Raw genomic sequence first — 143,632 nt, 5'->3', positions numbered from 1 at the left:
CTCCCCTCCTCTCTCCTTACACACATACACACACACACACACACACACACACACACACACACACAGATTTGGGGAAAAAAGATAAAGGGCAAAATTGTGTGAACCGTTTTATCAGGTTACCCAGATTTGGGCGAGGGTTAGTAGCATCTCCCCTTAATGAGCATTTACTGTCTGGACTGATACTTCTTTCTTGTGTTGCAGCTCACCTAAACTTGGAGGTTTGTGTATTCATCCCTCTAATCTCAGGAGTAAACCAAGTCGGCATCTGCATATCCTACAGCCATCTAAACAATGTTCCTCCCCATACAGGGCATGGAGGAACTGGTGGACCAGGGGCTGGTGAAAGCTCTGGGTGTCTCAAACTTCAACCACTTCCAGATCGAAAGGCTCCTGAACAAGCCTGGACTGAAACACAAGCCTGTGACCAACCAGGTCAGTTCCATTTGGTGCAGGGTCCTGCTCTGTGCCTGCTTCAACGCCAGGGGTTCAATACTGTCTGCAGTCTCATCTCTGAGCTCTTGTTCAGGATGCTCAGGGAGGTGGGAGGCAGGTCTCAGGTCTGTCAGTGGGTTGTTGGCCTTTGTGTTGGTCCTCTGTTGTGACTGGAGTTCCTGCTGAGCCACTCAGGAAGGCTTCCTTCCCTAGTGAGGAAGATATTTCTCTTGCAGGTTGAGTGTCACCCTTACCTCACCCAGGAAAAACTGATCCAGTACTGTCACTCCAAGGGCATCACTGTCACGGCCTACAGTCCCCTGGGCTCCCCAGACAGACCTCAGTAAGGCTTGAGTCTGACTTTCTTTTATCATTCTTTAAATTATTGTTTAATAACTGGTTAGTCTTGGTATAAATCTTTTATGTACCTGAAAAAAAAGTCTCTATAGCAATATATGTGACACATTCAAATTTTATTGGGGGGCGCTTTTTTGTCTTGAAAAAGACAGGATGCCTTACTTCTTAAGACGCTTCACCGTTTAATGCTAAGGTACCCTTTGCAAGTTTCTGAGGCTGTAAAGCCTACAGATGGGGTCACAAGAAAGGCAGAAAGAGTCCAGGAGGATCTCCTGCCTGTTTTTCAGGTTGAGAAGGCTGTGATGCTCAGCCTTGGTAGTGTCATGGAAGAAGATGTCATTGGCTCATAACAGCCCGGGAGATTTACTCACTCTAGCTGTCTTTCCACCTTTAGTGCCAAGCCAGACGACCCTTTGCTGTTAGAGGACCCCAGAATTAAAGAGATAGCCGCAAAGCACAAGAAAACCTCAGCCCAGGTAAAACAATGCATCTCCCCACCTTCAACCCTGCAATCCACTCTTAGTCTTGTTTTATCTTTTTATTGCTGTCTTTTCATCCCTTGGAGAGGGCTGACATGGGAAATGAAAGTCTATTTGCAGCTCCAGGAAAAGCAGCTTTGATAGCAATAAAGTATCAAAGGAGGACCACTTCTGTTCATTAGCTTCTTGCCAAGTTTTCACTCCTAACTGTCATGGTGTTACTTTCAGGATCACTGGATCTGAAAGAGTCAGCAGGAGCTGCAAAGATAAATTTTGTCTAGCTTACTTTTCTGCTGTGATGAGACATCATGACCAAAGAAGAAAGGCTTTTTGTTATTTATTTATTTATTTTAGCTTACAGTTAAGAGAGATGGGAGTCCATCAGTATCATGGTGGGAACATGGTGGCAGGCAGAGGTGGTGCTGGAGCAGCCGCTAAGAACTCACACCTCAATCTACAGACAGGAAACTGAGAGCATACTGGGAATGACTTAAGTCTTGAAACCTTAAGCCTACTCCCAATGATGTGCCTTCTCCAACAAAGCTAACTCTCCTAAAGCTTTCTAAACAGTTCCACTAACTGGGGACCCCATTTCCAAACACATGCACTGTGAGGCCATTGTCATTTAAACAGTCCTTTTAGTGGACACATGCCTTCCTCACTCTTTGTGCACAGGTTCTTATTCGGTTTCACATCCAGAGGAACGTGGTGGTGATCCCCAAGTCTGTGACGCCAGCACGCATACAGGAGAACATTCAGGTAAGGTCTCATGACCAGTCGTCTGATGAGAATGTATGACGGAAAGACTCCCATTAGATTTTCCTCTCAGCTCATTCCTGGCTTATCCGATCATCTTGTAAACTCTCGTCCCAGGGAACTGGCCTCAACAGAGCTGAGATAAACCATCAGTTAGCCACAGATGGGCTGAGGGTGGGACCCAGAGAAGCTGTTAGCTCTGAGCTCAGGAGAACCTTATGCCACCGAGAAGACCCTCTCTTTCCCATGAGCACTGAGATGAAGAGCCATAAATACCCTGCCCAAGTGCAGACTGCCCTGGCCTAAACAGCAACCTTCAGCTGGAAAACAGGCATGGACGCCACTTGAGGAAATGTATATCCTAATGAATCCCCGCGCCCCTCAGACTGAGATGTTGTGACTACAAGATCAAGGTCTTTCTTTTATGAAATACTGAATTCTATAAATAATTCAGTCTTGATCTAGAAATGTTTGTGTAAAGTGTGAGCCTATGTATGCAGGGAGGGTGACTGTAGCCTCAGGCACCGCCACTTTCCTTGCTAAGGCTGCTTTGGAACTCTGTCCTTCCAGGTCTTTGACTTCCATTTGAGTGACCAGGAGATGGCCACCATCCTTAGCTTCAACAGAAACTGGAGAGCCTTCCTGCTGCCTGAGTAAGTGGGGTCGGTCTGTGAATGAGCTTCTGACTTTGTAGAGCATTAGCTGGAAGGGTTGCAAGACATCCAAGGTAACATTATTTTCCGATGCTGTTTTTTTGGAAATTGAGCAAAAGTAAACTTTGAGTCACAGGAAGTCATGACTTTTAGTTGCGCCTAATTCTCTGAAGTTTACCCATAGAGCCAGAGTTTTCGGGAACAATATGCTGTTCCCTTGCAGGAGGCCAGAGCGCTCAGCCACTCTGTCACTCACTAACTGGCTTATCTGTGATCTGCCATGCCTACCATGTTGTCTTAGTCAGGGTTCCTATTCCTGCACAAATCATCATGACCAAGAAGCAAGCTGGGCAGGAAAGGGTTCATTCAGCTTATACTCCCACGTGGCTGTTCATCGCCAAAGGAAGTCAGGACTGGAACTCAAGCAGGTCAGGAAGCAGGAGCTGATGCAGAAGCCATGGAGGAATGCAGCTTACTGGCTTGTCCCCCTGCTTTTACTCAGCTTGCTTTCTTATTGAACCCAGGTCCAAGAGCCCAGGGATATCACTACCCACAATGGGCGGGGCCCTCCTGACTTGATCATAGTTGAGAAAATGCCTCACAGCTGAATCTCAGGGAGGCATTTCCTCAACTGAAGCTCCTTTGTCTGTGATAACACCAGCTTGTGTCAAGTTGACACAATACCTGCCAGTACAATTGTCACCTTGTCAACTTGACACACAAGCATACTTCCATTAAGCCTCAACCCTTTCTTATTCGTCCCCAAGATGTAAATAACCTTAAGAGTCCCACAGTTTTTATGAAGTGTTACATATTTCAATCCCTTTAAAATATTCAGTTTTTTTAAAATTCAAAATCTTTTTTTTTCAATTTAAAGTCTCTTAAAGGTGGGCTCTATTTCTTCCTTCAAGAGGAAAAAATATCAGGGCACAGTCACAATCAAAAGCAAAATCAAACTCTAACCATCCAATGTCTGGGATCCACTCACTAACATGAGCTGGATTCCTAGTTTTCCACAAACCAGAACTCTCTCCAGTTCATGGACTCTTTTTCATTCATTGTTACCACATACACCTATGTTTGCGTATATACATATAGTATTCCTAAGAGATCAAGGAGGGGCATATGGCAGGTTTTAAAGGGAAGAGAAGGAGTGATGCAATTATATTATAATCCCAACACATAAGAGAAATAACTAAAAATAAATAAGTAAGTAAAATGAATAAAACCAGGCCTGGTGGCACACACCTGAATCACAGTCCACTGGAGGCAGAGGCAGGAGGCTCGTAAGTTCAAAATTGCTTTACATAAGTTCAGAGGCAACCTGGGATAGATGGGACCATGTCTTAAAAAGAAAACTAGCATAAGATGGCACTAATGGTTCTTCTGTGCTTGTGGCTGCAGGACAGTAAACATGGAAGAATTTCCCTATGACGCAGAATACTGAGGCTGACTCGGCTCCTGCCTGACAGCGCGCTGTAGGCGAGGCTGTGTTTAATCCCACACTGAACCAGGAATAGACTGTAGCAAGCAAGTGTGACTCGGAGAAGCAAATGAACATTTCCTTCACTAATTTGGTCTGACCAAATGTTTGTCAAAACCCAGGAACTCTGGTAACATTGAGTCTATACAGATACAATAATAAAATTTATAACATGAACAAACATAGCCAACACTTTGTGTAGTGATTTTTGAGTGAGTGAGCTCATTGGGTCCAACTCTTAACATTCACATTTGGCACAGAGGAAAGGGAGGCAAGGCGAAGCTAAGAACTTACTTGCTAGAGTGAGATCTCCCTATGCAGAGTCCCCAAGTCTAAGTTTCAAAGAAGGTGCTCTGGGCGGGCTCAAGGCAACCGGATGCCCTCTCTTCCTCCCAAGGCTCTTCCCTCTTCCATTTCCCTGTGGCTTTCTTGGTTTTTTCTTCTTGTTGCTCCCCAACCTTGCCTTTAACACCCAGAGAGTCAGTGCTTGTGGGGAAGAGTCAGAAATCCAAAGGACATCTCTGGGAATAGGATGGTAAAGAAAATAGGATGGTAAGAAAAAAAAATGTATTGCCATTAGCCTGGGACATGTCCCTTTTCTATAATATTTCTTGGGAACATTGCAACCATCTAGAAAGGCACAGAAAAGTATACAAAGGACATCCGGCCACCTACTCTACAAATATGAAATGCTCACATTTGCCTGTGGTTGCTCCAAATGTTTTGGAAAAAAAAGAAAAGCATCTGAAAACTGGTAACTGCAGGGTAGAAAACCACAATGGCTCTCCCCGTATTCATTGTCACGACAGGGCAGCGTTGTTTCGTCTCCTGCTCATGTGCCTGTTGCTCACTGATCCCACCTTTCCTCCAGCCTGGGCAGAGGGGAGGGATCACGGACACCTACAGCTCCAGACTTCCTGACAGATGGCTTCCTCTGGGATTGTCAGTGGGGACTCCAGATCAAGCTGACTTTAAACTTACAGAGATCCACAGGCTTCTGTCTGCTGAGTGCTGGGATTAAAGGTGTGTACCATCATACCTAGAAATGCATCTTCAGTGCAATTTATTCTGTTGGCAAAGGCCATTTCTTCAAGTAGGGTCATATTCTGAGGTCTGGGCAGATGTGGGCTTTTGGTTTACTATGCAAGCAATGTCTGGAACATTATTATATCTTTATTTGGCCATTCAGTTTTTGTCACAAACCAGTGGAGTTTAAGCGGGAAATCATTAGGGAGGGTGCGACTAACCTGTGTCACTTCTTTTTATGAGACAGACAGCCCCATGGGATGGGACAGAGAATCGGAGAATGGACAGCATGAGCCCCTTTCCATTTCAGCTCGCCCAAACTCACTGTGACCAGGAACACAGCTTGTTAATAGACCTGTTGCACATCCAGAGTTGAGATGAGAACACTGTTGCTGATTCTGCCTCAATTGGCAAGTGTGCACACCAAAATGCAAGCTTAACAGAGTGTGGCCCTGTATGTGAGCAACACCTTTTATGTTATACTTTGTTTCTTTGTTTTTGAGACAGGGTTTCTCTGGGTAGCAACCTCTGAAGACCGGGCGGACCATGAACTCACAGAGATCTGCCTGTGACCTTGGCTGAGACCTCAGACCATTTTTACTAGATCCTGTATCATTCTGACTCTGTGGCTTTAGTTTCCTGTCTGTAAGAGCCTGCTCCCGGACAAAGCAAGGGCTGTAGAACCTCACAGGAGAGCTCGTGAGAATCAGCTTATCCATAAGGCTACCCCATTCCTAAGGACCACTTTTCTGGGTGTTAACGGTAAGATACTATTAGTGACAATGAGCAGGCATGGTGTTACAGGTGTTTACTCCCAGAACTGAGGAGGCTGAGGCAGAAACATTGCAGCAAGATTCAGGCATGTGCGCGCGCATGCGCACCCCCCCCCCCACGGTCCACGCACCCCAAGCGTCCTCTCATGGGTTCAGAGACAGGAGAGACCTGTAGGTTGGAAGTCAGGACTCCCCTAAAGTACATCTTCCAAAGTAAGTTCCATTTCTGCCTGCTGCAGCTCTAGAGACAGGCTCTTTCTGACCCTGCACCCTCTACTGTTTGACTAATTGCAACAATTCCTAAAAGGCCCTGGGTCCCTTAGGTGACCATTTCTTCACCTTTGCCTGAGCTCCGACAGGAAACTGTGACCTCAGGAAACCAAACCTTCCGGCTCCTCCTCTGAGCTCTTCACGAAGGCGCAGCATCTCTCTCAGCTCAGCTTCACCTGTTCATGAACGAACGGCACTGGAAAGCCTCGTTTCTGTGCGCGCTCTCAGGCTCTGGAGTCTTGAAATGTAACCTCTGTTCTCCCAGAAGCTGGAAGCCCGGCTCAGGGACGAGCGCACACACACTGGCTGCATCCTGTCAGCCGGCAGCACCATCCCGCAAGAATTCACCAGACAAGGAGGTGCACGCTCACAACTACAAGTTGTTGGTCTACCAGCTCTGGTGAGCTGAAGGGTTTGCATTCAAGGTCTCCCAGGTCTTCAGCATTATAGTCGAGCTGTGATAAGACACCAGGACCAAAGCAAGGTCTAGAACACCTCCTTTGGGCTTAAGTTCCGGAGGTTTAGAGCGCATAATGGCGGCGGCAGTGTGGCGGGGTGGGGGGGCGTCATAATGTCTGGAGCAGGATGTTGAAACTATAAACAGAGAGCAGGGAGAGATGGGGGTTCGACAACAGGTAGGCTAGGATTTTTAACCTTGAAGTCTGCCCCCCCAACTTTCTACTTCCCCCAGCAAGGCTTCCCCATTTAAACCCCCAAACAGCATTACCCCTGAAGTCCAGTGTTCCAATACCCGGTCTATGGAGAGCGTTCTCATTCAAACCATCCCTCTGGCTTATATCTGAGTTAGACTCGGTACTTATTTTTCTTTTTTGAGAAATATGTACCGTTAATGGAAGCTGCTGAAATTAGCCCATTAATTTCAATTTTTATTGATTTATTAGTGAACTATCTTACTAATTTAACAGTTAGCTGACAGATTAAATTAAAGCAATTTTAAATGTTGACGTCTTTAAGCTAATTCTGGTGGCTTCCCAGAGCCAAGAAACGCTGTCTTCCAGAATTTTAACAAGCTGACAGGATTGCTCTGATACCAAGGCCCCGCATATACTGTTGCAAATTCAGAATTAATTTTCAAAACTTTCATTTTGCTTGTCTAATCATGAATGACCTTGGAGATAATTCATTATAATCTAGTTCATAAAAAACCAGTCACCATGATGAAATTCTAATTTACATCACTATTTTGAGATCATGCGTCATGTTAGCTAGAACATACATACGTGCACCTGCTTGTTTTAAATTATGTTACCGATAGGCGGGGGGCTTTTGAAAACTAAGCTTGAAGTTTAGGCATAGAATGAGAACCCAAATATGTAGGAGGCAGTGTTGTGATAATTCTGAGGCCACCTAGGCTGTGTAGTGAATACCAATTGAGTCTAATAAAGTAAGACAGCTTCTCAAAAAACAAGCCAGCAAGGCACCAAGGCCAGTGAGGTCACACAGTTGGTTAGGGTGTCTTCTGCAGGCACGAATTCAACTCCTGAGACCCACACAGTAGAGGAGAGAATGATTCCCACAGGTTGTCCTATGACTGTACACCAGCTATTGCATGTGTACTCATGTGAGCGTGCATATATACCATAAATAAATAAGTAAATGAATAAATGAATAAATGAATGAATGTGGAAAGATACCCTTTATGAACAGTTTTGCAGGCTTAAATGCCAGAAGAGTAAGGAATCAATTGCTGTCTAACTGACCAGGACAGTGGAGCACATAGGCATGGTTCCTGCTGGCCAGTGAATGGCTTTTCTCTTCATAGTACTAAAGGGACACCTGCCAATTTCACTTGCAGGATTCTGTGTTGTTATTACGGGGTATCTGCCATATAAATCATCCTTTATCCAACATCTATATTCAGCACAGTGTACAGCCGCTTGGTTTCTTAGCTCCACAGTCAGCAAATATGTCTTAAATGTCTGACTATATGAAGCATGCATCGTTGGAATAGAATACTGCTAGATAAAGTGGTAAGCTCCTCTCTCTATATATATATATTGTGTGCATATATTATGAACACACCATCTTCCTGGGGGAATCTCTGTACAAGCTGTTATCCCACACCTCTTTCTACAATTTAGAACAAACCTCCAATCAACATCATTTGTAGCTTTCCCACAAGAGTAAATTGATCCAGAGATTCCCACTGGAGGAGTGTGGGTATCTTCCCCATCCAACTCCGTCTGTGCCCAAAGGCTGGAGCCCAGCTTGCTCCATCTGCAGTAGAGAGGAGCTTCAGAGGAAGTCGGGCAGATGGCCCCAGACCTGCAGAGAGACGGGGCTATAAGGTCAACCTTCATCGGTGTGTCCGGGTTACTGAAGTTTGGTTTGGGGGGAGCTGAGAAGATGAACCGTGAGGCCAGAAGGAGCCCAGCAGAGAAAATGAGGGGGATGTTGTACGACTTTCATTTTTGAGCATTTTAGAGTTCATTTTAATGCACAGGCTTTTGTAACTCTGCAAAACACCTGGCTGCCGGGGATGGAGTTAAGGTTGACTTCAGCCATGGGGGATTAACCAAAATGTAGCAGAAAGCAAAGGGGGCTGGAGGCTTGGTATAAAAAGGTGGTTCTTCAACAGAGAGAGATCCTTCAGTATTCAGTACAGGACCGGCTGCAGTGACAGAGAGTGCCTGTCATCCGTCATTGGGTGTACCTGCTACACTGCGTCATACTTATGCGGATTCAGTATCTTTATGACCTTTGCTCACTGTCTCCTTAGTCTCATGGCTTTCTGTGTTTTCTGTTTCTTGCCCTGTCCCCAACACCCATGCTACACTTTCTCAGGCTCATCGTAAACTCCTGGGCTCAAGGCCTCTGCTTACCAACCATCACCCTGCACCAGGACTCTAGGCACAAGTACTTTTCCTTTTTTTTTTTTTTTTTTAAATTTGAACCAGATTTTGCTATTTGTCTCTGGCTGGCTTGTGACTCATTATATAAATCAGATTGACCTTTAGGTCCCTGAGACTTCCCTGCCTCTTCCACTCCACTCCTGTCTTTACAGCACATGTTCCCACTCGTAGGTCTTTTTCATCCTCTAATTGACTGGATTCCCCCTTGACAAGTATCAACTCTGACATTAGACTTTGTCGCCACCTCGTGGCACTTTGTGGCATTATGTATCAAGAACATCTAGTCTAAGAAAGCTGGTGAAACCAGGATGGCTTGGAGGTTAGGGTGTAAGCATTAGCAGAGTCTGAAGGAGGGGCCTGGTGCTATAGCCCATCATCCTTACGTACAGGAGGCCGAGGCACACAGATGACAAGTTCATGATGAGAAGCTAAAGAGCAAGCCCCAGGCCAGCTTGGGGAGAGCTTTCTCGAAGAGTAAAGAAAAAGGCGGCTGTGAATTTAATGTAGTAAAGCATGTGCCCAGCATGCTCTTGAGATAACTGAACTGCTATTTGAAGGTTAGGAAATATTTCTTCTTAGAAGGGCGAGCAAAATACTCACAGGAGGAAATGCCGGGACAAAGTGTGGAACAGAGACGGAAGGAAAGGCCATCCAGAGACTGCCCCACCTAGGGATCCATCCAATATAGAGACACCCAACCCAGACAATATTGTGGATGCTAAGAAGTACATGCTGACTGGAGCCTGATATAGCTGTTTCCTGAGAGGCTCAGCCAGATCATGACAAATACAGAGGCAGATGATCACAGCCAACCACAGGACTGAGAATGGGGTCTCCAAGTTAAGAGAAAGGACTGAAGGAGCTGAAAGGGTTTGTAACTGCGTAGGAAAAAACATCAACCAACCAGAATCCCCAGAGCTCCCAGAAACTAAACCACCAACCAAAGAATACACTTGGAGGGACCCATGGCTCCAGCAGAGGATAGGTTTGTTAGTCATCAATTGGATTTGAGGCCCTTGGTCCTGTGAAGATTCAATGCCCCAGTGTAGGAGAATGCCAAGGTGGGAGGGGGGAGGGACTGGATGAGGGGGTGGGGGAGCACCCTCATAGAAGCAGGGGGAGGGGGAAGAGAGGGGGGTTTCAGGAGGAGTAACTGGGAAAGGGGATAATATTTGAAATGTGAATAAATTATCCAATAAAAGAAAAAAAGAAATATGTTGGATTTTGATTAATTCACATGACGATTATTTCCTTCAAAGTAGAATTTTCATAGCCCTGCACTGAGAAAGGGGGAAGAGAGAGGGGGATGGGAATATTGAATGACTTATTCACATAGTGTTACATGGTGTTTCCATTAGATACATTGAGCTAATGTTTTAAAATTTTTTTTATGGATTAAAGAGGCATATTTCTGTATATGCTGGCCTTGGTCCAAAAAGGACCAAAGGTTATTGAAGACAGAATTATAGTAACTTAAAATGTACATAATAGGAATATATTAGTGTCCCCCGAAGCCGACTGCGTCTAAACTCTATTTCACATCTTATGTGTTGTCTCCCACTGCTTGGGACCATGGTTGATTCTCTCTTTGGCAGCTCCTGGCAGCTGATTTACTGGGTATTGTTTGTTTTGTTCCCCCGACCCCAGGCTAACCTTTCACCTTCTGCTTTACCAGTTCTAGAGGAGGAAGGGTTGAAAAGCTTAGGGCACTGCCCCTAGATGTCACACTCAAGGTTCCTGTTGTGTGCTACCAGTGCCCCTCAGCCTTCCTTTATCTCTGAAAGGCTGAGACTTACCCAGTGACAAGGACGTTCATCCTCTTTCTCTCCACATCCCTCAGGCTCCCCCACCTCACCTGTCTGGTCATCATGCTTGGTGACATTGTTGGTTCCATTTCTCTCCCCAGAAAGCCCAGTCACGGAGCTGCCCTGTTTTCCCTCTAAAGCTCACTCGAAACTGCTCTCCTCAGCACTTCCAATGATGGCCAACTTCCTTGTTCACTGAGGCTTTCAGAGGAGCAGCAGCAGCCACACCGTCCTTCACTGGGCTCCGTTGTTTCCATTCCTGGCCTTTAACCTTTTCCTTTCCTGGTAGCTCTTCATCAGAAAACGAGCAGTCAGACTCCTCTGCTGTCTCAGATATTTTGTTATCTGCACAACTAGATGACAGCAGCCCACCATCTGCCTGCTGTCACCATACCATCCCTTATGTAACCAAGGACAGAGACATCAACATCAAGAGGAACAACCTTCCTGATTCAGAACTCACCCTCATAGCTAAAACCTTCCATGAAGGACTCTCTAATGCATTTAACAACTCTGTCAAAACACCAGTCAGCATTCAAGTATGAAGTGGAAACCATTCTTGGAAAATCCATTGTGGTGTCAAAGTCATCTTTATCCAATAATAGTTGAATTAGTTCTATGGTTTCATCATAGACAGATATGCAGTCTTCTACATACTGTATCAGACACAGGGAATAGCTCATTCATGAGTTTCTCCACAGCATGGCAGTTATGAAACTGGAAATTTCCTCTCATCCAATGCCTTCATACAGGCAAATTTCTTCATGATGGAGAAATGAGAGAAGCAAAGCCAAGAAATGTGCTTGTGTTTAGGCTTGTGTTTCAGACTTGGAAGGGAGGGTCTTTCCAGGCTGTGCGGCTTTTAATGCAAATTGTTGTCCTTTATTTTCAACAGATTTTTGTTATTGTCATTGCTGTTGTTGGTTTTTTGTTTGTTTTTGGTTTCGGTTTGTTTTTGCCAATATGCATTTGGTTTCCTCAACTACCTGTCTAAAGGAGAGTGTTTTCAATGCTAAGTAATCAATTAATCACAGCCAGTGTTTGTCAACTGACAGCTCTGGACTATTTCAGTACATTCCTAAGCTGTAAGTTTAAGCTTCACTAACTCTCTTAAGACTTTATTTATGGGATGGAGATGGTCAATGGTTAAGAGCACTGACTGCTCTTCCAGAGGTCCTGAGTTCAATTCCCAGTAACCACATGGTAGCTCACAACTATCTTTAATGGGACCTGATGCCCTCTTCTGCTATGTCTGAAGACAGTGACAGTGTACTCATGTACATAAAATAAACAAATCTTTAGAGAAAAAAAAACTTTATTTATTAAAACAGCCCCTGTGTTTCAGGCTGCCTATAGGAGAAATCAAATTATAGGGAACACTTCATAATTCTTTCTACTCATTTAAAACCCTGAAGTCACTGCAGCTCATGGTCACTGTCCTAGTCAAGGTTTTTATTCTTGCAAAAAACATCATGATCAAGAAGTAAGTTGGGGAGGAAAGGGTTTATTCAGCTTACACTTCCACATGGCTGTTCATCACCAAAGGAAGTCAGGACTGGAACTCAAGCAGGTCAGGAACTTGGAGGCAGGAGCTGATGAAGAAGCCATGGAGGAATGCAGCTTACTGGCTTGCCCCCCTGCTTTTACTCAGCTTGCTTTCTTATAGAACCCAGGTCCACCAGCCCAAGTATATCACCACCCACGATGGGCTGGGCCCTCCTTACTTGATCACTAGTAAAGAAAATGCCTCACAGCTGAATCTCATGGAGGCATTTCCTCAACTGAGGCCCCTTTCTCTGTGATGACTACAGCTGTGCCAAGTTGACATGGAACCAGTCAGTACAGTCAAATTCACTTTCCCTATGTTGGCTGAGCCCCAACAATGGCATCTGCATGTTGGGAGCTGTGCCCGACCCTATCAGCTAAGGGTTAGCTGAACTGCCTAGACTTTGGGAATAGGACACACCCTCCAGTCAAGCTTAGATGGGGCCAGTCACAGGCAGATTCACACCTGTGTTTCTATTGTTTTTACTGCTGCCCTTACAGACTCACCCCAGGGAATTTGCATAGTGCCTTTGTAGCTGTACATCTTGAGAGAGTGAGTTGGAGTAAAGCCAAATTTCTGGTAACATAAATAATCGAGTTGTGTCTTTCTTTCAAATCCTCAGGCCTTCACCAGATTCGGAGTAGCTGTTTGTGGTACAGGCACCCCAAATCTACAGAAGATGCTGGGCTCCTTTGAGTTGATTTTTTTTTTTTTTTTTTTTTAATCTAGAGGCTTGGTCATGGTGTTAGTCACAGCAATAGAAAGCAAACTAAACTCTTATTCTGTCAAAGTTCATAGTATGATTTCTAGTCACACCAAGGGGACTGCTACAAATTCAAACCAGCCTGGTCTACATAGAGGGTTCCAGGCCAACAGAAAACCCTATTTCTAAAACAATAGATAGATGTCAGATAGACAGATGATAGATAGATAGATAGATAGATAGATAGATAGATAGATAGATAGATGATAGAGATACAGTTATCAAGAATTGAAAATATATGAATGGTTTTGTAAAAAATGCAAACTAATGATACTCTTCTCATTGAACTTTTATTTTGGAAAATGTTGAAATTTACGTGAAAAATTTGCATGTAATTTTTAAATTCTTACCATGAAGACTTGCCAAGTTACACATGATTATATGTATCCCCAAACCCTCATTGTTCCCACCTTCTCACTGGTATGTTGCAAATACATCTTTATATACTGATAGTGGGACACATAAGGGATAACTTTATTTTCAGTTTCAGAGGTAGAAATTAGGACTGTATACATGCTAAGCAAGCACACTGGTAGTGAGTGCCTGCAGCCCTTTTCAAAATATTTGTGGTAATAATGAAAGACCCTCAAAGCGAGGACCCCCATGTTCCGTGCAAGGAGAGGCGACACCCCAAATCACTCACGAGAAGCGGTCTTGATACAAACACTAAGAGGATTTTTATTCCAAGCGCAATGGGGCCCACAGTCGTACACCACACAAGGGTAGAGGACTGCAGACCCCGAGTGCAGAATTGGGACAGCTTTTATAGGGTTTCCAACAAAGCCCGTGCACCACAAACTAATTACTTCATAGCATTAAGAGCCCATGAGGTGCAGGCCAATCAATTTGTACCACTCCATAGTTTCTAGGCCAAACATTTTAAACTATCTAAGCTCACGCTCTGTGGACCAATAAGTTTCTTATAGTCTCAGAGGTCTGCATTTGCATGGGCTCCTGGGTGGGAGTGACAAATTGCAGTTAAGATAGGTAACCTGGGCCAGGGGGTTACAGTGTGTAATCTTTCCCTTTTATAGTGCAAGCAGTTTACAAAAGCCAGATAAGTGGTCAGTCAGCTCATTTCCTGTTAACTTACTAGGCCAGGAGCATGTATCCAAGGGCCTGTCCTACGACCTTTTACCCAGTTTCATACAGAAAGCAAGTTCTGGAACACCTTTTACCTATTTACTGGCAGAGAGCAGGGTATGGAATTTGAGGTATTTAGGGCTTCTTCTTCTTCTTTTTTTTCCCCCCAGGAGAATTAAATCGTTTATTGAGTACACGTGATAATGGATGATACACAAACTTCATTCCCATCTGTTTTTTATCTGATACCGTTATTCGTTTTTGATATTGCATAGGGTGTGCCAACAACCATTTTATAACCAAATTGTGACCTTGCTTGGATAACCCTTTCAATGGTGAAACTCATTAAGTTACAACAGTAACTGGCAGTTTAACAACACCAAGGCTTTTGAAGGCAATTTCTTCTCTACCCAAGCAACCATAAATACATTCCAAATTGAACTTGGCATTACCCTGAAGGAATTATAACTTCATACTGTTGGGGAAGTTTACCAAGATGGCTTCAGAGTAGACTAACTTTACACAGCACATTAAAAAAAAGACACATTTATTCAGCATCATGATCAGACTATTATATTTAACAATCAACAGCATGGGTAAAAAAAAAAAAAAAAAGTCTACAGTAAAACCTTTTGTTGGAATGCTTTACACTTTCCACAGAACCTGTTATACAATTAGTCACAAATTGTATAACAGCCCTGGAGTTTTTGCCCACACACATGAGTATTGTCTAAAACGTGTCTTCTCTGTAGCAGCTAGGCCCTGCCACCACTATGCTTGGCTGAGTTCACAAATCTTCTGTAACCTGTAGCTTCCCTGTCACTTCTCTGGCTCTCCTTTCCTGCTGAGCTTTGTTCCCTGGCTGTGATTAGAACCTCCTTCCACTGCCATAGCTACCACGGCTGCTGGAACCACCATAGCCACCTTGGTTTCGTGGTTTAGCAAAGTACTGGCCCCCACCACCATAAGGGTCAGAGCTCCTGCCTCCAAAGTTTCCTCCCTTCATTGGCCCAAAATTTGAAGACTGGTTGCTGTAATTGCCAAAATCATTGTAGCTTCCACCACCTCCAGAGTTGCTTCTACTACCACCACCAAAGCTTCCTCCACCTCCTCCGTTGTTACAGCTGTCATAGCTGCCACTCCCGCCAGAGCCACTGCCCTGGTTTCCATGGTCCTGGCCACCACTTCCATAGCCTCTGCTTCCTCCAGAGTAACCAGGACCGCCTCCTTCATAACCACTGTCACTGCCAAATCCATTACAGCCATCCCCCTGCCACCGGATCCACCACCACCACGGCTGCCACCAAAGCCACCACGCCCACTGAAGTTCCCTCCTGGACCAAAACTGTCATTTCCACCAAAACCACCTCCACGACCACCACCAAAGTTTCCAGTACCACTTCGACCTCTCTGGCTGGATGAAGCATGAGCCATCTCTTGCTTCAACAGAGCCTTTCTTACTTCACAGTTGTAGCCATTCACAGGATGGTATTTCTGAATCAACATCTTGTCTACAGAGTCATGGTCATCAAAGGTGACAAAAGCAAAGCCCCACTTTTTCCCACTGCCTCTGTCAGTCATGATTTCTATCACTTCAATTTTCCCATACTGCTCAAAATAGTCTCATAGGTGATGTTCTTCCGTGTCTTCGTTAATACCGCCAACAAAGATCTTTGTCACAGTTACGTGGGCACCTGGTCTCTGAGAGTCTTCTCTTGACACAGCTCTCTTAGGTTCCACAACTCTTCTGTCCACCGTGTGTGGTCTTGCATTCATGGTAGCATCTGCTTCCTCCATAGTGGCGTATGTGACAAACCCAAAACCCCTGGATCTCTTGGTGTTTGGATCTCTCATTCCCACACAATCTGTGAGTGTTCCCATTGCTCAAAATGGCTCCTCAGACTCTCGTCGGTTGTTTTGAAGCTCAGCCCTCCGATGAAGAGCTTCCGCAGCTGTTCTGGCTCCTTGGGAGACTCTGACTTAGATATGACGGCAGGGCAATGAGAGCCTTCAGTGATGCTTCCTCGGCAGCGTGAGAGAGCAGAAAGGAATAAGATAGGGAACATATCCTATTTATGGCTTCTTAGGAGAGTAAGTTAGGGCTCCTTTAGAGTGAGATAGTATTTTTAAACTTCTAACTCTTTGAGGTCATAAGAGGGTTAGGTTGTATTTTTTTATTCTTTCACTTATAGGTGTTCATATGTGTGTATTTATCCATGTGCAAGGCTAAATGTGGAGGCCAGAAGTCTACTGTAGAAATCTTTACTCTGCCTTATTTTCTGAGACAGAGTCTCTCATTGATCCTGAAGTTCAATGATTCAGCTTGAAAAACCAGGATAAATCCTGACCCCCTAACAGGTAAAATTGAAGACCCCTAGCAGTAGAGTAGAGCCAAAAATGTAGGTTAGCCAGTTCAGCAATGCTATTCTTCTATTCCAGGAACTGGATGACCATAAAGAATTTATAACCTCAGGGTTAGGGTGACTTTGTTCCAGAAACTGGCTGACCATAAAAGTTATAGCCGGTTCAGCACTTCTAAACAATCTTGAGAAACCAGGTGTTTCCCTTATGATTCTTCGCTGTTATTTTTGGCATTTTCCAATGACGCCCTCCCTACCCCCTTTAGGTTGTGATTTTTTTCCCTTTAAATACTCCTTTCTCCCAGATACTCGGGGTTGAACTCCTCTACCCCTGCATGGGATATGAGTCTCGGCTCCAGTGCACTTTTTTCTGTTAATAAACCTCATGTAATTGCAGCAAGGACAGTCTCTCGTGAGTTCTTGGGAGTTCACATCATCCCGAGACTTGAGACTGGGGGTATTTCAAGCTACAGTGGCTGTCTAGTGAGCTCCAGAGATCTGCCTGTCTTTGCATTACAGACATACTGTTGGTCCTTACTACTTACATGGATGCTTGGGATCAGAAAGTCAGGTCCCCATGCTTGTGGAACAAACACACTATTGAATGAGCCATCTGTCTAGTCCCTCTTTTCCTTTTTAAAATTCTTTTTCCTTCCTTCCCCTTTTCTTCTTTCCTCCCTATCTCCTTTCCCTCCTCTCTTCCCTTCTATCTTCTTTTTCTTTTTAAAAGGCAGACTTTTAGCTTAGATTGGGCTGACCTAGAAAATTCTTATGTAGCCAAGGATGACTTTCAGTTTCTGTGGTGCTTTGAATGAGGATGGTTTCCATAGCCACGTATGTTTGGATGCTTAGTCATCAGGGAGTTTGAGAAGAAATAGACAGATTAGGAAGTATGGTCTTGTTGGAAGAAGTTTATCACTGGGAGCATCAAACACCCCTGCCAGATATAGTCTCTTTCATCTTGTTACCTATGGACTAGTATATAAAGCTCTCAGCTTCTGCCCCAGCGCCATGCCTGTCCAGTGTCCTCCATGATGAGCATGACTAACCCTTCAAAATGTTGAGCAAGCCACAGATTAAATGATTTCTTTTAAAAGAGTTGCCTTTGTCATGGTGTCTCTTCACAGCAATAGGGTAGTGACTAAGACAATTTTAAGTCTCCTATCAGTAGCTGGCATTACAGGCTGGAGCCATCAGGCAAGGTTGGTAAGCAGTGACCATTAGACCAAAGGTCATTCTTACACCCTTATGAATTCAGGCCACCCAGTGTTCCCTCATAGGTATTCCCTGGATTTGATGGGGAAAAATAGGCTTATAAGTCACTTCCTGATCAAAGTTAATAAGTTTATCATCTTGAATATTATACAGCTCACTTCTGAATCAAGGGGGAAAGTTCTATCCATGTATGGTGGTGATCCTCTTTAATTCCAGCTCTTGAGGTAAGTTCAAGGCCTGCATGGTCTACATAATGAATTCCAGACCATCTAGAGGTATATAGTGAGACACTGTCTCAAGAGAGATGGGAGAGAGAAGTTTCCTGATCCAGTGTCCTTTCTCCCAAGAGGCATCTGAACGGAGACTGTTCCTTTGCTCTAAGCCTGTCCTGGTTGTTGGTGGCAGCATGGGAAATGTCAGGGCTTCTCTTCCAGATCTTTTCAAGTCTATGGGTTATGTGGAGTGAGGTCAGAGACAGAGATATCATCAAGTGTCTGTTTCTGGGACATGTCTGTGTAGCTCTGGTTCAGAGACTATAAAGTTTAGCTTTGAAAATTGCAATAGTTTTAGGTTTGGTGTCCACACTTGTAATCCAAGCATTCAGGAGACCAAGGCAGGAGGATCTTGAGTTTGAGGCATGAACTTTACACAGCGAGCTCTAGGCTAGACTAGAATATATAATGAGCCTTTTAATTAAAAATTAGTAAATAAGAGCAAGGAAAAGTACAAAATATGGTGAAGAAGGAAGACCAACTAACAGTTGTCTGCATTTCCCTCTTGCCCACTTCCACAACAGAAACAAAATTTAATGGAGACTCGTGTTAATGTGAGAATTAACTTCTAAAATATCGGCTGAATCTTGTAGTTTTTTAAAAAAATTCTTCCAAAAGCAGACATTTTAGCTGTTCACTGTAACTTTCCACAAAGATTATTATTACTCTGAGAATGTGAATATATAAATAAGACAATGCGTCGTCCATGAGGGTGCCTTTCAGGTTACTTGGTCTAGCCTACTCTTGTGCGAGCATCCTGTCTTAAAAGTACTGACTCTTCTGTTCACCTTTGAAGAGCCTTTGTGTTGAGGCCTGCCCACCTCCCCCCAGCAGAGCTGCAGCCATTTTGATCCATGCCTGCCAACTATTTCATATTTTGCTGTAATGTGCCTGCCAGTCATTAGCACAGAAAAATAAATTGACTCGGAGCAGGGTCATGCTGATCACATATTCTGTGATGCTCTATATGTTTTAATGTTTGTTATTCTTAAGAAATTCCACAAAGTGTTACATAGGACACATCAAATTAAAGGTCAGTAAGAACTGTTACATCTAAAATGGCTTGAGTTGGAGCCGACCACTGGGCAGCCCTTCCTGTACCTGCGAATGAACTCATTGTGCTTTTTGTGTCTTTATAAGCTGACAGAGGAAGATTTTGGAGGTGTCATAGCTCAGCACCCCAATTCTGAACTATAACCCTGATAGATCAGTCTTCGTGTGTACGTTCAACAAACCATCCCTGTCTGACTGAGATCAGTGCTCATGTGGATTGTGGGGTGACTCCTGGATTCCAACACTTCTTATTATAGATCTATAGTCACACCACACACACACACACACACACACACACACACACACACACACACACACCAGAAGTTCTACGCATACCTCCTCAATCCTCTGTTTCTAGAACTTTCTCCTGCTCCCCAGTCTGGCTCCAACATGAACTTCCGGAAGGCGAGGGCTGCATCCCAGCGTAGAGTGCAGTGTCTGGCACATGACAGACACTGGAAAGCTAAACTCCCTAGATTAAACAGAACTGAGCTGTTGTAGTGAGAGCAAGGGCTGTTGTTGTGATCTGCTGAGAGGTGAGAAGCTAGAGAGAAGGGCAGAGGGGCAGGGGACAATAAAGTGGTTCCTGTCTCTGGGGTCTGCTTGTCATCCAGTGTTATGATGCAGTAACTTGCTCTCTGAAGCCAAGCCAGATTTAATAGAATGCCCTGATGAAGTTTGGAAGGAATCCAGGGGCAGGGGTGAGGGGTGAAGAGGAGCAGGTGGTGGTATGGCCAAGTCAGCAAATTTGAAAGAAGAGCAATGAAGACTGAAAAACCTTTTTTCTTATTGAAAGAAAAGGAGGGAAGGGGGGAGGGGACCAGGGTAGAGAGGGAAGGAGGGAAAGGAAAGAAGTAGGGGGAGGGGGAGCAGAGGAGAAAGGGGAGTAGGAAGGAAGAGAAGGAGAATTTTAGCAGATTATGTTCAAACGACTAATAGGTAATGTTTACTCGACAATTCACCCTCATGATCTTATATCTTATAGCAATTGTGTGAACACAAATGAAATTACACCCCCCCCCCAGAGCCACGCCTGACTCAGAGGCCACGATAACCTACGTGCTACTCTGTGTTTGCTTTTGTGTTAACAAAGTTGAGATTATGATTCTTTCTTCTTTGGTCCAGCCTCACATGACTGCTTTTCAAATGTAAGCATACATTAAAAAGAGAAGGAAAGATGGTCTAATGACCCGCCCAACTTGGGATCCATCTCATGGGGAAGGCCTGGCACTATTTCTGACGCTATGATGTGCCTACAAGCAGGAACCTGACATGGCTGTCCTCTGAGAATCCTACCAGCAACTGAGACAGAGGCAGATACTTACACCCTAACATTGGACTGAAGTCAGGGACCCCTATGGTTGAATTAGGGGAAGGATTGAAGAAGCTGAAGGGGAGAGAAACTCCATAGGAAGACTATCAAACTCAACTAACCCAGTCCCCAGGGGGTTCCCAGAGACAGAGCCAACAACCAGGATCAAACATGGGCCAGTCCGAGGCCCCTGGCTCATATACAGCACAGGTCTGCCTGGTCACCTAATCCTTGAGAGACTTGAGGCCCCAAGAAAAGGGGAGGCCTGGGGGCAGGGAAGTACCCTCTCAGAAACAAGAGGGAGGAGGAATGGGATGAGGAACTATGTGTGTGTTTGGGGGGACTTAAAGGGACAACGACTGGAATATAAATAACTAAAATAATAAAAATTGAAATAAATTTTCGCAACGACATCAATTGTCTGATTTTATACCTGTATCTCTTATTACTAATATTGTGGCTAATGAAGTGGTGGTTTCAAAAATAATTGATGTGGCTGGTCTGACAGCAGTGGGCTATCAGTACTAATCGATATCAAAATGATTGCTATAAGCCTCCCTGTTTGCCTTGAATTGTTTTCCCTACTGAAAACTTGTTGGACAGGCACAGGGTTCACTAGAGTATGTCCACTCTTATAGCAATGACCTTCTTAAATAAACGCACACATTCATCTTTCAGGTCCCGTTATTTTTGTCCGCACACCCGCGTGGGCGTGGACACTGCTGCAGGAGCCTTGCCTAGCTTTCGGCTGCAGGGAACTCAGCATTCTGCAGCGTCTACGCAAATCAGCCTAAAGAAAAACTGAAAGGCACTTCCTGTGCCAGTGCCCGCCCCTAGGCCGTGGCTGCTGGCCAATAGGAAGAAGAGCCTGTCTCCTCAAGGACGCGAAAGCAGTTGCCAGACTCCTAATGTAGGCCAGAGGCGCCGGTCTGCTCCCTTAGAACCGTTTCTGTAGCAACCATGGCCGCCTTCCTGAAGCTCAGTACCAAAGCCAAGATGCCCATTGTGGGTCTGGGCACCTGGAGGGTGAGTGCGCGGTCTTGGGACTGCTGCTTCTTTCGCGTGGGAACAGGTCTTGGCATTTCCTCCTCTTTGCACAGTATCTGCCGGGTAGGGGTGGGTTGGAGGTGGAGACTAGGGGAAGATTGGAGCTCTACAGCCAAAGCCCAAATTGCTGTCCGCTTCTGAGTTGCTTCTGGCCTCAAAGCTGGCCTATAACTTCCCTAACAAGTGTCAGGTTCCCAACTATTCCTGGATTTTACAAACAACAACAACAACGTCATCTCCAGGTGCAAGCTTTCCCCCAGAATAACTTCACAATTTACAGGTTTGGGCTGTGTATTTATTTCTGTTTTAATTATTTACAACCAGAACTCTGAGCTCCAAGTGACTCCGCCCCCTTGCTGCCCACCGTTGCGCACTTGCTCCATTCTCTCCTTTACCTATTGCAGAGTAGTGAGAAAAGCTCACTCAGTCTCAGACCCCAGCCCAGGCTACCAAACTAGCACCTTCACTTTACAAGGACCCCCACTCACTGCCACATATTAAAGCCAGTGCAGGACCGGGGTGACAGAGACTGGGCGGGAGTCAGCTCGGATCCCACCCTGGCTGTGTTCATCTGTCCTAGCAGGTTGCTCCTGGGCTCATCCGAATGCTCAGTGAAGCAGTTTTGCACCAAAGCAGAAATTTCACACCCGTCAAAACAACAACAAACCACTTGCGGGTCTCCAGGAAATCTGCTCACGTGGAAAACTTCACAGAGAGGAACGTTCAGAATTTCTGCAGCAAAGACTGTAAAGGAGTTGGTTTCAGGATGAGGAGTTGATGCGGCAAGAAAAATCAAAGAGCTCCTCAGGGCTCCCACAGGAGGGCGGGGCTTTTGAGTGGCTGCCAGCAATTCCTTGTTTTAGTGATGGTACAGCTGTTGACCTCTGTTTTAGGAACTTCTTCTTTTTTTAAGATTTATTTATTAATTTATTATATATAAACACACTGTACCTGTCTTCAGACACACCAGAAGAGGGCCTCAGATCTTATTACAGATGGTTGTGAGCCACCATGTGGTTGCTGGGATTTGAACTTAGGATCTCTGGAAGAGTAGTCAGTGCTCTTAACCACCGAGTCATCTCTCCAGCCCCTTAGGGACTTCTTGATGTTTGTCAACTACATAAAGGATCTCTAGACTTTGTGAGAGATGGATTGTTTATTTATTGTTTTCTGAGTTTGGCATATGTAACTCTGGCAGACAGCTTACTTAGTAGGCAGCTGAAACTGGTCTTGACTCATACCTCTACCTCCCAAATGCTTGGAATTGCAAGCATGGGCCATCTCACGGAGAAGTTGAGGTTCCGGGCTGGCCCAAACGCTCAGACCCCCTGCCGTTACCTCCCTTGTGCTGTGAACCAGGTTTGCACCTTTATTCTTGAGTATCAGTGAATTTTGAGGTTTTGTTTTCAAGGCAGGGTCCCTCTGTATTTATTACCACCCTCCCTGCCTTAACTTTAAAAAAAAAACATTTTATTTATTGATTAGTACATTTCTGTGCATGCAAACATGTTCCTAAAAGTGCTCAAGTACCTTTATGCCATGGTGTGCATGTGGCCTTTGAAAGGATAATTTACAAGAGTCAGTTCTCTCCTTCTACCACGTGGCATTCTGGGACTTGAACTCAGGCCCTAGATTTGGCAGCAAGCCATAGTCCATAAATGAATCTAGTTATATTACATGCCAACCATAAAAATTAATAAAATAAAATAATTTACTCTTTTCTTTTTAAAAGTTTTCCAAAGTATGTTTTTCTCCAACCCCAGTGTCCACTTGAAATAGATCCCAGCAAGGCCGTGTGTTAGAGAATCTGGTCTACGTGGAGCCAGTTGGAGGAGGACTTGGAAGAATGGCTTCCAATGGTCTTTTCTATCGTCTTTCAGTCTCCCCCAGATAAAGTCAAGGAAGCTGTGAAGGCGGCCATTGATGCTGGGTACCGCCATATTGACTGTGCCTATGTGTATCAGAACGAAAATGAGGTGGGGGACGCCATCCAAGAGAAGATCAAAGAGAAGGCTGTGAGGCGGGAGGACCTCTTCATCGTCAGCAAGGTACAGTGGGTGTATTCTCTCAGCCCCTCTCCATCATTTCATCTCCGCATGGATATCCACACCAAGTTAGTACTAGTACTAGTAAGAAGGTGCTGGTGATCCCCCTGTCTTATTGGTTCTCTTACAGTAGAGACGGCTCCATTGAACCTTCATTCCCTGCTTTTGTGTCAGAATCTACCCTCCAGGTGACAGTAATGGGTATAGTTAGAATGGCCACTGAACCCTATTGCTTAACACTGGTCTCAGTGGCTCTGGTCCTGACGTTCTCAGACATGTGTGTTTTGGAAATGGTTGGAACATTATTTATTATCATGTAGGTGCCTTCTCTCGTTTCAGTTCAGTAAAGTGTGTGGATTATAAAGTGTTATTGAAAACCAGAGGCATTGAGTGTGAGGTACTTGAGGAGCTCTGGTAACGCAATGGACACAGCATGCTAAAACACTCTTGCTCCAGAACACTGTAACTGGTGAGGCCGATAGTGGGCACAGTGGCCAGGCTTGAGGATCAGAGGGTACTGAAAGGGCTAACTGCTCCCAGAGGCATCAGAATACTTGAACTTTGAGGGTCAGACCCACTTCCTTCCTGTCTGCTTCGAGCTGACAGCCAAGGAAGAGAACACAGGAGTATCAGCTGTTAATCAGTTATCAAGTGTTCTAACACCAAAACTCTGAAGCACAACCAAGACTTTGACTTGTTGAGTGCTTGTGGCCTACTGTGCTGACTTTCTTAACTAACTTTATTACATGTGAATGGTTTGTCCTGGGGTTAGAGCAGCTGCAAATCTCAAAGCCAGGGGAGAGTGTGGGGTGGCCTTTCTCTCCCTAGCTCTAATTCACTCTTGTCACACCCTGCAGCTGTGGCCGACCTTCTTTGAGAAAAGCCTGGTGAAGAAAGCCTTCCAGAAAACCCTCTCGGATCTGAAGCTGGACTATTTAGACCTGTACCTAGTTCACTGGCCACAAGGATTTCAGGTTTGAGCTGTTCTTTGCACTGCTGTCTGTAACTGCCAGGCAGATGCCAGGGAAAGCAGCAGCTGTGCTGGAGCCTGGGTGGGGAATGGGCTGTGTGGGCACAGCTGGGGCAGGGGATGGGCAACAGCCAGAGATTTGTGCACAACAGAAAGCCAGTGGCCTGTGAAGTCATCTATGTCCATATGTGTGGAGCACCACACCCTTATGTTTTCTTACTGTCGGTTTGAGAGAAACTGATTTTGTCCGGCTCAGACAAATTGCAGACTGGCCTGTCAGCTTCTTATTCCTTCCCTGGGCAGAGGGCGTAGGGATCTCTTGGGACAGTCTTGTAGGACACACTTCAAGGATCAGCTCTCTCCTGTCAGTTATAGCATCTCTAAACACTGGTAAAAAGCATCCAGGAGCAACCCCTCAAATGCTGGCAGACACTCATTACAGTCTGAAGAACTCAGTGCCTGGGGCCCTGCTCCTCAGAGTTGAAAGGGGATAGTCAGGGTCTGGAGAGATGACTGTGCAGTTGACAACACCGACTGCTCTTCTAGAGGATTCAGTTTGACTCCTAGTACCTACATGGTGGTTCATAACCATCTGTAAATCCAGTTCCAAAGGATCCAACATCCTCTTTTTGGCTCCACAGGCACTGGACTGGCATGTGGTACACACGGGCAAAACACCATTCAAATTCAAAAACGAAAAGAGAAGGAATTGAAGGGATGTGAATTCTCTGCTGCCCGAGTGACTAGTTTTAGTGACAATAGCATACGCCAAACCTCAGGCTAGAAGCTGGGTAGGGTCTTCTGCTAGCCACGCCCTTTTGACAGAATCTTTGTCTAATAACCTTGAGACCAAAATGTCCCCCAAGTTTGCATGGATTTGGGTGTGTTGGGTCAATTTTCATGGTAACAACAGTGGCTTTTTACAACATATTAAGGACAGAGGGTGACACGGTGCCCATCAGTGTCAGACACACAGGGGTTTGAGCCCACAGTGGACTGACACATACATGAAGTTTGCTCTCTAAAGTGTGTTCCCCAGAGCGTGACCAGTGGCGATGCAGGTTATGCCGTTACCCTCAGACCTTGCTCCAGATAACCGGGTATCCAGGTTAGATCGTAATGAGCTTTCTGTTTTGCATTTACAGTCTGGAAATGTCTTTTTACCCACAGATGATAAAGGCAATGCTCTCATCAGTAAATATACATTCTTGGATGCTTGGGAGGTAAGTGTGCTCAGAAAAAAAAAAATCTGGCAGGTCCCCTTGCAACTCCACCCAAGTGCACTGTGTCTCATTTTACTAATACCCTTTTATCCGTTCGGGGGAGAATGGCACTTGTGGAGGTCAGAGAACACTCGTGGGAGTAAGTTCTCGCTTCAACTATGTGGGTTTTCGAGAAATTCACTTCAGTCATCAGTCTTGGCCTCAAGCACTGATGTCCATAGAACCATGCCCACAGAACACTTTAAAGGAATAAAAAAATACGGTGCTGAGCTGGGCATGGTGGTGCGTGCCTTGAATTCCAGCACCGAGAAGTTAGAGACAGGCAGACTTCTGTGAGTTCCATGTCAGCCTGGTCTACAGAGCAAGTTCCAGGCTAGCTGGAACTACAACTACACAGTGATGGATGGATGGATGGATGGATGGATGGATGGATGGATGGATGGATGATGGATGGATGGATGATGGATGGATGGATGGATAGAAAGACAGACAGACAGACAGACAGATGATATAACTGAGAAGATGCTGGGACCCTTTGATCTCATCAGTGCTGTCTTGCCTAGTAAATCCTTCCTCACTCATCCTGGTGCTTCACAACTTAGTACTAAAATCCCCAGGGGGCATTTGAACATTCTAATGTGCATGCTGCATCCCAATGGAAATCAGTAGGATGCCCTAGGACTGGAGTTGGGATACCCATTTATTTTAGAACCTTCAGAGGGTGCAAGATGCATCTAAGATTGGGAAACACTACACAGTGCCAGCTAAGCACACCCTGCTTGTCCCTGTCTCTGAGCTCTTGCTCCTCTTTTTTCCCAATCTGTTCACAATTTTGCCACCTTTCTTCATGTTATTTTTCCAGGCCCAACTTAAACTCTCCCTCTAGTGTCTATCCAGGGCTCAGACAATTCCTTCATATCCTTCCTGGTGCATATGCTATTCAAGCTGTCATAAGCTGAGGTAGCCTGGCACCTAGGCTGACAGTTCATCAACAGACATCTTAGCACCTGAACTGGACTGCAAGAATCTCAAGCAGGGAGGACAATGTATATATTTATATTCTAGCAACTACCGGACAGAAATGGACAATGAATGAATTGTAATTCATTTTCAATTTTTGGCTGCCACAATAGGATCAATAGGATTGGATAATTATGTTTGGGAAAGGTTAGAACAAAATTGCTGTGAATAGGAAAAAAAAAAAGCCAAACAAATCATTGGGTTGATTCCAATTTGGCTAATTCTGTGTAGTTAATAGGATAGATTTCAGCTCAACTGCAGCTCTAGGCAAGGTGTTTCTACCAGGGTCCATATATCTTCAAGGTCTTCCTCAAAGTGTACCTGTTGCAGTAAATATTAAAAAGTAAAAATCGGTTTATCTCTTTACTGGCTCTGAGGTCTCACTTCTCAGTCCCAGTTTTAGTTTGGAGCTGAATGTTCCTCTGGCGCCCAGTCTGAGCCGTCACCATGGCCCAACTTGTCCATGCAACTCCCTTCCCTGGCGGTTTTCAACCACTTACTCTCTGCCTCTGTCCCAGGGTGTTTCTCTACCCCAAACTCCCACAAACACAACTCTACAGCCCGATAGCTTTTCACACAGGTTTATATATTCAACTATCAATCCACAAATCCTCTACGCAACAAGATTGCATCAAATAGACAAAGATACAAACTGCCCTTCTATATGAGATATTAGACCTGTAAAATCCTTAATGTTCATAGCTTTTAAACACCAATAAATCCCACCTGGGTCCAGCTGGTCCTTGGGAAGCTCCATGTTGCCATAACCTTTAACCCTGTCCTCCGACCTCTTCTGACCTCTCAGCCCTCTCTACTTCCCTTGCCCTGCCCAATCACTGGCTTTCCTTTATTTTACTAATTATAATGGGAAGGTTCAGTTGGAGTCACCAGACAAGGCTGCCCTTCTTGGGGAAGTTGAATTAACATTAAAATACAAACAGCTTCAGGAAAATCTACACACTCCTAACTGTGTTTGTAAGGAAGAGAGGAATTACGACTCAGGTAGGCAGATAGGCCTGGGTATGTAGGCTGATAATCACAGTTATGTTGGGGGCAGAGGCAGGAGGTTGTGTATGTATGTGTATAGTCTATTTTATTTGGTCTTTATAACCCTTATTTCACCCTGATCCCTTCCAAGCCCTCAACACTAGGTAGGAGAGGGGGAAAAGGGGTATAAGTTGTTTCTTTCGCCTACTGCCTGCTGATTAGTTAGAGGCACTAGGTTCCTTGGTGCAAGTCCAATCTTCATCAGGTTAGGATATCTCCAACTTTTTTTTTTTGTCTCCTTGCTCATGACCACTTGACAAACTGCAACAATAGAAACCAGGAGCAGTAGGAGGTGGGCGGAGCAGCAGCCACCTCCACAGACCCTCTGGGGACCCTATCATTTATACCCACTCTAGAGTCCCCCAAATTAAATTATCTGTAGGTGACAAAAATCACACCCCATACTAGTGCATGAGGTAAGTCATAATCACCTGCTGTGAAACAGCCTCTTATCCCATACCTGGGATTAAAACAAAAATATATCCACACAACATAACTGTTTTTTAAGTAATCAAAACTCTCATAAAGGAAGGTCATAACTCAAAGTTCACCTGGGCTGCAGAGTAACGTCAAAACCAATCTGTTTGACTTAAAGAGACCATCTCAAAATCGACCAATGAAGTTTAGAAAGTCTGGGTAATAGTTCTGCTATGAATCACTAATCTAGATCATGAGGAACTCTAGGTTTAATCTGCAATAGCATGAAATAAAACCCCCAAACAGAGCCAAGAGGAGTGATTCATGGCACAGGGCCTATTTCCTGAATAACCAGATTTGGGTGAGTTGAAAACAGAAACTACATGAAACCTGCCTTCTTCTTCCTCATTAAATTTGAGCAGGGGAAGGGTGGGAGGGCTGGAAGCAGCCATGAGGTTACCACAGGCTAGACCAAAATTCTCCTTTAGTGCTTCAATTAACCTGCCATGCAGGAGTCATTCTTCCTACCAAGGACTAAGCACACTGGCATCCCGTATCCTCTTAGAGCCATCTAAACAATATTCTTCACTGTGACAGACCATGGAGGAACTGGTGGACCAGGGGCTGGTGAAAGCTCTGGGTGTCTCCAACTTCAACCACTTCCAGATCGAAAGGCTCCTGAACAAGCCTGGACTGAAACACAAGCCTGTGACCAACCAGGTCAGTTCCATTTGGTGCAGGGTCCTGCTCTGTGCCTGCTTCAACGCCAGGGGTTCAATACTGTCTGCAGTCTCATCTCTGAGCTCTTGTTCAGGATGCTCAGGGAGGTGGGAGGCAGGTCTCAGGTCTGTCAGTGGGTTGTTTGGCCTTTGTGTTGGTCCTCTGTTGTGACTGGAGTTCCTGCTGAGCCACTCAGGAAAGCTTCCTTCCCTAGTGAGGAAGATGTTTTCTCTTGCAGGTTGAGTGTCACCCTTACCTCACCCAGGAAAAACTGATCCAGTACTGTCACTCCAAGGGCATCACTGTCACGGCCTACAGTCCCCTGGGCTCCCCAGACAGGCCTAGGTGAGGTTTCAGAGTGTGACTTTTTTTTTTTTATCACCCTTAAAATTGTTAATTATCACCCTTCATAATCTGCTAATATTAGTACATAATTCTCAAGGCACAGAGAACAACGTGTCTACCTTTGGCAATATGTTGGGTCACCCAAAAGGAAATGCAGCTGTAATGATGTTTGGAAACACCAAGCAGCGTTCATGGCTGATGCTCAGAGAACCTGCCGCTTCCATCCTGCAGTGCCGGGTCCTGCTTTCCAACCTCTACAGCTCCTGGTCCCATAGATGGGCTCATGGGATAGACACAAAGCTTCCCATTTTTATGCCTGTCTCACGGATGGAGGAGGCCGCAATGCTCAGCCTCGACACTGTTCTGGCAGTGGTCTCACAGGACACCATGTAACAGCCATGGTGATTTTCACACCAGCCATCTTTCTTCCTCTAGTGCCAAGCCAGAGGACCCTGTATTACTGGAGATTCCCAAAATCAAAGAGATTGCTGCAAAGCATAAGAAAACTGCAGCACAGGTAAAATTGCATATCTCCCCCCTTTCGCTTTTTATTTACCAATCTATTCTAGTAATCATGTGTTGTTTTTAAGCAACATCTCAATCATTTGATTTTACCATTGAAGACTCGGGAGCCAGGTGCTGGGGTCAAGCCTGCTAGCTCAGAGATGCAGAGAACACACCCAGCTGACCTTTCTCCTCGGGTGATGTCCCATCTCAAAAACCCTTCCAACCGCATGTCCCTCCCTTCTACTTCCTGTGTGTCTCTTTACCCATCCTCCTGACTTCCTCTTACCCTCTATAGGTTTTTCCCGTATGTTTACTCTCTGTCAACTGGTTGCTTGCTCTACTTCTTGACCTATGGTTGACCCTTTAAAATCTTGTTTACAATAAACAGAAAGCTCTTAGATTAAAGGTGTATGCAAGGTTGAGCTATACCACAAGTAGAAACAAGTTTTTCCAGTAAATAACACAGTCTCAGGGTTTACAGTGTGATCAAACATCCTGTAGCAGTCTTGTGTTTTATTTGTACTGCCTACTTTTAACCTGCTAGAGGGAGAGGCTTAAGAAATTCGAGTCTGTTTGGGATCTTAAGCAAAGACAGGCTACCTTCCTCCTTCCTATCTAGGGGAATTGTACCAGAGCTCCCAGGATCAGGGGCAGATGTTGAGGACTTGCAAGTGTCTCTTATAATAGTTAAAGCCAAGGAGAAATAGAGATATATTTTATCAGTCCTTTCACTAAGAGAGGTTCTATGTAGGTAAGTGAATGCCTGATCTCCCTTCTTTGTGCACAGGTTCTGATCCGGTTCCAAATAGAGAGGAACGTGGCGGTGATCCCCAAATCTGTGACATCCTCCCGCATACAGGAGAACATTCAGGTAACACCTGGGCTGCTCATCTGATATTCCTCAGTTGAGTGGGCTTAGAGAAAACCCTGTTCTTAAACCTTAATCCCACCCCGGCACTGCCAGTGCGTCTTCGCTTCTTCCAGCTACCTTACCAACTCTGGGGCTCAGCTGGCCTCAACAGAGACGCAACAGTCACTTGTGGGTCAAGCACGGGTTGGAGGCAGGCACTGGCAACAGACTGTCAGATAGAGTGCAAGTGGGCTCTATCCCACCGAAAAGATTTCTGCCTACCCTCTAGCACTCAGACCACAGGCCACAGATGATCTTGTCAACTGCAGGCTGTCTTGGTCTACTCACCCACTTTGTGCAGAAGGGGATGGAATGGATTGAAAGAACGTGTCTCTGACAGGCCCCTCAGGGATTTCAGTCACTGTACCCACAACTTACCTTGCATACCTACCACCCCTGCTTGTGTAACATTATTCCCTCTTAAACAACCCAGCTGTAATTTGCAGAATAATTTGGATGCAATGTATACCTAATGGGAGAAACGCCCAGAACTTCCGATCCCACCAGCACTCTCCTTGCTGAGGATGGTTTGGAACTCTTGTCTTTCTAGGTCTTTGACTTCCAGTTGAGTGAGGAGGACATGGCTGCCATTCTCAGCTTCAACAGGAACTGGAGGGCCTGTGGCCTGTTTGCGTAAGTGGTACCAGGTTAAGTAGGAGGTTGATCAGGCCTTTTTCTAGTTTTTTAAAAAGAATTATTTATTTATTTTATGCATATAAGTCTACTGTAGCAGTCCTCAGACACACCAGAAGAGGGCATCAGATCCTATTACAGATGGTTGTGAGCCACCATGTGATCACTGGGAACTGAACTCAGGACCTTTGAAAGAGCAGCCAGTGCAATTAACCACGGAGCCATCTCTCCAGCCCAATCAGGCCTCTTTTTAAGGTTGAAGGGTTATTAGGAAGGAATGGAAGGCATGTGGGATTATGGGATGGTTTTTGTCTTCACATACTATTTTCTGGCAGTCATGAAAGGTTAACAATTAGTTTGAGTCCTGGAGAATCACTAAGAGCAGAGACATTGTCATTTGATGCTCAGCTTCTGAATCTTACACACAGTGGGAATTTTAAAGGAAGGAGCTGTCACCACTGTGTGGAGTCAAGTTCTCCCTCCCTCCCTCATCCACCAGTGACTGACTGCAGTGTGCTATGGGCAGGAATGCTCTACATGTTTGACAGTATTGTGTGGCATAACATGTCTTAAAGTGTCACACTGACTTCTGCATTGAAAGCAACAGGGAAGTAGAATCATAATCCAAGGAGGATGACAGTCACTGGACTAGTGTCATAGTGGCAGAGATGGGGAAGATTCGCTTCAGGATAAATGGGAAACAGCAATTTGAGTTTGCAAAAAAAAAAAAAAAAAAAAGTTTTTTTTTAAAAAATATAGTTTTGTTTGTCCCCTTTTTTTTTGTTATCGTTAGAGAAACATCTTCACCTAAGAGGAGTCAGAAATCTGCTAGAGATGTGTTTATGATGTTTGTTTGGCAGCAAGTAGGATTGCCACATGGAGTTGGATATGTGAGTGAGGTCAGAGACCAAGGACTCCAACATAAGACTAGCTGACTTGTACTTGAGACTGCCACTTCTTCATTAGTGATGGTGCCTTGGGTAGTTTGGGTGACGTCACCAAGTGGCTTTATCTACGAAGAGATGACAATGCTAATCACAGGCAGCATTCACTGTCCCTTCAAGCTCTTTGCTCATATCAGTGTCATATTTACTACTCACAGCCAACCTTCGATCTCAGCAGTGTCTCTGCTTCACAGCAGTGGGAGGATCATTGAGAGAATGGTTCTGAGGACCTCGGCTGTGTGTCGGCCCGCTCATGGTCCCTCAGGATGACAATTTACTACTGACCCCGTCACTGACTGCTCGCAAACCCTCGTTCAAATAGTTGTTGCATACTTTGGGGGAGGGTTCTGGTCTGTGCACCATCATCTAATTTTCTCATGGTCTTACGGGGGGAGAAGAGGCTGAGAATGCGCTAAGATGCTGAATATACGGCCAAAGAGTACATCTTAGATCACACCTGTTGCTTCGGTGGAACAATTTCTCCTTCATGTTTGTTGCTGCAGGGCAAGTCACAATGAGGACTTCCCTTTCCATGCGGAATACTGAAGCTGAATCACCCGATGCATTTACCTGGAGGACCCTCCTCACTGATTTCCAACCCATTCCTCCTGACTCCTATGGGATGTCGTACTGGGCCCACCATGATAAGGCAATTCTGCATTTAAATTCTCGTGTTCAGCTAGAAGCAGACTGTCCCAGGAAAATGCAACTCAGCAAAGGACAATGTTTTGTCCTTTGACCTGGCGGAATGTTTATCAGACACCAGGAGCACTAGTAACACTCAAGATTAAAAAGATAAAGTAATTAATTAAAATAGCAATACTCATAAACATTTTCAACAGTCAGAGTGGTTTTTCAGTGATAAACTCATTGGGTTCAACTCTCACTATATTCATATTTTACAGTGAGAAAATAGAGCGTGAAGGAGCCAAGACCTTGCTGAAGCTCCCAGGTAGTCAAAGGAAGGTGCTCTCAGGAGATCTCATCTCCCTACTCCTCCTCCTCCTATTGCTCCCCCTTCCCTTCCTCCTCTTCCTTCTTCTCCCCCTCCTCTTCCTCCTCCTCTTTCTATTGCTCCTTCTCCCCCTCCTCCCCCTCCTCCTCCTCCTTCCAAGCCTCCTCCTCCTCCTCCTCCTCCTTCCAAGACTCCTCCCCCTCCTCCTCCTCCTTCCAAGCCTCCTCCTCCCCCTCCTCCTCCTCCTTCCAAGCCTCCTCCCCCTCCTCCCCCTCCTCCTCCTTCTTCCAAGCCTCCTCCTCCCCCTCCTCCTCCTCCTTCCAAGACTCCTCCCCCTCCTCCTCTTCCTCCTTCGAAGCATCCTCCTTGCCAGGCCCTCCTCTTTCTCCTGTGACTTTCTTGACTCTTCCATCTTGCCTTTAATATGATTTCATGCCAAAGGGTCAAAGCTGTTGGTTCAATTGCCTTAAAATTCACAAAATGCCCACTCTTTGAGAGAAGTGGGGCAGAATATGGGAAAGTCTGGACATGAAAATATTTACTATTGCCATAAATACAGGATATGATCTTTTTTCTATAGAAAAATACTTTTAGAAACTATTTTTATTTTTATAAAGATTTATTTATTTTATATATATATATACTTTTGCTATCTTCAGACACACCAGGAGAGGGCATCAGATCACTGTTTCTCCCCATTCTCTGCTGCCCACAGGCCTAGCTAGTTATGTTCATTTAAACATCCTTCTGGGCTTTCCTCCAGGGCCCATGGTGCTGGATCATGTGTGCACACTTGCAATCCAGGCTCCTGAGTCAGATGGTGCCCTCTCTGATTGCTCAGTGGGGTTCTGGTAGGTTGAAGGTCTGAAGTTAGAGAAAAGCAGATGGTACATCTATCTTTAGTGGTATTTCAGTAGAAGTAACGTTTCCTGAGTAACTCCAGCTCTCCAATCATGCCTCCACATTGATTCTAATCCTACCAGTTGACACCACTTCTTGGGTAGGACATTCTTCCTCCTCCTGTATCCTCTCATCTCTAGGACTACCCTGCTGCCAACCTTGGAATGACCTCATACCCTCCTGGTGGATAACCCAGCTCCTGCGTCAAGGGTTCAGATGGGTGGTGCTCCCTAGTGAAGCTCTGATGTTTTTCCCTTGACCTTTCCTGACCTGTGGTAGTTACAAGAATCCCCAAGGCTCTTTGTTTTGTAACTTCTCCACTTTCATGTACCCATCAGCCTTCCCATGGCATTCTGATACCAGCCACTGGACTTGAGAGCCACCCTTCACCTTTCTTCTTTCCCACCAAGACGAGAGCTGTGCTATCTTAGAGGGAAGCAGGTTTATGAGAAGAAAGCTACCCTCAAGGTTAGCCCCTTCTCTAAGAACCTCTTTTCCACTGGGAGATGGTGACACACACCTTTAATTCCAGAACGTGGGAGGCAGAGGCTAGCCTGGTCTATGGAGTGAGTTCCAGGATAGCCAGAGCTAACACAGAGAAACCCTGTCTCCAAGGAAAACAAAAACAAACAAACAGAGAACCTCTTTTCCTGCTGTTAACTAAAAATACTATTAGTAATAATGAGCTGTCATGCTGTTACAGGTGTTTACTGTCAGCATTGAGGAGTCTGAGGCAGGAAGATGACTGTAAGATCCAGTCTGACATTCTCTTCCTCTCACTCCTTCTGTCCCCACCCCCCCACACACACACACATGGTCCATGCACATCACTCACATAATTCTCAGAACATACTGCCAGCCAAGTGTCCTCTCACAGGTTCAGAAACAGGAGGTACCTGTGTTAGGGAAAAGGATGAAGAGAGTGGGGGGCATATGGCCCATGGAGGTGTGTCGAGGCCTGGTGGCAAGGGGGGCCCATGTTGGGAATCCCTTCCCCCTGAGGGACCAGCCACAGGGCGGTATAGTACAGAATAGAGTTTATTCAGGTCATGGGAGAGTTAAGAGGGTGGTAGAGGCAGAGAGAGAGAGAGAGAGAGAGAGAGAGAGAGAGAGAGAGAGAGAGAGAGAGAGAGAGAGAGAGAGAGAGAGAGAGAGAGAGAAGAGGCCGGCCATGAGCATGCGGAGGTAGAGAAGGGGAATAGGAGGGGTAAAGGAGGAGAGCAAGACTGCAAGAGGCCAAGAGCCCTAGAAAGGCAAGAGACCGAGGAGGGGCAAGCAGCCCCTTTTATAGTGTCAGGTCACTGGGGCAGGTGGAGCATACCTGGCTACTGCCAGGTAATTGAGGCGTGGGGTTTACAGAATCCCAACAACCTGTAAGTTGGAAGTCAGGACTCCCCTAAAATCTTAATTCTTTTATGTCTTCCAGAGTAAGTTCCCTTCTGCCTATGGAGATGCTGTGACACAAAGCCAGGCTCTTTCTGACCCTGCACCCTCTACTCTTTGAACAATTGCAGCAGCTCCTTTTGCAGGCCCCAGGTCCCTTCAGTGACCATTTCCTTTTCCTTCTATTAAATTTACTTCGATATATTCTGATCCTTGTTTCTCCTCCCTCAACTCCTTCCAGATTCTCCCCACTCACTCTCCGTCCCTTCTTTCTCTTTAGAAAGCAAACAGGCAAAAACAAACAAACAACAAAAACCCAACAAAACAAAGACCCAAACAAACAAACAACTAAACAAAACCCAAACCAAAGCAAGAAAAACAAGAAACACACATACCCGCAATACACACAGAAACCCGTAGAGACACAAGAACAGAAGCCATCACCTTTGCCTGAGCTCCGACAGGAAACTGTGACCTCAGGAAACCAAACCTTCCGGCTCCTCCTCTGAGCTCTTCACGAAGGCGCAGCATCTCTCTCAGCTCAGCTTCACCTGTTCATGAACGAACGGCACTGGAAAGCCTCGTTTCTGTGCGCGCTCTCAGCCTCTGGAGTCTTGAAATGTAACCTCCGTTTTCCCAGAAGCTGGAAGCCCGGCTCAGGGACGAGCGCACACACACTGGCTGCATCCTGTCAGCCGGCAGCACCATCCCGTAAGAATTCACCAGACAAGGAGGTGCACGCTCACAACTACAAGTTGTTGGTCTACCAGCTCTGGTGAGCTGAAGGGTTTGCTTTGCCCCCGGAGAGAGCTAACCTGCTCCCAGCATTGGGGTGAGCCTAGGCTAGCAGCAAAGCCATATCTAACTGCAAGGGCAGGTCTAGCTGTGGGCTTTGGGCTGCCGAAGAGAGGATGGGGCTGGTTAGGGAGCTGCAGCCTGGGTCAGTCAGCGGCTTTCAAGTCTAGTAGGGTTTAGAGATCACTGTGTTCCTCCCACTGCAGCATCACAGTTATGCTAGTGTCCCAATACTACCAGGAACTTTATTTCTAATGAAACCTTGGAAAATGCTGTTTAGAAAACTCTAGTGTGCACACCTCTACTTCCTGTACATCTCAATTCTGTACACAATGGCTGCACAGAACAGGCTGCCATAGCCTTCAGAAGAGCAGGAAAGCCCCTCCCCCACTCAATATCAAATCTAGCCGGTTTATACTTATGTAGTGCTCATTTGATTTTTTTGGTAAATATTTCCCGTTAATGGATATAGTTGATATTTAACCAATTAGCATGAATAAGGTCATCCAGGGTCCCAACAGTTCCATACCTGGCTGGTTCAAAGGGCTCCTAGTACTTCATGACACTCCTTCACCTTCTCCTGGAAGGTCATTCTGACCTTTTCTCTTTCTGACATGCCTGGGTGCCGTGGCTACATGCCAGGGACAGCATACCATGACAGGAACTGCCAGCAGTGGCCGGGATGGAGCCATCTCGGAAGCCTGCAGCAGCTCCTTATAAGAAACAGTTGTTCCCATTTCTCCCAACCTTAGCTCTGGACAACAGCTATATAGATTTCATTTGTGTGTAACTGCTTTTCAGTTGGCCTTGGTGTGCATAACTATTCTATTACATCTGACTTTCCTATTTTTTTTTTTTTCTCCTGTTTCTCCTATTTCTGTTCTGGTGAATTCTGTGAAACTAGATGTTCATTAATGTAATGATTCTTAAACTATTAGAAATTAAAGCACAGGATGAAACACAGCACCTAATGACCCAGGTGCACGCTGAGTGTTCTCATCTTGGAAACAGTGTAATAATTGCACAGTGGTAGTTCCAGATTAATGTTTGACTTGCAAAGAAAGTTCGAAGAAATTATTAGAAAATAAATTAGGGTCAACATTGGGACCGTTATTGAAGTTATGAAATAAGTTTTGCACAACATTTGAGAGTGGTTCCTAGATAAAGTACAGAATGCATAAAATTATATACTAGAAAAACTAAGTCAAAATATGGGGAATCTTAGGAGAAACATTGTGTGCAATGTGCAGAAGCAGAAAGCTGGAGGAACTGCTGAGTTAAGGGTTAACTTGACTCTTTCCAGCCACGGCCTGGCAGATTTGCCCGTGTCATTTATCATTAGAGCTTCACAGGAAAATGCAAGTAGCTGACCTCGGAGCTCTGAGCTCTGAAGTATAATAAGTCAAAAGTTAAAGTTTAAATAAGTTTGCGATTATTATTATTTGAGCCACAGGCCTGGGAATAGGGAAGCTTGAAACTTCGGGGAACAATTGTAATTCTTGATTCTTTGTGGGATGTGTTTGTTCTTTTAAATTTGATTTTGGAATGATTATAAATTTTTTTTCTGCCTGCTTTTGGAGTATCAATAAAAGACTGGGGCAAGAAAAAGGCTAGAGAGTATGTGAGAGCAACTGTGTGTGTAAGAGAGGGATAGACAGACAGACAGAGAGAGAGAGAGAGAGAGAGAGAGAGAGAGAGAGAATGTGAAAAGAGAATGTGTATGTGTGAGTGAAAGAGTGCATGTAGTGTGTGTGAGGTGTGTATGAAGCATGTGTGAAAGTGAAAGGGGAACACACAGAGGTGTGTAGGAGTGTGGGGAGTTCGAGAAAGGAAACACACAGGGAAAAACCAAAGTGTACAAGAGAATGCAGAGTGTGTGCAGCCTCAAGTTGCTGGTGGGGGTGGGGGAGAGAGAGTTATTTTAAGCCTTACAAAACTGTCTGTCAGTTTGTACCTGAAAAGTAGTCTGTGTTTATTTATCATGCGCCTCCCACAAGTCCCTGCTTCCAATTGAGAACTCTGGGGCTGGGCCCCCTACAGCTACATCCAAGTCTAGTATGGTCCATTTGACCACCAATTTGATTAGAATAAGAAAATACCCAGCCGAGTACTGAGGCACCCCTCTGCGTTTCTTCAAGGAGGTTATCTCTGAGAGGATTAATTGAGAGGAAGAACCATCCCAAAGTTGGAGGCACATTCCTAAAAGGTTGCTGATGAAAGGGAAAAGGGAAAGCCAAGCTGAGAGCCAGGCTTCCTGCTTTATTTCTTCCCATCTCCCGATCTGTTCTGAGATGAGCAAGAATCCTTACATTCTTCCAACATGTAAGCCAGAAAAACTATGTTCTCTCCTAAAGTGTTTTCTAGTAAGGATTTCACAGCAGAAATGAGAAAGGAAACTCACCAGGTTCAAAGTTAGCCAAACCTTAATGGGTTCATTCACCTGGCTAGAGAGAAAGAAAAGAGAAAAACAATGTAACCCATGGGGCTAAAAATCAAACAAGACAGAGTTTGTACAATGCCAACAAGAGGCAGCCTTTTATACTTTGCACACCCCGGAAAGGGAAACCAGGATGAAATGTTACATTGTTTCACCTTAGGAGAATCTGAACCCTGTGTACCAACAACACAAATGATATTAAAGGCATTCCCTTTCTTTGCTTTCTTATATCTACTGATCCCCAAATGATCCTCTCTGTTGGGATTCTGTAAACTCCACCCCTCAATTACCTGGCAGTAGCCAGGTATGCTCCCCCCCCCCAGTGACCTGACGCTATAAAAGGGTCTGCTTGACCCCTCCTCTCTCTCTTGTCTCCTGGCTCTCTTGCTCTCCCACCCCTACCTCTCCTCTTCCCTTTCCCTTCCCCCCTCCCTCTTTTCTACTCCTCCCCCCCTCTCTCTGACTCTACCACCCTCTTAACCCCCCCATGACCTGAATAAACTATTTTGTACTATACATGTGGCTGGTCCCTCAGGGGGAAGGGATTTCCAACATGGGCCCCCCAGGCATCTCCCTTGCCCCCATGCTCGCCGCACCTCCATGGGCCATGTGCCCCCCACTCTCTTCATCCTTCCCCTAACACTCTCACTATCTGCAGTCCAAGCTAATAGGGAAGGCCGTGTCATCCCACCATTGTGAACTATTTACCCAGTACTATTTACAATAGCACTATTTACCCAGTCCCTTTCTGGAGTCTGATTTCAGCTCTTCCATGTTCTGATGTAGACACCATTTGTTTTCAGCAACTCAGGAGGCTGCTGGAGTCAAGAACCCCACTGATGATGATCTGAGTTTAACCTGTTCTAGGAAATGCAGATAAGAGAGATAAATGGTCTCCTGAGTTTAGCAGAGAGAAAAGAAAGGAAGGAGCAAGTACGGGCCTTGGAAAAGTCACCACCTTAATGTCTAGAATGGGCCTGGGACTCCTGGCCTTGGGAAGGAAGAGAAGAAAGCCCAAATAGCTTCCAGCCACATCAGTAGCCAGGATGCAGACACCTTCCGCTCTTTGTCACTCCTGCTGAGATCAGAGCCAAATGTCCCTGAACAGAGCTATCTGAATGCTGTTACCTCATGACTTTGTCAATAAGTCCCAGTGAGTTCCCAGCAGATGAGACAAGATATTTAGGAAAAGAAACCCCAGTCTTTTCTGGAATCCCAATCCAGCTAATTAAAGCCAAACCTAAGAGGGAACCCGACTGATGACTTGTGGACCAAGCAATTCCAACCCAAATCTTGAATCCATAAGGACTCAAGGTTGCTGTTACAACAAGCTGACATCATACTCAGAAAATGCCAACTCCTTACTCCCAATTTCCCAGTTAGAGTCTTATTTTTCACTGACTGGGATTTACTGACTAAAGTACAGGTATGAATGAGAATTTTACACCTTTCTTTACTTTGTGACTCAGACAGAGCATTTCCAAATTATAACTTTAACACTTGAGCCCTCCTGCCACACAATGTGCATAGGGTGTAGATTTAGGAGACTTAGTATTGTTTGCCGGTGCCACCAATTATGAGATATGCATGAATTATTAATATTGAAGTAAATAATATAATATTATGTGTGTTAAAGTTTTCTACCTATAGGGACAAAAATTATGTTAATAAACTTCTGTAAACAGTGTCATCTGGGAAGCAACATCTGCTTCAAGTTCTAACTAGAGTTGACTTATTAACAAATGAGGATGTATCAAAGGCAAAAAGAAGCACAAAAGAAGAGAAAGAAATACATCACCTATTTGACAGCCCCAAATAATGTCACACCATGGCAACACCTATATTGTTTCAACCTCATGGGTTGCTGGCTACTCAAGTGTGATACCTGACTTAAGCCAGGTCAGAGCTTGTCCATCACCACACTGAATCTAGGACTGTAATCTTTAAAATAAAGGCTCTGCCATTCTCCTCTCCTCAGGATCTCTTTTCACACAGGAAAATTCCACCATCCCCCGCCGTTCATGCTAAACTTGCTGACTCATGATGAACAAACAGAAAAACAGAACTTGAAGCAGATGTTAGTTCCCAGGTGTCGAATGATGACAGTGTTTCTGGAAATCTATTGACATGATGTTTTGATGATTTATCCCTATAAGTAGAAAGTCTTAACCTGCATCATAATATATTATTAAATTTAAATACTTTAGTCAAAAGTCCGTAAATGTTAAAAAGTCTGTCTGTCCATATGTTAATGGACAAGCACAACGCAGCATAATTGGGGCTGGAGGAAGGCCTCAGTGGTGAAGAAAGCTTGTTGCTCTTCCAGAAGACCTGAGTTCAGTTCCCAGAACCCATGTCCGGAGTTTCACAACTACCCATATTTCCAGCTCAAAGGAATCAGGATGCCCTTTCCTGGCCCCTGCAGGTATTCACGCAGAAATAAAAACAAAATAAAATTTCAAAATGGTGCATAGAGACAATGGAACAATAATAATCCCTGCCCCCCAAATGGCCCATCATCGAGGCACTGAGGCACAGAAAGGTTCTAGGTTTACAATGCTAACATATGGACATCTTTGATGAACAGGTTTTTATGCTAGCTATGGGACAGACTTAGGAAGCTGAAAAAGAGAGTATACAAAGGGAGGAAGCAGACCACATCAGTAGTCCCGGCATTTAGAAGGCAGAGGCCTGAGAGTCAAGAGTCTAAGGTATACTGCTAGTTCAACGGCATCGTGGACTGCCTCAAAACAGACACAAGAAATGCATAGAAACTGCAGCTCCAGGAAATCAGCAGCAACAAAAAAAAAGAAATAGAGCTTAGTACAATTCTTTGGAAAACATCAAATAGATTCACCTTTCGTTAAAGACACATACGGTTGTTATTTAGTTGTAAGCTTGGAGTAACCCACACCCTTGCTTGTTTTGAAAAGAAATACCACAGCAGCACTGCAAAACATAGGAGTGGATTTGTTTTGTTATTTGACTTCTATAAACTAGTGCCACAAAAGCAAATACGTATAGTTATCCAGAATGATGGTTTAACATTGATAACTTTTATTATTAATAAATTAGTATAATATATTTGGTCTGAATCTTTCAAAAGTTAATTATTGTTATAAACAATTAATTATAAGGAAATGTTTTTGAGAATAAGAATAGTCACCTGGTTTAAACATATATGTGTATGTGTATATATATATATATATATTCTCTTATATATAAGACATTTATATATTAAGTCTTTTAACATTTATATATTAAGTTATAATGTGTGTTGGGTCCGGCATAGCTGCTTAAGAGGAGGTGTGACATAGTTCCTGCCCATGGAGCACCACCAGGCCATTGATCCCATGACCCCCACGTGTGCTGATGGTTGCCATTACCCCAGAGTTGATGTGATGTTTTCATTACTCTACTCTCAGTCTTTCTTTCTGGGGAATCTACCTCCCTTGTTACTCAGAGCTAACCACGCCATAGTAAATGAAGCAGATGCAGTTCTCAGGAATGAGGAATGGAAGTGGTCAGAAGGCTGTGGAGGATGAAGAACAGGCCTTCCACTTGGCCTTTACGGTCATGGAAAAGGATCTAGACAATGTTCTGAAAAAGATGAAGAGAGGGAGGGGGGATAAGCTCCATGGAGTTATGTCGAGGCACAGGGGCATGAGAGCAAGGGGAATGCCTCTGGGGGACCCATGTAGGGAATCCCTTCCCTCTGAGGGACCAGCAACTTGACAGTATAGTACAGAAGAGAGTTTATTCGGGGCATGGGGAGGGGAATTAAGAGTAGTAGAGGCAGAGAGAGAGAGAAGAGAAGAGAGAAGTAGAGAAGTAGAGAAGTAGAGGCCGGCCATGAGCACGCGGCGGGGGAATGAAGGGAAGGGGAAGAGGAGGGAAAGGGGGGGGAGAGCAAGAGAGCAAGAGGACAAGAGACCAAGAGAGAGGAGGGGACAAGCAGCCCCCTATTGTATCAGGTGACTGGGGCAGAGCATACTAACTGTGGGGTGTGGTATACAGCATCCCAACAGACAATATAACCACCAGGGCCATAAAAGCCTACATGGTCCTTTTTGCAAATGGCTCATTGCCAGACTTGGCCTTGTTTTTGCATCATGAGGAAGCATGGGTACCCTCCTGTCCCATGGCTTCTACACTGGTTATCCAGGAATCAGAGAGTTAGAGTGGTCTAGGAGGAAAGGGTAGATGGAAATATAAGACTTTACATATGACTTAGGAATAAACAGGATTAGAAGGAGAGCACAGGAGGCTACGGACGTGCTAGGAGGAGGAAATGAAGATTAGAGAATTAAAAGATGATGTAGGAGCACATAGTGGTGCTCTGATTTTCTAGCTGATCGAAGATAACATTGTCTGGAAAAATATTAGAGAGAGCTAACTGCTCTACTGTTTTAGTTTTAGTAGATTGTTATTTTTCCATTCTTCCATGGAAGCAGTTTATTAAAGACTGCTGTCTGCTGTACCAGAAAACTAGAGGAGCTGTGGCCAGCTGCCCATGAAGAAGAGGTTGTGTAACCTATAAGGAAGTGTGCTTTCACTTTGTGTTTGCTCCTGCTCCAAGGAAACAGGGGCTGGGACTATTGATCCGGGACTCAGGATTTATGTATTTATGTTGACAATTATTAACGGTGACCAAAACCTTGATGATGTAGCTTTAGTAAATAGAAGATTGAGTTCATGCTCTCCGAGAGGGAAGAAGGCAACAGAATTAGAGGAGAAAAAGCAAAAGAATGAGAAGGAATTAAGCTGAAGAACCAAGCTATCAAGACGAAGTTGAAGAATAAAGAATCCTGAGAATCATCAGGAAACAGAGAGAATACCTGAGCAAGCAGCTCCCATCTACTCCTGAATCCAAGTTATCGTCAAATCAGCGCTGTTCTCATTACCACCTTTCTCAGGACCCTCCTCATGCAGAGACAGGAACTTGGCCAATGAGATGCTGTGGTTTAAATTTATATATTATTTAAAATTATATAAAATACTACACATTTAAATGTATACATAATTTTTAGTTTATGTAAAGTATCATTTCTTCTTCCTGTTGTAATTTAACTTTTTATTTCTTCTAAAATGTCAATAAAATTATAGAAAAACTTATGTGGAGCTGAAAAAAACCTTAAAACCACTTTTAAATTGAAATTCTACCAGGCATGGTGGCACATGCCTTTAATCCCAGCACCTGGGAGGCAGAGGCAGGTGGATCTCTGTGAGCTTGAGGGCAGCCTGGTCTATGTTATGAGTTCCAGGATAGCCAGGGCTATGTAGAGAGACCTGTCTCAAAACTAAATTTTTAGTTTAGAATTTTTGTTTTATAAACCAAGGACTCTTTAGACAATCTGAAATCTAAACTTGATCATAGATAGATCTACTTTGATGACTCTGTTTTAATATTTTCAAGGGAGTTTCTTTGTAAGTGAATCATTCAAATTGATAATAGCCAATCTTGAGATTGTGTAATTTCAAGATTATGGAACTTCTGGGGGCCAGCCTGATCTACATATTGAGGTCTAGGATAGCCAGAGCTACATGGAAAGACCTTATCTTAAATAACAATGGCAGCTATAGATATTATTGAACTTCTAGTTAGAAATTAAGAAATCCTAGTTATGTCCCAAACAAAACCTTTCTGGGTTTTGAAGAATTAACATAACTATTCCTTCTCCCAGAGTAGAATGCTCTCATTCCTGCACTGAATGAGGCATGAGAAAGCATGGCTTATTTATCTAGCTAGATGTAGTTAGTTGATGTCCTTAGGCTCTGAAGGCTTGCAGTGTCTGGGATCTGCATGGTACTTTCAGGGACTTTATGAAGCTGAAACTGTTTCCTGAAGTCATGGCAGCATTTTTCTTTTATTCTTATTCTCCCAGAAGTGAATAGTAGCATTTCAAGTCAGAGCCAAGAGGAGTATCATTAGTGCAAAGCCAACTGGTCTACCAAGTAAGTTTCTGGCCATCCACGGCTATACACTACTAGAGTATTTTAAAATAGAGAAAGGCACTGTTTGTCTACTAGACTTGTCTGATGAGGTCTCCAGAACCTCACTTACTAGCACCATACCAGTCCCATAACTCTTACACTGTCTTCTCTGGTTGGCATAGAAGCTTCTTTTTGCAACAGTCAAAACTATTACAAAAATCTACAACTGATCAAAATGAAAGAAACAACTGACCATGGGGTACTCGATCCCAGTTGATACATCTACAACTCAACTTTCCCAGTGCAGGCTCAGGGAGGATGAGGGGGAAAGATTGTAAGAGTCAGAGGAACAGGACTTCTGATGCAATGTAGTACCTTCTAGACAAGGCACAGAAGCTATACCCATGAAATTTCAACAATATGCTTGTCTAAACAAGACCTGCTTAATGACACCACTAATTGACATGCCAACCTGAGTGGGGGCAATCTCACAGGGCCTTATCCCTTAGACAAAATGCTACAGTCAATCAGTGGTTGCTAAGGAAGGGAGAATCAGTCTTCTTCAGGGATGAGCCCTATAACAGGTTATCCACTTCCAAGTGGTCAGCCCTAGACACACACACACACAAACACACACACACACACATGAACAAAGTTAAGGGGACTTAGTAAGTTGTGTGTATATGCATATATATGTGCATATATGTGTATATATGTAAATATTATATGTGTTTACATGTAAATATTATAAAACAATAATAAGAGGGCATAAATTTGAGAGGAAATGGAAGATGGGAGGAGTTATAGGAGGAGAAAGGATGGGTAAGAACAATATGAATATTGTACTTGGGTAAAATTCTCAAAAAGATGATTAAGAATAAATGGAGTTAGGGCGTGTGGTGATCCAGATTCTAGAACTCTTTAATCAGGCTGGATATATTCAGAAGTTAATGCATAATGTTCTTCCAAGGGCTGGAGTTCAGTTCCTTGAACCCACTTCAGACAGCTCACCACCATGTGTAGCTCCAGCTCTTGTTCCTTCAGGCACTTGCATTCATGTGAATATATCCACCCACACATGTACACAGCTAAAATATTAAATTAAGAAAGGCATACATTAAGGTTGTTTTTATATGAATATAAATTAATGCTACCCTTACTAATTTTGTTTTGGAAACACAGATGTTTTTTGTGAAAATCTTACATGCTTATCAGTATTACTCCACTATGTTATAATTAATGTCCCATGTCAAGGACCCAAGAGTCCTAAGTGTACCTTCACCTCATCATTAACATCTTACATAGCTTAAAAAAAAAAAAAAAAAAAAACATAGTATACTGATGGAAGGGACACAGAAGAAACTTTTTTCAGTTCTAGGAATGAAAATTACACAATTTCCTATTGTGAAACAAAACCTTTACTGGGGGAGATGGAACACACATGTCTACTCAACCCCTGTAGGGAACTCACAACAGAACAAAGTCCAATTTGGCGAACCAGTGAGATTTATTAGGGTAATTTACAGGAGCAGAAATGACTCAAAGACAGTTGCATCACCAAAGCCCACTTTAGCACCGGTGACAGGTCACAAAGCTGGGAACAAGGAGTCCACTGCACAGCCTGTTGCTTGGTCTAAACCTTTCAGGCAGCTCATCTGGTTTCTGCTTCTTCCAGGCAGGTCTGGTCTCAGTCTTCTTCACAGCTCGGATTCTCTGAGAGTCTTACTGGCCCCTCCGTTCTTACTGTTTACTCTGGCAGGGAGCGGCCTCGTGAATTTTGTAGGAACTGATGATATTTTGAGTTTTGTTTTTATTTCTGTTTTGTTTTACTTTATAGCTTAAGGAGCTTCCCTGCAGGATGAAAAGTTTCAATCTTGAGGAAAGGAACACAACATTTTCTTACCAGGCAAGTCCCCTGAGACAGAGCTTCTGCAACTTTTCCAAAGTGATTTTTAAAAATTTGAGACGGATTCTAACTACATTGCTCTGAGTGGCCTGCAGCTAGCTTCTTCCACAGACCAGTATGGCTTGAACCTTATTCTTCTGAGCAAAGGACTTTATCTCAGGCTGGCCTTGCACTCCCTATGTAGCCAACGATGACCTTGACTTTTAACCTTTCTTCATCTGTCTCCTAAGCGCACGGCATCATGGGTCTGAGGCATCATGTGAGATAGAATGCCATTTGCTTTTTTTTTTTTTTTTTTTTTTTTTTGGCAAAGGCAAAAAGTAAATTTCTTCCATAGCTGTGGTCATTCTCAGACCTTCATTAATCACAGGTCGTTCAGACTTGGCTCAGAGCAAAATCTTATTTCCTGTTATGATCAGCTCTAGAAACCAGCAGCCAGAAATGTGGCAGAAGTTTCCAAAGTACACATTCCCCGGCAAGAACAGTTACACCTCTTCTTCATCAACAGATACCTTCAGTTTCACTTACAGAAAGAAAAAACCTACTTCCTTGCTGAACTGAGACATCCCCTAGCTCGGAATGTGTCTCGTGGGAAGTAGCACAAAAGCAGGTTTACCCAGACTTCCGGAAAGAACGGATGGCCGCTTCCTGTCAATGAGGAGAGGGACAGGAGCTGCCACATGATCACTCTCCAGGAATTGGCTTTATTCAGAGAAAGGGTCCAGAGGCTGTGACCAAACCTTGAGCAGGGTGAGCATTGGAAAGAAAGGATGATAGATCAAAAGCAGTAACAGGAACCTGTGCCAAGCTGCTCTGTAAAACCGGCGAAGAGCTCCAAGAGGAGGAAACATTTAAACTGAGAATAGGAGATTCAGAGACAGAGATGTCTATGCAAAAGCAAGGGTGGGAGTGAGGCCCGAGGGGCCATGTTGGTCTGAATGAAAATAGCCCCCACAGACTCATAGGGAGTAGTGTTGTAGGTGTGGCCTTCTTGAAGGAAGCAGGTCACTGGGATATTTGAGGGTTCAGATGCTCAAGCCAGGCCTAATAGTTTACCATCTGAAAGGAAAAGTATCAGCTTAGGTTGCCCAAGACCAAGTTCTCACCACAGAAGAGATTTATTTGCAGAGGGCCAAAGGGCTGGGAACAAGACAAAGACGGGAGCTAGAGGATGAGGGAGTGGGAGGAGGGGTATTTGTCGTGGAAGAACAAGGGGCAGCCTCTGGATACAGAGAGGAGACAGAATCAGGCACTTAGGCAAGCAACAGAACTCCGTGTTAGAATGAGATGTTTAGTCTCAAAGGGCATGTTAATTAGGTGAGCCAAAGGGGGCTCTTATTGCTGGACTTCAATACCTTGATAGCTGGACTCTGGTAGTCAGCCTTAGGAGGAGGAAGTGGCCAAATAAGGGAATGGGCCTTGCTGATTAGCTTTAGACATGTAATCTAATCATTTTTTTATTAATCATTTTATTGGTTGGCATTTCAAATGATAGCCCCCTTCCTGGTTACCCATCCACAACTCTCCATCCCATCCTCCTTCTCCACCCTCCCTTTGCCTCTGTGAGGTGCTCCTCCACCTACTCACCCACTCTTGCCTCACCCCTTTAACATCCCCCTACGCTGGGGCATCAAGCCTCCACAGAATCAAGGGCCTCCCCTCCCACTGATGCCAGATCTGAACATCCTCTGCTATATATGCAGCTGGAGCCATAGGTCCGTCCATGTGTACTCTTGGGTGGTGGTTAAGTCCCTGGGAGCTCTGGGTGGTTCCAGTTAGTTGATATTGTTCTTCCTATGGGGATGCAATCCCCGTCAGCTCCTTCAGTCCTTTCCCTAGCTCTCCCATTGGAGTCTTCAAACTCAGTCCAATGGTTGGCTGTGAGTATCTGCATTTATATTGGCCAAGCACTGGTAGAACTTCTCAGAGAACAGCCATACCAGGCTCCTGGCAGCAAGCACTTCTTGGCATCAGCAATAGTGTGTAGGTTTGGTGTCTGCAGATGGGATGAATCCTTAGGTGGGGTGGGGTGGTCTCTTAGTGACCTTTCCTTCAGTCTCTGTTCCTTTTTTTTTTTTTTTTTTTTTTTTTCTTTCTTTTTGTCCCTGCCTTTCTATTGGACAGGAACAATTCTGGGTTAAAACTTTTGAGATGTGTAGGTGGCCCCATCTCTCAACTGGGGGCCATGCCTATCTACTGGAGGTGGTCTCTATAGGTTGTATCTCCCCTTTTGGGGGGTATTTCAGCTAAAGTCATTACTGTTGGCACCTGGGAGCCTCTTGCTTCCCTGGAATCTGGGATTTTCTAGTGGCCACCCCTAGCTCCCCATCTTCCACTGCTACTTGTTTCTATTCAATTTCCTGACCCTCTGGACTTCTCTCCTGTCCCTACCAATACCTGATCCTGCCACCCTTTTTCCTCTCCCTCCTCTCTCCCTCCCATATCCCTCCTTCCCTCTACCTCCTATGATTGCTTTGTTCCCAGTTCTATGTAGGATTAAAGCAAGTGCACTTTGATCTTTCTTCTTCTCAAGTACCATATGGTTTGTGGGTTGTATTGTGGGTATTCTTAGGTTTGGGGTTAAAAAAAATCCACTTATCAGTGAGTACAGACTCCAGAGAACCAAATAACCCTATTAAAAAATGGGGCTGTGATGATTTGCATATACTTGGCCCAGGGAGTGGCACTATTAGAAGGTGTGGCCTTGTTGGAGAAAGTGTGTCACTCTGGGGGTGGGCTTGGAGACCATCCTCCTAGCTGCCTGAGGATGCTCAGTCAGTTCCCGGCTTTATTGGATGAAGATGTAGAACTCTCAGCTCCTCCTGCACCATGCCTGCCTAGATGCTGACATGCTCTCACCTTGATGATAATAGACTGAGCCCATTAAATGTTGTCATTTATAAGACTTGCCTTGGTCATGGTGCCGGTTCACAGCAATAAAACCCTAAGACAGGGGTACAGATCTAAACAGAGAATTTTCAACTGAGGAATCTTGAATGGCTGAGAAACACTTAAAGAAATGTTCCTTAGTCATCAGGGAAATGCAAATCAGAACAACCCCGAGATTCCGCCTCACACCAATCAGAATGGCTAAAATCAAAAACTCAGGTGACAACAGATGCAGGCAAGGATATGAAGAAAGAGAAATACTCCTCCATTGCAATCTGGTAAAACCATTTTGGAAATCAATCTGGTGGTTTCTCAGAAATTGGACATAGTACTTACTACCTGAGGACCCAGCTATACCACTCCTGGACATATACCAAAAGATACTCCAACATATGCTCCACTATGTCTATATCAGCCTTATTTATAGTAGTCAGAAGCTGGAAACAACCCAGATGTCCCTCAATAGAAGAATGGATACAGAAAATGTGGTACATTTATATAATGGAGTATGACTCAGCTATTAAATACAATGACTTTATGAAATTCACAGGCAAGTGGATGGAACTAGAGAATATCATCCTGAGTGAGGTAACACAGTCACAAAAGAACATACATGGTGTGTACTCACTGTTAATCTAATAATTTTTTAGTAAGGCAGAGGAACTAGCACCAAAGGTCAAGGCTTGCCAGACACATGATTGAGCTGGCCAGAGCCTCTTCACTCTCTTTCTGTTGCCTTTGGATCCAGATGTAAAACTCTCAGCTGCCTCTCCAGCACCATGAATGTCTGCCTACATAATGCCATGCTTCCTGCCATGACAACAGTGACTAAACTTCTGAACTGTAAGCCAGCCCCAATTATATGTTTCTTTTATAAAGGTTGCCATGGTCATGGTATCTCTTCATGACAAAAGAAAATTTGTTTTTAGTCATCATTAATTTTGAACATTTGACACAAGAATAGACATAACTTAAGGATTTTAATAAAAATTTGTGACTTGTGTCTTAGTATTCTGTTGAAATGAAGAGACCCATTGATCATAACAACTCTTATTTAAAAAAAAAATTGGACTAGCTCACAGTTTCAGAGGTTTAGTTCTTTATCATTGTGGCAGAAAGCACGGCATCACAGGCAGACATGGTGATGGAGAGGTGTAGAGAGCCATTTGTGCCGCACCCAAACATGGTGCCGGCTTCCCGCCGAGGACTCAGCAAACAGAGCTGTTGCCCAGCCAAGAGACTTAGTGCGCATGCACCACATATGTCACAGCCCGCTCTTGGGGCATACTAATGAGCTACTGAAGAGTGCACCAATCAGGTAGCAACACGAGTCTCCTGGGCATATAAAAGGAGTGCATTTCTCTCCCACGGGGAGATTCCCTGCTCAGAGTGTTGTACAATAAAGGTTGTTCGCAGAAGAATCCTGTTGTTGCACACCTTTTCCTGCCGGCGGGACGTGGGGCGAGTGACAAGTGGTGCCGAACATCCTGGGAAGCGCTTCAGTGGATTCAGAACTGCGAAAAGGTAAATGGTAAGCTCCGAGAGACATGTCTCTCTTTGGATTTTACGGGGTGCCAAAAGAGCGTGCCAAAAACTTAGGCATGTCTCTTCTTGGATTTTCTCCAGAAGTAGAAGGGTTATTGCTTGCATTTGTGGTAACTGTTGTAACATTACTGTTGTGGAAGTTATCTACACAAAAAGTTATCACGCAGCACCAAGAGGGTGGGTCAGAAACGGAGCGAAATAAAAGAGGGAATGCGCAAGGAAAAAGTAAAAGAGGTAGGCTCCAAGAGGCATGTTCAAAACAAGTCAGAAACGAAGCGGATTTAAAGGCAGAAAGACCGCCGGGAGAAGAGAGGATTGTGCCCCGGGAAATGAAGTACAAGTTTCCTGGAGAGGATACTTTGTGTCCACTAAAAGAGCAAAAAGCTTTAGAGCTGGCAAAAGAGAAAGATTTAGAGGAGGAGGCAGCAAAATGTGAGGCAGAGAGGACTCCTGTAGCACAACCGGAAGCTCTTAAAGCAGCCGCCACCTCTGTTCCTCTGCCTCATTCAGAGAGGAAGTGTGAGTTCTCCTTTTGTACTCCGGAGACACGCCATACCATCAGGCATATGTTTCCCATGTTCGACAATGATCACCCCAAACACAAGCAAGTTAAAGAGTTGGCAGAGTCAGTCCGAACTTATAAAATCACTGCTAATTATACAAAAAACCTGGATAGGCTAATGCCACCTGGATTGCTGGTCACTGGCCTATTTCCCAGCCAAAGGGTAATTTGTTTATTCCAGCCCAACCTAAGTGGTCACCTTTCTGTACAGAAAGAAGAGATTCAGCCCTGTATCCTTGGATTGGCTGTCAATCTCGGGGTGTACATTGGGCAGTTAAGGGTCCTCAAATATATGGGGCAACCAGCTCCCTAGTAGTCTGGGAGCAGGAGAACCCCCACGGAGAGCCACTCCAGGTTCCTCGGGATTGGACCTCCGTGCCACCACCAGAATTGTCCTGACCCCACAAATGGGAGTTCAGCCCATCCCTTGTGACTTTCATGGGCCATTACCGGCTAATTCAACAGGGCTGCTTTTGGGGTGCACATCTGCCACCCTTAAAGGTTTGGTAGTACACCCTGGGGTGATTGATCAAGATTATAAAGGCCAACTAAAGATTATGTGCTCCTCCCAGAGGGGTTTGTTTCCCATCTCCCCAGGAGATCGGATTGCTCAATTGCTCATCCTCCCCAGTTGTCAGGCCCAATTTGCATCAAACAGGGCAAGAAGGGAAAACAAAGGCTTTAGTTCTTCAGGAACTGACTTAGCATATCTATAAGTAGATTTGAATACTCGACCAACCTTAAATTTGGAGATAGAAAGAAAACTTTTTGAAGGACTTTTGGACTCTGGGGCAGACAGAAGCATCATATCTACTAAGTGGTGGCCTGCTAAGTGGCCAGTTAGTCAATCTTCCCATTCTTTACAAGGCCTTGGCTATGAAGCCAGTCCTGCTATTAGCTCTAAGTCATTAAAATAGAAAGCCCCTGAGGGACCAAAAGGAACTTTTACACCGTACGTCCTTCCACTACCGGTTAATCTATGAGGAAGAGACATTCTAACAAAACTAGGTCTTAAACTTATGAATAATTATTCCCTGCCTGCACAAGAGATGATGACTAATATGGGGTATATCCCCGGAAGAAGCACTGGCAAACATCATCAAGGTCCTACAGACCCCATACAGCCCACCATAAAATCTGATCGAAGTGGTTTGGGTTTTTCTTAGGGGCTGTTGAGGGGACTATGCCCATACATTGGCTTTCAGAGGAGGCAGTGTGGGTTCCTCAATGGCCTCTTTCCTCTGAAAAACTAGAGGCTGCTCATCAATTGGTAAGAGAGCAATTACAGTTAAGACATTTGGAGCCTTCTAGCTCCCCTTGGAATACTCCAATTTTTGTCATAAAAAAGAAATCAGGCAAATGGAGACTCTTACATGACCTCAGAGCTATTAATGCACAAATGCAACTGTTTGGGTCTGTTCAACGTGGTCTCCCGCTTCTGTCAGCTTTACTCAAGCTGTGGGAGATAATTATTATAGATATTAAAGACTGTTTTTTCTCTATACCGTTACATCCCAGAGATAAAGAGAGGTTTGCCTTTACTCTGCCTCTCATAAACCATGTAGAACCTGATAATAGATACCAATGGAAAGTTCTCCCACAAGGAATGGCAAACAGTCCTACTATGTGCCAGCTATATGTACAACAAGCTTTAACCCCTATTAGAAGGCAATACTCATCATTATCCATTTTTCATTTTATGGATGACATTGTTTTATGTGGCCCTAATGTTCAAGACTTAGAAATAGCCTTTGATAATTTAGTTAAGTCCTTACAGCATTTTGGGTTAACGATAGCTTTAGAGAAAGTTCAGCGATCACAAGTGGGAACGTTCTTAAGAGCCGTCATTCACCCAGAATTTGTTGTACCTCAAAAACTAGAAATCAAGAGAGATCATTTACAGACATTAAATGATTTCCAAAAGCTCCTAGGAGACATTAATTGGCTAAGGCCTTTCCTAAAGATTTCTACTGCTGAATTAAAACCCTTGTTTGATATTCTTGAAGGAGATCCATAGTTAACATCTCCACGGTCTCTGACCCCAGAGGCTGTGGCAGCCTTACAAAAGGTAGAAAAAGCCTTGGCTGAAGCTCAGCTAGTCAGAATACAACCTGGTAAACCTTTTGAGCTATGTCTCTTACAGACTGAGAAGTTGCCTACTGCAGTGTTATGGCAAAAAGGTCCTTTGGCTGTGGATTCATCCACAGGCTTCCCCGGCCAAAACTATTGAATGATATCCCTCGGCCATAGCCAAACTTGCCTTTCGAGGATTAAAGGCTGCTGTTACTCATTTTGGCACCTATCCAGAAAAAATAGTTATTCCTTATACTACAAAACAGTTACAGACTTTGGCTGCTGTTGATGATGATTGGGCCATACTTGTATGTGCTTTTTCTGGGACATTTGACAATCATTACCCTAAAAACCCAATTTTGACCTTTGCGCGCTGTCAGCCTCTTGTGTTTCCCCATGTGACAAGTGCAGTCCCTCTTACTAAAGGTGACATAGTATATACTGATGGCTCTAAAACAGGGCTATGTGCATATGTGCATGAGGGCAAAGTAGTAACCAAACAGTTTGCCCAAAATTCCCCTCAGTTGGTTGAATGTCAAATTGTTCTAGAAGTTTTATGTGCTTTCCCAGGTCCCGTTAATATAGTCTCAGACTCTTATGTAGTTAATGCAGTTAATTCTCTAGAGGTAGCTGGCCTAATTAAAACTGGGAGCCCAGTTTCTTCCATATTTATGCAAATTCAGCAAGAGCTGTTATCCAGACATTCTCCTTGCTACATCACGCACATTCGTGCCCACTCAGGCCTACCTGGCCCGATGTCACAAGGTAATAATTTAGCAGATCTTGCCACCCGAGTTACTGCATTTGCAGTCCTGACCCCTGTGGAAGCCGCCACCCGGTTCCACTCTCTGTTTCATGTGACAGCTGAAACCTTACGTAGGCGTTTCTCCATCACCAGAAAAGACGCCAGAGACATAGTTCTCCACTGTGGAAGCTGCAGTGTCTTTGTCACTACCCCACATATAGGGGTAAACCCACGAGGCATTCAGCCTCTCCAAGTTTGGCAAATGGATGTCACCCATGTTTCCTCCTTCGGAAAATTAAAATATGTACATGTGTCCATTGATACTTGCTCAGGAGTTATCTTTGCTTCTCCTTTATCAGGAGAAAAGGCTTCTCATGTTATTACTCATTGTCTTGAAGCGTGGAGTGCATGGGGCATACCTAAAGTGTTAAAAACAGATAATGGTCCTGCCTATACCTCAGCAAAATTCAAGCAATTTTGCCATCACATGGGAGTTTCACTCCTGATAGGATTGCCTTATAATCCTCAGGGTCAAGGCATCATTGAACGTGCTCATCGCACCCTAAAGGTTTATTTAAACAAAGAAAAAGGGGGAATTGAAGGGGTGCCCCCCCACACCCAAAATGGCCATTTCTACTATGCTTCTTACCTTAAATTTTTAAAATTTGGATGCTCATGGCCATTCAGCTGCCGAGCGCCATGAACAATGGCCTGTGCCACCTAAAGAGTTAGTAAAATGGAAAGATGTCCTCACTGATAATTGGAAAGGCCCGGATCCTATCTTAATACGATCCAGGGGAGCTATTTGTGTTTTTCCACAGGAAGAAAAAAAGCCCAATTTGGATCCCAGAACGTCTAACACGTTGAGTGCTACCAGAACAAGAAGCTGTTCCACCTGCTTCTGATGAGCCTGTTCTGCATGACGATTCAAGCAGAACCGAGTTGGAAGATTCTGTCGGTGTTTCCAAAACCGATGCCCATTTGCCTTAGTGCAAAACTATTTCCTCCTTTGTTTGACACCATTAAAACCTTTGATGTACCGTACTTGCCCTTAAACACAGAGATAGCAGGGTTAGGGGATTATAAAACTCTTGCCTTATCAAGTAATTTTGGCATGCTTATGTGCGGCGGGACTGTGTTTCTGCTCTAGATGGTGTGCAAAATCCATACTCAACAATAACGTGACAAAGTGGTCATAGCACAAGCTCTTGCTGCACTTGAAATGGGCACCTCTCCCTCTGTTTGGCTTAGTATGCTTAAGGAAAAGTGTTGGGTCTGTGTATGGACAGCCCCTGCACCCTGAGCCCTTCGAGGCATTGCACCAGGATCGGGTATCCTACACATAGGCAGCCTTTGCACCCTGCAGGGCTCGTTCCCATTGCACGCAGGAAGGTGCCTTACCCAAAATTATTGCTGATCATGGTCTTGAACCCTAAAGGTCCAACAAGAGCCTGATGGTTGATCGGCCATGTTTTTATTTAAGGAAGAAGGGAGAAATGTAGAGAGCCGTTTGTGCTGCACCCAAGCATACCCATTTTTTAAAAAAGATTATGTATATGAGTACATTGTTGCTGTCTTCAGACACCCCAGAAGAAGGTGCCAAATCCCATTACAGATGGTTGTGAGCCACCATGTGATTGCTGGGAATTGAACTCAGGACCTCTGGAAGAGCAGTCAGTACCCTTAACTATTGAGCCATCTCTCCAGCCCCCTATCTTTTCTTAACAGGTCAAATTTTGTTAATTCCACTGGGCAAGAATAAGACCACTATCACAATTGTGAACCAAATCTCAAGCAAGTTTAATAAACACTGGCCAGAATGATGGACTCTGGCTGGGTCCATTTCAGAGCCCCCAGAATGGCCACAAGCTACACTGGCTCGGTGCTTATAAAGGCAAACCCACAAGGCTATGTACTTCCCACCTTCGTCAGTCAGGAGCAAGCATACATCCTGATGTACCCCCTGCCCACATACGATCAAGTGCATCCGCTGCAGTTGGGTCAACCAAACTTGTTCAGGGAAGTGGAAATATAGGCTTGCTGTCTTATGTGAGCAGCAGCCTTGAGCAGCTCAGGGAGTATTTGTTCTTGAGCAAGGAAATTGCAGGTTAGAAGCATTTTTGTTTTATGGATATCTTGGGAAAAATAATTAGAACTTAAAAGATAACTTTGGCTCTCACAATTTCTATAGGAAGGACGGTCACTCCTAAGATATTTTTAGCCATATAGTAACTTGTGTTCTACCTGGCTGGTGTTATGGCACTCAGACACATAGCCAGGATTAGTTTACAACACCTAGATTCTCCGAAAGTATTTTCCTTCACGGGCTCTGCTACAGTCTGGATCTAGAATGTTCCTTGAAGGCCTAGATGTTAAAGATTTTGTTTTAAAATCTGCTCTGTTAGAGGGTAGTGGGAACCTTAAGAGATGGGGTATAGCAGGTACCAAGTCCTAAGATTGTTCTCCGTCATCCCAAAAGCCAGTCATGGGGGTGCATGCTTATAATCTCAGCCTTGAGAGGTGAAGATAAGACCATCCAAAGCTCAAGGTCACCCTGAGCTACATGGTAAGTTCTAGGTCAGCTTGGTGTACATGAGACTCTGTCTCAAGTAAATAAAAAGGTGCAGGAGAGATGGTTCAGTTGTTAAGAGCAATACTGTTCTTGCACAGGACCTCAAGTTGGCTCCAGGCCCCCATATTATGGTTCACAACAGCCTATAACTTCAGCTCCAGGGGAACTGACACCCTCTTGAAGGCACCACAGGCACCTGCCCTCGTAAACATATGTACATACACACATAATTTAAAAATAAAAATAAATCTGAAACAATCAAACAAGACAGCACAGATGAAAACAACAGTAGTTACATAGAGACCAGCAACAGTCGGTGGGTGGGTGATAGGAAAGCAGAGAGCGCTCTCCCATAGGATTCAGATGCTCTCACATCGTCGGGTGATGATTGGAGCCTAGCTATGTGTCCAGTCTAGAGATCCATTCCAAGAGTCTTATCAGAAGTCCATGAACATGTCAGAGCAGATAACGTGTTGTCCGGCATTCCCTCTACCCACAATCATGTTCTAGTCAGCAGGATCTTTAGTACTGACGAAGCTTCAACCCAGTTTACTTGCTGACCCTGCCTCCTTCTGGATTTCATTTTACTCCCATTTAGTTCTGGATTAAGATATTTGGCATTTAGGATCCCCTCTTTCCGGGTGCCAGCGGGATTTCAGAGGAAGAGGAGCACGTAGGAATATCACAGTGTGAGACAGAGTTTGGTTGTGATTTCTACCTGATGAGTAGCTTTCCCGAATAGTGTATCTGGTCTTTGATGGGGTGTGCCCCGTGTGTAGGATTCTGAGATGTCTATGTCTGGTGTCATCCACAGAGCCTATTCCCCGAATCCAATTACCCGACTGTGACAACTGTCCACCAGCCCATTACTTTGCTTTACCATTCTGTAGGGTGGCTAGCTGGTGCTCTTCTTTCAGCCAGTTCTACAGCACACACGGACAATCTCATGTGCACAGACTCATGGTGTACAGAGGGAACCCTCTGTACATACCTAGCCATCCGTGGCAGTAATTGTCAATGTCCTGAGATGTGGAGCTTCCATGAAATGCCTGCAATGATATACTTGGTAATATTACTTATTCATATTACAAACAAATCGAGAACCAACTGAATATCTAAGTATAGTGGAAATGACCAAATAAATGTTCACAAAACCGAATCTTTTGCAACCATTACAATGTATGTGGTAAAAGCAATTTTAAAATGGTGTTTTAGGGTTGGACAGAAGGCTCAGTGGTTAAGCTGCTCTAACAGCGGCCCCATGTCAGTTCCCAGAACACACATCCGGTGGCTCACAACCACCTACAAACCTCCCAGGGATCTGATGTCCTCTTATGGCCTATCCAGGAACCTGCACACGCGTGCAAGGACACACACAAAAGTGAAAAGCAAAAAGAAAACATTAAGTCAAAATGACTTGTTAGAGATGTTTAGAAAGTTTGTTTTATGGAGTTACCTTCCAAAAATTATATAGACTGTAAGAGCTAAACACGTTTGCTCAGAGACAGTATTAAGACACATATGCAGAGCCCAAAGGAAATGGCATAGGGAACGACAGTTTAAGTGGTGGGAATACTCTGCTCTGTGTTCCCACCTTATTAACCATCTTTGTTTTCCATAGTTGAGTATCTGACATTTCATAATCATAGAAATCTTTTTCAAATCAGGCACAGTTTTTTTTTAAAAACGTCATCATAAACACGATTGGTCAAATCCCCAAATCTGAAAGAAAAGGAGGAAAAAGGAAAGTAGGTAGTGAAATAGGGAGGGAAACAAAAGAAAGGAGAAGGAGAATGTTATTAGAAAAAAAATTCTGTTCAAAATGATGAGCAGGTAATTTTCATCCTCAGGGAATTTGATTGCCCAACAATCTGACAGAAAATGCATGAATACAAATTAAATTAGAGGCATTTCCAAAAACGTGTCCATGACCTACATTAAAAAGAAAAATCTTTCTACAAGGTTATCTGACATTTTCCTCTGTAACAGATATCCCCCTGTTCTTAATTCTGTGGCCAATGACAGTTATTTCAAAGAAGTTACTATAAGACTATGCTGTCTCATTTTTCCTTGTCATTTTTCCTTGCCTCAAACTGCTTGAATACCCACACAGTTCACTAGAGTTATATGCACTCTCTACATTTGTTTGACTCTTCCCAAATAAACTTGCCAGTTCACCTTTCAGCCACGCTGTTTAGGTTCACAAAGGAACCGCGGAGCCGCATTCCCAAGAAAGCATACGTTCTGCGCGGGGAGACTTTGCGCTGCGCTTATCTGAGTTACAAAAGATTGGAATGTAGTTCCTTTTCTAGCGCCCCAACCCTTGGCTGTGGCAGCTTGCCAGGGTGCTAAGAGCCCGCCTCCTTTATCCAGGACATAAAAACCTCACCAGCCTCCTTATAGAGAAAGGAGGCATTTCATCTGCTCACTCAGAGAAGTCTCTACAGCAACCATGACCACCTTCGTGGAACTCAGTACCAAAGCCAAGATGCCCCTTGTGGGTCTGGGCACTTGGAAGGTGAGTGCGCAATCTTGAGACACCGGCTGGCTTCCAGCAGGGTCTTGGCATTTCCTCTTCTTTTCAGAGCATCTGCCTTGAGTTTGAAACCCCAGAATTATCAGCTGACGTCCGTTCATTTGGAGCTGCTTTGGGTTGCAGAGTTCCAAGATGACGATTTTCCCAGGAAGGTCGACAGCTGTCTTGACAAGTATCAGGTTTAAATTGGTACTGTACTTCGGGGAGAAACCTGTTTTCGGGGAAGCTCTTCTCTTAGAAAGCTTTTCCTTGGGACTCTGAGAGTCTCTGTTGGTTTATTACTGGCTGAGTGACTGAGAGAGAGGATAGAGTTCTGAATGACCCTGCTCCCACTCCTGCTCAGGATTCAAGACTCTGCCAACATCTGGATAGACGGGGAGCCTGTGGGAAAGGCAGTCTCAGGCCCGGCCTGGGCTTTTGGACTGGCCCCCACAGTTTAGCAAGACTCCATGTGATTCTCTCACACAGTAAGACCTGAGCAGCCCGGGGCCACAGGGAGTCAGCCCAGACGCTGCCCTGGCTGTGTTAATCTCTGTTGACAAGTTGCTCCATGGTCTAGCCCAGCGTCCAGTGAATCAGATTTTCCACGAAATCCTGGGAAAAGTCTGACCTCGGGCCATCTTCTAACTCTGCCAGGTCTTTGCCATTTCTATCACTGACAACATGACAGTAGCTGGCCTGTTACCAGGAACTGTTTTTACTTTTGATTTTGGTTTCTGGGTCGGGACCTCACTCTATAACGTAAACTGACTTGGATCAAACTTGGAAGTGACCCTCTAGTCTCAGTTTCTTGAATGCTGGGGTTACAGGTGCGAGCCTTCGTCCTTGGATCTGGACTGGTCTGGGAACCTGCCTGTCCTGGGCGGGAGACTCATTTCCAGTCTTCCTCTGTTTCTCTTTTCTTCTTCACACAGAGGGTGTGCTCCCTCTTTGTTTCTGCACTAGACCGGGATCTCACTAGAATAGTAAGACTTGCAGCCAGAGTAGAAATGTCACATTCCATCAGGGTATCACATAATTACACTCACCCCGGAAGAAATGCACTTTCAGAATTTCAAAAGCAGCTTAAATATTGTAAGGAGTTGTTTTCGAGGTAGAGAGACAGTGCTGAGTAAGGGCTCTGTGCTCACCAGTGGACATGCCGGAGGGTGTCACTTTGGCCCTGGACTCCGGTACTTTTGAGCTTCTGGAAATTCCTTCTCCTCATGATGACATAGTTGTTGATTTCTGCTTTATGTGCTTTTCAATGTTTGATGCTTATAAACAGATTTTTTTTTCTGTGTGATAGAGCAAGAGTTATTTGCTTGCTGTTGTTTGGGAGTGTTTTCTGCAGTCCAGGATGGCTTATAATAATTCATTATGTGGCTGAGACTAGCCCTGAACTCCTGGGTTTCCTCATCTCAACCTCCCAAATGCTAGGATTGAAACACGGGCAACCACATCAAGCAAAATGTTGTTTTGTTTTGAATGAGATGGTAATGTGTCCCAGGCTGGCCTCAAAGTCATGATCCTCCTGCCTCTGTGCCTCTCATGGTGGGAGTACAGTCATGTAACAGTGCCCTCTGCAGAGAGAAGTGCTGTGAGTACTGATTTTCCTAAACCAATGCCTGGCTTGGTTAGGTTAGGAAGGAAGGTGATACTGTTCTCCCTCCCTCCCTCCCTCCCCTCCCCTCCCCCTTCTCTCTCTCTCTCTCTCTCTCTCTCTCTCTCTCTCTCTCTCTCTCTCTCTTCCTCTTCTTTTTATCCATAGGGGGAAAATCAAGTTTTATAAAGTTGATGTTAGGTTTAAAACCCAGGATAAAGGGTTGAAGTACCTAGTTAACAGTCTCCTATTTGTTCTTTGTCTGAAACCGTGATTACATATTGGATTGCATCTACCCAACCTTACTAAGTGCCAGGTGATGTACTCAAATCTTCACAGTCTTGGGGCAAGCAAGCAGCACAAAGGCCCCACAACTTGCTATGTTTTACTGCCAAAGTTTTAGGGAAATCGAAGAATCTGCTCAGCCCCATACTGTACCATAGTAGAGTTTAAATTGCATTGCTATAATGTTCTTTTTCTCTTTCAACTTTATTTTAAAAAAGAGAGAGAGAGAGATGTATAGATTTTTAAAGGCATTTTGGCATAACACTATATAAATATATTTTTGTCAGTACTTAATTCTTTAAGAAGTTTGATAGTATGCATTGAAATCTACTGGTCACCATAAGCATAAAGTACATGTAGAACAGAATATAACGTAGAAACAGTCAGAGGCTATATTGGTTTTTAAGATCCTTCTAATTGTCTGGAGTCTGAGAATTCCTCCTCAGAATCTGGTTTTCAGCTTAGCCTTCAACAAGTTGTAAGGGGCTCACCTGTTACTCTCAGAAGCTGGAGGGACTTCAGAATCAACCTGGATTGGAGAACAACTAATTGTTGACAAGAATAGGACATGAGTCATACTCATGACAATGACATGTGTATTAAGATGGCATAATGAAACCTAAAAATTTGTATGATAACCTAAAAATCTAGTAAAATTAAAAACAAAATTCTTATTTTCTTTTCCTGTGAAAAGCTCCTCTCTCATGTCACTTGGAAATGGGACTCCAGCAAGGCTGTAGTTTTGAGAATCTGGTCTATGTGGATCCCTTAAGAGAAGCCTTGGGAGCATCCAATGGTCTTTTCTATCGCCTTTCAGTCTCCCCCAGGCAAAGTCAAGGAAGCTGTGAAGGCGGCCATTGATGCTGGGTACCGCCACATTGACTGTGCCTATGTGTATCAGAACGAGAATGAGGTGGGGGACGCCATCCAAGAGAAGATCAATGAGAAGGCTGTGAGGCGGGAGGACCTCTTCATCGTCAGCAAGGTACAGTGGGCCACATGGTGGGCATGACTCCAAGAGCTTATTAGCCTTTCCTGGTGTGCCTTTGTGTCTCCTGGCCTTTGCTCCCTGCCTTCATTATATCTCTTGGTAGATTTCCACACACAAACATGCTCACGGCGGGTTACACACTCAATATCATTCACCACAGGGCCTGGCAGGCCTGGGGATGAGGGATTACTAAAGGGGTCAGCCCTCCTATTGCATCATAACTTTGAAATTTTAGAGCCATACACAACTCCTGCTTGCTGAGAAATGAGAGCCACAGAAAAGCACACAACACAGGGAGACATTTTAGTCAATGGCCCACTATGTTAAATGACCAACAAACAAAAACAATACGGGAAAGCATAGAGGAACACTTGGGAAATGACGCTGACTTGCTAAGAGCTGATGGCCTACTGTGTTGCCTTTCTTAACTGATTTCTTATGATTGAATGGCCTGTCCTGGGGTGTGCAAATCTCAAAGCTGGGAGAGTGTGGGGTGGCCTTTCCCTAGCTCTAAGGTTCCCTTGACATACCCTGCAGCTGTGGTCCACCTTCTTTGAGAAAAGCCTGGTGAAGAAAGCCTTCCAGAAAACCCTCTCGGATCTGAAGCTGGACTATCTGGACCTGTACCTAGTTCACTGGCCACAGGGATTTCAGGTTGGAACAGTCTTTTGCATTATCTCTATTTTCAGGGAGATGCTACAAAGTGACCACTGTGCCAAGACTGGGACACTGGGGAGGGATGAAGTGGGAGGCTGGTTTTAGCTTTTATTCTATTTTCTGCATATGGGTGTTTTGTCTCCATGTATATTACATACGTGCATCATGTCCGAGCCTGGTGTCTGTGGAGATCAGAACAGAGTGTGGGATCCCTGGGAATTGGCATTATGATGGTTGTGAAGCAGCACCTGGGTGCTAGGAACCAGACCTGGGTCGTCTGCAAGAGCAACAAGTGCTCTCATCTTCAGACCCATCTCTCTAATTCCCAGAAGCCCTTGTGCAGGGCAAAAGAGACACTGGTGTGGATGGAGCATGAGGGGGTAGGTGGCACTTGGTGAGACTCATGCTTGGTTTTCTGCAACTGCTTGAAAGACATTTCTGCTACCAGCTTAGATAAGCTGCGGCTGGCCAGTCATCTTCCTGTTGAATGCCTGCCCATGAGTGCCCTGGGTAGGATGTCTTAGATAATCTGGCATAAGTTTCTGTTAGTCAAAGTGTGCCCAGGGAGTGACCTCCATGTGTGGTGATATTGGCAGTTACCAGTCTAACCTGAAGAAATATAGAACAGTGTTTGGGGCTCTGCTCCCAAGAATTGAAGGGATGCGGGTTCTCCTTGTGTTGCCCTCACAGACAGCCTTACTGACAGAGGCATCGTCTCCAAACTCAAGCCTTTCCGAGGCTGCCAGGTTGGAAGAAGCTGGCTGCTCGCTTACCCAGACAAATGCACTCTTCTGATATGGTGACCTTGAAATTAAAATTTCCTCCTGGTTAATTTCCTTGACGACAGTGCTGGCTTCAATAATATACTATTGGATTTGGGGCCAGCTGAGTATTGCCAGAAATAGAGGACTAACATCCCATGGTAGACTGACACCGGAATTTTCTTAATATCATGATTTTATCTGAGTTCTCTGGAGTTTGACATGGGTGATTCTTATTTCACTGTCCTGAGACATCTCTTCACAGGATCAAGTATCTAAATGCAGATTCCAGTGAGATTTTGTTTTCATTTGCAGGCTGGGAAAGAGTTATTACCCAAAGACAGTAAAGGCAAAATTCTCATGAGTAAATCCACATTCTTGGATGCCTGGGAGGTAAGTTCCAACTTCTTTCAAGTATGCTCAGAGTTTAAAACAAACAAACAAACAAAACACACAAACAAATCTTCTCTCAGGTCCCCTTGAGACTCCACCCTGGTGTGGAGAGGCTCAAGTGCTCTGGGTATAAGTCAGGACTATTATTTTCCAGTTCTCCCTCTACCCTGTAAAGTGCTGTATGTAGAGCTACTTCTGAAAGTCAGAGGACAGCTACCCAAAGTAAGGTTCTTTCCTTCCACCACAAAGGCTTCAGGAAGAAACTGAGTTTTTCTGTCTTGGCAGCGAGGACCTTTACCCACTGAGACATTTCCCTGGCCCCATGAAACACTTTCAGAAACAAACAAACAAACAAACAAACAAACAAATATCTTGTCAAAAGCTAGAGGCTCTGATAGGTACCAGAAGAACTGAGTCTGCCAGTGAATGAAAAAACAAAACAGATAAAAAGGAAGCACGTAACCGCTCTTAGGTATGGTGGAGGAAAATATTCAGAGTATTCCAAGTTGTAGCCAAAGATGAGAAAACTCCATGTGTCAGCTAAACCTTGCTTGTCCCTGCCTCTAAGCCCTTGCTGCCTCAGAAGATTCCTTGCTTTTCTCCCTCCTCCCTATGCTATCTGCTGCTGAATAAGCTGAGGTAGCCTAGCACTGAGGCTGATGGCCCAGTGACAGAAACCCCAGCACTTGAGCTTGGCCATCAGAATCTTAAGCAGGAAGCACATTGTATACGTTTATACACACACACATATATGTTTACATAAGTGTGTGTGTGCATATGAAGTATATGTATTATAGTATGTGCATATGTATACACACATATAAACAGAAACTTAGAATGGATGGATAATTGTAAATTTACATTCAATGTGTGGCTTCCACTATGAGGTTGGATAATCATCTTTGGGAAAGTTTAGAGCAGGTTTAGTATATTTAGGTAATAAATAAATAATTCCTAGATCCTTGGATAGATGTGATCTGGGTTGGACAAATGACCAGTGGGACAGATATCAGGTCACCCAGATCTAGGCTGGGCACCCCTGCCAGGGTTCATATATCTGCAAGGCAAGCCTCCTTGTGCACCTAAAATCACAACTACGTTAGAGGCTGAGGATGAATCCTGCCTGAACTTCAGAGTAACTTTGAGGTTAACCTGTATAACTTAAAAGGTCCTATATAAAACTGAAAAAGGAAGAGGATGCATCTCAGTGGCAGATGGCCTGTCTAACACATGGAGACCATAGACTCAATTCCTAATAGCCCAAAATAAGAAACAAACAAACGAACAGAAAGACAATGGGACAATTCCTTTCCTTATACTGGGGACTGTCTCCTGGATAACCTACAGCACTCAGTTTGGGTCACTTTTGACTAAGAGCAAACAACAAATCAAACCTTTACTTCTTCCTCCTCCACATTACATCTGAGCAGGACAAGAGTGGGAGGGCTGGAAGCAGCCATGAGGCTACCACAGGCTAGACCAAAATTCTTCTTTAGTGTTTCACTTAACCTGCCATGCAGGAGCCCTTCCTCCTACCAAGGACTAAGCACACTGGCATCCTGTATCCTCTTAGAGCCATCTAAACAATATTCTTCACTGTGACAGACCATGGAGGAACTGGTGGACCAGGGGCTGGTGAAAGCTCTGGGTGTCTCCAACTTCAACCACTTCCAGATCGAAAGGCTCCTGAACAAGCCTGGACTGAAACACAAGCCTGTGACCAACCAGGTCAGTTCCATTTGGTGCAGGGTCCTGCTCTGTGCCTGCTTCAACACCAGGGGTTCAATACTGTCTGCAGTCTCATCTCTGAGCTCTTGTTCAGGATGCTCAGGGAGGTGGGAGGCAGGTCTCAGGTCTGTCAGTGGGTTGTTGGCCTTTGTGTTGGTCCTCTGTTGTGACTGGAGTTCCTGCTGAGCCACTCAGGAAGCTTCCTTCCCTAGTGAGGAAAATGTTTTCTCTTGCAGGTTGAGTGTCACCCTTACCTCACCCAGGAAAAACTGATCCAGTACTGTCACTCCAAGGGCATCACTGTCACGGCCTACAGTCCCCTGGGCTCCCCAGACAGACCTTAGTAAGGCTTCTGAGTACTGGTTCTTTTTTTCTGGCATTCTTAAAATTAGCAGGTCATAATTCATTATATTAATATGTAATTTCTAAGGCACAAGGGAAAATATACCAATGGCAATGTGTTGGGCAACCCAAGTGGGACTGTCAGGGTAAAGTGTTTTGAAAATGATAGTATGTCTGATTCCCTGGAATACTCCATTTCTGACGTCTAGTGCTGGGGCAGTCTTCTCAGTCTGCCAAAGTACCAGATCCTATGCATTAATCCAGGGGAAAGACCCTCTGCCTGCCTTGCAGAGTGAAAAGGCCACAATGCTCAGCTTAGACACTGTCCTGGCCCACAGGACACCATGTAGTAGTCATGGTGATTTTCATACCATGTAGTAGCTATGGTGATTTTCACACCATGTAGTAGCCATGGTGATTTTTCATCTTTCTTTCTCTAGTGCCAAGCCAGAGGACCCCATAGTACTGGAGATTCCCAAGATCAAAGAGATTGCTGCAAAGCATAAGAAAACTGTAGCACAGGTAAAATAAAGTGTTTTCCCCCTTTATCCAGCAATCAATTCTCATAGTTATATGTATAAATGATTTGCTTGCTTTTAATTCCCTGGAGAGGAAGAAATAGGAAATGGAAACCTGTTGGGAGTTTCAGAAAATATAGCTAGTATTAGTGAAGCAAGGATCTGCTTCTGCCCAGACCTCGGGCTGACTGTAGGCTACCCTCCTCATTCCTAGTTATGAATTTCTAGTTGTTTCTTGGATTAAGGGACATAAGAAGGGAAACAGCAAAGTGTCCCTAACAGTGAAGGGGTTTGTAATATTACTTGTTAAACCCTAAGGAGCTACTTAGATAGCATTTTATAAGAAGGAAGTTTTATAGCTAATTGGACACATACTTTCCCTTCATTATACACAGGTTCTGATTCGGTTCCATGTCCAAAGGAACGTGGCGGTGATCCCCAAGTCTGTTACACCTTCACGCATACAGGAGAACATTCAGGTAAGACCTGGATTGCTCCTCTGACATTCCTTAATGGAACCGATAATAGGAGATAAGGGGATTCTCATCCCATGCCTTTGCTGACAGTGTGTCTTCCCTTCTTCCAAGCACACTGTCAACTTGTGGGCCAGAAAGCTGGCCTCAACAGAGCTGAGACTATTGTCCTCACAGATGATACCAGCCAGACCTGTCAGGACTGATCCCAGTTGTGGCTTATCCACTGAGAGGAGCACTGCTTACCACCTAGCAGTGTGATGATAGGCCCAAGACTGTGTTAGCCAACTACAGATTGTCTTGTAGACACATAGACTGGACTTGAAAACTTGTCCTTTGAGATACCTTTCAGGTATTCCAGTCGTTGTACATACTTAGCACACCTAAAGCCCAATCTCTCCCCTCTTAGAACACTAAGTTCTATAAATAACTCACGCTTAATTTAGAGAGTAATGTGTTTGGCATGGACGCATCAGGGGAAACACCTAAAACCTCAGATCCCACCAGCACTCTCCTTGCTGAGGATGGTTTGGAACTCTTGTCTTTCTAGGTCTTTGACTTCCAGTTGAGTGAGGAGGACATGGCTGCCATTCTCAGCTTCAACAGGAACTGGAGGGCCTGTGGTCTCAATGAGTAAGTGGTACCAGGTTAAGTAGGAGGTTGATCAGGCCTTTATCTAGTTTTTAAAAGAATTATTTATTTATTTTATGCATATAAGTCTACTGTAGCAGTCCTCAGACACACCAGAAGAGGGCATCAGATCCTATTACAGATGGTTGTGAGCCACCATGTGATCACTGGGAACTGAACTCAGGACCTTTGAAAGAGCAGCCAGTGCAATTAACCACGGAGCCATCTCTCCAGCCCAATCAGGCCTTTTTTTAAGGTTGAAGGGTTATTAGGAAGGAATGGAAGGCATGTGGGATTATGGGATGGTTTTTGTCTTCACATACTATTTTCTGGCAGTCATGAATGGTTAACAATTAGTTTGAGTCCTGGAGAATCACTAAGAGCAGAGACATTGTCATTTGATGCTCAGCTTCTGAATCTTACACACAGTGAGAATTTTAAAGGAAGGTGCTGTCACCACTGTGTGGAGTCAAGTTCTCCCTCCCTGCCTCATCCACCAGTGACTGACTGCAGTGTGCTATGGGCAGGAATGCTCTACATATTTGAGAATTATGCTTACAAGCTTCCTGTTCCCAGGCTCATTCTACAGAGGGAAACCGAAATAATCTGATATGTATGTCAGAGAGTGAGAAATACTACAAAGTAAAATTAATAAGGTAAACCTACAACTATCCAGGGGGAGCTTTGCTCACAAAGTGGCAGTTGAAGAAAGTAAAGGATGTGTAACATGGATATTGAAGGGAAATAGCATCCTTGATAATCATAGCAACCATTGCAAATGCTCTGATGTGATAGCTCAGAGCACTTGGATGGGATTCATAATGTTACAGAATGGGCAAATGTTATTGTAAGAAAACAGAAAGATGAGGAGATTTAGGTTAAGACTATGGACACGTCTTTGATTTTTAAGCCCAAAGGAGGAATAAGCCATGTACAGAGACTGGCATGATCTGATATGTCTTAAAAAATTCACAGTGACTTGTCGATTGAAAGACTACTATAATAACCCGTGGGAAAGATGGCGGTCACTGGACCTGGACTATGGTGTTGGGGAGGAAATGAGGAAGATCACAATCTAGATAAGTGGGAGCATGAAATCAATTTAATTTCCTCCTCAAAATTAACAGTTCAAGATAGTTTTGTATTTTAATTTGTTTCGCTTTTTGTTTGAGCAACTCAAACGCAGATTTAACATTTTGGTAAAATAGGGTTTGACATGTGTTTATTATGCCTTCTGGGTACCAACTAGGAGTCTATGTGAAGCTAGTGGATTGGGTGTCCTCAGAAGTCGACTTACACTGGGTCCTGATCCTAAATCTACTGCGTATTCACTTGCACGAAGGCCTGGAGTTAGTTTTGGTGATGTTGTAAAATCACTTTTCTAATCTAAAAAGATGGGATGACAGTATTATCCACAGCCAACATTCACTGAATACTCGTCTAGCACAAAGCACTTTAATCTCTTCGCTTGTTTCATTATTACATTTACTATTCGTAACCAGTCTGTCGATTTCGATAGTATTTCCCACTTCACAGCAATATGAGGGTTTGGGACAATAGTTATGTCTGAGGCCCTCACCTGTGTGTCAGCTTGCTTACGATCCCTCATGGTGACCGTTAACTGGGGACCCGGTCACTGATTGCTTGCAGGCCCTCCTCCCTTGATACTCCTCTCATATTTTGGGAGAAGGTCATGTTCTATGTTCCCGTCCTATGTCCTATGGCCATGCTGTTGTTGGGGAAGAGATGGAAAGAGTCCAGAGAGAGCCGAATAGATCACGTAAGAATGCCTCATAGCACATTGTTGCTTCTGTGGACTGTTTTCTCCTTCGTATTTGTTGTTGCAGTGCAAGTGTTGAAGAAGATTTTCCTTTCCACTCGGAATACTGAAGTTGATTCGCTTGATGAGATTCGTGCCCAGTAGAATCCTTCTTCCTTCTGTGAAACTCACTCCTCCTGAACCCAGTTTTATCCAAGTCTCTCTAAAATCAACCTGGATGTAGGCTACCCCCTGGCAACACAGGATGTAAATTTTTATGTTCATCCAGGAGCCGACTCTTACAGGGAAATGTGAGTCCGGTGAAACGAAGGACAACGGTTCTCACTAGCGAGAGCTGAGCAAATGCTTGTCATCAGGAGCACGTGTATAACACTGAAGACACAAAAGTAAAGCAATAAAAAGTAATAATAGTAATTCCTGCAGTGTGTTGTCCATTGCTGTGTTAACCCCCGCCAGCAACTTCTAGAGAAGTTCTTAGATGTTTTAGTTACTTCATGTTTACCGGGTGCTCTGGGTGAAGGGACTGGCCAGCTTGAGCAGGGCAAACATGGCTCCGGCAGGCCTTGCCCTTCTCCCTCGTTCCCTCCATCTTGCAGTTAGATCACATTCCTAAAGCTAGTCACCAAGGTCTATTTTCTTATTTGGCGACTTTCTCCTCTTGAGGCTGACTGAGAAGTTTCAGCTGTCAAAGTATTGAAGTTTAGCAATTGAAAGCCCCCTTTGGCTCACCTAATTAAGAAGCCTAATTAAAATCAAACACTTCAGCCTACTAGAGTTTCCCCTTTTATCTTTATAAACTGCTGTTTACCTGTGGGCCATATCTGTTCCCTCTCTATGGAAGGGAAGTCCTTTTTGTCCCCTCCCAGGACAAATATGCTTTCCCAGTCTCCCTGATCCCTCACCTTCTACCCCAACCTGTTATCTCCTGTCCTTGTCTCTTATTCCCTGTCCATTGTCCCCATGGAGCAAATAAACCTCCTTTTTGCTGAGAACACGCATGGTCTTGGGTAACTTGTGCTGATATCAGTCCCTTCACTGGGGACATCTCCTAGATGGACATTTCTGACGAGTATCTTTACTTACAATCAAGCCTATTGCAAGTAGTTGTATCAGAAGCAAGGGTATCTGAAGGGGCAATGGCATCTTCTAAAGCTAGAATATTAATAGTTTAAATGATATATTATATATTAAATAATATATCCCAATAGTGAGACTTCTTTCCTGCCTGTTTCTATGTGATTTTCTTTCTTCTTTGATAAGTTGAGTAGGAAGGTTAAAGGGTAAGATGAGATCACAATGCCCAGTTCAGTCTTTAGCTTTAATTCTTTATTCTCAACATTGTATGTGTAATAAAGCAAAACTAATTTTTGTACATATTTATCTGAAAGGCAAAAAAATACATTTCTTAGAAATATAAGCCAAGAATGTATTGGTAAATTCCTATTATTGCTAGGTATTAAAAAATATTCGTCTTTGGGTTTCTATTGTTCTGAACAGACACCATGACCAAGGCAACTCTTATAAGGACAACATTTAGCTGGGGCTGGCTTACAGGTTCAGAAGCTCAGTTCATTACCATCAAGGTGGGAGCGTGGCCATTACCAGCCAGACATGGGGCTGGAGGAGCTGAGAGTTTCACCTCCTGTTACAAGCCTGGCTTCCAGGCAGCTATGATGAGCCCATGCCCACAGTGACACACCTACTCCAACAAGGTGACATCTCCTAACAGTGTCATTCCCTGGACCATACATGTACAAACCAGCACAATACCTAAGCAAAAGCAAAACTGTTGATGGGACTTTTGGGGTTGGTTAAAAGTCACTATGGGTTCTTTGTTTTATTTTGTCTTTGTTTTTGTTTGTTTTCCTTTTTTTTTGTTTTGTTTTAAAACAAAAGCTCCCTCCCATTAAGAAGTAGGGTCTCTCTATGCTTTTCTGCTTGTCTGATGACTCGCTTTGGCCAGGATAATGTAATAGCACATGCATAGCACAATTAGAGTCACTGCAAAGCTACTCCTAGTGACAACGTAAACACCCAGGAAAGAGGGATCCCAGCCTCCCTTGATATCCCAGCCCACCCAAAAATGACAGCAAGGCCAAATGCCACAAAGCTCTTTACTCTGAATCAGCTTTCCTGATTCCAGGAAATCTGATCAGGAACGATGCCCCCGTCTTTACTCTGTATCTCCCGAAGTTTTCTGAATTTCACAATACTTGCATAGTCACATCATTGGAGAGGTAGATTCAGGGGAGTGTGTAATGTAGTCTGGCAGCCACTTGATTATGAGATATCCATATATAATTAATGTTGAGGCAATAATTTAACAAAAGATAATGATTTGTTCTAAGGTTTTGCAGCCGTAGCTACAAAATATGTGAATTAGCTCCCCTGAATGGTGTCATTGTCCATGACCTAGAGGTTAAAATCTAGGTGGTGATCTGTCCAAAATCAATGTTAGTATAGCCCATATCCTAACATTCCTCTACACTGAAACCTCCTAAGCTGTCGGGAGCCATAATGGGACAAGCTAATAACTAGCAGGTGATCTTCCTGAGATGACCTTCGTCAGATTTTTATATAATCTGCTACAGATTCATCTTTATTAAGCAAGGCTGTAAGGGAATTCATTTTAGGAAAGATCCCTGCTATTAATATGCTTTCCTGTTATTATTAAACATATATAACAATCACTAAGTAATAGCCTATCCCTTTGGAGCAAATCTCTACAAATCTAAGAAGATGTCTTGTAGTGATGCTATATAGACAAATGGATGATTTCTTAAGTGTTATTGATGATCCTAAAAGAATTCCTAAGATTATAACTGATTATTAAGCTCTTTTATAGCGGGACTGTTATTAGGTTTCTTTCTTATGGTCAAAACTGGATGAGAACTCTGCCAGTCTCCCAAGTGTCACCAGTTAATTGTTCTTAGATAGTAACCAGACTTTCTCCTACTCAGAGCAAATGTTGTAAAACAATTAACCAAAGGTCATAAGAAGGAAACTAATAATTTATTATAGGTTCTAGGACAGAGGATAAATTATTACCTGGGTTTATCTATATAAAACTTCACTAATAACTTGGTTATGCTTTTAAGCCTTCAGTGAACCTGTGGAGCTGCAGAAGGTGATGAATGTTTAGCCGGATAATTACTCCTAATGGATATGCATGTAAACATTTTCTGCTATAAGCTTCTATTTTAATTTATAATTTGATTTTTCGTGTGAACTTGTGATGAACTTTGTAACATGTGATCATGTTTTCTGAAAGATGTATAAGTACTGAGGACAAAAAGATAGAAAAGATTTTTTTCTCTTAGAAGAATTTTTTTTTTCTTTTCCCCTCCTGTGAGAAGTTTTTTCCCTTAGAAGAATTTTTTGCTTTTCCCTGATTAGAGTAAAAACTTTTTCCCCTTTCCTTAGTTAGAAGAAAATTTCCCTTTTCCCTGCTTAGGATTTTTCTGCTTTTCTCCTTAGATAGCTATTTCTTTACTTGAGTTTGTTTTGTTGTTTTGAAATAGAGTATCAAAGAGTTCAAACTGGTTTCCAACTCATGATGTGGCTGATGCTGGCCTTGAACTCAGGTCTTCCTACATTCAAAGTGCTGATTTTATAAGCATAAGTCAACATACATAATACTTAGGGGTTCTGGGTTTTTTTTTCCAACTTTTAATATGATAGTGATGTTCCTCGGGCAGACCTCAAATGAGATGTCAGCATGAGTTCTTCCTACCTCTGTTTCCCTTGGGTTGGGCTCTTGCATATACTACTGTACTCTGCTGAGAGATGACTTTCAAGTTTTATTTTCCAAACCCAATGTCTGGATGCTAGGTGAGATAAGACCATGGTATTTCATGTGGCCTTTTCTCTTGTTCTTTCTTCTTTCTTCCTTCTTCTTCTTCTTCTTCTTCTTCTTCTTCTTCTTCTTCTTCTTCTTCTTCTTCTTCTTCTTCTTCTTCTCTCTTTCTTTTTTGAATTAGTAAAAACAAATGTCCATTTACAAGGCTTTCTACCTTTTCTTTTTATGTAACAGTGAGTATAGAATGAATTGTACCTCCTGAATGTTATGTCAGGTGTTGTTATAAAATCTTTATGGCAAGCAAGCAACATAAGGCCTCTGCTGTTACTACTATTTTTTTGTCAAGGTTTAGAGAGATTGAGAAATATCTTTAGTCTCATACTGATAGAGTTCAGGTTTAGTTTGTAGTGATCACTTTTGATGTCCTGGTAACTGTCTGGGGTCTGGAAAATCATCTTTGTCACTTCAGAGCCTAGTTTTTCAGTCTGGCTTTTAGGGACTTGCAATGGGAGCCACCATCACTCCCAGAGGCTAGAGACCTTTCCAAATCAATGGCTATTTACATTCAGGGATAATGAAAAATCAAGGAAGGAGGTTAGGAGAAGCAAGGCCACATGGGAAAGATAGATAGGGCTCTTGGTGTGGTCTGGAAGCTTCCACTTGCCTTGACGCTATAGTCACCAAGTAGGCCTTAGTAGTACCTTGCTGACAATCAAGGGGACTTGCTCACAGCCTTCTGGTTTTCTCTTGAGCTCCTTATCCCAGTTCATTCTCATTCTGATAAACATAGGCACAGTCGCTGTGGCGATATCCAACACCAGTAGCCACAGCTTCCTTGACTTGGCCTAGGGGACTCTCAAGGACGGTAACACTTAGAGAAACCAAGTGTCTCTATCTTTAACGTCACAGCCTCATTTCATCATTGCTAGTGACCAGGAACTCATTCCCACAGCAGGAGGCACTGTCTTCTGTGTTCTTCTTGACTTCGGCCTCTGCATCTCAATTCTGAGGGCAGTGATGACACAGCATTGTCCTAGGCCCCAGGAAATCTCTAAGGGCCTCTAAATACTGAATCTAGCTCGGCGCACAGATAAATCGTGTCCTCTGTGAACTTGTAGGGAGATTGCCGTTTTCTTGTCTTATGCCTATGTATGCCTTGCTTGGCAGGCATATAATAAAAACCAAAAATCAGATGAATCGTGGGAAAGGAATCTGCAGTAACCCAAGCCTGTCCAAAACAAAACCCCATTAGTTCTCTTCCTCTTCGACAACCAAACTCCTTTTCCTGTGTATGTTACACTTAAAAAATATTATTAACTGGCCAGGTATGGTAGTGCATATCTATAATTTTAAGACTAAGAAGGAGGTTTCAAGCTGATTTTGAGCTTGTGCCCAGCCTGGCACAAGTGACTTCCAGGACAGTCTCAATTATGTACAGAGATTGTCTAAAAACTACAACAAACTCTAAACAATGGGTATAGTGGGAATTGATCTAAAGAAATCAAAGTATTGGTTTATTAATGAACTTTTATTATTAGCGACTTTATTAGTAGTAAATTGATCATTGATATCAATGAAAAACAATTTATACAAATTGAAAGTGAATATCTTTAAGTTAGTGCCAACCAGTGTAGCAGGTCGGCACATGCCCGGTGACCAATGAATAATTGCTTTCTTAAAAGTGTGGGAGAGAATTCTGGTAAATTCTGTTGCGTGTTTGTTTTTGATATTTGTTATAAGGAGCCTCCCTGTTGACTCATTCCTGAGCTTGGTGATAAAGTAGCTGAGGCGGGTAAGCATACAGCCTGGGGCACTGCTTATACAAACACCTAACAATACATTTGGAACAAGACTCTCCGCTGCAGACTGTCTCAGTGGGGGTTTTATGGCTGTGAAGAGACACCATAGCTGTCAACTCTTCTAAAAAAAAAAAAAAAACATTTAACTGAGGCTCACTTGCAGTTCAGAGGTTTAGTTCATTATTGTCATGGAGAGAAGCACGTCAAGGCGGCAGACATGGTGCTGGAGAGGTAGCTGGGAGTTCTACGTCCAGATCCGAAGGCAGCAGGAAGAACAAGTGAGCCGCTGGGTCCAGCTTGAGCTTCTGAGATCTCAAAGCTTCCTACAACAAAGCCATACCTACTCCATTGCAGGACACCTCCTAATCGTGTGGCTTCCTTTGAAACCACTAAACAGGCTCCTCTTGTATCAATGTACTTAGCAGCCTGAACTCCCTGCTGCACATGCATCAATTCCAAACTATGGGGTGAGTGTCTCTCCCTTTAATGGCCATCAAGGACACTGGGATTTTTGAGTCTTACTCCAAGTATATCATAATATGGAAGGCAGGGAGCCCACCCATGCTGAACTAGTTGGGTGCATGAAGAATAATACAAACTCTCTTCTGAATGAACTTTTAGGAAGAAACCTCTATTTTATAGTCTTAGTTAGGGTTTTACTGCTGTGAAAAGACACCATGATCAAGGTAACTATTATAAAGGGCAACATTTAATTGGGCTGGCTTATGGTTTCAGAGCTTCAGTCCATTATCATCACGGTGAAAAGCATGGCAGCAAGAAGGAGCTGAGCATTCTACATCTTGATCCCCAGGCAGCAGAAGTGACTGTGAGTCACACTGGGCATAGCTTGAGCATATAAGACTTCAAAGCCTGCCCTCCACATTGACACACTTCCTTCAACGAGGCCACACCTACTCTACCAAGGCCATGCCTCCTAACAGTGCCACTTCCTGTGCCAAGCACTCAGACACATGAGACTATGGGGTCCATTCCTATTCAAACCACCATAACCATCTGATGATTGTGCATAGTTATTCCTGTGTATAATTAAAGTTGGATGCATCGTAGAAGGAACATGTTCAGTGAGCAAAGCCTAACATATACAGGCTTGTCAATCAAAACAGAGCACCACGCAATTTTCCCCTTAGCAACAAACTCCCTTTCTCTTGAATCCCACAGAAGGAAGCACAGACGTTAATATGGGACCATTAGCCCTTTCTCACTCCCATCACTCTTCACTTGATCTTAGCCAGAGGGCCGAGAAGTGACTCCCTCCGATACTCTAGACAGCATAATTCTTCCTCATATACACTACGCTTTCCCAGTCACAAAAGTTATCTTGCTACTTCTACAACCCACGAGTGTCCCTGTTTCTTTTATCCTTGCATAAGACACCAAGAACCTAGAAATGCTTGGTCTGGACCACAAAGTATTTGGGTAGCGTAGTAACAGTGGTCATGAATCTTAGCTCTAAAGGCTGTCGGCACACATTAGATGACAGACTGTATGAATGGTGTGAAGGCCTGGCACATTCTTCATGTTTGTAGATTCTTTAGTGAATCAGATCATCTCTTCCCCCAATTTAGGAAAAGTTCTGGCAATCAGCATACATAATTTATCTATCAGAGGGATAAATCAATTCAGAGAATCAGACATTTTTATTATTTCCCATTGAAGAGGCTCCACAGAGGCGTGAGCAGCTCCTGCTCTATTTGAAATAGAGGGGTTTCAGAAGAGGGCAGGGCAGGTGGCCCCATTCTGGTTGACAGGGCCAAATGTACAGTCTGTCTATGGATGCTCTGGTGTGTGGTAAAGGGTTTTCAGAGAGCAGGGAACAAGCTAACGTGTTGCTATGGGTAACATCCAAGGAGTTACCAAAGCAAAGGACAGTTGTGCGATCTTGACATCTCTCATGAGAATACACTTAAGAGGTCAATACACAGGCTTCTGTAACTTCCTACAGGAGCACCTGGATATCCAGGATAGAGAAAATGTTGCCTCGAAGCTCTGACGGTTAGCCATGCTACTGAGAGCAAAGGGCTCTTGGATGCTGGCTGGCATCCTAAAAAGAGGCCCTTAAGTAAAAGATCCTTCAGGATGGTTGTGCAGGAAATGTGTCAAAGCAGGGATAAGACTACCTTCATGGATAGTTATGTCTGGTTACAAACAACAAACTGAGAACAACCGCTTGGGTGTAGCTACTGGTTCACACTTGTGTGGAAACCAAGCTTTTCTTGTCCTTGGCCAACTGATCTATTTCTTTGTGGTGTTGAGCCTTTGAGGATTTTTTGTTTGGTTGGCTTGGTTTTCTATTTTTGGGTTGTTTGTCTTCCTGCATTCTCAAACCTTTGTTGCTTATGTTTTGGTTTTGTTTCTATGGGGTTTTCCTACGCAGACCAGGCTCATCTCAAATTCTTGGGTGCATATGATCCTCCTGCCTCGACATCTGAAATGTTAGGACTGAAAGTATGCTCAGTTTTTAAGCCTTTGTTTAATTATCATACCTTCAAACTCTAGGCTCTCAACACAGTCACAAACACTGATTTCCTTACCAAACTGGAGTCCCAGGGACTTGAATAGCTCAGGACTCTGCTGCCACCTAGTGGTCCTTGGCCAACTCATATCTCCATCCGTGATCTCTAGGCTATGAAGTAGTCATGACAACCAAGACAAAGCTGGAATATTTGGATATTAGCACTCAAAATACCTGGAGTTCAGCATAAGGAAAAGGAGAAAGCTGTTAAGCTGTTAGGTACAATAAATACAAAATAGTAAGATTCTAGCGGTTAAAAGAGATTTTGAGCTAGAACTCTTGACAGCAGAAAGGTAGGCGGGGTGATTTCAAAGCAGCAACCATGAAGGCATATTGAAAGTCCTTAAAGTTGAAAGTCAAAGAAGTCATAATGGCCACTCACACTCCACTCGGATGTGTTTGTTTTCTATAACCCATCTTTCGTTGCTACTGTTAAATCTACACTGCCTAATTTATTGTCTCTAAAGTGTTGTTCGAACTGACTTGCATGTCTGAAATTAACAGTGACTATTAGGATGCATGCAGCCAAGAGGACAACTTTGAACTGAGTGGCTTAACTTTTAAATGAGACGGTTTTGAGTACCTGGCATCTAGATACCTGCGTGTCTAGTAAAGCAGCTATTTTCAACCTTGCAAAGACTGTTCCGACGTATCTCCACGGAGCAATTTCCTGCACCGGTACTTCAGTGGCCTGTACATGCTTGTAGGCCAGGAAAACACTTGGGGGTTGCTATGCGCTTGTAGCCTGAAACTGACACATTGAAGCAATGTCCCTTTCGGTTTCCCAACTGTCTAGTCTCCCTGAGAACTTTCTCTGAGCAAGGTTTCCATTCAAGAATTCTGAATCTGTGCTTCTCTCCCTCCACACCACAGAGGAAACCATTTGGAGAAATTTGCTGTCTTTTTTTCACCCACTTTAAAAAAGCAACATCTTAAAGGGGTCGTGCCCCATGAATATAGGGCCCTTGTTCTGAGCAAGGGACTTCCTTTGCTTCCAGGCCCGTACCTTGCAGGGTCCTCCTTCCTTTCTGAGCTCCTAGGTCACTGTGAGCTATTCTTCCTCAGACTTCTCAGGGAAGTTAGAATTGATAAATATTTGCTCCCTGGCTACCTCGTCCTTGACCTCATAAGTCTTTGGTCAGCCTGGAAGAATTCCCTTCTTTACTTCTCAAAGGCAAGATGATTTCTGGAGACTTCTTTCAGTCCCTGGACTATATTTCTGCCAACCGAGGATGTCAGTGGGCGTGAGAAACGCAGCACCACAGTGTTGCCTAGCAGCCCAAGGAGTTCTTCCAGAGATTTCTATTCAGATGAGGCTGCAGAACTTTAAAGTCACTCCTTTTATACTATCCCCACTTAATACTCCCCCACTGTTGAGATTTCTAAGTGAAAATTTGTTCCAGCTCCTCAGATCTGTATTTTTGGTACCAAATAACGTTCCTCCTTTCCTGAAGAGAAGTTTTTCAGGGTGAGTTTGTGAAAAGCAGAATTGGACTTTCCTAAGAATTTGGGACTGGGCATGTAGTTAAGTTGGTAGGCTGTTTGCCTAGTGCCATGGTCTTGCATGGCTCCAGGGACAGACATAACTGGGGGCAGTGAGGGCACAGAGAAAGACAACACAAAAATCTGTGTTTCAGGTGAACTAGGCTCTCTGCTGGAGAACCAGCAACACACCAGAGTATGTATTCTATACAGCTCAGAGTGTGTGTTCTATACAGCTCAGAGTGTGTGTTCTATACAGCTCAGAGTGTGTGTTCTATACAGCTCAGAGTGTGTGTTCTATACAGCTCAGAGTGTGTGTTCTATACAGCTCAGAGTGTGTGTTCTATGCAGCTCAGAGTGTGAGTTCTATACAGCTCAGAGTGTGTGTTCTATACAGCTCAGAGTGTGTGTTCTATACAGCTCAGACTGTGTGTTCTATACAGCTCAGTGTGTATTCTATACATCTCAGAATGTGTGTTCTATACATCTCAGAATGTGTGTTCTATACAGCTCAGAGTGTGTGTTCTATACAGCTCAGAGTGTGTGTTCTATACAGCTCAGAGTGTGTGTTCTATACAGCTCAGAGTGTGAGTTCTATGCAGCTCAGAGTGTGAGTTCTATACAGCTCAGAGTGTGTGTTCTATACAGCTCAGAGTGTGTGTTCTATACAGCTCAGAGTGTGAGTTCTATGCAGCTCAGAGTGTGTGTTCTATACAGCTCAGAGTGTGAGTTCTATGCAGCTCAGAGTGTTTGTTCTATGCAGCTCAGAGTGTATGTTCTATGCAGCTCAGAGTGTGTGCTCTATACATCTAACAAGGAACAAAGGTTATGGTATACATCTGGATCAAGGAGGCAGGCTTAGCTAATCTCAGTAGGAGCAGGCTTTGTAGAGAGCAGAGTTCAGGATATAAATAAACATCGGGGAGGGATGGGAGGAGAGAGCTGTGGCGGACATTTTCTGCACACACTGTCAGCATCCACACATGGACCAGAAAGAAGGTTTTCTGTTTCCCCCATGAGCCTCCTGTGGCTGTGTTCATGTCAACAGCACACATTCACTAAGGACTTCACACACTCAGGGCTTCCTCCACTCCCAGTCGCCAAAATGCATGCAAGAAGTCCTGGATTTGGTCTCCAGCACTGTGTGAACTGGGTATGGGGTACCTGCCTATAACTACAGCATTCAGAAAGTGGAGGTGGTAATATCAGAAGTTCTTCACCTTTAGGTACATAACCTGTGTGCTAGCCTGGGCTAAAGATCCAGTTTCAAAAGAAAAATAAAAGGAGGAGTTTTAACATCGATTTAAGCAAAGGCCTTAATAAAGAGGTTCTTAGGGAAAGGGCAGTACACACTGTAAACATGGATGTGAATATCCCACATATGATGGCTATGTGTCTTTATGGTAAGATATGTTATCTATGTACATACATACACATATGTATAATTTCGTGGCTTTTGAAGTTAAATTTCAAATGGTTAAGAAACTTTTTCTTTTTCAGTAAATGATCTCATAGGGTGAATCTGTAGGGCACAAGGTCAAAGGAGTTCTTACTATATTAAGCATTCATACACGTATGCTTTTCCTGTTAACAAGACATATACTCTTGTTTGTGAGAGTCTCAGAAAACTGCAGGTTTATAGCTTGGAAAGCAGTAAGGTTTTATTCATTAAGGCTTTAGGCATAGATCACTGGTACTTTAGCATTCTTATTGAAATATCTCTCTATAAAAGCAATAGTGCCTTCTTGTAGTGAGCTTTCAGAGCAGTTTAATGCCAGAACAGCTAGCATGTGCCACCCCCAGCTTTGTACAATCCCGGGGATTGAACCCAGGGCCTATGTACCTAGACAAGCCCTCTATAAACAAGTTGCATTCCCAGACCTACAGTTGTACTTTCAGGCTACATTTCTTTGGAGTTTTGTTTGAGTTTTTGCTTGGTCTGCTTTGGGTTAGCAGCCACAGCTTGCTGTTAACTTGTTTTTATCTTTAAGCCAAAGGAAATTCTGTGTGGATTTTTCCATGTGTGTGTGGTTTTTTTTCTCAATAGGCCAAAATAAAGGGTTTTTCACAATCCCTGAATTCCATCTTGTTGGATTCGTTGCTTCCATGACAGACTTTAGCACATTGCTTACTCATTACTATCCTGCCCCGTGATCACACTATGTATTTTCTTTCAGTTGGCTCTATTTTCTATTCATGGCCTTTATTGTACATATTGCTAAAATGTTTAAATAGAATAAACAGTAACACCGAGGCCTGCGATTTGCCACAAGAAAAGTGAAAGAAATTAGTTTATTATTAGTTCTTGGGTATGGTCATTCACTTGGTATGAAGTCACCTAATCTATAGTCTAGGGCTTATTATTAGATATTTTTATCATAGAAATGAAGGGGGTATCCTCGCCGATGCCAGGGAGCAAGTGGGCCAGCATAAAGATGCCTACCAAGTGATACTGGATGGTGTGAAAGGTGGCACCAAGGAAAAGCGACTAGCAGCTCAGTGTATACCAAAATTCTTTGAGCATTTTCCAGAGCTGGCTGATTCTGCACAGTTAGACCTCTGCGAGGATGATGTGTCAACACGACGCCAAGCAATTAGAAAGCTGCCTCAGTTTACCACGGGAGAAAACCTCCCAAGGGTAGCAGATATACTAACTCAGCTTCTGCAGACAGGTGACTCTATTTGGTGAACAATGCTCTGTTAAGTATATTTAAGATGGACGCAAAAGGAACACTAGGTGGCTTGTTTAGCCAGATTCTTCAAGGAGAAGACATTGTTAGAGAACGAGTGATTAAATTTCTTTCCACAAAACTCAAGGCACTCCCAGAAGAAGTGTTAACTAAGGAAGTAGAGGAGCTCATACTCACTGAGTCCAAAAAGGTCCTAGAAGATGTGACTGGCGAAGAGTTTATTTTGTTCATGAAGATTCTGTCTGGGCTGAAAAGCTTACAGACAGTGAGCGGGAGACAGCAGCTGGTAGAGCTGGTGGCAGAACAGGCTGACCTGGAGCAGACCTTCAGCCCCTCAGACCCTGACTGCGTGGACAGGCTACTGCAGTGCACGCGGCAGGCTGTGCCTCTCTTCTCTAAAAATGTCCATTCTACAAGATTTGTGACATATTTCTGTGAGCAGGTTCTTCCTAATCTCAGTACCCTAACTACACCGGTGGAAGGTCTTGATATACAGTTGGAGGTATTAAAGTTGTTGGCAGAGATGAGTTCATTTTGTGGCGACATGGAAAAACTAGAAACAAATTTAAGAAAACTGTTTGATAAATTATTGGAGTATATGCCTCTCCCTCCCGAAGAAGCAGAAAATGGAGAGAACGCTGGGAATGAAGAGCCCAAGCTGCAGTTCAGTTATGTGGAGTGTTTACTGTACAGCTTTCATCAGTTGGGCCGAAAACTTCCAGACTTCTTGACAGCCAAACTGAATGCAGAAAAGCTCAAGGATTTTAAAATTAGGTTGCAGTACTTTGCACGGGGCCTTCAGGTCTATATCAGACAACTTCGCTTGGCTCTCCAGGGCAAGACAGGCGAGGCCTTAAAAACAGACGAGAACAAGATAAAAGTTGTTGCATTGAAAATAACAAACAATATCAATGTTTTAATCAAGGATCTCTTCCACATTCCTCCTTCTTATAAGAGCACAGTAACATTGTCCTGGAAACCTGTACAGAAAGTTGAGATTGGGCAGAAGAGAACCAGTAAAGATACAAGTTCAGGTTCACCACCTAAGAAATCTCCAGGAGGACCAAAAAGGGATGCCAGACAGATTTATAATCCCCCTAGTGGAAAGTACAGCAGCAATTTGAGCAACTTTAATTATGAGCAGAGAGGAGCCTTCAGGGGAAGTAGAGGTGGCCGAGGTTGGGGAACACGAGGAAATCGTAGTCGGGGAAGACTCTACTGACTGCAACATCATTCTTCAGCATTGTTGTGAGATTAATATACTTAAATCTACTACTCATTGGATTGCCGGGGATGTCCCTTTCAAAGGACTGCTGCCTTCAGCTGAAAATGTAATGTTCTTTCTACCTTTGTATGTATGATCTACTTTTGTAAAAGACCATGGTTGTGTCCAAGGTAAAACCACAATAATATTTTTGGATGCTTTGTCTGCAACCTTGACTTGTTTTCACAATATCCTCATTATCCAGACTTCATCTTGTGAATCTTGCTTTTACACATCTTGATAATTTGTTATTGAGAAACTGACTCTAATGGAAAATTCAGTCTCGCTTGTGATCTGGTAAAGATCATCAATTTTGAAACGTTACTTATTTCCCTCCCCATTCTGTTACAGTTTTTTGCCCAACACATGGAGAAGAGTAATAATCAGTCTCAACCTTTTGCTTTCATTGTTTTCTAATGAAGCTGCTAAGCAGTGTTGTAGCATCCATAACAGGAGTCATAGAAATTAAACATCAGCTTCTCACAACGTACAAGTGACATCAGCTTTTAGAAAGAAGTTGTTTTGTATTGTTCCCTTCGCTCTTCTCCATATTTTGGGATACAGCTTTGAACAAAGGGTCTTACTATTTGAATAGAAGTACATGTGCATAATATACATACATAATATAAGCATATGTTGTGTGTGTATATATGCATGGTATGGAACTTGAGTGTACAACAAATCAATTCTTTAAATTCTCAGAATGGGTCTGACATAGTGATTGTCCCTTTGAGGCTGAATCCATTACTGACTTGGTATCTAAGTTTTTTACTCCAGTAGGGAGGAATTTCAGTCAGTTGAACTCACCTGATTATTATTGTGTAAAACTACAAACAAAGGCTTTTTTTTTCAGAGACAAATTTTAAGACCCTTGTTGGTGAAATACAGCCAGATCTGGTGTACAGACAGGTTCCCACAGGAAGTGATAGTGTACTTTAGGACTTGAAGACTTACTAACCAGGGCTACCCAGGAAAGTGACTTGATGACATAGTACCTACCCTAAGAGTTGCTCACTCAGCTTGCTTTTGCCACTTTCAAAATTTAACTTCTCAGGTTATTAATCAGATTGTTGTATAAGTTAGCCAATAGTCTTTAGATTAAGACAACAGATGGGAGGTTTGTGGAGTGTCTTGTGTTGGGCATTTTTAGTAGCCCAGACTCTGTTCTTCATTTGAATGTTTCACACATTTTTGTTCCACAGTTAATCTTCCTTCTCCAAGTTTGCTATTCTAAACAGAAATTCAGATGACATTTCTAGTGGTTTGTTGGTTTTTTTTTTTTTTTTTTTTTTTTTTTTTTGAGGTTTTGATTCCTACACGGGTGTCTTCATTACCATCACTTCTACACTGGGAAAAAAAAATCAATCACTTTTGTGAGAATCACTGCACGTATTTATGGCAAAAATATTTCTGCAAGTCTAGAATGATACAAGTGAGCACAAGTTGGTCAGCTTAACTATGGAGTGCTGGCAATAAACTCTGAACATTCCACAAGACTGAGCTGAACCTAGGCTCCCTTGGAATCTGAACAGACATAGGAACATAGCATTGCCCGTTAAATACTGTGACCATCTAGTTATGGAGCTCAGAGATAGATCAGCATGGCCTAAAGCCACTTCAAGTACAAAAATGAATTGGACTATAGCAATATAAATTTGAGCACAGTAATTTTTCCTCTCTTGTCTGGGGGTATTTGTAAACTCAGAAGTAACTTGACCCCATGTCTACTGCAGAGCCTACTGTGTTCATCCTCTCCTCATCCTTTTGCTTCTAGTCCTTGCCTAGTTCATAACGTAGTGTTCTTTTTGCTTCAGAAATTTGAAAGAAAATCTTCATGCCATGAATTTTTTTTCTTCTGCAAGGACACCTGTTTTTCCCCTTGTTTAAATGTAAATGTTTCCTTATGCTTTTGAAATAAATTTCCTTTTGTAATTTAAAAAAAAAAAAAAGAAATGAAGGATTTTCCCAAATGCCTGCCCAAGTCCACATACTAAGTTTACACTACCTCTACTCTGTCTTCCAGGACAGAAAAGCTATCAGAAACTTCCCAGTAGAAACCCTGTCTACTACAGGATGGCTTATTCACAAAGGTGAATAGCATCAGCTCCTGAGATACAGGCCCCTCCACCCACATTAGGCAAACAAAGACACATGCTACAGTTTTCAAACATTCTCTTCCGAGGTATTGTAGATGCTAGGTGGTAACTGGAAAGGAGGAGCTTCTGGAAGACTGAGGAGACAGAAGGTGAACAACCATCCAAGACTAGACAGAGGGGAATAATGGCACAGAGAACAGTGACCAAGAAGCAGAGGGCTCACTGAGGTCAGTGGTTTTAAGTTTAAAGTAAGAGCATTCCTTATGGGTACTTCTTTCTCCATATCTGCCTTAGGATAAAGGTTAATCCAAGTTATCCTACATTGTATATATTTTGAGTAACAGCTCCCAGCATGTAATTTTTCTCCAGGAAGACATATAGAAATCTGGCAAGAAGTATTTTCCAAAGATTACAATCTCGAATTTCAAGTCTGAAGAACAGGTCTGAACGTAAAGTTACTTGGGAATAAGGTTGCTACAGATTGACTGGGTTTAAAACGGGGGTGGGGGGGTGGGGATTAGATGATCCTAGATTGAGGGTAGGTGCTAAGCACAATGACTAGGCTCTTTGTAAGAGAAAGGAGATTTTCAGCCACCAAAAGGTGACTCGAGGAGAGAGGTAGAGATTGGAGTGCTGTTTCTGCAAGGACCAAGTTTGCTAGTCACTTCCAGAGGCTAGGAGACTGGCACTCCCCAAATAAACAACCCCGATGACCACTCGATTTCAGATCGTATCTTATTCAACTGAGGATAAACTCCTGTTGATGTGAGCCATGAGTTTGTATGAGCCCTAGAAGCCGAGACAGGGAGGAAACTCATACTTCAGTGAAGTACAAAGAAAGTGGTTGGGGGAATGGACCAGGAAGTTTGCTTGAGGCTGGGAAAGGAGACTGGTACCATCTGACGTTCCTGAAACCTATGACATTTCTCCCAGGGTCCCTCTAGAACACCATGACTCCCCCAGAAGCCACACAGAGAGACAGCCTGGGAACCCTGCGGTTATTTTGAATCCATTGTCCTATTTCCATGAAAGTATTTACAAATATTTTGTTCTCCAGGAAGTCTTATCCCTATGGCTTACTCAGTCTGGCTCTGTCGCCCTGACACCTCGCTTACAGTAAGTCTGCTAATTCCGTCCTGGAGGAAGGCCACCTCCCACACGCCTGGATGTCTCTGGGCTCCTGACTTGTCCGTTCTGGAATGAGGAGAGTCAGCAGCCAACACCACATTTTCATGCATCTGTTCACGGATGCTTTGCTTGATTCTAGTTGGTGCCTGGGTGCCCTCAGCTTCCCCAGGGAGTCCCTGCTTATCCTTTGAGACTTGTCCCCAGAACTTCTGCTTTGTGCATGCAAGCGAGGCATTAATTGCAGTCTCTGTTTTTCTTACAGAACTGGGAATTTCTAGGAAGGAATTTACTAAATTCTATCAGGATCTAGTCTACCTGAAACACTCGAGGAGCTATTCTGACTTTTGAATCACTAGCCCTTAGCTTAGAGTGCAGCTCAATACTTTTCATATAAGTCAAGGAAACTTATTATCAAGAATCTACAAAAGCACCTTTGATTTTTAAAAATATATATACATATATATAAAACACACCACTGCGGTGGTTGAATTTCTTCTATTTGAGATTGCGGGCTATTCAAAGTCGACAAAGAAACAAAATGGCATAGAAATTAGTGCAGCTTACGTCAAAGGGTTCATCGGAGAAGTCTCGGGAGTTCAGTGCTTTGTCACTATGGTAAGAAGAGTTTCTTCCCTGCAGATGGGAGTGGTAATGTCTTCCCTAGGAACACCAACTTCTTGAACACACGGCAGGTGGGTATTTCCTATTTGAAATCAGCTTAGCAAAAGCTTCCCAGAATTCACCACTGGAGAATCACACTGAGCCACACTCCCCCTATCGGGTCAATGCAGAGAACTGAAGCTTCCAAGGCAGATGGTGTTCCCTTGAATGCCCTCATTCTGCACTTTATCCAACGGACCCATTTCATCATGTTTCACCGGGGTTACATCAGGGGTAGTTTGTATTTAGAAATACTCAACATGAATCCTTAGCTGTATCCAAACAAAATTAGACGTCTGATCCAAGCAGCTAGGCTTCTGTGTGAGCATGCTCTGTGGGAGGCATAAACAGGAGCTGTGGGCAGAAACATCAAAAGAGAGTTGGGGGAGGTAGTGTGCTGTGTTCCCAGGGGCTAAAGCCATGGGAGAGAGCCAGAGACCCCTTTTGTGACTCAGGCTAAACCAGACATATAAAAGTAAGAAACACACACGTCATCTCTTCACTCGCCACTGTCACTATCTCAGTATCAAAAGCTGCCCGAGACTCACAACGCAAACCAGGCTGCCGTGCAGCTCAGATGCTTACACTAAAGAACCTTCCCAGCAAGGTGTTCCAAGAGCGTCACACGGTTTCACGTAACACTCATCACGTAGTATTCCTCTTGTAATCAGATCCAAGGGTTTCTCATACCCGATCTCTGCATCTTCCCCTTTGGATGACCAAAAGCTTCTGTCATGTCACATAGGCAGAGGTTGTGACATGCCCACCTATATCTCCTGACATGCAAACCTCCTAGAACGGACCCTTCCAGAGAGCAAAGCCTAAAAACAGAGTATCAGGCATGAGTGGATAGTGAGTACTGCCAAATTGAAGACTAACTGGACCCCACTGTTCTTCCACATGCACACTATATCCAGAGGAAACCTCAGACTGAAATAATACATGTAATAGTTTAATATGTATTTTAAAAGAACGTGTGCTTTAGTTTAGCATGGCTATTTGGGGTAGGGGCTATTTGGTTGCCATATTTATTTTGGACCTAGTCCCTGTGGCATAAGGTTCTCCCTTTCCCGTACCAACATTAGACCTTAAAAGAGCACATTTCATCCTCCCTGAACAGCTTGAAGTTTTTACCTCTGAGTCTTGCTCTGTTCATTTTTAATAAACTCTTTGCTTGGAGGAGGATCTGAATCTGAACTTCCCTCAAGCATTGTCCCTCCCTAACAGGACTATCAAAACACCGGTGTCTCTGAGGTTTTCTCACGTGATCTCACTACCGCAGGGCATTTTCCTTCCTCTGTCTACACTGGTTTATCCTTCAATTCGCAGGCTGGTGCCATCTGGTCTTCGGAGTTTGTCACCATTTCTCCTTTCCACCCCCACAAATCTGAGGAACAGAACAGGTGGGAAAACAGTTGGCAGAGGCAGGAACGAACACCAGTGGTAGATCACGTCACTGTCAGAATCACGGTGAGACAGAGCAGGTTGGATTGACTGTCCAGACATCTATCTCTCTGGTCCAACGAGCCAGAGCACAAAGACACTCTTAATCAACACAGTCCCCAGGGGTCAGGATCCCAAGACAAAGGAGGCAGCAGAGAAGCAATGAAGGACCCGTGTGGAAGGAAGTTAACCAACACACATTTCTTAACCCATGCTGAAAAAGGAGGAGCGGAAAAGGAGACTTATGTTTAAAAGAAAATTGGCTACAGAGGAATCATTGAAGTCTTTGAATTGAGTTCCTCCAAAATGGATATTCACAAAATCTGTACCTCAGCCAGTTGCCATCCTTGTGGGAGACATGGTTGACCTCAACATTGTCTCTGAAAAGATCCTGAGACAGCTGCATGGCACTAGAAGACGGTGATACAATAAAAATGAAAAGCACCCGGAGATGTTTATTGGGAGGAAGGCTACGAAGCTAAGTCAGGCTGAATCTCTAGATCTTTACCTGGGGGTGTTGATACCAGAAGACTCAGCCTCACAACCCTGACAGCGCTTCAGCTTCCTTGATATTCTCCTTGACCTAAATTATAATGTGGAAACCATCACCACGCTTATCAACCCAAGATATGGTCATAAGCCCAGATGTGTTTAATGGTTAATGTTTGGGGGAGACTGGGATGGGAGTGGATGATGGGACTCTAATAACATCAGTTCACACCTGTGGCCTGGTATCAGCCATCATTTGTCAGGAAAATTAACTCTTTCACTCCAAATGAGGAAAATCATAATATCAACATCTTAAGACATTTTTATTTAAACACACAGTCAATACAGTAGGAAACAATGGTTTTCTATAAGAAGTCATTAGCTGACTATCATCTCAACACAATTATATGAGACATTCCTTTAGTCTGGGGATTATTTCTTTTTTTTTATAATACTCTTTATTTAATTAAAGAATTTGCCTTTGTGGTGTACATTGAAATGTTATATTCCCTATGTATTTAACAGGGTTACAAATTGCCCCTCATTTTAAATATTACCCCGAAAGTAATTGCAGGAACAAAAAAGTCTTTGTGAAATTAAACTTTCCTTTAAAAGCCATGAGGACAAACAACTCTGAAATACACCTGGATTAATAAGATTTCTTGTTTGCTTTACTACATGACAGGCTTCTTATCCCAGTCCCCTTCCTGAGAAAACCAAGCTGGAGATAAAGGCTCTTCCCTGATGCACTTTAGGGGAAAGGGAAAAGCTCGAGATCTCTTTGGCAAGCCATCCCAGCCACAGACTTTTGTGAGCCTGCTCTGTTTCATGGACAATCTGCTCTTGCCGGAGACGCCTAGGTGTCCAGTTAGAATGCAGCCGCCCAAGAGAGTGGAGGTCATCTACTGTCATTTCTGCTTCCCATTGCTACTGAATGCAGCCTGCAGCCCTTGCAGCAACCGATCATCCACCCCACCCAGTGCAATGCTTGCTGAGACGGGCCAATTTGGCCTCCATTGAAAGGTAATGGATCAAAAATGAGCTGAGAAACTCCTACAACTATTACATGATGACACCAAAAAAAAAAAAAAAAAAAAAAAAAAAAAAGGCTGAGGAGGAGACAAAAAGGACAGAAACAAGGACAGAGAAGCAAGTGGAAAATGTCAGTTAGATGGGGTGTAGTTGAGTAACCCCTCACTACATACGAACGTTGTCTAATCACCTGCCTCTCAAACGCTACCACTCAAATAAATGGCAAAGGTGGGGCCTCTCCAGTGGTTTAGGGCTAATGAGAAATGGCACAGACTCACTAGACTCGTTTGTGCTGGAAAGAAGACAGAGGAAGGGCAGAGTATCTGGGAAGGGGGGGGGTGGACACAAGGAATCCAAGTGGACTGACACCTGGAGTGACAATGCTTCAACTCAATTGTCCCACAGCTGTGGAGAACTGGGAGTGTGGGCAGCATTCGCAGCAGACGTGTCACACGGGGAAATGGATGTAGCCATCTTACTAGGAATCTTGAAAAGGGGTGTACGTATAAAAGCTGCTTCTCAGCTAGCTACCTTTAATATTGACAGGAAGGGGAGTCACAGTACTGCCTGCAACTGGAAGGGCGGGGCTTACAAGGGAACAACTTCATAAAGAAATGGATGGATACGGGAGAGAAAATAAGACAACCTTGTACTTCAACTTTTAGACTCCACATCCCTTCAGCAGTTCACTGGTACTGTCTCACATCAAGAATGGGTTGGATAACCTTGTTCTCAGAGTTATCCAATGGAAGACCTACAGACAGATGACCCCGGTGTGTGACTAAGTAAACTGAAAGAAAACAGAAAGCAAAGGGGGTGTAAAAGAGTCAAGTCTCTAGAGAAACTTTTAAAAACAAAGTATGAAATATACCTATATTTGGGGTTTAAAACAAGGAAGACTTAGATGAATGCAGACAGGCTATTTAGTGGGGCATTTCCTGGAGAGCTGGCATCCTGCAGGCCAGAAAAATCCGCCGAAGAAATCAGCAGCCTTTCCCTTTATGCCAGTGTCATCTCTTTGTCAAAATGTCTCTGCGACACGGCAGTGCTGGGCGTGAGTTGAGGGTCCTTGCATGCAGAGGACGTGCACTGTCTTAGTGGAAAACCTGACAGGGCCGTTTCCATCCGCCCGGCTCACTCTGGTAACCCGTATGTTGCGGTAATTCTTCTTGGAGATGAAAGACACCTGAGCAGGGAAAAAGTCATTGGGCTGCCCAGGAGTGCTGAGCTCCAGGCTGCCACTCTCATTTTTGGCATCAGTCACAGGCGGGCACCACTCCAAGGTGTTTCTCCGACTGTCCTGTCAATATTCCCCATCGATCTCACGGGTCACAGGCGCACCCGCAGCCGACGGGAGCGGGGTGGTGCTGACCGCATCGCTGAGCTCTACGTTATCTTCCTGTAGTTCCTGCTCCGTGTTGACATCACAGCCGTTTCCACTTTCAGAAGGCCAGTAGTCAATTGTCAAAGGAATAAAAGATCCCCCTGTTCTTGGTAGTCTCCCCTTTAGCACCCACGCATCACTGTTGGCTGGAAATGACTCCTCTGGGTTTTCCAAGCCAATGAGAGACTCTGCAGTAAAACGTTTTTTATCCACATTTGGACGGACCTGTAGCTGCACCCCTTCCTTATCTTCATGTCCGACATGACGGCGAGTCCGGCCGGATTTGTCGTCTGAGATCCTAAGCATGATCAGGCCATGCGACTCCATATTCTGTGATCCTCCACCTCAGGTCAGTGTGGTCTTTCCTGCAGTCTTCATCTGCACACTTTCCACGCTAATGGGTGGAGCACGCATGCTGGTTGCTTCCGAGGTACGTTTCCCCATAAGACATTATAGTTTCACCATCAGATCCCAGTGTGTCCACAGTTATCGACTTCCTTTCCTTTAGCTCCAAGTTTCAAAGCCTTGCTGGGGCCTGGAGGTCTGGCTGGTGCAGGTGCCGCTTTTGGTTTATCGGTTTCAATGACAGTCGCTGTGATCATGGCTGCGGTGCTGTCTCCGGACACCGCAGAGCTACCAAATCCCCCAGATCCTGGTGCTTTTCCTCATCTCTCTGCATCTCTTCGGGCCTGTTGTAATTCCTTTGCTTTACGCCGCACCTCAGCCTTAGCTTCACATTCCTGAGTCTCTCTGAGTACTTTCTCCTCATGAGAGTCCATGTCTGTGGAGGTTCTGACCTGTGCCAGGTTCGGATTCCCCATTGTATGCCAGGACAACAATTTCATCCAACGCAAAAGTCAGATCAAAACAATGCTCAGATATTTTATTTTCTTCTAAGGCAATATTCAGAGATCACCCTTAAGAAGAGTCTTAAAGTCTCTAAATCTTCTAAGATATTGCTGGGGTTTTTTGTAGTGATCAGTACCATGTACAGTTTTTTCATAGGTTGGTAAACATATCTTACACTCTCTGTTTCAACAAAAGTATGTTGTTTTCCAGTGTTCATGAGTTTGGGGAAAGCTGCTAATAAGCCCTCAATGCAAGTTCAGGGAATCTCCACAAACTGTCGAGCGACAGTAGCCTTACCTGCTTTTGTTTGTGCGAACAGCATCACGGTGAGGCCTCGGGTGGGGCTCACTCTGGCTCTGCTGGGGCTCAGGCTGCTCCTGACAGGAGCCTCCACTGCTTCGCCTCTGCCAAGATCGAATCATTTCTTAAAACAGGTCTTTACCTGAAGAAACCTCTACAAACCATTTCTCAGGAGCTGGGAAGGATGGTTCATGCCTTGTGATCACACCGCTGTGGAGGCTGAGGTAGAAGGGCTGCTGTGTGCTAGAGGTTAGCCTGAGCCAGGGTTTCAGTCCAGGCTAAGCTGTATAGCATGATTGAGTGAGGCCATGTCAACTAACAAACACCCCAAGGACAATGCCAAGTAAACTAAGTGAGTTGTGGATCATTAGGAGAAAGAAGAAGAAAGTTGGGTAGACAACCGAACATCAGAATATTCCCTCAGGTCCACTCACATTATTTTCGTAGCGATTCTGCTTGATATGAAATTAGCCCTGGTGTGTTTCTTCAAAGCAGCCCCAAGACTTAGATTCAGAGCTGGTACTTTATTTGGACATAAGAATCCAGAGTTTGAATGGGGGACAAGCCAGCGGACAATACAATAATGACGTCACTGCTGTAGGAGAAGTTCGTTACTACCAGGCGACTTTGGAAGAGTACATCAAGCCTTAAGTTGTACTAGCCAAAAGATAAGAAAACTAGAGAAGCACCACCTGTCATTAGAGGACAGTTCCCCGTGAGTCTAACTTTGGAGTATTTCCTACCTGTCTGGTACTCATGGTCAAAGAAAAGACTGATGAATGCTAAAAGATACAGGCATTTACTTGAGTGCATGAGCTCATGTGGAAGATGGAGTATCGAGGAGACATGTATCACAGTTACCTTCAGAGATGTGACCATTATAAGCCCATCATTAACACCAAAAGGTTGGCAACCGGAGGTGACAGATGTGAAAGCGTAAGTTACTTCCTTCCTTTCCATGAAGGGTCCTTGCAAACTCCTCCCCAGCCTCCAGGTTCTAACTCGAAATCAGGCTAAAGAGATGGCCCGAGAAAACAAGCTTGTCAGAAGACAAAGGGAGAGGCCAGAGAAGCCCCAGAGAGCACACTCAGCAGGAGAATGCAGTGCTTTTCTTATCTGCGAGAACCTAGTGCCCACGTAGTAAGGGAATTGTTTCCTCATGCTGTGCATTCTAACCATACTTCTTTGCTGGTAGAGAGCTACAAGGCTGTCCTTCCAAAGGGAAACGCTGAAGCCACTGTACTGGCTCACACTCAGTCCTCCGGGAACTAGGTCTGCATTGTACTTCTCTTTACTGTAGGTGCACTAACCTCCACTCAAATGCCAATCATTTAAAGTGATCACATGTTATTATATACTTATACTTATTACCAAAGGACATGGCTAGAGAGTGGTCTTCCGATCTTGGCTCTCTTCTCACTGTGGGCTCTGAGGCTGAACCTCCGGTAACCAGCCCTGCTTGGGCAGTGCTTTAGGAATCTCCCCAGCCTTTAAATGCCACTCTTATTGGCCTTCACGCCTTGCTTCAAATACGGTATAGGGATAAAGAGACGGCTCGGCAGGTCAGAGCGCCTGCTACTCTTGCATAGGACTCACGTATAGTTCCCCACATCCGTGTTGGTCATCTCAAACTACTGTAAATTCAGTTCCAGGTTTGACATACTCTTCTAGTCTCTGCAGGCACCCATGCATACAAGATCATGCACAAACACAAAACAAACAAAAAAAAGTAAAAATAGATCTTGTGGGCTGCTATTATTGATTATCAGTGGATGTAATCATTTAGTTATGAAAATGGTATATAGCTGTTGGTGGAGGAGTAACCACGGTTGAAAGCTCCTGTAACCCTGATGGGATAGCATCCCTGAAGATACTGATATCTCCTCAAAAGGACAAGAGATGTGCATTCACATAGCCATGACGAATGTGCAACTATGAACATCTCATATGTAACTTCTCATTTACTGGATTTACATTTCTGTACTAATTTACAAGCAGGATCAGCGATAGCCCGAAAGGAAAGAGATTTAAAAGCAATGTGATTTGTTTCTCAGCTTGACCTTGTTAATTCTGTATTTATGTCCTGTGCTGCACGGAGCACCTGCACCTCAGCTTCTGACAGTTTGAGAAATAGCTTGCCTCGATTCCAGAGTCCCACTTTACAAAGCCCCTCAAAGGCATGTTTCCTTTAAATCCTACATTTTATTTAATTGTTTTGTGTATGGAAACGTGAGTCTAAAGGGAGGCTAAGTTGTGTCTGAAATGCCAATTTCCCTACCATGTTGCTCCATGCCCATCTGAACAGCTAAAGTTTAAGCGTGACGGTCTCAACCACTGATAGGATGTGGAATAATTAGAGCTCAGTTACGTTGCTGGCAGGTGTATAAAATGACGTAATCACCTTGACAAGACTGGCAGCTTCGTGGCAGTCGAAGGCACAGCTATCTTTGGATTGGAAAGTATAGTCTTAGGTATTTATTCAAGATAACTTAAGCTCACAAAAGGATCTATTCAAGAGTGTTCACTGCAGCTCTTTGTAAGGGTACAGAATAGAAAAGCACCTAAGCGTGTCAAGAGGAGAAGGGGTAAACATGATGTGGTACAGGATCACATAGCAATACAAAGAATGAATTCCTCTGCCAGTACACAGGATGAAATGAATGAATGCTGAGAACAGAAGAAAATACCAAAGAACAGCCACTTTAAATGCCACCCATATTAAGTTATCCAATAGGTAAAAAGTAATATCGGATGAAAACAAACGGTGGCTTGCCTTCAGAGGTTCGGGAGTAAGTATTTCTCACGAGATAGAAATGTGATAAGCATGTATGTACACACGTGTCTGGTAGTCAAAATAATTAAGACTTGTATATTTCAGTGTATGTAAACTTTATCCTACAGATGATGAAGTTAATGATTGGAGTCTTTGAGGACTTGGTGGCGCAGCTGAAAGCAGATTGGCAGGACACCGGCCACAACTGCGGTCGAGCAATCAGCAAGTGAAGTTCATTTTCTTATTTCATTTATGCTTGAAAATTTACACACACACACACACACACACACACAGACATACGCAAACACACACACAGATACAGATATATACACAGACACATAGTTACAAACACAAAGACACACACAGACATACACATAGACATGTACACAAACACAGGCACACACACACAGATACAGACACACAGAGACATGCACACACAGATATACACAGACACACACACAAACACAGACACACACACAGAGAGAAAAGCAAGAATGATCAAAAGGCTTTCAGAGATCTGAAAATAGTTTCACACGGCTGGAGCGGAGTCTCTTGCAGTCTTTGATCTCAGGAATTTTCCAAGATTGCAGTGAGCCGAAAACACCAAATCTCTTAGTCACATCATATTCTAGATCGTGGATGGCTACAATGACTAACTAACAGAAATGAATAATTAGTTGGAAAAACAGATTTTTTTTTTCAATTGTGAACATGAATCAAACATTGTTCCTTGCGTTACCTGGCAACAGCATGGGCCATGGAGCTACTATAGACTGTGGCCACATCTAATAGTACAGGTCCATGCCAGTATAACCCCCTTCTTAACGTGAGAAAGTTCTTGAAGTTACAGTAACTAAACTGCATCACGCCCGATCAACAATTAATGAAAAAGTGATAAATGACTTATGGTTACATTCCTGGAAATTTGTAAGAAACACGCTCAATGAATCACCCTATTCATCACAAATGTCAATAGTGAGATCATTAAATGAGACTGAATTAAATTTCCTTCATCTTAACACAATGAAATAGAGAGGAGGAGAATGGGGAGGGAGGGGGTAAGAGAGAGAGAGAGAGAGAGAGAGAGAGAGAGAGAGAGAGAGAGAGGAGAGAGAGAGAGAGAGAGAGAGAACAATTGAAATTTCCTGTAGACTGCAAAAAAAAAAAAAGATGATTTTTTTTTTTTTTTTAGAAGAGAACTTGAAATCTCTAGTTTTTCGCAGGAGAGGACTGACTTCAAGAGAAATGAACTGCTTCCTTCAGGGTGACAGTGGGTTAGACCACGGGTCAGATCCTCTGATTTCTTCAGTTTGAGGTAGACTAGGCTACAATGTGTATGAATTTGAAATTTATCCATGTTGAGTAACTGGAGATGATATTAGCTTGGGTAATGTACAGACAGCTACAAACCACCCCTGTCCAGAGGGTGTCCAGTGCGCTGGCAGAATGCTCTTCTGGGCCCACAGATCTTACAATGTAGGAGCAGGAGAACATTTTCAAAACTGTTAAAAAGAATAGGAAAAAGAGAACCCATGCTGTTTGCTTACATAGGATTACAGTGAGTGAAGTCCCTTTGTTTTTCCTCTAGTTTCTCAGGTTGCTTGCTCTTTTATGTGTGTGCTAACACGCTTATATCTGTGATCTTCTACATGTGTACTAACACATGCTTACATCTGTAATATGCTTGTACGCAGGCCCACAAAAATGTGGAACATACACATGGTGAAATACAGTAAATAAGAAATGAAATAATGGGATTTGAATGTAAATGGAGGATAGTATATTTGGTGAAGTAACCTAGATCCAGAAACACAACGCTGCATGTTCTCTTTCACCTGTGGGTCCTAGTTCCAAATCTTTAGATGTGACTATACAACTTGGAATAACCACAGAAGCCAGGAAAATATAAGAGACTATGCTGAGAGAGGGAGACCAGAACACAGGTGATCTGAAGGAGGAGATGGAGGAGCGTTTTAATTGTGACACGGAGAGAGGTCAACAGAGAAGAAAGGAGAGAGTAGGGACAAGTGACACTAAGGATGTGTGATAAAGCCTTAAGGAGTTTTACCTAGTTTCCTAAAATATAAATATATGCACGTATGCATACGTGTATGCATGAGTGTATAAAATGATTCATGTCACTTGGGCTGACAGTGCTCCCCACAGAGCCATAGACTGTCTAACAAGACCCCCATCACCTGGGATGAGAAACCTCTGTTGTTGTTGCAGTTGGTCAGGGCAGTCAAAGTAACTCCTAAAATAATATAGGGCATTGCTGTTGCCTTTGGTAGCCTTTTAGAGGTTAAAGGTAGATTCCCTATCACTGAAAATATTGTATATTTTGGACACAAGGCTTGGAAGATTAGAGCTGGATCTAACCCAGAAGCTCCTGGAATCTAGCTTTCATGGTACCAGAAGGTGCTGCTTAAAATGCCTATGGAGGAGAGCAGCCAATAGTCCATGAAGCTGTGATGCCCATGAACAACAGCAACAACTACAGCAAGACTTCCAAAGAAGCAAGAGTGGCACACATAGCTGGGTGGTAACCAACCGTTGTCTCACTGGACGGAAGGCCCAAACTCAACGAGAGGGAAATCATATCTACTAGAAACACAGCAGCTTCCAGGGGAGACCATGGATCATAGAGAACTAACTACCGCCGCTTTACTACAATAGAATTACTCCTAATTGTGTTGTGACACTTATCCACTTACCCTTATGCCCACAGGTATAAGCAAGTCTCACCCTGCACCAAAGAAACTATTGCAGCAAACAAAGATCATTACAGAAAAACCACAACCGATCAAAGTGGAGAGATCACCTGACCACAGGAATCACAGGCCCAAAGATACATCTGTAGCATAACTTCGGCACCTAGGACTCAGGGAACTTCAGGGAAGTGTGGGCTAAGACAGCATGAGAACCAGAGAACCAGGAAGTCTGCTCTGAGAGTGTCTCCTAGAAATGACAGAGAAGCTACATTCATATCTCAACAGTATGGTTGCCTAAACAAGTCCAGAACAATGACAATACCAGTTCACATGCTAACACAGAAGAGGGAAATCCCATGGAAGCTCCACCTACTAGACAAAAAAACTACAGGCAACTAATGAATCTCCTCCAGATGAGCCTCCTAACTGATTATAAAGTATAAAGCAGTCAGCCCTGAAGACAGATACATACAGCCAATGCCAAATGGACCCACCAGGTTACATATACATACATATACATATACATATATATATGCACATACATATTTGAGTTTGAGTGTGTGTATGTGTGTGAGACAGAGAGACAGACAGAGGCAGACACACACAGAGACACAGAGAGACAAAGGCATAGAGATTGAGAGAAAGAGACAAAGATACAAACAGAGATAGTGAGGCAGAGACACAGAGAGACAGAGACACGGAGAAACAGAGACAGACACACACAGAATAATAATTTAAAAAGAGGTCATCAGTTTGAAAGGGACTGAGATGGTATAGAAGATATGGAGGAAAAAGATATAGAAAGGGCTAGAAGAAAAAAGAGAGGGGTAGTAATGAAATTAGATCTTAATAAAAATAAAAATAATTATAAATTTAAACCAAACCAACAAGAATACATATTTCTCTTTCTTCTCCTTCCCCCTCCTCCTTTCTTCCTTTCTTCTTCTTTCTATCTATCTTTCTTATTTTTCTAACCTGAGATAGGGTTTCACATAACCTTGGCTGGCCTGGAACTTGCTATGTAGATTAGGCTGGTCTTTAACTCACAGAGATCTGCCTACCTTTGCCTCTCGAGTGCTAGGATTAAAAATGGGCACCAACATGCTCAGCAGTATTTATTTCCTTCACACCGACCTCGTCAGAGGGTAAACATCTCATTATCTGGGGCATCTAAAATTGTAATGTGCAAAATACTGTTAAGGGTTATACAATTTGACAACCTCTAGAAAAAATTAAAACAACGCGCCTCCAGGCCTTGAACTGCAGTTTTAATCTCACTGTTCTGATGTCACACAGTGAGGATAATAGACTGTTGGGTATTCCAAAGTCTCCTGTCTCCAGATCACATTGTATATTATTCCATATACACCACCGAGTTAAGCCGATAAGAATCATGTAACACTGCGTGCGAGCCAAACAAAGAAAGACACTCTATGGATTTTCTTCTTTTCCTTCCACAAAACTGATGACTTAACACATAATTGTGATGGATTATATATGCTTGGCTCAGGGGGTGACACTATTGGGAGGTGTGGTCTTGTTGGAGTGGGTGTGTCAGCAGAGGTCCCGGCTTCTGCTTTACTTGCTTGTTGGGGAAAGAGTGAGCTGGATGTGAGCTAGTCATAAACGTGAAAGCGTACACAGAGACTGAAGTACATGGAGTCTGGCATTCGGAAGCAAATTAAGAACTTGGGGTATTCATTTTATTTTCTTTATACATTTTAAAACAGGAGCGTGGGATATAATGTAGGGTTTGCCTAGCGTGAATGGTCCCCAGTACTACATAAAACCTGACACGGTGGTTCTCGCCTATAATCCTGACACTTAGGAGGTAAAAGTTTGAAGGATCAGACCCTCTTAAAGATGTGTGTGTGTGTGTGTGTGTGTGTGTGTGTGTGGCAGTTGTGAGCTGCCCAACATGGGGACTGGGAAGTGGACTCAAGTCCTCTCAAAGAGCAGCCAGCACGTTAACTGCTGAGCCATCTCACTGGCCCCCAACCATCGCTGAGGCTCTAGCACATAGGTATAGATATTTCCCTTTATTCTCAGAGCAGCAGCACGAGTGGAGAGCACGGAGCACATTTTTTCTGCTTCGTGGCTGTGATGCCAAGGCTCTGAGACATTCAGTAACTCAGTGAGAAGGACACAGGCACTTATATCAAGATCTAAATCACCACCCAGATCTTAAGACATCATGTCCAGGAATGACCTTTTGTCCTGTGGCTTGTGTTCTTTCTTTCTCCTGTCCTTTGTTTTTCTTCCCCTTAGCTCCCCCTTTCATCTTCTCCTTCCTAATGATGCAATGTTTTGCATAGATTTGTAAGTAAAACGAACTGGCATTAATTCAGAGTTCAGCTAAGAAACCTGATAGTGTCAATACCTCTGAAGCCTGGGGACTGCATTTTATCGCCAAACCTGTTACCACTATTGCTCGACCTGATTGTCACCGGTCCCTTTCTTCCTTGTCATTGACACATGCTTAAGAACAGCGTTTTGTTGCTGGACTTCATATTAGTGGAACCTCTGCATTCTTTTTCATTAAAAATTCCGTGTCTGACAATTATCCATGGCGATGTGCAGATATGTAGCCCATTTGTTTTCACAGAGTCGGAGCGTTCCGTCTCTGGACCTGCCATGCTTCTTGCTTTCTTACTGATGAGCATCTGCATTTTCTTCTGTTTTGTGTTATTAAAGCTGTATGTGACTCCACCTGCACATCAGCCAAAAGCTTCTCCAAGACATTCATGTCGAATGGGGTGAAATGGCTCATTCACAGAATGTGCATACCTACAGCTCTGCTAATGCAAATTCTACTCCAGATCTTCTTTCCCATCTTGGTTTCTAAGCACTGTCTGATTACCAAAGGAACAAGCATTCTTTGAAGAAATATTTGATTACAGGGCCAGAACAAAGAATACACATTGTAATGCCAGAAAATAAGAAAATGATCCAAGAAGCAAAACCAAACAAAAGCATATGCCAGTTCGAAGGAGCCTCTAAAAAACACAAGAACAGCAAAATAAAAGCATTCAGTCATAAACCATAAAATATAATAAATACCCAAACAGAAAAATAAGCTACAAAATAAAGTATTGAATTATAACCAATAGGGCTGGAGAGATGCTCAATGGTTAAGAGCACTGACTGCTCTTCCAGAGGTCCTGAGTTCAATTCCCAGCAACCACATGGTAGCTCACAACCATCTGTAATGGGATCTGACACCTTCTTCTGGTGTGTTTGAAAACAGTGACAGTGTACTCATATACGTAAATGAATATTAAAAAATTAAAAGGCCTTTACATTTTTTAAAAATCTATAGAGTAATTTTCCATGAGTTATCCAATTAAAAGTTTGATGTAAGAGGAAATAGGTGGAGCCTGGGGAGAAGTCAGTGCTAGCTGTGTGATTCTGGGTGACGGGGCAGGAGGACAAAGTTCACATCATTTTAACGAAATCGTGAAGATATTTACTAATTAAAAAGAGAAAAACACCGCTTTTAAGGGAAAGAAACTTGGCGAAACTACCGTATCCTAGTAACCATAGGTGACTAGGATGACATCAGCATCACAACCTGCTGTGACACAGTGGGGACAGGAGACCCCTCCATAGAACCTTCAGACAACATGCCTCGATCCACTGACAAAATCACAGCGCTCAAAACTCAGAGCTGTCTGACAGATAGTGTACACAGTTCACATATATCAAGATTTGGGGATGCGGGGAGGACTAGAGGAACAAGTACAGACTGCAGGGGACCAAGGACAACTAACCAACTAAATGCCAATGAGATGCCAGATAAGATCGCAGAACTCAAAGCAGCCTCAGTGGGAAGTCAGCAGTGAAACTTAAGTGAAGGTCTCGGTTGATGTTAAGTTCTTGGCTCAGACCACTGTGGTGTGGTTCTGTAAGATGCTAAGGTTAGAAGCTAGGTGAAGAATATGTGTAAGCTCTTTTGTGTTCTGCCTATTTTTTGACCATATAAATTAAGTTCAAACCTCTCAATTATTTGTTTTTTTTTCCACCTCAGAGCTATAAAATGATCCCTAAGTCATGAGGGTAGTGTTCAGAACACCAGCTTTATTCCTGATAAGGCTGTTGGCTCACATAGCTCAAATTTGAGCACAGTTGAGCAGCAGCCTCTTTTTCTTTTTTTCTCCTTTTCCTTCTTCTTCCTCTTCTTCCTCTTCTCCATCTTATTCTTATATTCTTATCCTTCTTTTTCCTCCTCCTTCTCTTTCTCCCTCTTTTCTTTAATCTGTGGGTTTTTGTTTGTTTGTTTTCATTTTTTCTGAGACAGGGTTTCTCTGTGTAGCCTTGTTTATCCTGGAACTAGCTCTATAAACCAGGCTGGCTTCGAACTCACAGAGATATGGCTGCCTCTGCCTCCTGTTAAGCTTTCTAATACCACCCTGAGCTTAGCGCACAGAGCAGAGGAGGGGCACATCTTCAAGGGAGGAGCAAGGCAGGTAACACCCTTCATGAACACTCATTTCCAAAGGAGAGGCTTGACCAGAAGATTTCAAGTTTGCTCTTACTTTCCTAAACATACAGACAGAAAGTATTTAAGTCACACTAAGAGACTTCTTTCTACATGAAAGGAAACAGCAAGCATTGACCCTCACCTATGAAATCATTTGGGCCAGAAGACTTTTCTTTCTTTGTATTATTATTGGTTTTTTTAGATTAGATTTTATACTAGAACTTGATCCCTTTATTGACTACAGAACTAGTTTCGTCGTCTCCTTGAGTCCATTCTAATAAATCACTGACAGCTTGGCTTTTATTTAAGAAGAGAAAAGGAACCACAAGGAGGAAAAGACAAACAGTAGGAGCTGGTGAATGGCTGAGGCTCCAAGAGAAAGGGCACAGAAAAACATACAAAATAAAAGCCCAGTTTGATGGCGGCTTTTAATTCTAAAACAAATGCCCCAAGGAGCTACAGGGATTGATGCAAAGAAAAGGGGTAGGGAGAATTGGAGATCAAGAAATACAAGTAAAAGAAGTCTTCCAAGGAAAGAGAGTGGCCATCTTTCTAAAATCTTTTAACTGGTATCTGAAGAATCCCTGAAGGGTTCAACGAAGCCTGAGGCCCTGAGATTTAACACAGAACTGCAGACATGTTTGTTGTCTGGCAAAAATATGGCTACCGCTAAAAAATAAAATTCTGGAAAACGTATCCTACAAGGAAGCAAAGAATGCATAAAGAAAGCACATCATTTAAATTGTTACATTGTATAGTGAGAGCGTATTTGACTCTGAGGAGACGGGAAGACACACAGGAATGCCTCCCAGTCCTTTAGTGATGGGTTAGAACTATGATACCAGCACTTGGGATCTGAGGCAGGAAGACTGTTGTAAGTTCCAGGCAGCCTGGCCCACATTGAGACCTTGTCACCAAAAAGGAAAGGGAAAACCAGGCAGACTAAAGAGAAAGAATAAAATGCTAGAGGGAAGGATGATAAAGATTTCTGAATGTCCTGCACATGTTTGTGTGCATGTGTGGTGTATGTGTGTGTTGTTCATTTTTGAGCATGATTATGAAGGCCAGAGATCGGCTGCTCTCTATCATAATCATCATCACCACCACCATCACCACTATCATCATTACCACCAACCCCCCACCACCACTATCACCACCACCACCATCACCACCATCACCATCATCACCATCAGGCAAGGTTCCTTACCATACCTGGAGCTCATTGACTATATTAGGCTCTCTTAAGAGAGATCTGTCTCCCTTAGTTCCTTACAGACACATATCACCACACTTGGCCTTTGCATGGGTGTTGAAATTACAAACTCTGGCCCTCAGCATGTACAGGAGGCACTTTACTGAGTGGATCACCTTCCAAAGCCCTATATTTTATTTTAATGACAAAACTCCCAATGCACATTGATACTATAAAAGAGACTTACTACAAACCTATACCCACTCCTTGGTTTTGCCCATCACTTCAGGAGAAAATACTAATGTGTATATCTTAAGCATTAGATAGAGTGGCCATGAATGACTACCCACTGCACTGGGGATAGAAATGATATTTCTATTAATGGTAGAAAAGGCGTCCATAAAATTAAACTCTTCCATTTCATGTCATGAGATGATGATGTTTCTTCTCCACAATGCCTACAACATTTTTTTTTTTTTTTGCCAAAAGAATCCTGAAAATTAAAGAGGTTAGCTAACATATTCTCAATGAGGCAAAGGCAAATATTTGTCCACATTTGCCTGTTTCTCCAGAGCCAGTGGTCACTGAAAGTTTTTGAAACAGTCATTTTCAGTACATAGTTTAGCACAAATGAAGCCATCACAGTAATCCAACCTAGGAAGACACTTCCATTACCTACCTGTAAGGTTCTTTAATGCTTGTTTGTGGCTTATCTCTGCATCTTTGCCTTTTGTTAGTTTTATATAACTAGAATCATAAAGTTTGTTGTCTTAAAGGACCTTCTATGCTACGTATGTTTTTTTTTTTAGAAATGTAAGCAGCAGTAAAAATTATGTCCTATTCTTTAAAAAGTACTCAGAAACCCCATCTCTTATTTTATAAGTGACCAAAGAAGAGAGTCTCTCAATAAACAAAATCATAGTTCTCGAAAGCAGTACAAGATACTTTCTAGTCTTCAGCTCTAATGAACTTCTAAAGAGGAAAAGATGACAGATAAGAAATTAAATTAAACATTTCCTTTTGGTTAGTTGATTGGACATTATAAGGATGATTATTAGAATGCAGGGGGGCACGTCTTTGAGTATCAAGCCATAATGATATATTTAGAGGCTGAACTTATTGTAGGGACTTAGTTTCTTCAGAACTTCAGAGACACTTGGCACAGTTGATTACTGATTTGATGTCCTGACTGAAGTGGGGTTCTCTACACTTCCGAAGGAAAGGGGAATTTATAAGACACCCATATGGAAAGCATTTGCTGCAGTCTTTTCTTAGAGTGGCCTACTCTTGTTTTGCTTAATACAGTGAGTTTGGGGTAGGGAGCACCGATCCTTTCCTATGGGCCCTGAACAAATTTCTCCACAGGGAAAAAAAAATCTCTAGAGAAGCATAGCTACACTGGCCTTTGTAGACATCTTCAGTGTTCCATTAAGCAAAGACGTTAGGCCAGTGGCATCGTGGTTCCTTGCATCAGTTGTCAAGAGTGAATGTGAGTCCCAACAAGCTGAGTTCTGGAACATTAACATCTTTCTTAGAGCCATCTGACTTTGAAGACTTTTCCTTTCTTCCAACTTTATTAGCAGCGCGTAACTCAGAGTAACTTTCTCCTTGATATTCCATATTGTTTGCCAACACATTTATCTACCTTGCATTTGACACCTCACATTCATCCATACGGGAGAATGGTCAGGATGCTTACCCAGCACAGAAAGAACAAAGCTCGGATGTCGGTTTTTTACATGGTGACAAGCTTGGTGATGAATTATGCACCTTTGCTTTCTCTTCCTTAGCAACTTACAACTAAACTCATTTCCCAGATTGCTTTTGTAAGGATGATGTAAGGATGTAGCTGGGAGGCATGAGTTTTTTGTCTGCCTCCTGCTGGAGTCACGGATCTGTAGGCAAAACAGTTTCTCCTCAGAATACAGTGATAGCACCTAGAGGTAGTAGAACATAGACAGCCCTCTGAGCCAGTAGAGAAATTATTTTAGAATAAGGTTACCCTAATCTGCAAGTAGCCTCCCAAATGCTTATACCCAAAGAAACAATATTTTGTATTAAAGTTTTTTTAATTAAAAAATTTAAATTTATTTCATGTGTCTAAGTATTTTGCCTGTAGGCACCTCTGTGTCTGGTGCCTATTCAGGCCAAAAGAGTTTATCAGATCCCCTGGAATTAGAATTATAAAAAGTTGTGAGTCCCTATGTGGGTGCTGGGAGTTGAACCCCGGTCCTCTTTGAGAACATGTGTTCTTAAATGTAGAGCCATCTCTCTCCAGCCCTAAAAGAGCTCATTTAAACTCAAGATGATTTATTATAGATTGATTGTGTTGCCTGTTGTGATTTTTTTATGTTATTCTACATGTGTCTTTAAAATGTTTATCTCACCGTAAGAATTCCAAGCCCCCAAGGCTTATGTTTTCTTACCTGTGACATCTACTGGCCCAGCTCTTATTTTGACTCCATAATCACGTGCCTTTGTCTACTAGCACAGCCCTGAAACCTTATCTGCTAGGGCCAGCCGCTTACTGTCCTGGAAGGCCTCCAAGTGACACACTGGGCTTATTTTTCTTAGAAGAAGGTGAGAAAACCAACAAGGTTGATTTGGCAATATATGTAAGAAATTGTACTGGGTCATTTACACTGAGAAACTTTTTTGGAAAGACTTATTTCTATGTTTGCCTGCATGAGTGTACACTATGTAAGTGTTGCCTCCAGAGGTTCAAACAGTGTCAGATTCCCCTGGGACTGGAAGTATAGATGATTGTGAGCTGCCACGTGGTGCAGAGAATTCAACCTGAGTTTTTTGCAAGAGCATGAACCACCAAAACAGCTTTCCAGTCTCTACACTGAGACGTTTTAAAGGCAGAGTTTATTGTGTTCTTGGCATGCAAAGAAGATATTCTTTAAATAACATAATCTTGTGAGGTGCTTACAATTAATATGCCCATTATACAATGAAATGACAGAAAGCTGTTATGACACAGTACGAAATAATAGTCCTTACTGGAAACCAGGCAGAATGGTTCTAGTAGAGCGCACACCAGGCAGAGTTCACACACTACATGGCTGTACATCTTTAAATCCACCATCACTGCTGTCCTCTAGGGGATCATAACCAGTTCCTGGTAATATGCCTGTGTTTGCTATTCATCGGAGACAGGACTCTTATTCTAAGCTTTGACTGCTTTTCTACCAAAGTGATCCTTTCACCCCCTCTTGTCTTTTTGTCAGCTGTAAACGGAGGGAGCTGAAGGGATGGAACTGGAGGTCATGACGGATAGAAAATAAGCCACACTCTTGTTTCCCTTCATACATGTAAGCCACAGACGTGGAGAGTGAAACAGAGATTAATGGAGGCTTGTGAGGAGAGGGAGGGTATGGAAGGTTTCAGAGACTGCTACCAAAATAGTCAAGACAGGATTAGGTCTAGTGTTCTACAGCATAGTAAAGTGACTACATAATTATTACACATTTAATAATGAAGGAGACTGAAGGAGTCCGAAAGATCCCAGCACAAAGAAATGATGTCTAGAAGGGCAGAAACATTAATTACCATTGTGTCCTGCTACACTGTGTAAATGAATCAAATTATTACATGTGTTCATTATACATTTATAATGAAACAGGAAAAGGTAAATATCAAAAATAAATAAATAAATAAAAAAGCTGAGTGTAATGCTTGGTTCCATATCTTTGGAGGCTAAGCCAGGAAGATTTGAGTTCAGGGTCAGCTTGGGTTATATGGTAAATATTGACTCAAAAACTGAAACAGAATTATTTACTTTCTTCAGTTTTCTTTGGAGCTAACATCATGAATATATATATATATATATATATATATATATATATATGAGCATATAGATAGCATTTAGAGGAAAATACATGGGCAACGGGATAACCACAGGAGAAAGGAAAGTCTTTATGCTTCCACAATGAACTGAGAGGAACAGGACAGTCTACAGGACTGACAGACAGTCTACAGGACTGTCAGACAGTCCACAGAACTGAGAGACAGTCCATAGGACTGACAGACAGTCTACAGGACTGACAGACAGTCTACAGGACTGTCAGACAGTCCATAGGACTGAGAGACAGTCCACAGGACTGATAGACAGTCTACAGGACTGACAGACATTTCTACAGGACTGACAGTCCACAGGAATGCACACGTTCTCATCTCAGGAAAGAGGAAACTATACTAAGGTCAGTGGCAGAGGACAGACTATTGTACTTGGTGAACTTGACTTTGAGACAGAAATGAATTGATGGGAGACTACCAGCAGCAAACAGCCAGCCTGTGATGTGTCTGATACTAAGATAAACAGACAGTCCTGTAGGTGGGATATAGGGCTAACTCTGTAATTTACTGGAGAAAGACAATGCTTCTGCTAAACTAGATAAAGGTAGAACCATCTAAGTCCGTGGATAATGTTCTTATGCTCTATGGACCAGCTCAGCCCTACTGGAAAAGATGATGGCCTCTGTGCACATTACTGTGAAACTGACAGGTTAAGTGTGTACCATAAATGATACTTTATTCAGGTTATTAACAGAATAATTCTTAAGGTATAATATGGGCTGATACTGACTTTTCAATATATGCAGACAATAAAGACAAAGTGACAGTAAGGTTAAAATAATGTGTTATTTTTCTGTTTATTTGGCTGAAAGTGGGACTACATCAAAATTTAAAGTAATGAACCCAAACAGATTTGTTTTCATAATACCTATCTTGTATCAGAATGGAATTCCCCATTTAAAAATGTTAAAATATTCACTCTTCTTATTTTTCTTTCCCCTTTTTGAGACAGGTCTCACAATACAGTCCCAATATTCCTGGAAGTCCTTATGTAGCCCAGGCTAGCCTTGAACTCACAGAAATCTGCCTCCTGAGTGCTGGGATTAAAGGCATGTCTGAATTTATTATTTTTTAATTATGTGTATAGATGTGCACATGCAAATATGGGTGGCCACAGAGCCCAGAAGAGGATGCTTGACTTCCAGGAGCTGGAGCTATAGACATTTCGAGACATCAGGGGTGGTTGCTAGGAACTGAACTCGGTCCTCTGAAAGGATACTGTAGCATCATAATTGCTGAGACATCTCTTCGGCCTCAGAATTAAATTCCTCATAACTGGGATACATTGCTTGTGGGAGGTGGGGGGGGGGTGGTTGCAAGAAGAGAGACATTCCCAAGAACTATAAATTGGGTTTTTGTCTCAGTTCCCTATAAATACTCAAGTACCTTTGAGCCAATCACTTTAAGTTTATTTTGTGCAAGGAACTAGATAAGTTTCTTACTAAGGCCCTGTGAAGTAAGGCATTAGTCTAATATTTCTGAAGGTCATCTTTGCTTTAAGTGGGTTTCTGATAATCTTTGTGAGCACAAACTCGCTCTTTCAATGTTCTCAAGGAAAACAGTTCATGGACAGATCAGAACATGGGGTCCAGGATATGACATTGTTATCTTGATAACCCTAAGAACAATCTTACCACGCACCAGTGACTCCTAAACTTGTTAACTTCTGTGAATACCTGTGCCATAAAGACTGTGCTTGCTCCCAATATTTGCTTTTAGTTCCTAAGAGAATCGCTGGTAAAGTTGTTTTTTTTTAAATAACAGTACATATGCTAATGATCCTGGTGAATAATTCTAAAAGACAAATATTGTTAGTTTCATATCACAAGCTAGTGTCACTGAGATAGCAACATCAAAGTAAAAAAAAAATGAGCAGGCATCCTTAGGTTCAGAGTAACCCTAAATGTCAAATGCTGTTTGAATGGCTGACATGTTATCTTTCCTTAGGAGAAAGCTTTGATACCACTGGGCATCGGAAATGTTTTCTGGTTCACCTGCCCTGCATCTGGATGAAGAAAAGTAAGAAGAGATTGGCAGGTGTGTAAGATTAGGAAGCTGCCTTCTGCAGCTGTTCTGACCTGAACTCTAGTTAAACCTTGTGCAACTTACCAACTATTCCTAGAGATGGCCAACTGCCTACTGGGAGTTAACAGGCTTTTCATCTGGTCTCCCAGAAATGAATGTCTGTTCTTTGACATTACACTTATTAGCCAAGGTGGTGGTGGTAGTGGTGTGTGTATGTGGGGGATGGGAAGTGTTCCCCTGAACCTGTAATATGATTCCTGAATATGCAACCTCTTTGCCTTCCATGACATTTCCCCTCTTCCACGTATTGACCAACACTTTCAGGATACAGGTCTGCCTTCACCCTACATACAGTGCAGAGCCCTGCTTCCTTCCAGGAATCTGCTAGCGAAGACAATTTGCCACACCTGAGCCATCCAGGAGGCAGAGTTCAACTTTGCTAAGCCACCATCACTACACCGCTGGGTTCACACACACCATCCCACAAGCTGACAGAACTCACTGTCCCTGAGAAATGCACTCCGAGAAAGGGGCAGCTGCAACCATCATGCACTTAAATGGATAAACGGAACTTGCTACAAGTAGGCCTTAATGGTATCAGTTCATGGTGTGTCACGGACGTTTAACGAGTGGCAAGATTATCTTCCTAAATGTGTGTATAACTGACCTGAGAACCTGTAAGCTGGTCACAAACTTACCGGACTTGTTTATAGCATTAACTAGGATAAACTGAGAAGACACTTAACTACGTCGAGCAGCGTTCAGAAATCAAGGATGGGGGTTTTCCCGTGTGCTCAGGCAAACATAACATGTCTTATCTCTCTCATTCACGTTTTAAACCTTGTGTGGTGGTTCAAGCCTGCTGAGAAGCTTCCGGCTCTGGTGCCAGATCCGAGTCACAAACTACTATCTTTATAGGGTTCCCTTCAGAAGCTGGTTTTTCCAAGTTTACTACTCTCTCCTTCTCTAGCCCCATTCGCCAGTTCTTGTACTCTTAGGATATTCTATTATTTGTTTCTCTCCCCTTCATAATGCTAGGAGAAAGAAAGAATGAGCAACTATTTGTAAATAGGACACTTTAAAAGTTTTCATTTAATCTCTATTTTCGACGCGGATGCGTGCAAAACAGCTTCCGTGAGGGTCTACGTGATTCAGCCTAGGTAGAATCTGAAATTTTCCGTTGACTGAAAGAAATATCACCTCGTCTTCCCTACGGTTCCGCCGACCCGGTTTTCACGGCGGATGTGTTTGAATTTCCAGAACTTCAGTTATCTGGACGGCAACGCCGGCACTATGTTTCTCAATTGTTCCCCGCGACGCTCTAGGGTTTGGGTCTCTGCCGCTAAAGCCCGCCTGCCTGTACCCAAACTACCATATTATTGGTCTATCCATGTGCCTGTTTCCCTATTAAACCAATCATAACCTAGCTTCTTACCCGAGGGATTTGAGAAACCGGAAAGAACCGCGGGCCGATCGCCGGCCAGAGGGCGGGGCCATGAATGAACGACAACGCGGTCTTCCAATAAGCAGCGCCATCGGTCCTGCCCGTTCTGGCTTATGGGCTACAAAAGAGCGTCGATGCCGGCGGTAGCGATGAATTCTCCATGGTGCCTGCAGCACAGCGTCGCTGAGGACTGGCTGCTACTGGTGGTTACCTTGCAGGTGAGTGGCTTCGTTGTAATTGTTACAGCTGTGAGAATTGTCTTTCTTAAGTGGCTTGGTGTTCTATCGTGAGAAGGCCGGTTGTTACCCTGCCGGGCTTTAGTGTGTGGTGGAAACTGGATGCCTGCTTGAAGCGGGGACCCTCGCGGACACACCAGGTCTCAGCTGCCCCTTTCTCGGAGTGCATCTCTCAGGGACAGTGAGTTCTGTCAGCTTGTGGGATGGTGTGTGTGAACCCAGCGGTGTAGTGATGGTGGCTTAGCAAAGTTGAACTCTGCCTCCTGGATGGCTCAGGTGTGGCAAATTGTCTTCGCTAGCAGATTCCTGGAAGGAAGCAGGGCTCTGCACTGTATGTAGGGTGAAGGCAGACCTGTATCCTGAAAGTGTTGGTCAATACGTGGAAGAGGGGAAATGTCATGGAAGGCAAAGAGGTTGCATATTCAGGAATCCCAGAAGCCATATTACAGGTCACACACACACACACACACACACACACACACACACACACACACACATGACCACCACCATGGACGTAAAGTGTAATTTCTTTTTGTTCTAAGGGAGAGGAACAAGTATTTCAGTCAAAAGAGATGCAAAATCGTAATGAAGTTTACTATTAGACTGTTATAGCCCCCTATCTTCTAAATGAGGAAGGATTTATAGCTTGTGATTTAGGGGATGGTTCTAGAATATTGACTAATAGAATTCCGACTCCTTTGGAAAGAAAAAAGCAAACGGTTACATTTCATCAGTAGGAACAAAAGTTTCTATAATAAAAGAAGTCTTGTCAGTTTGTCTGGAAAACTCTCCCCGAGTTCAGTGCTAGGTTTTACCCATCTTCCAGTTGGTATGTTATATCACAAACTACAGATACTCCCAGAGTGGAGTTGGAATTTTAAAACATCTAAGCACAATGAATGGCATAGTGAGAGAACAGTGAGGAAGAAGAAGCCCTGACACACCCGCTTTAGTCCAGAAGTTGTTACTGTTTTAGTGATCATAAGCAAACGCTGACTTAATTTTCATACTAATTTTTTTATGTGTATGAGCTTTTTGCCTGAATGTGTGTATGTGTACTCCGTGTTCGCCTAGTGTCCATGGAGACCAGAAGAGGGTGTGGGACCCTCTGGAACTGAGCAGATGGTTGTGAGCCACCATGTAGGTGCTGTGAAGGGAACCCAGGTCCTCTGGAAGAACAGCAAGTGCTCCTAACCACTGAGCCATCTCTCCAGCCCAGTTTCCACATCTTTTAGAAAAGCAGAAATTATATTTCTAAGGCCCATACCTTTATTAAACTCAACATAAAAATAAAGATTATTAGACAGTTTTCACTTTCAAATCTACAAAGAAGATCTTGGTGTGTTGATCTCTGCATAAAATCTGTAGCAAATAAAAGTGCCCAGCCTCAAGGACATATTCTTTTGTGTCCATATTTAACCTGAACCAAACCAAGCAGATCATTGTAAAAGGAAAGAAGGAGAGTATAGAAATCTAACATAGCAAAAAACCAAAATGTCATCTTTAATCTCATTACTTGGAGGCAACTATTATTAGTATTTGGCTATTTTATGTTTAGTTTCTTTCCATTATTACCTTTTATGGTTTGTTGAGATTAATAGGGCTGTTTCACTTTAATGAGTTGTTGATCCATCTAAATTCAGCATCCACGTGTTCACTTTGTATGTCTGGAGAACAGAGGGCACAACATGCTTGCACTAGTGGCTTCCTGGACGTTCTTGGAATTGAAATCAAGTGTGAGGTGATCTATGGAGAGAACAAAGGTACTGGTATCTGAGTATGGTGCCATACTCCTGTAATCCCCGGACTTAGGAGGTTGAGGCTAGAGGATTGCTGTAAGACCGTGGCCAGCCTGGGCTACACCTCGAGACCCTGGATCCAAAGATGTCAATAATAGAACCCTTACATGAAAAAGATATGGCGATAAACTACTTTAGCATGTGAGTTTAACATCGACCTCTTCACTGATGCATTTGGGCTGCACACTGATAGTATTTGATGTGCCCCTAGGACTGCCTGATTCACTCCACCGTCCCTTTCACCCACATTTGATCGCAGTTTGCTTCCTTCCTCTTAAGTCTCCTGATTAACCTTTTCCTAGATCTCATGTCTATCCGTATCATCAGCCCAGTAGAATCTGATGGGCTTGTGGTCTACACCAGTCTTCATGAGTGAATTAAAGCCACGTCCTTTCTGCCTCTCACTGTTTGCTAGAGCTCGTCACCACAATTCATTTAATGTTCCCTAAGAGAGTGATGCTTCTGTTATATTTATGGACACAGAACTTGGTGTCCAAAGACTTTAATGTATTCATTATCAAACTGTTACCACGCTGCTAAACTGTGCATCACCGTGAGCCTTTTAACCTTGAGCTTTTGAGATTTGATGGACACAGTTTATACTGACAAGCCTACCACCCTAGGGAAGTAACTGGAGATAGAAAAGAGGAATCTTGAGTGGGTGTTGCACACCCTGTTGATTCCAAGCAGGCTGTAGCAAGTACTGAAGCTCCGGCAAAGTCAGATCTCACTGCTACACACGTGTACCTCATTCATGTAAAGAGAGCTGCTGTACCTGCTGTAATTTATTTTCTTTGTAGCCCACTGTGTGTGTGTGTGTGTGTGTGTGTGTGTGTGTGTGTGTGTGTGTGTGTGTTAGATGTAAGGGTCAAGGATGAGGGTTTTAGTGAGAGATACCTGTGAATGGCAGTGAGTGTCTGGTGCAGAGGTGTTCTTAGCCCTGCACACACAAATAGAAAAGTTACCATATCAACCTTTAGGACAGCAGTAGCAATGGGTTCTTAAGTGCTGTCAGGACTCAGTTTATATTTAAACAGCTGCTTGTTAAAATACTTGAAACTCTAAGGAATTAAACACTGGGTTTCATTTGCCTCAAAAGTGTTCCTTTGTAATTGATTAGAGAAGTCAGTGGTCTTTCTTGTCCTCAAATACTGTCAGCTCAGCTCCCATAAGGTTAGCTGCCTCATACAGTGGCAAGTCAAGGTTGCTTGGTCTGGACTAAGGAAAACCTCAGTATTCTGAGGTGGCTTTTAAATGTTTAATTCTTAAGAGTAAGTTCTGGATTTAAGAGATTCTGGTCCCAAGTCCCTTATTTGATATTACTTGGCATACTATTGCTATTTTGAAAATGGAAGACAAAAGTTTTGGCTTCTGTTTTCCACCGTGATTTATCTGTCTCTTCGTGAGTTATAATACAAGAGTGTTAGGTGTACTTTACTTTTCAAACACCAGGGGAAGGAGGAAGCACAGTCCTGTTCCTGGCCGCGTTAATCTGTAAACAGAACGAGGGAAGAACATGCAGATGGATGTGGTTTATGGTGGGGAGAAGGGGGAGCAATAGCAAGAAGGGCGCTGCAGGTCTGAAGGCACTTAGAGGCTCTGAAGTGCACGTTTGTTCCCTCAGTCAGTCAGTTTCCATGCCAAGCGTTCACCTGTCAGCTATTCCTCTGTCTGCCTTGTCAAAAGAATCTGTTTGAAGCACAGCTTCATGGTGGCATTTATAGGAAAAAACAAACAAGCAAGCTTTGGTTTTATAATCTAGAATTTCAACATATAGTATATAAGGAATATAGAGATGAAATTTCAAGGTATAATGAAAGAGCTTCATTATAAGTGGTGAAAAATCTGAGTCACCTGTCTTTTCCCCCCTGTACTGCTAAGACAACTGGATAGCTTCTGCCTCTGAACAAATCTACATTCACGTTGTATGAAACACTGTAACATGATTTACAAAGAGGGTATGTCAAATGAGAGAGCACGTCTGTGGGAGGTTAACCAGTGAATCATTTCCCCATAGCTCCCCCTACTGGCACCTGCTTCTAAATACTGGATTGAGCACAAACTGGGGCCTCTGACTGCAGTGTGCTCAGTGTTTACTTCTGTGAGGAATAAAAATAACTCTGAATGGGATTCCATGACCCAAGGCACTTTGCAGTGCTGGCTAAGAGTACAGATGGTGGTTTTACTTGTTTTGTTTCTTTGAGGCAGGGTCCCACTGTAAGCTGGCTATTTTATAATGCTGGAACTACCCTCTGTAACGGGGCCCTCGGTTAGGGTCAGAAACACTGGTGTGAACAGCGCATCCGAGTGTGAGTCTAGCTAGGGATCTGCACACCAGAGCCTTCTGGCCTGTTTTTTTTTTTTTTTTTTTTTTTTTTAATAGCCCACAAGATATAAATGAATGTTTTTTTCTCATTCCAATTGTTGAAATTAGCCTACTTAAAACAATATATTACATGAAAATGATGAGAGATTCTAATCTTGATGCCATCATCAAATTACATCACATTTACTCACGCATGCGTTGTGTACAGAGACAAAAATCATACAGTTGTACACATTATGACGGGGATCATATTGTCTGCAGAGCCCAAACATTTTTTTCACTGCTCGGATTTTTCTCACATTTATTCCTCCTCAGCAGCCATCTTCTTGGCTCGGGTTGTCATTATATGTCACCAGGGTTTTCTGCAAAACCCCTCACAGCTAATATTTGGATTTCTCTGTGGGTATACATGTTGCCTGTGTGCTGTTCAGCCTTTAATGATGTCTCAGTGTTTATAGGAGCGTTTGTGTTCTTTGGCGCAAGGTCCTCCTTGAGCCTCTATTCAGTTTTATCTTTCTGGAGTAGTCTCCGCCTACTTCCTGATTATGCCCTAGAACAGAGTGACCATATAATTTTCCAAATGGGACACTTAGGTGTGAAAAGGGCCTTAGTAATAACTATGTTGGGGAAGGGAAAAAAAGCATAAAGCAATACTGTTTTAGGCAAATCAGAGTGAGTAGCCAGCTACTTACAGCTCCCCAGTTTGAATGGGCCTCCTGTTGTCTCTGCACCTGTTCCTGACTGTTACCTTAGGCTAGAACTCCATTTCTTTTTTATATCAACCTAAATTTAAATATCTTTCCAAATCCACCGTAAGAATGCTATGACCATGAAGGGAGAGATACTTTGTCCTTCCTCTTCCTCTTTTATGAATAAAGAGCCTCCCTAATGTCACTTTCACTTGCTAGTGACACAGTAGCAAGTGCACTGTGCGTCTGTAGGCACAAATCGCCTGGAGCCTGTTCTCTTCACAGGCTTACATTGTGCTGTGCCCAAGTGGCATTTCTGCACATTTGACAAATGAATCAATTGACTGTGCTGGGAAGGCTGATGAGGATTTGGCTTGCAGTGTATGAAAGGTTCACGTTAATGTGTTGAAAGTAGTGAGAAAAAAACATGAGGTTTCTAGGTTGGGGGCCAGAGCCTTGGGTTGCAGTGTGTCAGTGCAGCAGGATGGTTTAGGGCATAGGCGTATCCTCGGGGACAACTGAGACTCAACTGTAGTTCTGCCATTTGCAGCCTATGCTACTTTTGTGAGTTACTTTCAGTTCTGCATCTGTAAAATGGGCACAGTGGGGGAATACCCCATGGATAGCAGTTGAAGGTTCAAACGTGCACCCTGAATTAAATGCTGTGGTTAGGACCCCCTACCACCACTACCACCCCCACCACTACCAACCCCCCCCCACAACTACCACTCCACCACCACCACTACCACTCCACCACCACTACCACCCCACCACCACCACTACCACCCCTCCCACAGCCATTCCCCCACCACCACTACCACCCCCCCAACACCACTACCATCCCTACCACCACTACCACTCCCCACAGACACCAGAGATAACTGGGGTAGTATAAAGTAGAGATAAGACCAGGGTGTGAAGTAGGAGCGCTGGAGGAAATGCAGTACTGAACTCCTAGTGGGTTTCCCCTGAGGAAATAGTTGGCTTAAGAAGAGTCCAAGCCCTGAGAGAAGACGGTGTCCATGTAGAAGTGACTAGTTGTGATCTTTTGAGAAATCACGTCAGTCCAGTAGACAAGGCACACATTTGTAGGTACAGTCATGGTCAGAGGACAAAGAAAACAACATCTAGGACTCAGGAGATGGCAGCCATGTGCAAATGTGAAAACCCGAGCTTGGATCTCCAAACTCTCTCTTTATACGTGTGTGTGTGTGTGTGTGTGTGTGTGTGTAACTTGCTGAGAGATTAAAAAAGCAGCCATGAGAACAGCTGCAGGGTGGGTGGTGGCTTTACCCAAAACAAGATGAAGCGAAGATGAAGCCCGAGGTTCTAAGGGAATGGGTTTGATGTGGGGATGAGCGGGCTTTATTCTCAGTTGTAAAGACTGGCCTGGTGAGGCTCGTCGCCAGCAGTGACAAGCTAAGCTCTCCTCAGTGTTCCCGTGTTTCAGTGCGTTTTCTGAAGTGGCTGAGGTGGTACTGTGAGGTGAAATCCATGAAGCCTGGATTCCCAAGCCAAGACTACAGCACGCACGCACGCACGCACGCACGCACGCACGCACGCACGCACGCACGCACGCATGCCTGCCCTGCGGTGAGGAAGAAAGGACAGGGGTTATAAAAGAACTCCATCTCTTCATAAGAGTTGCCGTCGCCATCCACACAGTTGTCAGACGTCAGCACTGTTGTACTGCCTGCCGTTCAGTGGCCCCTTCTGCACACTGCACACATCAGTCTTCCCGGTACAGAGTTTGCAGGCCTGGCCCTCAGATCTAATGCTAACCATTTGGTAGGCCAGCTTCAACAGATGTTAAGAGATGTCTTAAAGCTCACAAACTCAGCAGTGCCTTTGCACACGTTTGCCAGCTAGTTAAGTAGGAAATTAGCCGTACCAAGTAAGAGAGTAGAACGTTGTGTTTACCTGAGAAGGATGCTCTAATTTAGTGTTGTGTCCTGTGTTCACCTTCTGTGTGTCAGACTGAAGGAAAAGGTGTGTTTGCATAGTTTTATGGTTCTCCTACTGTTCTGCTACACTGCCTGTCGTAAAAAGAAATCAAAATTGGTTTTTTTTTTTTTTTTTTTTTTTTTTTTTTTTCCAAAACTATTGAAGCAGTTGTAGCAGATTAAACACTGGGAAGCTTGTGGTAGGTGTCTGAGTACTAATGCCATCAATTTGTTTGGTTCCCTTGATATCGTTTGTAATCCAAGACTGTTTTTGTCCGCATGCCTGTCTTCATTTCTCTTTCATTGATGTGATAAAATACTCACACAAAAGCAAATTGAAGGAGAAAGATTTATTTACCTCACAATTCCACATTACAGCTCATCACTTGAAGCAAATTGTGAAGCAGCAGTCACTCCCATCCACACAGTGGAGCAGAGAGAGCAAGGTGACGTATCTGCACCACTGTTGTCTTACAGTCCTGGGTCTCAGGCAGGGATGCCCCCACCCACAGCGGCTGAGTCTCCCCAACCTCAGTTACACACCCAAGACCATCCCACAGGCACGCTCAGAGGCCGGTCTCCTAAGCGACTCTGAATGTCAAGTCCACAGCTAAGCCGATGCTGGTCTTCATTTGAAGGAAAATGTCTTCACTGTTTAGCCTGGAGGCTTCTTACTTGGCACGCCAAGTTAAAGGCTGACGCAGAGGAACAGTTGATAGCGTGCTCCTCATTTCTTACCCACAAAACAAAACACATGATTTGCAAGATTGGATATGGTTTTCAGTAAGTAGGCTTAAACTAGCTATTACTTGGCTGATAGAGACTTTTGAAAACAAGAACATAAAAATACCTTTCTTGGGGCAGAAGCATTTCTTGGGTTCAGCATTTAAGAGCACCGGATGCTCTTCCAGAGGACCTGGTTTCTATTCTTAGCACCTGCATGGTGGCTAACATTGTCTGTAGCTCTGGGGATCTGTCACCTTCTTCTGGCCTTTAGCATTACCAGCCAGAGATGTACACACTGACAAAACACCCATACCATACACAGAAAAAGGTCTATCTCTGTGTGCTACACACATCCACATGAATTCATTGGTTGATCTTTCCCAGGTGAAGCTGGAACTTTATCAATGTGAGTATCCCCTGGGCACAGTCACCAGACAAGGTGCTGCCCAGATGATTTTCATCCCCTTCTCTCTTTGCCACCTCAGTGCCCCCTAAATCTGAGAGAACAGCACTATGCTGTCGCCCTGAAGTTTCCTAGCCTTTTGGGGTGCTTCCCCCTGAGCCTTGGTTCTTCTAGGCATTGGGTGCATCTCTGGCCCATATGCACCAAAATGCCAAGCCCAGTGCTCAGCAAGAAAGAGAATGATTTCTAATTCTTGTAACCTTTCAGCTGCTTATAAACCACTTCAGCCATCATTGCGACTTACTCCTGAAGCCTTATTTTATTGAAGTGTTTCCCCTTCAGAATCCCTAGGAATTCTTTAAAGAGAGTACAATCAAGGCAGAGTCCACCAAACTAGTCACTGGTTGTTATATAACTGTGGATGAATCACGGCTTAAGCAGGACAGAACATCTCCGGTTACCGGGAGTTGCCAAGAATGGCAGAAGCCAGGCAGGCCCTGGTGTTCATATAATCTTTGCTGCTCAGTGTGGAAAAAAGCCCTGGGTGGAGCTGGGAAGTGCCAGCCGAGTAGCGTGTCAGCGGTGAAGCAGTCTTCAGAGGCAGACTAATGCAGCCGGGTCTCCAGGTTCTCTGGGGACATAGCATCAAGCACCACAGCATAAGGGAGTTCGGACTTGCTTTAGACTTGTTGTCCAACTGTATTAGATTCTCCTTACAGTGTGTGGCTGATGTGAGTAGAATTTCTGCAGGACTGGGGAGGAGGAGGAGGCAAGGCTGCCTTATCAGCAGCGCTCAAAAGGACCTGTTTCTGTTAATCTGTTTCTGCAGGCGGCACCCTCAGCTGCTTACATTTGATAGCTTGTTTTGCACCCGGATTTATTTCTGCCAACAACAGGTGAAAAACTGCTTCTTTGACCACTACAGTTGCTCTTGTTAAGGCCACTTTATAGCATTTATAACTTTATTTGAATGTCAAACTATACCTTATATATAGGGTTTGACTGTCTTCCTGTGCCCTATGTCTGTGAGCCTGTAGCATCAGAGTGCTGTTTGCCACCTGTCAGATGTATGACATAGGTGTAGTACTTCATTGAGGTAACCTGTTTTCCGGTGTCCATAACGAGGTAAAGCTGGAAAGACGGAACACCCTGAGAGAGGATACTTGCGGTGTAGCATCAGCTGCTGGGAGCTGGGCGTTCCCAGGACGGGGCATTCTTTTTGAGATCTATTACTCACTCGGCTTTGTCTTCTCCTTAATAAGCACAAACTGCCACTTCGGTAGAAACACACCATTAGAATGGAGCGTTGTCATTTTATGTCATACAATTAGCATGCTATCTAGCCATCAGAAAATTTTAAGTCAACGAGGCTGTCTGTAATTATCCGGAGTGTTCCGGTGTGTGCCAAAGTGTTTGATCGCCCGTTCTGTTTGACGTCAGACTGTTCAAAGGAATTTTGGCTTATCTTAGAAACTGGCTGTTGTGTAATTAATTGTTCTCCATTACTGGCTCATCATTGAGGCAGCAATATGATATGTATTTTTTTTTTTTTTGTCTTCTCTTTCTAGATATAATTCTGTCGTTGAACATCATCCCATTGAGAACTCCGGGGCTGTTCAGCCAGCAGCATGTCCAAGCACAAACTTATTATACTAAGACATGGAGAGGGTCAATGGAATAAGGAGAACCGATTCTGTAGTTGGGTGGACCAGAAACTTAACAGTGAAGGACTGGAGGAGGCTCGGAACTGTGGGAGGCAGCTCAAAGCTCTCGACTTCCAGTTTGATCTCGTCTTCACATCCATCCTCAACAGGTCCATCCACACGGCCTGGCTGATCCTGGAAGAGCTGGGGCAGGAATGGGTGCCTGTGGAGAGCTCTTGGCGTCTGAATGAGCGTCACTATGGAGCCCTGATCGGTCTCAACCGGGAGAAAATGGCTTTGAATCACGGTGAAGAGCAGGTAAGGCTCTGGAGGAGAAGCTACAACGTGACCCCACCTCCCATTGACGAGTCTCATCCCTACTTCCACGAGATCTACAGCGACCGGAGGTACAAAGTGTGTGATGTGCCCTTGGATCAACTGCCACGTTCAGAAAGCTTGAAGGATGTGCTGGAGAGACTTCTTCCCTACTGGAAGGAAAGGATTTCTCCGGAAATACTAAAGGGCAAGACCATTCTGATATCTGCTCACGGGAATAGCAGTAGAGCTCTCCTGAAACATCTGGAAGGTACTGGTTTTCTGTCCCGCTTCAGAGCTTGCTGAGTGTGGTTGGGTCTTACTCTAGAAATTGAGCTACAGTGTGCTACCCCGTCACTTCATAGCTAAGAAGCCATTGTTCTAGAAACCAAAACTCCTGTAGTCCATGGTGCTTGTGGTGGCTGAAGCAGGTTTTCAGACACCACCATGTATCACTCATGGGGGAAGGTCAGTGTGACAGAGTTGGGGGGGGGGTGGGGTTTCAGAGTCAGGCGTTCCAGTTAAGACCTTGCATTTCTGAGCAGTCACAGTGATGGCTGCTGCTCTGGGGCTCTGCACTTGAGAGAGCTCTGATCTGAGGGTCACGTGCCTTCTGCTGTGATGCGGAGAGGCTGAGGAAGCAATTTTACAAGTTTATTTGAGCCTTTCAGGTAAATTGTCTAGAATCCAGTTTCGTCCGTTTTTTTCCTTCCCATTTCAAGAGATCGCGGCTGTGTTTTCAGCCGTGGATTTCCTGAGCAGTTCTTTGCTTCCAGGTTTCCAGACCAGGCTGAGTCACTGCTGTGAGAACGTTAGAGGGGAGGAAAATCAAACAAGTGGCTTGTTTCCGTATCTCTGCTAAAGGCTCGGAGAAGACCAGGAGCCTCCATTTCATTTCAGCCACTTGACGTTGTGTTCTAAAAACAAGGACTCTGAGCTCACCATTCTGGGGTGCTAGTGGTGTTCCTCACACCCACCGCTGTTCCTTTGACGGTTGTGCACCGTGTCTTCCTGCAGGCTCAGAAAGGCTGAAGCCCTGTGAGGTGGCGGACATGGTGGCTGACCACAGACCGATGCGGTCTCTGGGAGGTGCCACGGTGAACATTTTCCAGATGGCTATTTTGCCCTAATTGTTATGGCACGTGTTATCTAGACCCGATTGATCACTTGGTGATCACTTGGATACCCGACGCCCACTCGTCATGAAGAGATCTAGAATTTACAACCTCTATTAGCTATTACTAAATTTATTGAATCACTTGGTGCTTATCCTTTTGTGTCTGTTTATAATTTATTTACTCAAGTATATACACGATTCTATTTTTAATTGTTCAGGAAAATCAAAATGTGGTTAAATTATGTATAACTGCACCATTAACAGACTACAATTATTTATTGTTTAAAAGAGTTGAGGGTCCTGTTAGGAAAACAAATTGAAATTTAAAATTTCAATGTTTCTGACAGAATTCATATTCTACGCAGCCCCTTTTACAGGGATGGAATTTATGTTTTGGTCAGGCTTCCTTCCCCAAAGAAAGTACTACTCTCCTTCATGGGGCTTCTTTTCTCTTAGCTGAATGAGCCCTAATGAAAGAAGTTTCCTGCTGTTGGTACCATTTACTCCTCACCTGTCTACAAGGTTATATCTCTTTAAGATGTTTCTGTAGCCCCAGATGTGCCCACCCCACCTCCTACCCACAGCGGCCCGTTAATGATTTACTGTTCGTGAGCGATCTTTGCAAGGGAGCTAGGAAAATGTCTCACCATTGGTGGTAAAAGAGGCAATCACTATGGGAGAGATAAAGGGAAAATATGTTAGAGATGAAATTAGACCTTTAAAAAAAGTCCACATGCTGGGTGGCAGTGGTGTATGCCTTTGATCCCAGCACTTAGGAGGCAGAGGCAGACCAGCCTGATCAACAGAGCAAGTTCAGGACAACCGGAGCTATACAGAGAAGCCCAGTCTCAAAAACGACAAAAAACTAAAACAAAAAAACTTGTCTATGATTAAGGGAAGTTTTAAATGAATTAATAATTTATTGAAAAAAATGATCCAGTCAAGCAGTGTAATGTGCTTTGAAAAAGAATGTGCAGTTTTCTAAAGGGGTTCAGAGCACTCCACTCAACACCCAGCCGCCCCATGCCCACATTCACACTTGTAGCTATGAAATGCCCAGAGCAGGGCGCCTACAACAACAGAAAATCACTTCCTGAACCTAGAAGTCATACATTTGAGGGGTAGGCAGGGCTAGCCGTACCTCCAGCTTTGCACCTCCAGGTACTGGTAGTTGCTGGCAGTCTTTGGTATTCCCTGGGTTTGTAGACCACCATTCCTGTCCTCACCCCATGGAACCTGTGGGGTTAGGGGTCCTTGTTCAAATGTCTTTATGTTCTAGAGACATCGATATATATTATTAAGATGAAGTCTGTCCTACTGACCTCATTTTAACTCGATTATTTCTTTTAAAGACCTGATTTTCAAATAAGGCCACATTCTAAGGTCCTGGAGGTTGAAGTTTCAACCCCCCCTCCCCCCGTGTCTCTCCAGGAACACAGTTCAGTCAACACCCAAGAGAAATGAAAATTTCCACACTAAAATTTCTTTACAACCTTTAATAACAGTTAATAGCCAAAATAAGGTAGAACAACGAAACTGTCCAACTAATGAACGGGCAAATTAAATGTTCTCTGCCACAAAGCAGTTTATTTTTTTTGGCAGTGATAAGGAATGATGTGCCGTATGTGCTGAAATGGATGAATGCTGAGATCATTCCATTGTGGGAAAGCTAGGCACAAAGGATTCTTTATAGAATGTCCAGAAGAGAGGCTGGAGAGATGAAGAGTACTTCCTGCTCTTCCAGAGGACCCAGGTTTATCTCCCAGCACCTATGTAACCTATAATTTCAATTCTAAGGGATGGGATACTGCTTTTGGCTTCTGAGGGCACCCACACACGTGTGTCATACACTCAATGCAGCCACACACGCATACACATAAATAAAAATGGATCTTTTAGACAACGTCCAGAATAGGTGTAAATCGAGAGTCAGAACTCAGAACATGTGCCTGTTGATCAGCCTGGGGATGCCTGGAGTCTGGGAGGGCCAGTGGGAGTGACTTGATCCTGAGTTGCTTATTCGGTGATGAGACTTTTCTAAAATTGATTGTAATTGTTGGCAGCACAACCCTGCATGTGTATGAAAAGCCATTGAAATGTACACTTTAAATGGGTAGCTTATATGTGAATTATATTTTACTAATGCTATAAAACACAGTGCATTAAAAGCAGAAAGGGTATGTTTAATGAAGAATGACTTAGGGCAAGTATGTGAAAGTGATAATAACACAGGCATATATAGATAATGAATATAAAATCAGAACGACAAAAACAGACAGCAAAGGGCTTCCAGGGCTTTCTCCCCAAGCTTTAGGCCACACACTCCGGAATGCCTTCCTAAAGGTCGGCCATATAGGAATATAGGATTCAGTGGGCTTTCAGAAGCTAACAAAACCGAAATGATCTTATTATAACTTCAGCCCTTAGCACTGTAGATAAATCTAGAAAATGGTTTTATTTTGTGGTTCTGATCTAAGGTAATGGAGTTAGGATGAGACGTAAAGACTGACATAGGAAGTCTGGGATCATGAGAAAGGCAGAGGGTAGAAGACGTCTTGGGGGAAAGGGAACAGGTATAAAGGGTGTAGAGAATAAGAATGGGAGGTTTGGTGCAAGGGAGAGTGAGATTTCCTGTTAGGGGAATGCACAGAAGCCAGAAGATGCAGGTAGACATCAGTCCGTAACCCAGGCAACAGTGGAGTGGATACACTGATTGAATTCTGACCATAGGAAAATAAAAAGGAGCCTTTGGCTTTGGCTCTTGCCTATCCTTTGAGATTTTCCTTTTTGGCCTGAAGTAGCCCCTGTTGGAACCACTGTTAAGATTCATTGAGTTCTTTGATGTTACCAGGCCTCTCCAGGTTGTGGACTGCCTACCTAACATGAAGTTATTTCATGTGTGTGAAATAGGCTGGTTTATTTCATAAAATAGTTATCTGTTTTGGGGGTGCTCAAAACGCTCATCTCTACTTGTCTTTACCTACCTATTGAAATTAAAATCCAAGTGTTCACACTGCTTCCTAGGCACTTGAATCATGACAGGACCCTGTAACAAGGTAAGGCTGTAGAGCATCTGAGAGCACTAAAAGGTTTCTGAGTGTACAACAGTAACAAAATTAATTCAATTCAAATGTACAATGACTCTGTGTGTAGCATTATAGGGTTTCACTGCAGCATTGGTTTAAAACACACAAGGAAGAATTAAGCATGGCTGTCTTCCCAGGATCTAAAGAAATGGTGTACTGAAGGATAGATACTGTTTCTTCTACATCATCTTTGCTCATTTGATGAGATTTCAGCATCTCAGAATTCACTCACCAACACAGGAACGCCAACCTTAAGCCTGTTTACTTGTATGTGGAATCTTCAGCAGGTTACGTTCATAGGGTTCTATGTGCTATTTGATAGCACATTTCATTGACTTTAGACGCTACCTTTGCTCTAAAAACTAGAATGACTTCCTCTGCTTGGAGGGTGTAGGGAGTTGAGGCACCCCATCTTCTCTAAGTAATCAGAGTGTACAGTGTGTGTGTTTATTATGAGAACTCACCACATTGCCAGTTTACGTTCTGTAGTTGTTTGCCCCACAAGATCCATTTTGGGTGTTTACTAATTATCTTGATATAATTACTATCACCTTTTATTTCTGGAGGTACCACAGATCAGCCAATAAATTACCAAGTCATTTTCCTGTATGGATGCTTTCTTTAGACTTAGTGACTACCTAGAATTCATTAGAATTGACAGTCTTTGAAATGCATACTTCCTGTAAACACAAGAGTTGCCAAACTTACATTGATTTAAAAACAAAGAAGGCAAAAGTGTTTGTTGAAGATGCATCTGATTCCAACTTATGCTTTCTATAGGAATAAATATTTATATAAAAATTTCCCCTATAAAATAGGGGCTTCTAAGGACTTGGGGAGTTTTCCCTGTGTAGTCTTTAAGTGGCTTGGCTAGCAGAAAGCGTGCTACCAATTATAAAGCTACTTTCTCAACTGTTTAAGAACTAACTCAGAGATGGGAATGGCAGTGACTCCTGTTAAGTAACTGCAATATTGTTCTTCAGTCTGCACACAACCTTCACCGATGCTCTGTCTACAGGGGCAGCGTCTGTGTGCTTCAGCTGTGATGATTCTTAGGGCGCTTTGTTTTCTTCTCATGTATTTGGTGCCATGGCGTTACTGCAGTCAGAGCCTGGCTGTCCTTAGAACCAGGACCCAGTGTAGTATAAAACACCCAGGAAGGCCTTGCATGGCTTGGCCATGATGACCCCAATCTTCAGTCAGAATTGTCAACTCTGCCCCAAAATCCAACTTACTCAACTTCTAAACAGGACTGCAAGCAGAATTGTTTCATTTTAACCTATTCCCCCTGAAAAATAGCTCTTTCCTTGTGTATTCTTTATTCAGAACATTATAGTGTCAGCAGCAGTGTCAGGAGCATCCCTAGCAGGTAAAGCATTTTTTAAAAAGGTAACTTAATACAAGGAAATGAGTCTTTAATTATTGCTGCCATTGTAACACTGGTCTGTGAATGGCACACCCTAGCACAGCTGTACAGAGACCTTTTTTTCCTCTTTTTTTTTTTTTTTTTTTTTTTGAGCTTGTGCTTCCTGCCAAGCATAGTCTAGACATTTTACATAGATATCTTGTTTCATGTAGAAACCTGAATGTGGCTTTAAGCTCCTTGGAAAGCAGTAGTTCAGTATGGGGTTGTGTTCTGTTGTTTACTGTCTCCATGTCCTATTTCTTTATTTTGTGGGATCAATCACTGGTCAGTAAGCTCAGCGAGCTGCTTTAATGAAAACAAGCAAGCTTTTCCTACCCCAGTACCATGGATGAGTCCGTTATGTCTTCGTTACATCATGCTAAGTGAGGAAAACTTGGCAGAGCCTGTTGTGTGCCGCCTCAGCCCATGCATGTGGCTGTAGGACATGCTGGCAAACTAGGGCTGCTGGGACTGAATCACACTCAGATGACCATCATCTGTGGAACACAAACTAAGGTCCCAATTAAGGGCACTTCACTGACTACACTGAATAAAGCAGGTCTCTTCTGAGGCACCGTTTCCACGACATTAACATTTAAACATCTACCATCCAGCACCGTTAAGTTTTGCCTAGAAAGGTCTGAGTGCCTACAGCTGCTGGAAGAGTCTGTTCATGGTTCTGTTCTTAGGGTGTTTTATGATTGACCCAAGAACCTCACACTTTCTAGACAAGCGTCCTGCCACTGAGCCACACCCTAGCCCAGCCTTATATTTTGTTAGTCCTGCTGGTGAGTATTACTTGTTCAGATTGTGAAGCCTTCTAATGGCCTTTCAATCCCAGACCTGTGACCTCTTACCACCATATTCCATAGCCTTACACTTTCATCTGTTCTTCCCCCACGTGCATGCACACATGCACACATACACACATACACACGCATGCACACATGCGTGCTCGAACTTCTGACATCATCTATTCTAGAAGTAGGTTATGAACTCGGAGTGTATTGTGTCAGCAATACAGTTAAGACAGTGTTATTGGTTGGAAGTTAGCTAACATTCTTACCCAAGGATCAGCACTTCAGTAGCCTTGTAGCAACATCTACGTCTGGCTCCCTGTCTGATGAGCCTGCCCTGTAACCTGCCCTGCCAAGTAACTTATTTCTACAGTAGCTTGACTTGTACGTAATCTTGAGATCACTTTACTTTAAATCTGAGAATGCTTGATACTCTCAGAAGACAAATGAGGCGTGGGATATTATATAGTAAGAAAGTTCCTCCCGGGACTACTTCACTGGGTTTTGGAACCATAAGTAATTACCTACGCTTTTGTCAGTGAGTCCAGGTTAAGGCAGATCTCACCCCCGACAAGCTCAGTTACGCTTCTTACAGAGCTGCAAGAGGACTTTCAGTGCCAGCGGGAGAGCTAAAAGCAACCCGTTCTGCACAGTTCCAGACAGGGGTGTGTTTCTTTTTCTTGTGGTTGGCATGGTCACTTCCTGTTTGTTTCCTGCCGGTCCACACTGAAGGAAAAGCCGAGGCCCTAAACTGAGTGTTGGATGTGGTCTGCACCTTGCCTGAGGAAGTGGATTGTTTAGTCTGGGTTTAAGCACAGGATTAGGCAGCTGCAAGACTGGGGTAAGAAAGAGTGGCAGCAAGAAATTTGTGTAAGACTTGGACTCTGTCCCTGGAGAAGTGTGTGCAGCTGCACACACAGCAAGTCAGAGACAAGGTGACGTGAAATGAGAGAAAGGGGAGGAAAGGTCAGCTAGAACTGGCTGCTGATGGTGGCTGAGGTGTTTGTCACCTTTGGCATTTAGTATGATATTTTCAGAATCGAAGAGTTCTAGCCCTCTTTCCTGAGAGACAAATAATTGCTTAGTGGTAGAGTTGAGCTTCCTTGTATGTAAACCTACAAGATCTGTAGTGTAGTAGCCTTTATTTCTAAGTAGCATAAGATTTTAACTATAGTTTAACCAAATGAATGAAATTATAATTATTTGAATACACTATTTAAATTATAAATTATTTAGGTGAATAAATTTCGTTAAGTTATGGTTAATTAAAAGTTAACTAAAATTGAAAGGTAACTACATTCCTCTCTCATTTTATTTTAAATCAGCAGCTGTTACTCTGCCATGGGTTTATCGTATTTAATACCCTGTTTTCTCTGGTTCCCTGGGGGCATCTTTTAATTGTATGTATATGAAACTAACATTTTAAAAACCTAAAATTAAATTTCCTTGTATGGTTACCTGTAAAGCAGAGTCTCTTCTTTTGGCTCTTACCAGTAATGGAAGAATACAAAGTTCTTGTCCCATAAATCCAACAGGGAGGGGATGAAGGGGTGGGCGGGGTCTCACAGTCAACTCTCACTGGAGCTGGGCTTTGTTTTTACTTTTTTGTTTTTTAATCCCAAAATATGGGCTTTCCGTTTGGCCTTTAGCAAATCCTTCTATGTCCCTGAATGCTTCTTTTCCCATTTCCTGCTGATAAAAGATTTGTGGGCAGTTTAGAGAAAAGCCAAAGAACACACAAAACACATTTACTTTGTGCTGTTGGCTTGATCAGCACTAGGTATAAACAACTTTTATTCCAGGCCAGGAACTGTTTAAATGCACCCCCTAGTCCCCACCCACCCCTTTTCTTGCTCAGTTCATAATGAGAAAAGTGCTTAATCAAGGCTTCAACAATAAAGACTAGACTTGAATGGCAAGAAAGTTAGAGTCCATTCCATACAGCTGTATGCCCAGGGGCCAGTGATTCAAGTCCTGCGTTTATTTGGACCAGGGGCTGGAATACTGTGAATGAGTGAGGCACACAGGTTCTGCCTCCTGTCGCTCTTATGTATCTCTTCTAGTCTTTCAGAAATGTCCCCCAAAATGCACATCTGACAAGACCTTCCTTGGAGTGTTCTTATGCAAAAGCTTTACGCTGTGGAATCTATAAGCCTTATTCCTTAGAACCCGCAATCACATGTAAAAAAATCCACAGCTGGGTTAGTTACCAGACAGGAGGTGTGATACCTGACTACACGTTTTAGTTTCTGTTTGGTGTCCCAGTTGTGACATCCCTAATGTATGTGGCAGACCATGCATCCCCACATTTCCTGCCTCCTAGCAGGCAACCCACACACGCGCTGCTCACAGATGCACACACAACATTCTATTTCTGCTTGAAGAGCTGGAGTCCCGGAGCAGAGTTCTCATTCTCAAAGAACTCAGAATCCTGGCAGACACAAGTGCTTCTCCCAGAAGGCAGTGGATGGAGCGTCGTGGTGGCTGTACAGTGTCCCGTGGCCTAGTTTGGTACAGTGCCTTACGGGCGTGTTGGCAGGTACGAACTTCTTTTGTGAAGTTACTCCTGCACGTAGAAAATACATTCATTTTTTACGTTTACTTTGGGTATGGATTAACTCACTTGGTCTTCTAAACTTTCATTACTTCTTATTTGAAATGCTCCCGTTATTTCCGGTAGTTGTGGTGAATTCTGAGAAGCTCCTGCTCAGGATTTAAAGATGGTCTAGGTATTATGGTAGTCTAGGCTCTCCAAAGACTAGGGTAGAAAACCTCTAGTTCAAGGCAAGCCTGCCCCACATAGTTAAATGCTGAAGACACCAGGTATATAAGAAAGAGATGGCTTCAGAGGGACCGTGATGGAAAGGAGGTAGAGAAGAACCTGGGGCCGAGAAAGCGTTCCTGAACTCTGCTAGAGTTTGGGGAGCCCTGCCATTTGACCCGCAGCACTGCATAAAACCGGGTGTGGTGGTGCAGGCTTGTCTTCATAGCACTTGGGGTGGAAAGGAGAATCAGAAAATCTGAGTCATCCTCAGCTACAAAGTGAGGTTAAGGTCAGCCTGGGCTACATGAGACCTTGTGATTAGAAAAAAAAAAAATCCAAAGCTGAGCTAGTTACCAGACAGGAGGTGTGCTGTCTGACTACACGTTTTAGCTTCAGTGTGATGTCCTAGCGGATGAATTTAAGAGTGTTATGTGTGGCATCTTTTGTGCTGGTCCGGTTTGGTGTCGGGTTGTAGTGCTGCATTGTTCTAACTTTGGGAGCTCTGTTTACTTAGCTTTCTGAGGAAGAAGCATTTGGTATATGCCAACTTTTAGTAACAAGTAATGGCTTCCCTGTGGTTTTCTTAATTTGCTGTTTTAAAATGTCAGCTGCTTGGGTCTCCTTGACTGATTAGTAACCAGTCTAAGTATTTTAAGAATTTGTAAGTAATTAGTTTACTCTGTGAATAGCTTGAGGCATTATTAAAATAGAATGCTAACTTCATTGGAAACATTTCCGTGGCACGCTATAGTCTGGAGGCCTTTGTTTAGTGGACCCACACAAGGATGAGTCCTTAAATAAAAGCAAGCCTTGGGCAAGGACTTGGCCTCTGGCTCCAGCTGTAGCTAAGTCAAACCACTGAGTCCCATGTTCTGTGCTCCAGCTACCTGATGCAAACCTAGAACTAACTTGCTTCTAAGATCACACAGGGATCCTCTAGACCATCTGCTCCCTGGGCTTAGCAGTTTTAAGCTCAGACAGACTTGCTCTTCTCCTTTTCCTATTAGAACATTGAGACTGATGTCCAGTTAGCACCCAGCCTGTCACCAGAGCTGAGCAAAACTCAAAACCATCTCTTTCACTTCTGTGTTAGAAACAGCAGTGGACGAGGCAAATGGCCAGGGTTTAGGGCTGAGTATAAGAACGCTTCATGTTTGTAGCCTTAAGAGCCTTGAGACTTGAAAGGCCTTTTGGATCTGCTTAGTATTTTTTTTTTAACAGCTGTACTGAGCTAAAATCCACATGTAACTGCCCCTTAGAATGTTTTTTAGTGTATAGTTAGTTGTCTTTAAGTAACCACAGAGGACAGTTCCAGACATCCCCGAAGTTACCAAAATCTGTAGATGGATGTTCAAGTTCCTTACGTGAGACAGCGTGATGTCTGTATGTAGTTTATGTCCATTTCCTCGGATTCCTCAGAGTGTTTGTAACACCGGAACTGTGTGAATCGGTGCTCTACTCTAACGCGTAGGGAGTGACAAGGGGGAAAGGTTTAGATTGGGGCAGATGCATTTGTTCCCAACAGTGAATCCATATGTGAGGGTCCCATGGATGTCACTGATGTCCAGTCATCAATCCATTGACAAGGCGTTTGGAAGGAAGGACGGCATTGATCAAGGGATATTAAGTTACAGTTGTAGCAGAGAAAGAAGTTCTGTTGTGTTGTTGCATAGTAGGACTACAACAGCTCGCTCATGTTCAGGACTGCTAAGAAAACTAGAAGAAAGGGTTTTGAATGTTTTTATTATAAGGAATAATGAAAATGAAAATATATAAGGTGTGTTTAACTTGATTTAAACATAAATTCTTTTGATTTTTCCCAAAGGAAACTACACCTTCACTGCTAGTGTTTCCTTCTCCCAGCCCTGGGCAGCTGTTAATACACTTTGAGTCATTATGGGCTTATCTGCTCTGAACATTTTCTGCGGAAGGATTCATAAAATAAGTAGTCTTTTGTGACTGGCTCCTTAGAAACCATTTACTTACTGTTGGGAACTGAACCCAAGCAAGGCCTTGTGGGTTTTCTGCAAGCGCTGCTGCAAGCTCTCTCTCCCCTGCAGTGTTTAAACTCCCCTCAGTGTTTCCTTATCATAGCATACACCCGTACTTCATCCCTGTCTAAATAATACCCCACTGTACTGCCCAATCACACCCGTCTGCTCCTTAGTTGGTAGGTATTTCAGGTGTTTCTACATTTTGGCTATTAGCAGTACTTCTGCTGTGGAGATTTATATATAACTTTTGATATGGACATATGCTACATTTCTCTTAGGCATATGCCTGAGGTATTGTCAGGCTGTTTTCCAAAGAAGCTACAGCCTTCTGGCCTGATTTCATACAGCATCATAGTTATAACTCCTCTACCTCCTTATGATGCTTGTTGACCATCTGACTTTTTACTGCGGTCATCTCACTGACATGAACGTGTATCTCTTGGACTGGAACTGCCTCTCCGGGAAGAGCAAAGCTGCCGGCAGTCCTCTCCGGTGCTCTCGGATGCTTTATTTTTTGAGAAACGTCGGCTCAGATCCTTAGTCTGTTATTTTACTCCCTCACTCATCTTTCTCATGGAGATCTTTTTTCTAAAAGTCATCCTCTTGGTAGTGCTGAGGATGGAATCCCTGTGCGTCCTAGGCAAGCGCTGTCCCACAATCCCAGCCCACATGTGTGCTGAGGGAGGCCGGAGATGTTGGGTCCCCTCAGGCTGGGGTAGCAGATGGTTGTGAGTGCTGGGAACAGGAACTTGAAAGGGCAGTAAGTGCTCTTAACCACTGGGCCAGCTCCCTCCCTGGACACTGTCTCAATTTTGAGGCACAGGGGTTCTAACATGTCCCTATGATTTTTGTAAAAATCAATAAAATTGTCCTACTCTCTGGGTATCCTCACGACGGTGCCCTTTGAACCTGGTGATTTTATATACAGATTTCATCTTCCTTCTCTGCTGCTGCTGTGCTTTCGTGTTGTCTAATTCAGGGTCAGGAGGGTTTGGCTCCTCCCCGTGTCTCTGTGTGTGCGTGTCCTGCTGAGAAGACCTCAGTACATCTGCTGGTCATCAGTTGATTGAAAATGTGAAGGCCGATTTTGTTCTCACTTCTCTCCTGGTGATCCATTGCCCGTAGCCGTGTAGCATCTGCAAGGTCTGCACTCTCCTGAGTCCTGGACCTTCATAGGAAGTTTTGAGAGCTGAAACTGGAATTCCTTCACTCTCGTGAGAGTGCTCTGGGTTTCCCTGTGAATTTTGAGACTGTATCGATTTTTGCAGAAAGAGCTGAAGTTTTGTTAGGGATTGTGTTGGGTCTATAGATTAACCTAGGAAAAACTGGTGTGTGTGTGTGTGTGTGTGTGTGTGTGTGTGTGTGTGTGTGTGTAATAGCTAGAGGTCAACTTGAGCTGTCTTCCTCTTTTCTCTAGCACCTTATTTTCTGATGCAGTGTCTCACTGAACTTGGAACTCAGCAGTTAAGGTGGCCTCGGGGGTCAGCTTGTTTCTATCCCTGACATCACAGACACACTGCCGTCTGCAGTGTTGGTGTGATTCAAACTCAGGTTGTCATCTTTCATGGGAAGCACTTTAAAGACTGAGCCACCATCCTAATATTAAGTCTTTCAGTCCATGAATGTAGGATTCCTTTGAATAGGGATAATTCAAATTATATGCTCTTACATCATCAGAGTTCCAGTTTTAATTCACTGGCGAAAATCCATTCTGATGCTGCTGCTGTGATTAGGATTGTGTGAGTAATTTCACTTTCCTGTATGGTGTCTGCACTGATGGTGGAGCTGGAAGAGAGGCAGTGGATTCCAAACCCTCGGTGGTCCTCTGGCTCCGGACCACATGCTGTGGGGCCAGATGTCCAGCCCCCCTCCAGGGGAGCCATGTAGCAGCTGCTGCAAAGCCAGCTAGCCCGCTTTCTCACCGACAGTGTCAGAGGGCTCTTGGAATCTAAGGCTGTCACCTCTCCACTGAGCAGCCAGTGCCCGGGCTGAGTGCCTCTGCTCTTACAGCTTCGGGCTGTGGTGGCAACCTTGTGTGACGTTGCTGAGTAGGACAGAGGCTCTATAGGGCTCAGCAGTGGGTTGGCCACGTTCTGCTTAACATCTGTCTAGAAGAGGGTTCAGAGACAGGAAGGAAAAACACTCCTGCATTCCTTCTTGTGTTATTCTCACCTAAGCTGTGTCTTCTACCCACAGCCCTTTCAGAAGAGTATGAATGAGTAGATATGAATATCTTACTGAACGTGTCACTAAGATATGGGAATGTTGGAGGCTCAGGAAGGAACACAGCTTCCTAAAGTTAGGAATCTCCCCCACGGGTCTGTAGCTGAGCATGTGCGGCAGTTTGTTCATAGATGCCATTAGGTGGCTCTTCTGGACCTAGACAATAAAGAGCTACCCCATCAGTAAGGGCCCAGGGTGATGATTCCAAGATTCTCAGCTAGTACACCCAGTTTTGACCAGTGACTAGTTAGAATAGCAGGGCACATTTATAACTAACTGGTAATCGTTTATTCTGCCACTGCCAAGTGAAGACAAACCCTTGTCCCCTGCTCAGAACTGCACCTAGCTTCTTGCCATCAGTGGGGAAGAGAGCCCAGTGGTTAGAGCCTGCAGGTCTGGAAAGGCGTGGCATCCCTTCTTACAGTATAGATGGTGTGAACACTTTCAGCTGCCTTTTAAATGCCTTGGTCTCCGGCTCTCTTTCTCCCTGCATTTTGAACTCAGATTTTGGTAGGTACAGGTATCCAGATTTGAATCCAGGCCCTGCTGTATTCTATGTACAATCTTAGGTTCTTAGTGCCACACCCCATAGCTTATCTCCCCATAGGATGGTAAACACATGACTTATTGACACATAATATAGAAAGTGCTTAGGAAAAAGCAAAATTTACAACCACAGCCATCCCTACTCCTGTACCCATAGTTATCTTATATTAAAAAATATTAAATGTATCGCCTCCCCACCTACCAACCACATTCTAATCGTGTGAATTAGGTTCAGTGCTTAATGAAAAGCCCTCATTTTAAGACTAGCATTCAGAAGACAGTTTCCTGTTTTCTTTTATTCAGTTTGGATAAGAAACAGCCAGGGATCAGTTGCCTCAGAAGGAAACACACAATTCCAAGACCTAGCACTCTGCCTAAGCCATCCTCTGTTCTATTTCTTGGTGGTGCCCCTTGTGGTTTCGGCGTGCTTTGGGGCTCACAGTTATTATGGGACAAGTTCAGGGTGCAGCCCGACAGTTAAGCAGAACACCCTGCCGAGTTTGTCTAACACCCCATTTCTTCTCTCCGACACGACAGGTATCTCGGACGAGGATATCATCAACATCACTCTGCCCACTGGAGTCCCCATTCTGCTGGAACTGGACGAGAACCTGCGCGCCGTTAGGCCTCACCAGTTCCTGGGCGACCAGGAGGCCATCCAGGCAGCCATCAAGAAAGTGGATGATCAGGGGAAAGTGAAACAGAACAAGCAATAAAGTGTGGCCGGGAGAGTGCGGGGTGGCGAGCAGTGCGTTCCAGTGCGGGCTTCTCCCCCACCCCCTCCTACTGGCCCACTTTCTCCAAGGCTAGGCTGTGTGGTAGAGTTTGTGTAGATAACTGGGTAATTTGTCATGGCCCAGACGATCTTCAGATGCTGAAGAGCTTTGTTTTTAGCCCAACTTAACTTTTCTGCTACTCCCGTTCGAACTAACCGTGCAAAGTAGTAGCCAGTGGGGTTTGACGAAGGGTGTTTTGTGTTTTGGAGACAGGAGATTCTGTAAGAAGTGGAGGTGAAGTTGCTTATCACTTAACAAGGCGTCACTGAGATACCACCAACAGGCACTGTCCGGTGAGCGGGTCACCATTTTATTCAGTGACTTCTGAAGGGTGAAGACTACTAGGTAGCACTCGGGCGGCTTAGACCAAAGGCCCGTTGAATGACAGAGTCCCAGATGGGTCCTCGGGAAGGCATCTGAGCACCACAATAGCACAGGCCCTTTGGTTTCCCCAGCCCAGTGCCGTCCTGTTTGTTGTCAGTAGAAATCAACTTCAGCCAGTTAGAAAGACCAGGATCTGCACAGCTTCGACAATACAATTTCTACTCTTGTTTCATTCTTAGCTCTTGAACTTTAATCTTTGGGGGACTTAACAGATTAAAATAAAGCTTTGTGACCACAAACAACATGCACAAGGTGTGTCGGGTGTGTATGAAGTTTAGATGGGCCTCTCTGAGCCTGTCCAAGGATGCTGTCTCCTGTGACACTCCAAGGGTTACCCTTAGTTCAACACGGACTACTCCTGAATTGAAGGCTGGCTTGGGGAACTCGATGGCCGAGCTGGTGATTTTATTCACCTGAGCAGGATGATGGCATATGAGAGCGTCTCCTGTACATATGTTCCTCAGCTCAGTACAGAAGACTACAGTCTGCACCCTACTTTAGGCGGGCTGTGAACAGAAGTCATGTGTGTGTCCAGGTGCTGTGTGACAGTCACCAGTTCTTTAGTGCCTCCCTGGTCCTGTAGACATGTTGCAGACAGTACTGATAGATTTGTATCACTTTTCATGCTTTTTGCAGGGATAGATTAGTTTCCTTGTATCCGTTTCGTAATAAAATGGGCCTTTGATGGAAGCCAGTTCTAAATCCTTGCTGCCCCCAGTGTTTGGCTTTTGAGTTAGTTTCTTTAGGGATTGGCAGAAAAGATGGCTGAAGAGATAAAGCATTTGGAATCTTAGAGACTTCTCGAGGCGATTTTGCCATTACTTTCTGATATTGGCTGTTCTTGAGATTTGACTGCTATATATGTGATCAGGGGAATATTTTATGGGGGAAATGCACATAAACCTACTGTTAACAGCTGGACTGCTCCAGCCTCAGGACCAGGTAGTGAAATGGTTCTCTTTGCCTTGTTAACAGGGATCTGGGATTCCTGGAAGTGGGTCTGACCTGCATCCTAATCTCACAAGCTTTCTGACACTGGGACAGACTTGTGCAATTTTTCTTCTAAGGCAAGGGAAGGCGGCCTCTCTATAAATGCCCTGTAGTAAGTCATCGTGGGTTCCCTGGGGACAGCTTGACAGGTCTCCTCTGCTATGTTCAGTGTGGTAAGATGAGGCAAAAGCCAGAGCAGCAGTACCTTCCATGTGTCACCATGAACATCCCATGAGGAGTTCTGTTCCAGAAAATGAGCGTTTTTGCAAGAAGAGTAGTATTGCCATTGAGATGTCAGCCACCCTCCTGATAGGATGCTTTCTGATGTTGTTTGCCTCAGCAACAATGTACAGGAAAATCTTCGTGATCTATTTCCAAGGTGGGTTTTTTGTTTTTTGGTTTTTGGTTTTTTTTTTTTTTTTTTGCCTGCAGCCAGCCAGCAAGCCCTTTCTCGTCTCAGACGCTTGCCCGCTCTTACTGAAATGCAGCATCTGTTGGCCCACTTCTTTATTCTAGTGGAGGTTTCAGATCAAGCACCCGCCTTCCCCAGAGACACATTGTACTGTGCAGGTACAGGTCTGTATTTTCTTAACCCCTTTCTGACTTTGACAAAGCGAACCAGAGGAAAGCAGCCTGACAAGGCAGGAGACGTCTCATCCACGCTGTCATTTTAGACATTTTTATTCTATGGTGACATGGAAGAATCTTAACCAAGTTCAGCTTCACACAGGGAAAAAAAAAAAAATCACCCCACCGTTTCTTCAGCAGGGCAGGCCCTGGTCATATTTTCTGGTTTTATCTTTTGTATGATTGGTTTGTTACAAAATTGGTTTGTTACTAAATGCTCACTTAGTTAACGCATTTGTCACAATAAACTGCCTTGTCTCCCAGGAGATCTAGTTGTGGCCACTGAATCCAAAGCAAATATGGAACATTGAACAAACAAACAAAAAAGATAAGTTTAATTATCCAGTCTTTAATGCAAATTAGCCAGCAGAGTTAAAGGTACTAAAGTGGCCCTATAACTGATGGTTGTATCTATTAGGAGTGCTGTGGTTGAGTGAAACTTAACTCCCAAGTCCTCGTGTTGATGGTTTTGGAGGTGGAGCTATTAGGTAATTGGGATTAGATGGGGTCTAGAGAGTGGGGCCTGACGCTGGCTCTAATGACTTTATCATAGAGAGAGGCCTGAACTACTGCCGTGGCTCCAGTTGGCTGTGTGCTCTGCCCTCACCAGTTCCTAGCATCATGCTTTTCCGTCTGGCCTCCAGGACCAGGAGCTAAATTAGCCTCTCTTTACATGCAGTAAGCACATTGGTGGGAATGACGGAGATGAGGTGTGGTAGCTCTTTGGTCTTTAAGACCGTAGAACCGTAAGTTGAACCCAACACATGCTATGTTACTTTGACAAGTCTGTCTGACTTGAGACAGGGTCTCTCACTGGCTTGTATTTTAAGAAGCACGCTAGGTCGGCTGCCCATTCCCTCAGACCCCCACCCCCCTGGGATAACAAATGTGTACTACCATACCCAGATTATTATTATTATTATTATTATTATTATTATTATTATTATTATTATTATTATTATTATTATTCTTTCTTCTTCTTCTTCTTCTTCTTCTTCTTCTTTTTCTTCTTTCTTCTTCTTCTTCCTCCTCCTCCTCTTTTTCCTCTTCTTCTTCCTCTTCCTCCTCCTCTTCTTCTTCTTCCTCCTCTTCCTCCTCTTCCCCTTCTTCCCCTTCCCCTTCCTCTTCTTCCCCCTCTTCCCCTTCCCCTCCCCCTCCCCTTCCTCCCTCTCCTCTTTCTCCTCCTTCTCCTTCTTTTTTTTTTTTTTTTTTAAAACATGGGTTCTGAGGCTCAAACCCATAGCTTGTGGCATCTCCCAAATTTCCTGCTTTGCAAAGTTTTAAAAGCAGACTAGAGAGCAGTGCCCCTGCTGTGTACACACAGTAAAAACACAACTTAATCTCTTACTTGAGTCAGGGCTAACCAGTTATTGTGAATTGCCAATACACTGAAAATCTCATAACATGCAGTGTCTGAGTAAGCAGAGAACGTAAGTAGCATGTAGAGGTCACACATGGTCACATTTCTACTGTGCCAACTCACAGCCACTACTGTGCTCCTTCTCATTTCTTTGCTCTACTCCCCTCTGACTATGTGCAAGCAAAACACACAGCGGGGGGGGGGCACACTTGAAAAAGAGCTTAGTCTTCTCAGGTCTAGTGAGAGTTGCTTGGTGCGCGTTCCTTCCTGATGCTCTGCAGAATCAAAAAGCAGCCTGCCAAAGTATTGCACCTCACATTTTGACCTGTGTATGGTCTGGATTACTTCTGCTTGCTGTCGAGAGGCCTTTCAGCCTGTTAGGTGTGGTTTCTGGAGGACCCTGTGGGTGCCTCCAACATGAAATGTGCTCAGAGATAATTCTGCAGAGACGCCTCTTGGCTTGCTGTGTGTGATTTGTACAGAACATTGTGATTACCTCCAGATGATATTATAGACACTAACATATCCCTGCAGTCGTATTAAAGGTGAATAAATTTACCAGTACTATAAATCTCACGTCATCATGGAAGAAGAGAGACGTGAGACAGAAGGCGGCAAAGATGGCCCCTTTGCTACTGTTTTGAACTGGAGGCATTTGTATGAACATGGGCGTGTATTTTCATGTGTATATTCCCTGTTGCCATCAGCCCTGCCAACTTGGATCCTCTGAAAGGGCCTAGCAGCCATAATCCACTAATCCCTAGCATACCCAAGCCCCTTTGATCTTAGTTCCTGAGAGCTTTGACACACAACTGGGGATATTTAGGGTAATGGTTCCAGATCTGAAACAGATGGGGACATGGTAAGCCTGAAGCTTCTCCACCAGGCAGAAGAGAGCCATGCTCCAAGACTGCTGGGATAGAAAAGTTGGGCTGAAGGTACAAAGTTGGAACAGTTTCAGAAAGATAATTTTAAAACCAATGCTGGTAATGGGTTATAGGGCATTTAAAAAATAACCAGAAAAAGCATAGGTTTTAAAGAGAAGAATGAAATGCCACAATTTTCTAAACCGTAAGAATCATTGCCAAGAGGAAATACTTGATACATACAGTTTTGTGTTGAGTTCAGTACTGAAATTTGCTTTATTGTATGATGTAGCCAGATAAAGGCAGCTGGTTTCTGTCCCCTTTTGTCTTTAACTCAGTCCTTGGTAGGTGGAGGAGATAGAAACTTTCTTAACCTTGATTATATAGAGAATAAATTATATATTCAGGCTGGTGAGACAGCTCTGAAAGTAAAGGTGCTCACTGCTAAGTCTGGGGGCATGGTAGGCGGAAAGAACCAGCTCCCCAAAGTTCTTTTCCACATGCATGATGTATGTAGCATGTATACATCCGCAGATGCACACGCACACTAAAGAAATATAGTAATAGCTGCATAGTCAGTCACCTTTTGTGCCTTTGAAACCACAGCTATGTATCAGACCAAATTAGCTTACCTGCTGATGTAACTCATCAGAAACATGATTGGGACTGACATCACCTTTCAGTTGAATAACAAGAAAATTTCTCTCCTGATGCAAACATTTTTTTCTCCCTCCGTAGTATCTTGAAGTGACATGCGTTCATAATTCACCTAAATTCTATTTGATCTGAGTTCCCCGAACCAGGCACTTCCCAGATGTTCCTTCTGTCGGTCAGCTCACCGGTGACTAGGAAACGGCCATTGTTCCTGCTGTGGACCCTGAAAGCTATAGCAACATTTGGCCTGGCAAAATATACCCTCTGGTGCAGCAGTGGTGCACTTTCTGATTGGATGTCAAGCTCCACTCCAGAATATGGAACCCATGCCTGGCACCATAACTGAGCCGAGAACCCATGGCTAGGTAGATCATGGGCTTGGAGGGAGAGGATACTAACAAATAGTTAAAAACACATAGTTTTAGCATGTCCCAACTTGTAGTACTTATCTTTGTGCGCATAGGTTGGTGTGTGTATCAACCCTCGTCAAATAAACTTCTTTTGTAATAGATGGCTGTTAACCCAGAAACCCACAATTAGTCACTGTGCAGAAAGAGACTGAGAAGTACTCAACGTTTTTATTACATTTATTGTAGGGATGCATGCATGCCACAGGCATGTAACGCCGGGCTTCAAACAGGTCACTGGGCTTGCTGCAGATCCCTTCACCTACTGAGATATCGTGAGGACCCTCAATGCATTCATCTGTTTAGATCAGCACAGCTCAGTACCCTGAGGCCCCACCTTTATAGTTAACCTTGGTTTTCTTACCTTTTAATTTAAATAATGTAATATATGCACATATATAATGCACATGGACCAGTTCTCCCTCTCACAGCCTGGAGTTCTTAGTCTAGGGTTGGGACCCCATTAGATTTCCCATGTCTTTGGCATAATTATTGATAATTGTCGTTCCCCAAAGCCTCACCTCAGCCCAGGTGGGTTGGGGTGGGGGAGCGCATTTCACGTCCAAACTAAGTATTCTCACTCTGAAAACTGTAGTTTGTGGAAATGAACTAGTTTTCTTGAGATATGACATCAGTGCACCTCCAAAGTACCAGAGAACAGGCACCAAAAAGAAGGAGCCATCCACGAGCAACCCTGCTGACTCAAAGCCAGGATCTTAAGTGGTTACTCTGCTCATGAAGAAGCCGCCACAGCCGAAGAAGGTGCTGCCCGATTTACTCGAGAAGTTTCTATGAATGGAGTAGTAGGGTCCACCGCTCGATTGAGAAGAGAACATCTGCCAAATTGCCTCGCTTGGCATCTCTTGGGAGATTTCGCCGGAAGCCTTAGACGGGCTGTGAGATGGAGCTAGAATTTGTGTCTCATCTCCTGTTTCACACCCATAAGATTAAGCAGCAGCTGAGATTGGGCCTTGGCAGATGTCAGCCCTGCACCAGAAGGGGAAAGCTAGCACAGAGCTCTGTGCTCACAATCGAGGCCATTGGTCCATTCCGACAAAGTCTATGGACACCCGGAGTCCCCCAGGCAGCCTCCAGCCGTAGGCTCACTGCTTGCTGTTTCTGAAGCATCCTGGATCCTGGCTCCGATAGTAGGGTCTATGTACAGCCTGAGGAGGCTTTAATTCTTATTTCTGCGCATGGACACTGGGGGTCAGTATTTATTCGTAAATGAATCTGTATTTGCCTCTGACCCTCCCTCTGGTAATCTGCTGCAGCTGGCCTCCTACAGGACCCAGAATTCCTCTGTGCTTCTTTCTGTGGTCCCGGAGCTAGAGAGCTCCGCCTACAAAACCATGAGCAGAAACAGAAACACTGGATCCACATGGAATTTCAGCCTGGGAAAGAGGCAGGTTTGAATTTAATATACAAACGAATACCAAGTCCTTCCTGGTTTCTGGAGACTTGCCGTACTGGGGTGTTGGGCCAGCATCCTGACCACCACGCCAACTTTTCTCTCCATTAACTGTAGTGTCGTGTCCATTTAGTTTCATTCCTTCTCTACACCCATGACTGTTCTTAAAGCCCTCATCTCCCCCAGAGCTATTTCGGCTGCTCTCCCGTCGATTTTCTTGCCTCTACGTTTTCTACTCTTCTCCAAATGGGTGTCAGGGTGACACTTCCCAAATCTTGCCTCACAGAGGCTCTTGTAGACTCCCAGAAGGGCTACTATCCTTCCAGACTCTTCCCTCCATCCCTCGCCTCTCCCTTCCCACTGACTGCCTCCTGCTGCTCACCCTTCGGGACTGATGGGGCAAAGATCCAAACCAGTTTCCCACCTGTAATGACGGTAAACACAGAGCAGAGGATGTGGGTGAGAAACGTTCATAAACGAAAAACGTTGATGCACAGCGATTAAATTTTGCTAGGAGTTCTGCATTATGCATGAATGCATTATCACTTTTAAACTAAAAAGTTCATTCTCACAGAAACTCGCTTGCTTGTTTGTCTCTTTGGATGGCTGGCCAGGGAAGTGATCAAATTCATGTCTGGATACTAAAGACACACACACACACACACACACACACACACACACACACACACACACACACACCACTAGAATTTCTGGGGTTTATTCCCCTTCTGTGCCAGCTTGATTTTTAAGGGTTTTCTTAAATCAGCCCTTGATCTTTAGCCTGTCCAGACTCTGGTTGGTTATCCTCTATGTAGAGATGATCCCTTTGCTGCTGGTGCCCAAGAGAGCAAAGGAGGCCTAATATATAATCAGCTCAGAGGCTTTCCCCTCAGGCAGCTCCTATAATGCCAAGGAAAAAGGTTATTTACGGAGGCCTGCCATCTTGACATTCAAATTACAGAGTGCGTAACAATAGACATATCTTGAAGGCAGAAGGAGT

At 43.8% G+C, this 143,632-nt stretch overlaps 5 protein-coding genes and 2 pseudogenes across 9 annotated transcripts in view; 5 read left to right on the top strand and 2 right to left on the bottom strand.

Annotated features, from left to right (window-relative positions):
* LOC308432717 (aldose reductase-related protein 2-like) overlaps positions 1-4,178 on the top strand; it is a gene marked incomplete at its 5' end in the record, with an annotated part of 10,095 nt that extends 5,917 nt beyond the window's left edge. The window contains 6 exons of the mRNA XM_080932495.1: positions 310-432; positions 669-775; positions 1,184-1,265; positions 1,944-2,027; positions 2,595-2,677; positions 4,082-4,178. Coding sequence (XP_080788621.1) covers positions 310-432; positions 669-775; positions 1,184-1,265; positions 1,944-2,027; positions 2,595-2,677; positions 4,082-4,124 — 522 coding nt within the window. The 3' untranslated portion in view covers positions 4,125-4,178. The remainder of the gene's footprint in view (positions 1-309; positions 433-668; positions 776-1,183; positions 1,266-1,943; positions 2,028-2,594; positions 2,678-4,081) is intronic.
* A 10,989-nt stretch (positions 4,179-15,167) lies between these two features.
* LOC308432650 (heterogeneous nuclear ribonucleoprotein A1-like) lies at positions 15,168-16,365 on the bottom strand (annotated as a pseudogene). The gene has a single exon. The product of its transcript is annotated as a heterogeneous nuclear ribonucleoprotein A1-like (transcript).
* A 5,035-nt stretch (positions 16,366-21,400) lies between these two features.
* On the top strand, positions 21,401-33,152 carry LOC308432714 (aldo-keto reductase family 1 member B7-like). Its single transcript, XM_080932492.1, has 10 exons — positions 21,401-21,537; positions 23,439-23,606; positions 24,461-24,577; positions 25,719-25,796; positions 28,878-29,000; positions 29,239-29,345; positions 29,781-29,862; positions 30,640-30,723; positions 31,313-31,395; positions 32,843-33,152. Exons 1-10 carry the CDS (start codon positions 21,472-21,474, stop codon positions 32,883-32,885), a joined length of 951 nt encoding a protein of 316 aa, XP_080788618.1. The 5' UTR covers positions 21,401-21,471; the 3' UTR covers positions 32,886-33,152.
* A 26,335-nt stretch (positions 33,153-59,487) lies between these two features.
* Positions 59,488-69,996, top strand: LOC308432716 (aldo-keto reductase family 1 member B7; the record flags this gene model as incomplete). The annotated part of the gene is made up of 10 exons (XM_080932494.1): positions 59,488-59,553; positions 62,256-62,423; positions 62,967-63,083; positions 64,163-64,240; positions 65,846-65,968; positions 66,205-66,311; positions 66,751-66,832; positions 67,224-67,307; positions 67,852-67,934; positions 69,779-69,996. 10 exons carry the CDS (start codon positions 59,488-59,490, stop codon positions 69,819-69,821), a joined length of 951 nt encoding a protein of 316 aa, XP_080788620.1. The 3' UTR covers positions 69,822-69,996.
* A 9,078-nt stretch (positions 69,997-79,074) lies between these two features.
* On the top strand, positions 79,075-85,176 carry LOC308432649 (apoptosis inhibitor 5-like; the record flags this gene model as incomplete). Its single annotated transcript, XM_080932410.1, is given in 3 exon segments — positions 79,075-79,310; positions 81,707-82,002; positions 82,005-85,176. Coding segments are annotated over 3 exon segments (1,764 nt in total). The 3' UTR covers positions 83,237-85,176.
* A 5,971-nt stretch (positions 85,177-91,147) lies between these two features.
* On the bottom strand, positions 91,148-92,681 carry LOC308432648 (coatomer subunit delta-like; annotated as a pseudogene). The gene has a single exon. The product of its transcript is annotated as a coatomer subunit delta-like (transcript).
* An 18,564-nt stretch (positions 92,682-111,245) lies between these two features.
* Positions 111,246-138,092, top strand: BPGM (bisphosphoglycerate mutase). Of its 3 annotated transcripts, XM_080932535.1 has the most exons (4): positions 119,814-119,998; positions 120,097-120,163; positions 120,836-121,496; positions 135,695-138,092. In XM_080932535.1, exons 3-4 carry the CDS (start codon positions 120,896-120,898, stop codon positions 135,871-135,873), a joined length of 780 nt encoding a protein of 259 aa, XP_080788661.1. In that variant the 5' UTR covers positions 119,814-119,998; positions 120,097-120,163; positions 120,836-120,895; the 3' UTR covers positions 135,874-138,092. The 3 variants fall into 3 exon arrangements, with proteins under 3 accessions (XP_080788662.1, XP_080788661.1, XP_080788663.1); XM_080932536.1 differs by lacking the exons at positions 119,814-119,998; positions 120,097-120,163 and adding an exon at positions 111,246-111,363; XM_080932537.1 differs by lacking the exon at positions 120,097-120,163.
* Positions 138,093-143,632: the final 5,540 nt, after the last annotated feature.

Source organism: Micromys minutus (assembly GCF_963924665.1).
Source record: "Micromys minutus genome assembly, chromosome: 18".
Classification (NCBI taxonomy): Eukaryota; Metazoa; Chordata; class Mammalia; order Rodentia; family Muridae; genus Micromys; species Micromys minutus.
The sequence above is the reverse complement of the archived record's forward strand: the minus strand, read 5'-3'. Positions and strand labels throughout refer to the sequence as shown.

Coding starts and splice junctions, on each gene's coding strand:
- LOC308432714 (XM_080932492.1), top strand. CDS start 21,472: ATGGCCGCCTTCCTGAAGCTCAGTACCAAAGCCAAGATGCCCATTGTG. Junction 25,797..28,877: donor CATTCTTGGATGCTTGGGAG/GTAAGTGTGCTC, acceptor TCACTGTGACAG/ACCATGGAGGAACTGGTGGA. Junction 29,346..29,780: donor GGCTCCCCAGACAGGCCTAG/GTGAGGTTTCAG, acceptor TTCTTCCTCTAG/TGCCAAGCCAGAGGACCCTG.
- BPGM (XM_080932536.1), top strand. CDS start 120,896: ATGTCCAAGCACAAACTTATTATACTAAGACATGGAGAGGGTCAATGG. Junction 121,497..135,694: donor TCTCCTGAAACATCTGGAAG/GTACTGGTTTTC, acceptor CCGACACGACAG/GTATCTCGGACGAGGATATC.